The 144,179-nt window shown below is 38.9% G+C and overlaps 2 protein-coding genes and 1 long non-coding RNA gene across 6 annotated transcripts; all 3 read left to right on the top strand.

Moving 5' to 3' along the window:
- Positions 1–35,895: 35,895 nt before the first annotated feature.
- On the top strand, positions 35,896–113,367 carry RPS6KA3 (ribosomal protein S6 kinase A3). 4 transcript variants are annotated; one of them, XM_061364572.1, is made up of 22 exons: positions 35,896–36,174; positions 47,970–48,026; positions 71,387–71,503; positions 73,749–73,830; positions 77,588–77,668; positions 78,710–78,789; positions 81,258–81,364; positions 82,660–82,697; positions 83,079–83,221; positions 86,335–86,405; positions 91,145–91,233; positions 91,501–91,565; positions 91,664–91,766; positions 92,856–92,980; positions 95,098–95,220; positions 96,950–97,039; positions 102,062–102,220; positions 104,490–104,651; positions 104,847–104,923; positions 105,965–106,082; positions 107,954–108,094; positions 109,280–113,367. In XM_061364572.1, exons 1-22 carry the CDS (start codon positions 36,103–36,105, stop codon positions 109,400–109,402), a joined length of 2,223 nt encoding a protein of 740 aa, XP_061220556.1. In that variant the 5' UTR covers positions 35,896–36,102; the 3' UTR covers positions 109,403–113,367. The 4 variants fall into 4 exon arrangements, with proteins under 4 accessions (XP_061220556.1, XP_061220555.1, XP_061220557.1 ...); XM_061364571.1 differs by having other exon boundaries at positions 95,095–95,220; XM_061364573.1 differs by lacking the exon at positions 35,896–36,174 and adding an exon at positions 58,699–58,850 and having other exon boundaries at positions 47,972–48,026; positions 95,095–95,220.
- A 978-nt stretch (positions 113,368–114,345) lies between these two features.
- Positions 114,346–123,406, top strand: EIF1AX (eukaryotic translation initiation factor 1A X-linked). The gene is made up of 7 exons (XM_061364547.1): positions 114,346–114,560; positions 115,577–115,660; positions 117,531–117,634; positions 118,727–118,777; positions 119,763–119,844; positions 119,953–120,044; positions 122,056–123,406. Exons 1-7 carry the CDS (start codon positions 114,545–114,547, stop codon positions 122,059–122,061), a joined length of 435 nt encoding a protein of 144 aa, XP_061220531.1. The 5' UTR covers positions 114,346–114,544; the 3' UTR covers positions 122,062–123,406.
- A 9,673-nt stretch (positions 123,407–133,079) lies between these two features.
- LOC133218296 (uncharacterized) lies at positions 133,080–143,910 on the top strand. Its single transcript, XR_009727096.1, has 4 exons — positions 133,080–134,382; positions 135,183–135,277; positions 139,434–139,528; positions 143,127–143,910. It is a non-coding gene; the product is annotated as an uncharacterized LOC133218296 (long non-coding RNA).
- Positions 143,911–144,179: the final 269 nt, after the last annotated feature.

The raw sequence follows: 144,179 nt of genomic DNA, 5'->3' as shown, positions 1-144,179 counted from the left end.
CCCAGAGCAGGGCCTCTCCCAGGACAAGCCCTCAGCACTCATGCCAAGCTGAGCCACTCAGACCCAGATGTTCTCATTTTGATTACAGGCATCGGACTCAGCATGGAGAACCCTCAGAGGATGGCTCAGCCAGCCTGTGACAAATGAATGCTAGAAATAGGCTCAAATAATTCTTTCCCTGTCTCTCCCAACCCTCTCATTGGCATTTTCCCCTGCGTAACAGCCACCCTGCACTGGTGTCCATGCACAGGCATCCCTATGCCACCTTGGGTGCAATCCTTATTCAAGGGTAGCATTGTTCCCACTGGGAAAAGCAGGTTGGGATGTGCTAGCTTAAGGCCAGGTACAGGTGACCTGAAGGAATTAATTGGCTAGGAGATATGTTGGGAAAAAATGAGGGACCTCGTGCTGAGAGGTAACTCAGGTCCAACATCTGTACTCAGGAGGGCAAACAAATGAGACTTTCTTTGGCACTGGCAAGTGTACCCCTTGGCAGTTGTTAGAGCTGGCCAAACACTCTGTGTGAATGCATTAATAAAATATGCTCTGGTATTCCTAGCAAGATGTCAGCAAGTTATTGTTCTTTAAATGCTGCAATAACACTCATGTATGAGGAGCCCAACACTGAATGGAGGTTTCACCCTTGGCCTAACTTATCCTTGCTCTGAGTTCCCCGATAAAAGAGGATATACAGCAGGCATTAATTGATCCTAGTAATTCCAAGTGCTTTGGACATGAACGCAATTGCTTTCTTTGACAGGAGGAGGATTGTGACTTACGTAAGAGCAAGGAAAGGACATACCCTCTTGCAAATTAATAAGTACATTATGTGCCCAGACAAAGGCTGCAGGAAGAGGAGGCAGCAAACATAGCTGGGATCTCCAAACAATGTCCTTGGCCATGCTTCTAATGTGCCCTTGACCATGCTTTCAAATGCACATGTAAACTGAACACAACTGAAGAAATATGCGGCTGCAAGGCTGAGTGAAGCACGATGCTGGAGGAGCAGAGTGCAGTCCTGGTAGGGCTGTGCAGAGGGCACCCTGGTAGGGTAGGTTGGAGGAGTCTGTGCCCTGGCTGTGGACTGTCTGGGTGTGTGGAACACATGGGAGTTCAAGCTCACCTTCAGCAGTGCATAGGGTGTGCTTGCTCGCAAGTGAGCTCTGCTTCCATCCCCACAAGCAGATAGAGACTTGGGGGAGAAAGGGAACATTGAAGCTCCTCTGCAGAAGAAGGAAGGGAGGATGCACAGTCCCTTTGGGTGAAAATGGGCTTTTCTGCAGGATTCTCACATCTTCTTGTAGATTCCTAAAAGTGACCATCATCTGCACATTTTTGCCTGAGAGCATTAATCCCAACATCAGAATAAGCAGAAGACACCTTACTTTGCATTTTCGAAGTAGGAATGACATGCCAAGAATATGCATGTGAATAACTATTCGAGAAAAAATACAGGAAGCTCTGCCAAATGGTGCACATCAGGAAGCACTTTAATCCACACAACCATAAAGCATTGCATTCATCAGTGCTTTCATGATAACAGGCTTTCCTATGCTTGAACAGCTAAAATACATTGCTACATCTACAAAAGGATTGGTGACAGCTCTTTTGCACTGTATTTCCTACACTTCATCTGACAGATCATTTCCCACAAAGGTGCTTCAGCTGATCCAGGCATTTATACATACATATGAGATGATAATAATTCAGTATTGAAAAATGAATTTTGCCTTCCATGATTACCTGTATCGTTTGAAGAGTTTGTAAGTCGCGCTGAGTTGCGGTTCTTCAGACCCAAAGCTGCTCTAAATCTTCATTAACCTTCCTTTAAATAACAGAACATAAAACTGCCACCTAGAAGCAATACCTGTCTTTATCCTCACTTGACCATCTAGCTTTTGAAAGGAAATACAATTAACTAGCAATTGAAATAGTAAAGCTTTAAAAAACATGAAATGAAAGAAGGCTATGAAAAAAAAATCCTTGCAGATACTTCTCAAAAGCAGATGCATATTTAGCATCCTGTGTGGGGCAATGTGTTTTGAATGAAGTTTGCAATGTAATTTACTTCTAGTTCACATCTGTACCAACCAAAATGGTTAACCAAAAAGTCTTCCTAATCTAAAAAGCCATGTGTTCAGGACATCAATGTTCTCATGAAGAAAAGAGGACATCCTGAGTAAGAACTCATGAAGATGACTACCAGACAGAAACCTTTCCCAGGTTTGGTTGCTCCCAGGCTTCGCAAGCAGAGAAGTAGGGAACAACAGCAGCTGTGAACACTGTCCTGTTTCCACCAAGCCCAGGAAATGGTTGCAGCAGGGTGGGTTCACATGTGGTGTGACTGGCCGTGCAGGGCATCTGATCCCCAGATGGGATGAGCACATTTTGATTACCAGAGGCAGGGAGGGACAGTGTGTCACTGTGGGGACCCCATAAAGTATGTTTAAAGTACATTTCTGGCAAATGCCATCACCACCATTGCCAGTGTGGTGAAACTTGCAGAAGAGGCCTGGAAAACCTTCCTTGGTGAAGAGGAGCCTTGCAATAGACCTGTGGTGGGTCTGATGAGACCCAAGAGAAGCAGTTCTCCATTTGTCACTCTTCCAAAACAGGACTTAGGGAAAAACAGCTTAAAAATGTTCATTACAGATCATCAGAAGGTTGTACAGGCATTTCTACATTGGTACAGGAAGGGTGAATACAAACAACAGTGATTTCTTTTTTCCTCTTTCAACCTTTGCCATCATAACAAAACTACAAAAAGTACCTCTTCTATTGAACAGCTTCTTACATAGGATGATTTAGTGTTGTTGCATGAGGCACCTGGAGATAGTAATTAGAGCCCAAAGGCAGATATACTCTTATATACCCTGTTCAAGGCCATAATTAACTAAATTAACCAAATCCTGGTTTGGCAGAAGGGGGGGAAGTTTTTCATGACGCTTCTGTGACTTTATAGTGAGGGTGGCACCATCCCCAGCTGCAGTTTATTGGCTCCACTGTCAGACATGGTGGGGGGCGAGGAATGACTGCCAGCAGTGAATGATGGGAAGCTTGATTCCTGTCACTTGCCAAATTTCCCAAATCTGAATGCAGGACTGTCTGTGCAGGGGCACCCATCCAGGGCTACAAAGGCATGCAGAGGAAGAAAGGCAGAGTGGGATAGCAGCAGCACTTAGTACAATGAGAAGCAAAGTGTCCCATCTCCCTAGGGTGCTGGCAGGGGGATAGTCCTGCTGAAGGCAAGGGGCTGGGATATGCTTCCCCCCTGGCTTGGGGAGGGGGGCACAACTGTCCCTGGTGGGCAGCTCCATGCTGCCCCTTCTCCCCCTGCTCTGGGGAGGGCTTTGCTGGGGAGTAACACTTCACTAGAAAATGCCACTTCTCCACTGGGTTTGTTCTGCTGAGGAGGAAGAGAGTGTGTGTGGTCTCCTTGCTTACGAAACGCTCAGCATTTTATTGCTCCTTAGCTTTAGCGTAACTGAATTGCAGCAGTTTGTCTGCTGGCTGGGCCAAGCGTGCCTCAACTTGCAAAAAGGAAATTAACACTGAGGGTTTTGAGCTCAGACCACTTCTTAGGGTAAAACTGAAGTGTTTTGTCACATTTAGCTAATTTTTGCTGTAATCTACAGTGGAAAAGAACCCCCTCATTTTAATCCATGAGCAGCTAATATCCACTACCACTGCTATTTCTTCCTCCTCAGAAAGGACGGAATCCTCTCTCACTAAAATTTTGCCACTGGCACCAGAAGAGCCACATAAGAGGCCAGGAATCTCTGAGGATTTCAGCACACGTTTATTCATACCCATGAAACATCAACTTTCCCTGGTGGGGACAAGCCCTCAGCTAGGCTGAAGCATTCATGTGCAGTAGGTCTGCAGGGAACAAAGAGCTTTGCTTCTATAAGCCACTGCAGCTGGACTGCCTGAGCTGTGCTGAGTATTAACTGGCTTTATTTAATTTACTTCTTTATTTTAGGAAGGGCTAATAAAGTTCACATAAAAACTATAGCAGTGAGCTATCTTCACCAGGCAAATACATTAAGCATTCAGAGCGGTTTAAAGGTATGATACTAACATCACTGACAGAATATAACCCAAAGAGCAGGCTGCATTTTCATCTTTAAAGTATTGATCGTGGCTGTTACTGTTCTTAGAGAAACGATCAGATGCCAGTAAAAAGCCACACTGCATTACAGTTTTACCACTGAACTATCGAAATGATCCTAAAAAAAAAAGATCTTGTCATTTACCAATAAAACACCAATACTTCAAAGTAATAAAAGAAATAATAAGCAACATACAAATCTAAACCTACCCATTTCAGGGAAACACATTTGAACAGCAAGGGAAGGTTGTGCAGTTATACACAATCTGTTCCTTGTGGAAATTTATACTAGCTGGAGAAGAAACTACAATCATGCTTCACTACGTGGAATGGGGAAAGACTCTTCAGCTGCTCCATGAAGGGTGGATAAGCTTGTGCTTTCTGTAAACCTTTGAGGTCCACCTTAAGTACAGTACTATCATAATTGCTGTGAAGTCTACGTCTATCTTATGGCTCCTGAAGGTTTCTGGTGCAAGTCAGAAGCTCATGCTGCCAGGGCTTTTCTGGGAAAGTTAGAGCTTGGATCCTGAGGCCAGCCCACTGAGACAGTGAGCTCCTGCACACAGAGGGGCCTATCTCCTGACAGGTATTTTAATGCCACCATTACAGGTTGGAGTTTCCGGAAGGGAAGGGAAGGGAAGGGAAGGGAAGGGAAGGGAAGGGAAGGGAAGGGAAGGGAAGGGAAGGGAAGGGAAGGGAAGGGAAGGGAAGGGAAGGAAGCTTTATCCAACAAATTACAATCTGCTAACCAATCAGAGAGGTCTTTCAGCCAGGCAAGTGTCACACAAACTCTTTGCAGTGGGGTTAATAGGTTAATAGTAAGATCCCCACAGCATTCAGGCTACAATTGACTACTAGGAAGAAATACTGAATACTTAAAGTAATTATTTCAATTAATGAACAGAGATGTCATCATGGTGGGTTATGGTCTGCCCGATGCTGCAAAATGTCTTTCAAATATCTGCTCCTTGCTGCTTTGAAATTCCTTCTGAGCCAATCCATGCTAGTGCTTTGACATCTGGCTCCACTAAACAGATCTCTGGGTGCAATCATATGCTGGCTGGTTTGGTTTTACTGCCTTCGGAAAGAGAGAACAAACCAAATAGACTGGCTTTACTCTGGACTTGCCTCTTTGCAGGTGACAATAGAAAGGGCTGCTCTGGAAGAGCCAAAAGTTGATGTCTTTATTGCAAACTGGAAACAAGATTCCTGGAGGCAGAGCACTGCAATGAGACCTGGTTGTAGCCTGCCTCAGTCTGATCACCAACAGATTTTCCTATTGCATCTACAGTCTCCTAAGTCAGGTCTCGGCCAGTGAAAGTGCAGCATTCAACTACTCCAGAAGCACCCCAAGAGCTGAATACCAAACTCTCATAGCTTTATCAATACAGCTCTTTCAGTTTTCCTTCCTCCATGACAATGAGGTATTCAGGCTTTACCTGGAAATAGTTGCCTTTAACACTCAAGGTTGCTTTTGATATTGATCTTTGAGCTAATGGCTCTTTCTACCACTTCCTTAATTCGGATAGGAAATTACTCATGCATATCGTGATCAGCTCCTAGAGACCTATTCAGATACGGGTGAAGTATTCATGGCTTATCTTGGGTTGAGGGGTTATCTCAACTATTCAAACCACTTCCTTGTTGTTACAGCATTAGTAAGTCTGATTCTGTATGCTACTAACTACATTTTAGTTGTCCATACTCTTACTATGTATCATTAAACAATCTCTACCATTACTTTGGCTTTTCATAGAGATTACACATGACACATAGACATTACAGGTGATAGACACTGTCAAACAGCTTTCAGTCCAAGCAGCTTCCATTCCACCCTGCCAAAGCACAGGACACTACGGTGTCATGCTGACTGCTTCAGAGATGAGATGATACCTGTGAGAGCCACAAGTCTGACGTCTGCAAACACTCACCTGCTTCAATAACTGCTCTGTGGTTGCTGAGACTGGTGTTGCCTGACCAAATTCAAAACAGAAAGGAATTAAGTTTTCTCCTTTGTTCAAAAGTTACAAGAAAAGTTAGCTTGTAACAGATTTTCAGCATAATCAAAAGCTAATCATAAATAGGAGCCTGAGTACATGAGCCTAATTGTTCTACAGGGATATTTCTCCAAGATTATGAAGTGCAAAAAGCAGTCGTGCTGCCTGGCTCCAATTCTAAGCTAAACTACTCCAGTAAATACTGCTTCATGATCCTGAATCTGCTAACATATTTATATTGTTTACTGTGTGATTTCCTGTGTATTTTCTAATCAAGCTGAGAAAACTGACACACACAGACCTGGAAAAAGACTTTTAGATTTTCCCTTTAAAATGCGATGATACTGAGGCAATAAAGAAGAGTTTAAGTGTGTGAGACATTTTGTTGTCAAGTTACTTTCAGAAGTTTATCTCTGAAACTTTGGGTTCCTGAAATTAAACTGTTTGGGGCTGCTGGGAAGACATGAGGGACAGGGAGGGCATCCTTGGGCCAGAGGAACAAGAGGGCTGAGCTGCTTGACTCTACTGCTGCATCCCACGCAACAACGGGCACCCTGCACCCCACACTAACCCAACTGCCAGCTCTGGATCCTTTCAGTAGTGCTTCATCAGAAGGTGTAGCTTTTGTCAAGTAACTTCCTTTGGCATTTTAGGCCATTTCCATGATGTCTGGAGACCAAGACTAGCTTCAGGGCAGGTGAAGCCAGCAGGCATGTGCCAGGGCACCAAAACCACCACCTGCTGGCCCCACTTCAGGCTCTACCTCTCCACAGACCATGGGCACAACTTATGTACAGCTATACCTATTATAATTGTAATACTAACAACAATGGCAATATGCATTATATTTGGGCTGCAAAGGTCCAAGGAATATCAGTCTGGATAGGCCATAGGCTAGAATGCCACTTCTTTGATGGTCCTCTAACATTTCTACTAGTATTAATTCTGTTTAACAGCTATGTATGGGTTGTTTGTGAAATCTGCTGGTGACCATATATTTTGTTATCTCAGTACAAAACTAAACTTTTCCTTTACTTGGCATTTATTTTTATCATTCTCATTTCCTTTTCTATGTATAAGGTGCAGCTTGTCCATAGGGGTGCATACTTTCAAAAAGCTGTCGTATATATCTTAGGAGCTCTGACAAGGAAGCTACATTAATTTGATGTGTATTCAGGAGGAAAATATATAAGAGGAAGAAGTATTTGGCTCCTCAATACCCCAGCTTTTCAAGTATTGCATGATGTGTTCTTCCCACTTGGCAGGCCTGACTGGCAGGCAGAGTGGTCGGGTCACTTGCGTGACATAGTCATAAACCAGAACTGTTAGGCAGAAGTGCAGTACTTTCAGCAGCAAAGCCACAAAAAAGATAAAACCCCCAAAGAAAAAGGAACAAATACAATTTATTTGTACCTGCAACTTCACCTACTAGTAACTATGCAGTGCTATCACATAAGACTGCTTCCCATTTTAAAACTTATTACATAACTTTCACAGTCTGCAAACTTTTCAGCACTTCAGACAGAACCTGGGCTGTGTCATCTTCATTTTGAACATCTTCAGAAGCTGGGTGAGTCACTGAGATGGCAATCTAAAAGGAAACTGCTGTTAAAAGATGTGTAGATATGACACTAAGGGACATGGTTTAGTGGTTAACTTAGCTGTGCTACATTTATGGTTATCTTAAAGGTCTTTTCCAACCTAAACAATTCTATGATTCTTTGAGCCACTGCATCCCGTACAGGTGTTTATGTAACTTCGTGAGGGATCTCAGGAGGAAAGATGATATTGCAGGTATAAAAAAAGGACAAACAGGGAGTTTCTCTACAGTACTTCAAGCACATGCAAAGAAGGAAAGAATTGTTAAAGCCCACGTCAAGAAAATGCTGGCATTATGGTGAAAAATAAAATAAACAGAGATAAAATCTAGAAGCCAGAACAGGAAAGGAAAGAAAAAAAAAAAGAAAAAAAAAAACAAAACCAAACCCACAAACCTGCTTGCACACATCAAAAAAAGAAAAGGGAGAAATAAAAGCAGGCACTTGAGATCAACATTCTAATCAAACCTGTCTGAAGACCATGACATTTGCTGCCTGCTGGCACTGGCCCTTTTATGAATCATCAATTGCAAAAGTTGAGATTTATTTTAAAACTAAGCTGCAAACCTTATTTTTTTTCCCCCATTCTGCTTTCCTCATGGAAATGCTTGTTTTTCAACATGATACTGACACAGGTAAACTGAAAGACTCCCTTACACAGAGACTCGTTTTGATATGTATTAATTACTCTAAAACTATTCTCTTGTCAGCTTAAGAGTAGTGTGTGCAGGTTACAAAATCAAATTCATTCATGAAATGTCCCTGTCACTCACTGACTGTGAGTCTCTCAAAGACATTACCCGTGAAAACAAAATAATGTAGAGCTGTGCCAAGTTACTGTTTATTTCCATGGCAGCTATGTGCCAAAAAACCAAAAAAGATATGTATTTTCAATGTGAAACACTTCTCTTCTGAAAAAATTAGAGTCATCATAAAGGGACAATGGAAGCAACATCACTGCTTGATAACACAGCCAAAGTCTCCTAATGAGACAACTCTGACTTCATAGAATCCCTGTACTGATCATAAAATTAGTCATTCAGAACTGGACCAAAGCCATCCGGTCAAGCATCTGATTGTGAACAACAGCAAATATAAGAAAGGTTACAAAAGCAGGACAAGATACTCTCCCAGAATACTCTTCCATCCTATGAGCTGCAGTAGGCAATTATTTCCTCAGCCGGAGGTGCTTTAATCTCTGCATTAAATAGGCTTTGGTGTTTTGTTGGTTGTAGGATGTTTGGGATTTTTTTTTTATTTATTTCCATGAATTTGTCTAATCACTTTTTCAATCCATGTAAATTTTTAGTACCTAGAATATCCCCAGGCCTGGGTCCTACAGCTGAGCTGCTGCCTGGTGATTTCCTTGGATTCACCCTCTTGTTTTAGAACAAAATCCTTCCTTATTGATCTCCATCCCTTACATGATTTTATAGCTCTCCTTCATATCTCTGAGTCAATTTTTTTTTTTGGTAACTAAAGTCCTTGTATGTTTTATTTTTTTGTACTGAGCCTATTTCATACATATGATTGTCCTTGTCACTCTACTATACTCTTTTCTTGGTCTTATTTTATATGTATGTGTAGTGATATGAGGGCTAAAAATGTCCACAGTATTCAAGATACTGTAGCCTAATACTACTTTATGGATTGTTCTCCTTTATTTCCCTATTAATTTGCTTCATGCTGACTGCCATTCAGCAACATGCTGACATTTCTACAGAACTTGCTGATATAACTTCAGAATCTCTGTAGTAGATAATAGCTTTTTCAGAGTCTGTAATTGCATATATTAATTAGGATTTCTCTTGTGAACTCTTCATATTTTCATATATTCTCTTCCCCCACCCTGCCATGTTACTCAGTATCACAAGACATTATAGCAACTCTTCATACTTTCCTAGTTTTTGCTTTTTATACCAGGAAGAGTTCACAACAGGAACTGGACTGTCACTTCATTTTCCACCCCTTTTCCATTCATTTGTGAATGTAATGAAGAGCAGGGCTCCTCAGATAAGTCCCCGTGGGACCGCAGTGGTACGTTCCCTCTGCTGAGAAAAGTTACGTACTTATTCTTTTAATCGGTTGCATACCCAAGTCAGCACTATCCATCTTATCTCAATCTTAATTTCCTTAAGAACTTTTGGTGAATGATCTTGTCAAGTGCCTTGCAGGAATCCAAGGAGACCATATCAGCTGTATCTCCCCTATCAAAGTGCTTGTTTATTCCTTCAGAGAAATCTGATTAATTTATGAGGAGTTAATTTCCTTCACAAAATCATGAATACTCTAGCCCAATGTATCATTTCTGCCTACATATCCGGTACTTCTCCTATTTTATGAATGACCAAAACCAGTCTGTAATCTTCTAAAATTCCTGCAACTCCTTTCAACAAAGGGCATCACCATTTGCTGTATTTCCATTTCTCTGGTATCCAGGTTATTGGTTGTAGGTGAGAGATAAGTGGCTGTGTACTACAATTAGCAGTTTTTTTCACATTTGCATCTCTTTAGAGCTCTCAGGTGAAAAATGCAGTCATGCTGGTTACAATATGATAGCTCTCCATGCAGTGGCCACTTAGGGCAATCTGTCTTTTCATGGGTTTGCTATTGGCAAGGCTTAGACCTCCAAAACAGCTTTAGGTTTAGGACATTCTGAAGTCACTCTTCATTCCCTTGAAAGTAATTGAAATGAGAGTTGTGAAAAGGTCAGGGGAGTAAAAAAAAACTAACAACATGTCACTGGAAGACCGTATCAGAATGTTCCTTTCAAATGCTGGACAATTTAAACCTCCTTATTTAGCTTCCCGTGACATTCCTTGAAAAGCTTTGTGGAATAGCAGAAGAGAAAAACAAGAACCTGTGTCACAACAGCCTCGTTTCCCGTTCAGTTGTGTTTCTTTTTCTGTCTACACTCTCTTGGTTCAAAAGGAATGAACAAACAAAAGTTCATGGTGCATAAGCATGTGTTTTTATAAGTAGGATGAGCCCTCATGAAATAAATTTTCTGTAACAAAGGCTTTTAGACACTGGGACTTTCTATACATTGCTCACATATAATTTACTAATGAGTAGTTACTGATGTAGTTAGGCAGTTGTGGACCCAATTATCCAATTACTGCAACTGCCTGCACAAACAGAGTAATTGTACAGCGAACATGCTCACGTACTTGGCATTCATGCTTTTGTAATTCTGACATTACCCTTTCAGTGCTACGCCAGAGACGAGACGGTTCAACTTGTTTATTATCACCTCTGTCCTTAGGGAAGTTTTAGCACATTTTGGGGATAACATATTTTGGTTTTTCACAGAAGGTAGCTAATGGTGGAGCTATCACAAGATACCCTGCAAGCAAGAACACTAATTCTCTCAAATTCAGGTAATGCTGAAGTTAAATTTGTTGGCTTCTCTGAGCTTCCTATTCTCAAAGTTCTCTTTTGTGATAATTCTACTCCTAATAGATGGTAAAAGTCATAGCAGCCTCATTATCCAGAAATTTGCATACGACAGAAATAAATCCACAGTGAAAACTGAGTTTTCTCCATGGCCTGAGCGGAATAATAAAGCTTAGTGCATGCCACAAAATATAAACCCAACTCTAACTCAACAAATTACAGTATTCTTCATGTTATTCCTCTTGACCCTTGGGTTTAGCGTGAGAAGACAGAGGTACATCTGTCAAGTCTATGCCCCTGCAACAGCAGTATAAAGAATTAAGCAAACTTTTCTTTAAGACTCAAGTTCATGTGCAAAACTAAATAATAAGAGCAAATTGTATGGGCAGTTGCAAATAAATTGGATCAAAAGTCCATGCCGAGAGGACTGGGATACATATTCTTCCACAAAGTGAAGCAATGCATTTCCCTTCACACTTGTATTTCTGACTGTGAATTGCTGTGTAGGAAGTCTAATGGCTTGGGACAATTACTGAATAAAATGACAATGCAGGAAAAGAGATACTCTTCGTGGGTTGTAGCAAAGGTAAAATCACAGATTGTTCTAAATTGCTTGCATAGAACACACCTTGTAAGTATAAAATCTATGAGGGTTTTTTGCCTTGATACAGCTATATTCTTACAGCATTAATCTTTTTTTCCTTTTAATCTCCTGGATTCCCACAGTGCATAGCTCTCTTCCATTTGTCCCTTATCCTAAAAAGTAGTTGATCAGACTGCAGGACCATGTTTATCTATCTTGCTGAAGGCTCTTAAGACCAGCTGCCAAAGCCACAGTCAGTTCCTAGCACACATGTGTGTAGCTAGTCAGCATGCACATGTAACAGCATATGCCTTCCAGAAGACAGTGATACTAATCTTAACCTAAAATCAGGTTTTGTTTGGTAGAATAACACATGGAGAACCAGATTACACAATAACCAAATATTATGAGATTTCAATAAATGGTTGAACTTCAGGGCTATTTTGGGTTTTGTAGACTATTAGCACAGCAGCTGCTTGTGATATAAGCTCCAGTTTATCTACACCCTCCCAGTACTTAGAGGTTTGGATACTCCTTTTGAATTTAGTCCCATCTCTATTTTTAAAAGCTCATTTATTGAATAAGTGCAGCTGAAAGACCAAGAAATCTCTAGGCTTTGAATGGATGGATTAGATTAAAGTGTTGGGCATAAGACATGAATATTTCATTCAATTATAGAACTTCCGCTGCACATCAGTGTTTTCAACACTGTCATATTTAGAATCTGTTTAGCTGCAATATTATTAGAAACAGTAGCTAAGCATTACTTATGAAAGAAAAGCAAAATAATGTTACCAATTTGTGAGCCAGAAATGTCTACCTCCTACTGAATGAGAACTGTCAAATAATAAAGAGCCCTTTGAAATCTATAAAAAGACTCATGTAGCTAAGTATGTTCAACAAACCTTTGTAATTCCCAACAAACTCAAAAAGCTAACTCAATAAACAACAAATTGCTAAGTAAAGGTCAGAGATGGGAATATTTAATTCCAGGAACAATTACCAGGGTTGAGAAACTTTGCATTTGGGTCAAGATACATTGTTAAGGATGAGCTTTATTCCCTTGAACTCCCAAACACGCTGCCTTCCCCTGAGAGGCTGCAAGAGCCCCAGAAGGGAATCACAAAGGCTTTTCTGCACAAGTGTCTTTAGGAAGAGAAAGCGTTATCAGGCCTGACAAGGCTGAACCAGCTTATTGGGAAACTGAGACAACCATCTGCTGGAAGGGAAGTTCAAACCCAATGCGGTGAGGTCTTCTGAAACTGGGAAGTAGAAAAAGAGCACCAACAAACTGTTGAAGCTTGAGCCATGGGTAACAGCACTGCCTCACAATAAACAGGGAGCTTATTAGAAGTTAATGTCTTGGAAAGAAGCAAGACAAGAGAAGTTTTCTCTTTCCTGAAGCATAGGTGTCTCTAGCTGGATTTGGACACATGGATGTGCTCTCTACCTGTGCATAATTTTTCCTGTTAATTTTGAAATTTAAGTCAATGCACAACTCTTGAGCAGCAGAAGAGAGTTCAGATTTTTTTTACTTGTTTTTGAATTACCAAGTTCTAGACTATGGAGGTGTTAGCCTCTTTAATAATAGGTATCCCTTTCTTTAGAGAAAGGAAATGGAGTTGGAAGCTCACAAGAGAGGTAATTTTGAAACTCACTGTCTCCACACTAAATCTATTAAACTATTGCGGGAAGAGAGGCAAGACTGTAGCAACCTCTCTCCTTTCTGGATAGCATTCTGTGTTGTGCAAGCCACAGAATATGGGCAAGAGAAGAAATGGGAGACAGGAAGAAAATGTTGAACAGATTTTGAAAATAATCCAAGTATTTTGACAGTAATCCTTGATGATGAACGCAGAAGCTGCAAGTGATGGGACTTTCGGGTAGAGAATCCTTTCTACTAATCGGAAAGAGAAATTCTGTGCAAGCAAGCTAAAGGAGAATAATAGTATTAGTCATTCATCATGCTCTGAGATTAACTCTTTTCAAAGCACTGATTAGAGCTCTAAGTACAGCCCAAAACTGGAATTTATAAAGACGAGAAAGTGGCATTTTAACAGTTCACTTTCAGATCTTAGCCATTGTCGTTCTACATAACAAAAAGCTGCTTTTACAAGCTCATGAAATTCCACTGTATATGGTTATTCATGTTATATAGTCAATTTTCACCATAAAACACACTAGGCTTCAGCCAGTTTGAGAGCTTACTGCCTAGGACTGAAAGCCATGCAGTGTATGGCAGCCCAACATTCAGCCCTGACTACTGCACACCTCTGTGAAATGTCTTTGGCTTTTAAATCTCATCAGGCATCTGCATAGCATAATTTAGCAAGCCTCCATGTTCTCTGGCTCTCAAGGAATTAAGTTGCAGAGTCAGCTCCAGACTAGTTCACCTCCAAACACCTGGATGTTGTACATCGCAGGTGCCTGGAGCTATTCGCAGGCCCCCAGAAAGATTAGTATGTCTCAGAAAAGCTTCTCCCCTTCTCTCTTTGCCTGTTCTCTCTTGTGCCTGAGTCTGTGTGGTGAATCATGGCCTCCCTGATCACAACTCAGAGAAGGGACATATTTGTCAAGCAGGATTCCAATAACTATAGGCATACACTTAAGCTCTTGCCCAAATGAAAGCTTTAACTGCTTCTTAGCTCATGCCCTGCCAAATGAAGCCCATAATGAGTAATAACACCAGTGCTCAATGATTATGAAACTGTGGTCAGGCTAACAAAGCAAGTGCTCATCCTGTGCTGAATCTGAAGGAAGCAGGTTGAAAGCTTGTTAACATGGGTGATGTTGCTAGAAAAGGTCCTAATAAAATTTTAGGGTTAAAGATTAAAAAATTCATTATAGGCATTCAGAACGTACACCTGGTAGCCCAGGTGAAACTGAATTGATCTCTGTATGTAAGTTGACACTGTATCATCTGTACGTACATTAAAAACATACATTTAAAGAACATGTAAATTGCCTACGCACAGCAAGACAGAAAATAGTAATGTTGAGGTTACACATTCATTCTTACATGAGTCTCTTTCCCTTCCTTAACTTATGACATTTCTATTTCTCTATTTGTTCTAGTGTATCAAGACTTTTATTTTATATCCTCACCTAGACCCAAAGCCAGCCATTCTTCCTTCTATTGTTGCTCAAAGCAGTTATTATTGTGTCAATAGATGTTCAAATATTAATATCAAACAGAAATTTAAAAAAGGGAACAAGCATCATTGCTTCTTTTTTAATGTATCCTTTTTCCTCTTTTGAAATTATAACTTCACTACTCGCCTCCTAAATTAAATGTGTTTCTTTGAAATATGCATAGCTGAATTAGGGTCCAGTTCACTTCCTCTTCAAACAGATTAGCAGAATTCCCAATCACCCAAATAAAAGGGAAAATGAGATTGAGCTGCATATCTCCCAATCTTAGCTTCCTTTTTTCTGTTCCTTCTTAGATTCACCATGCATTTAACTTGGTTTCTGAACGTGACGGGGCTTTTCTGACCACAGTGTCAGCCTGTGCACCTTTGGCTCTGGCTATATCTACCCGAAATTGAGAAAGCTACTGATCTCCAAGAGATTATATTTCTACACATTCTGAGGAAATAGCAGAGAAGAGACAGCCAAATCAGTCATCCTTCTAGGAGAAAGGTGACAGTGTGAGGTGGGTGGTTGCTCCCTCTATTTTGCCAGTCTGTGCTCCCTCTTGCTAAGGCAATACGTGAGAAGCATGGTTAGTAGCTAGGTATTAAAGAACACAGAGGAAGATGAGCCAGGATGAGTGTGATAGGATTCTCATGCATATCAGATGCCCAACTGTGGAAATTAAGATTCACAACTGTCAACTCAAACTGAATGGTCTGTTAAATTTCTTTTTTTTTTTTCTTTTTTGGCAGGATGGGAGGTCATTTTGATCTCGACTTGCAGTCCTTGTGCAGATCTCAGTTCTGAAGAGAAATCCAAACGTGTCAGATGAGCAATGGCTGAGCTAACAGAGCAGAAACTTTGGGACTTGGCCCACTGGCAGTAAAAGCTCACTTCCTCACAGCATTTCCTCCCCAGATGTCAAATAAGTATTTCACCAGAGTACCAACTTATGTCACCCAGGGCAGCTGTGAAAGCTTAGATCAAGTTCAGCTTCAAAAAGTACCATTTCACCTGGTCCTGAATTTTTACCTCTTCCCTCAATGATAAATCCACCAAAACTTTAATTTTTCTTCTGGAATATGATACATCAAATCCCAGGTCTTAAAAATGAAGGTTTCTCTATGTGAAGTCTTATATAAGTAGGACAAGATATATGAAAATCAAATCCCATGGCCCCCTCAGTTGTGGGAATTTCTTTCATTATAACAGCCATTGCAGCTAACAAAGCTTGGCTACAGCTAAAACCATTTGCATGCATGTTCCATTTTCTTCTTCATAATAAATAACAGTTCTGCTATTCAAAAAAGCTTAATTTAAAAATGTTCTCCCCATACACTGCACCCACAGTTACATTGGCCAGCTTCTCCAGCATCTTCAGGTAAATCCTACCTGACCCCATGGTTTTGAGTACATCCAGCTTCTATCAAGTCTCTAACTTGTTCTCTAACTTGTTCGAACCTCCCCAGTGAGGGAGGGCTGCCCCTTTCCATCCCAAATCATGCTAGTGCCAGGCCAAGAGCCTTTACTTGTGAAGAATGAGGGAAAAAAGTCACTGAATACTTAAACCTTTTTGCTCTATTGTAACTAGGGTTCCTTCTCCACGCGCCAATGGGTCTGTGGTTTTCCTGAACTTACTCTGAAATCAGCATTTCACAAAGTCTATCCAGCTCCCATCAGCGCCCTTCAGCAATCTCAGCTCCAGCTTGGCTTTGCCTTCCTGACTTTGACACTTAGTACCTAACACTGCATTATACTGCCTGTCCTTTCTACTTCCTCTCCACTCTTTTTCTTCATCAGTTCAATGAGAAGCTTATCATCTATCCATCCAGATCTCCTGAAATTCAGTCTTTCTACATGACATAATGGTTCATTCCTGAGCTCTCAGTAAGTTGTCTTTAGAAACAGGCCAGCTTTCCTGGGCACCCTTCCCCTTTAGAGAAAGTCCCCAGAAAATCCTTGAACAAGCCCTGCTTGCTCCCACAAAGTCCAGGATGCTCTTCTCAACCTCCAGCCTTCCTCTGGACCCCAATCTCCAGCTCCCTGTGGTCGCTCCAGCCAGGGCTGCCCTGTGGGACCAGAGCTGCCAACAGTTTTTCTCTGTTTGTGAGAAGCAGGTTGAGTCAATCATTGGCACTGTTCAGCTAATATGGCATTTCCATGAGGACCCCGGAGACTCATGGGTTTCCTGCCAGATGCTGTGCTGCTCTCCCAGCAGGCATCTGGGTGTTTGAACCCAGAACCCAAGGATGACAGCCTGTAATCAGGAGCCTACTGCTAGTTGGGAGCTTGTGCTAGCTCCCAAGGGGCAAGAACCTTTCTGTCATGGGTAAGCATGGACTGTCAGTACCATGAGGCATTGCCAGCCACAGCTACTATTAAATTTCGTGAGACTATTCTATAATAGCTTGCCATAGAAAAGGCTAGGTGGTCCTCTATTTTTAGATCAGCAAGAGCCCTTCTATCAGTTACAGGGGCAGTATAATGAAAATGATACTCTTAAAAAATTTGGACTTTCAAACTTCTTTCTGAAAAAGAAAAAAAACAAAACCAACCAGGAACATCAACCCAAATTACTGTTTATCAGTTGCTGATGTAATTGGAATAAGTTTTACATGCAACACAGCTTTTCAGGTTTGCTTTTATTTTTAACTATTTTCTGACACAACACCCATATGTCTTACCCTGCTCCATTCAAAACCTTCTTTTTTTTAATTTTGATACAGCATCTGGGTCTTGGGAGGGGATGCTGGTAGTTACTAAAAGCAGGCAAGTATTGCATAGATGTTTGGTGTCTTTTTAAGTTAAATAAGAAAATTACCATGTCTGTACTATGGCACTTTTATTAAACATAACTACACTTCATTCAACCTGTGATTACAAAACGCCTGTTCAGTAAAGGCTAGGATCCATATGGATGCAGTGTGGGGGCAGGGAGAAGTTTTCAGCATAGTGGTAATGGAGTCTTATGCCCCTGACAACAATAGCATGTCTGAGAAATATCACTCAGGGATAAAAATTGTATAATTATGGGGGAAAAAAGATACGTTGGCTTGGCACTGGCAGCACTTTGTCAGGCTGGGTGCCTACAAAGTGCTGTAAACCAGTACAGTCTGCATCAGAGAGACATGACCTTGATATTACGTTGCACCGCATTAATGTTTTTAAAGCATCTGGGATCTTCAGCACTGAAAATCAAATCTAAAAATGCGCAACATGGTGAAAAAGTGGTTATCTTTGAGACTTTTTTCATCTGAAAGACCTTAATACTGCTTTTTCTACAGGAGAAGAAGACATCCCTGTCAGAGCTGCTGAATGTGGTACACGTGTGTTTTCCGCAATTTTAGTCTGCAAGGTCAAAAAATTAAAGGTGGAGTGTTAGTTTTGATCCATGAGGTTCACTCTCTGCAGATATTCACTATCAGAAATTCTAATTTTAGCATCAGAGACCCTAAAATGAGATCCTTATTCCTGAGGATGAAGAATATACTGAAGATAGTATAGAAATGGCAATAGTTCTCAGGAATAAATATCACAGAAATTTAGAAATAGCTTCAGCCCATCTAGTCCAACAGATCTTATTCTAGTGTCCTAGTTTCAGCTGGGATAGAGTTTATTTTCTTCCTAGTAGCTGGTGCAGTACTGTGTTTTGGTTTTAGTCTGAGAACAATGCTGATAACACACCAATGTTTTAGTTGTTGCTCACTAGCACTTACCCTGATCAAGGACTTTTCAGTCTCATGTTCTGCCAGTGAGTAGGGGCACAGGAAGCCAGGAGGGAGCACAGACAGGACACCTGACCCAAACTAGCCAAAGGGGTATTCCATACCACAGCACATCATGCCCAGTATATGAACTGGGGGCAGTTACACAGAAGGGACCAATCACTGCTTGGGTCAGGCTAGGTATCAGTCAGTGGGGAGAGAGGGAGCAGCTGTGTGGTGGTACTTAGTTGCCAGCTGGGGTTAAACCATGACAGCTAGTCACAGGTATCAGCCAACAGTAACTGCTTCATTCAAAGCTCAGCTGTGTGGTGCTTTGTTGTCTTGACTGCAGTAGAGTAAAAGTCTGCAGTCCTTGAGGGTTTTGAGGAACTGGGTAGAAATGAGAAGATTTTTTGCCTGATTTCTTACTCCTTTGCTTTCACAGTTCTAGGTTAATGGTGTTTGCCAGGGCACCTCTGTTTACATGGCATTTTTTATTCCATACCTTACCCTAGCTGTCTTTATCTAATCAGGCTTGTACGTTGGCACTTATGCCTAAATACCTGAATTGGAACTTGATTCTAGTATCTACAGGGGTGTATTATCATCTACATGATTACCCACCCTCTCACAGCAAGCCACTAATATTTCATTTTAGTTTAGCTTTATTCTCCTCTGTTACTGACACTGGCTGTGTCTGCCCAAGTTGAAAGGCTAAGGACTGACCCAGTAACAATGGACTGGATAGAATTTCCCAGTGTATCAAATTCTACCTATCTGGTATTACCAGCAAACAGCCTGCATCTTCTTTTTTATAAACTATGTTCTGGTTTAAAACTACATAGATTCTGTTCTTCATTACTTCTATTGTTGCTTTAAACCAACCAAAACTTTATTGCTCTCACAGTTACAATCCATCCTATCCTTCAATCTACATTTATTCATTGCTAATTTGTATCCATTCATTCCTGTGCCAGTATTGTTCTTTAGCATAAGTGGCTCCCTGCCTTCCAGGTGTTTTACCTGTTTTGCATTCACAGAGAGTAACCATGACCTCTTTCAGCCTTCATTTTTCTAAGCTGAGCAAGCTGTCTTCTCTGAAGCTCTTTTCATTACCATCATCACTTATATGCACCTGTTCTAGTCTGAATTCCCTCTCCCTCAGTCACTGATGCTCAGAAATGCATACAATACTCCAGATAAGGCTTTGGCAGAGTCACACACCTCCATGAATATGTCTCATTTTTTTCTACAATTACCTTAATTGACACATCTAAGCACTGTGCTTTGAGGAAGCTTCTCATTAGTGGCTCATAGTCAGATTCTGATCAGTTAGTGCATCCCAAAGCCCTTTATCCCCTCCATTATTCCCACCTGGCACTCCCACAGTACTTTCCCCAGGATATTTTTGCAGGGAATGGTTTCATGCACACAATTTTAACCATCTAAATGTTGGTGGCCAGGCTCATCAACTTTAAAGTAGCTATCCAAGGAAACTTACATAGATAAATCCCACTCTGTGATTCATCCCATCTATCTCAAATAAATCTCTAGTACTAACTTGACATCTCAAACAAGAGGTCATGCATACTCTGGGATATGTGGGCCATATTCCTATGCAAATATCCAGCCCTTGCCTTGGACCCTGGGGCCATTTCTCTGTCTCACACTAGCCCCAGAAGTCCCATTTGTGTCCACTATCTCTCTAACCTTACACCATCCCCAGCCAAACAAGTGAAAACCAAAGCTCCCACACTGTTGATCAGGTTCATCCACTGTATAAATACTGACCCCCTTACCCAACAGAGAAGAGACACATGTATTTTCACAGGCACATTCAGACTAAGTTACTCCAGATGTTAAGCTGGGAAAGGATTAACTGGAAAACAGCAACAGGGCTTGGAAGGAATATTATGAAGAAGATATGGACTAGACTGCTGCTTACATTCCTGATCCTGGAAAAAAATGGATGGAAACACCCAGATGTGAGACAACACAAGTTTGGTGAACCACCCTGGGAAATCCCTGAGACTATGGGACACCTCAAGCCATGGCTGCAGGAGGCTTAAGGGGAGCTGCTGAGGAAAAGACTTTCTCCTAGATACCTATCCTGGGTTCATGAGCAGCGGTCATTTTTCTCCTTCTTAGTAGCTGGTGCAGTGCTGTGGTTTTGACTTTCAGCCTGGGAACAGCTCTGGTAACACCCATGTTTTTAGTTGCTGCTCAGTAATGTTTACTCTGACCAAGGACTTTGTGAGTCTCATGCTCTGCCAGGGAGGGGAAGCTGGGAGGAAGCAGAGACAGGACACCTGACCCAAACTAACCAAAGGGGTATTCCACACCACAGCACGTCATGCCCAGGATGTAGAACTGGGGGCAGTTACCTGGAAAGGCTAGATCACTGCTCGGGTCGGGCTGGGTATCAGTCGGTGGGTGGTGAGCAGTTGTATTCTCTTCCCTTGTTATTTCCCTTATCATTATTATCATTGGTGGCAGCAGCAGTGGTTTGTGTTATACCTTAGCTACTGGACTGCTCTTATCTCAACCCGTGGGAGTTCCATTCTTTCAGTTCTCCTCCCCATCCCTCCGGGAGCTATGGGGGAGGAAGAGGGGGGGAGAGAGCGAGCAGCTGCGTGGTTCTGGGTTGCCGGTTGGGCTTAAACTACAACAATACCAAAGAAACAATAAATACTCACTACCATGGCTTTTCTCACTCAGAAACTTGAAAGAGGAAAAGTTTATTAGGCATTCCTTTGTGATATGAGCACAGGCCTTTTCTTCCAAGATCATTTCTCAGATGGTTCATGGGTGGAGGCATGGGAAGGCCAAGCAGGTCTAAACTAATGGTGGGGAAACAGCCTTTGACTACACCCTCTGCTCTTTCTTACTGTTTGAAATGAGCAAAGCCAGGGTAGGTGTGGGACAAGCCCACATTATCTATGGAAAAGCTGTTGTCACTGTCTAAAAGGAAATCATGGTTAGAAGTTCATTTATTGTTTTCCTCCATGAAAAGCCCAGGCCTAGGAGCCCAGCAGACATACCTAATTTGACAAGCCAGGTGAACAAGGTAGGTCTAGGTCCACGCATCCTTTGCAGGACCAGGAATGCAGATGCTACGACTTTCTCTGAGCCTGCTTATCTGAGCAACTTCCTGGTGGTTGTAGTTTGCTCAGCTGGCCCTCTTCCGAGTTTTGTTCTCAGGCCCACTCCCAGCCTTTGCCCTTACCATGACCCTTCTGCTCTTATCACTGCAGGTATTTTGGTACCTTGAAGCACTAGGAGTCACTTTTTTAGTCTGTTTGGTTTTGTTGCTTGTAGAGGGTATTTTTAACATTTCAGTCCAAGGAGTGAAGGTTCACCAGCACCCTGCTGACTGCCCAGCACTTTCAGCCAGAATACAGAGGCTTCCCATGCAATACTCTTGAAAGGTGCATCCTATTTAGGCACAGCCACCAGTCTCCTTCTTCTGAGGGTCAGCTTTCACCTGGCTTGGTTGGTCCCCTCTTTCGTCTCTCAGCTTTGAGGCTGCTGTGAAGTCTGTCCAGACACCCAAGGCTGTCTGAGTCGCAGTTTGAGATAAGGGCCCTGCCAGTGGCTCCCCAGGAAGGTTGAGAGACTTGGTAGGGACTTACCTGCAAGAAAAAAGATAATTTGTCTCAAGTGAGAAAGTACTGTCTGAGTGCAGAAAGCCTCCTCCAGATAGAACACTATGCTTGACTTCAAACGACTAACATTTTTCCTCACGTTTTCAAGTTTATCTTCAGGCCGATATACAACCACACATAAGCTACATGTGTATCCATCTTTCTACCATTTGCACATTTTAAATGAAGTTAAAAGTTAGCAGTGAATATCTCAATATAATAAAATTATCAATGACAATTTTCAGATTCTACTTTATAATTTTCAGAAAGTGAAGTTTTGCTGCATTACCATCAAAATGTTCCACGGACTTGCTAGCAGAGCCAACACTTCTCAACCTTAACAAACCCTGCCTCTTAGTCCTACAGAAACTTTTATGAAAATAAGGCACTAGATATGTTTTACAAAACAATACAAACTCATAAAGCTACTATAACTCTGTATTTTTTATTCTGCCATAGTCCATGCATCCACCTGGCACTTATTACATCATAACTGCTATAATAAGCATGGCCATGCCCGCATCTATTTAGTTTCGGCAAGTCCTTGATTACAGCCTTTTGTATAGAGGCAGTTCTTGGTGCTCCAGAATTGCAACTAGGAATTGTGAGACAGTAAATCTAACTGATTTTGAATTGGGAACAATAGCTGTAATGAAGATTTGCATTTTTAAAAGCATGAAATTAACACCACTATCTGCTTCTTCCTCCAGCTAAAAAGTCAAGCTGAACTACCTTTTGCTGTACTTGTGTTGGGTTTTATGTTTCTTTTGCTTTGCTGACAAGTATAAAGCACGCAGGTCAGCTGCTGCCTAGGTACTATGCTACTATTTTGAATATTGCTTAAACAAATGGTTAACCTATAAGAGAGAAGCAGCAGGACAAATCGGTAGATATGCCAGGAATCAATGGATGAAACAAATACATAGCTGATTCCAGGGTCTGATCTGAGACATTACCGTTAGAAACCTTGGGGTTTACTCTGTTTTGCAAGGCAAAATTACACAGTTGATAAGGAAGAAGAATCTTCCTTCTACAGTTTCTTCACTTTTTTTTGTATTTTGTATATGCATGTTTAGTAATACACATGACACCAAACACAGCTATGGCTTAGGTGTCCTTTATTCTCCTCCAGCCTTTAGATGTAGAAATTCAGTGAGTTTGAACACACCCTTATGAAGACATGATACTCAATCCAGTCATTACAATTTTTTAAACATAGAATCATAGAACCAGCTAGGTTGGAAAAGACCTTTAAGATCATCAAGTCCAACTGTTACCCCAGGAAATCACCAAATACAAAACAGAATAATATTATGGTAGACAAAGTATTAATGCTTATGGTTTTGAACAATTTAAAAACCATCTATTCATCAAGAAGGCTGAATTCATAGTTATTGTAATACTGTTTACTTATTATTTCTATCATTTTTTATTTTCTAGATATTGTTCCTTTAGCTGAAATCTCCTTCCGCTTGCTTACCAATTTACTTGCTCAGTAACTGCCAGTAGTAACAGTGAAGAATGATTTACTTGAGCTTTCTCTGGGTCAGATCACAAAGTTTCTATTTAAATTTTGTTTGGTAACTTCCATGAGCTTTCAATGGTCTGTGCCTTTCGAAATCCACAAGTATAAGCTGTTCTATAGGATGCAGAGCAGTTTATGTGAAGAGTTTACCAAACTGCATGCAGAGTTAAAAGGCAAGGCTAAGCATGAATCTTTTAGATGCCACTGTGCAATGGCAGATGAAGTCCCTCCTAGTCTTGTTTATGACACAGAGCCCTTGAAACATGGAAATTTTAATTCTCTAATTTAAAGCCCTTTACCAGTCCATGAGCAAAAGTAGCTAATCATTAATCTTCATTGTTACAGGATGAAAAAGAAATACTTGGATGTTTTCACAGAAACTGTGTGTATTGGTATAGTCCATTTAAGCCAGAGATATAAATATCTAAGCTAATACTGCAAACTTTCCTCATCCTGCAATAAATCTATCTTGAATCTAGGATTCCCACAGCAGCATTAAATTAGTCTGCAGCATTAGGATGGCAGTCTTCTCCACACCATCCTAAAAATTACTACAGAGCCAACATCTGATTCTGAATACAGAGAATGTATTTTAAATGCATGATGTTATACCAGAAAGCTTTTGACATGTCCTAAAGTTGGAGGATGCTATGCATCAATCCTCTATGTCCAGATGCACTTTGCCATTTTGAAATAAAAGTTAAAAAGTTAGATTGAGTATTGCTCCAGTAGGCATTTATTTGAATTATGTCCCTGGTTTCAATGGAAAAAGAATTGTATGTATTATTTTAATGTGATAGTAAATTACCTTCCCATGTACCTTTGTATTTAAATGAAATGTTGCCATTAGTTTTCACAGTCTGTTTACAAGAAGATACATTCTACAACTGAAATTAATCCCTGGGGAAGAGTTATAAAAGAGTATTGTTACTGTTGCTGTGACATCCAGAATTCTAGAATTCCTTATGTTTTTCTACAGTAACACGCAGTTCCATCATTAAAATGCACACATGATTAAAAGTGTGACATATTAAAAAACGATTGATGGAGTCCATGAGAATTTTGAAATACACCAGCATGTTTTTTCCTGCATACTAACAAAGGGTAAAAAAACAGCAAGGAGTAGCTCCCAGCCTAAACTCTAAAAGGAGGAACTAAACCCAAACAAGATACAGGCAGAAAATAAGTCTAGATCTGATATTAAGTAACCTTTAGGGATTACAGAAAAATAAATTTAAACTAAGACAGTGCTCCTTAAAACATCGTGAGGAAAACCACACAACTGAAACAATCTGCATCATTTTTCTTATACTTATTTCTTGGATGTATTCTTCCTTGCTCTAAATATTTAGAGACATTCACTGCATTCAAATATGCTCTATATTTTGATTATGGACACAACTCCACTTTGCTTCAGTGAGTCAGAAGCAGTCAAAGCTTTAAATCCCCAGAAAATGCAAAGTGGTTAAAAAAGCTAAAGCCCTTCTCATCTTCTGCCAGCAGAGGATCTGGCCCCCAGGTACTTAAATACAGAAGGTAAGCAAAAAAAAAAATAAAAAATAATTACGCTGTCTGAAAAAGTCTTCATTTGCTGCTGCTCTGCCAGTCCAAACTGAACTGCAACTTTTTTCTTCTTTTTTCCTCAGCCAAAATGTGTGTAAAATATGTCATGTAGTCATTACAGATATTCTCTGTGGGCAAGAAAAAGTCTTCCCAACCTCACAGGCACATAGAAAACAAAGGACAGTGAACTGGAGAAATGGTGGACCCACAGGAGGGTCCACTTGCACACAGTCTTCTTCACTTCAGCTTGCAGAGACATTAGGGGACAGGCCAAGAAAGAAAAATAAAAGCATCTGAACAGTGGATCTCTAGTCAAACCATCACTGCTGACAGCACTGGTACTGACTGCATCAGCTGCTGAGGCTAAGGTAACACTCAACCATCCCGGACACCCAACAAGCAGACCACCACTGTGGCCTGTATGAAAGAAGAAAATTATGTGGTAGGGCAACTCTGTAACCATCTTACATATTCCTTCTTTAGACAACACCTTCTTTATAATAACAAAGTGAAGAATTATTTCAGACTCTTCATTTCCTTTTTCCTTCATGAATAGGAGTACCTGTACCTGCTGCAAAGGGGATGGCTATTTAAAGCCCCAAACTTGTAGCCAAATAGATGAAGTGTAACTACTTCAGACCTAACAAGTGAGTCAGCAGTCAGATTCTATTTCTCCTGCTGAAGTCAGGAAACAAATTAAGCTGACAGCATGCCTCTAATGGTGATGACATCACTCAGAGTGGAGTTATTTTCAGTCTCCACAGCACTGGTAAAGGAGAAGCATGAAAGAGAGTATGGGAAGCTTAACTTTTTCTCATGGTTGCTAATACATTTTTTTCCACCCACTCCCTCAAATTAGGTATTTTTTGCAATTGTCATTCCATGCTAAAAAGTATATATACATTTTTCAAAGGCTTGTAACTGACTAATTTTTTTCTTATTTTCCCTTTCTTTAGGGAGCACCAACACATGAGGCTTACGGCAATTTTTGCCTTGTATTAAGTGGGAACAAGTCCTCCAAATACTTTAGAACTGCACCTAATTAAACCAGGGAAGAATTTAAACCAATTGTCAAAACATTCAAAAGTGACCTTATATGGAGTCTGTCAGATGCCCAACCTGTAAGCCCCAGAGGACAGTACAGAATGGGGCTCTACATCTGCAAAAATATCTCTCAAGCCCACTCCTAATTTTCAAAGTGGAGATGGAAGAGCTGCTTTTGCTTTTTGACAGTACAAAAGCTGTGCTTTGAAGAGTTTTCTAACTTGGAAAAAATACACTTTCTGGGACAGCAGCTGAGAGACACTATTAAGATGGATACAAGAAGACTCAAGGGGATTTGGGGAAGAGCTGGGATTTCTATGTGAAAAGCCTGAAGCAGAGTGACATAAAAAATGCATGAGGCTAAGAAGCAATAGGAAAGAAGATGCAGAAGAATACAGAACCATGAACAAGGTAAAGGATAAATTGAGAAACATGAAATAAGTCAGGACAGAGTTCTGAGCCATGAAGTTGAACCTGAGTAAGAAGTAGAAAGAACTGAAGGTGAGGAAATGTCAAGAGAGATGAGAGCAGTTTGGTTTTGCTGGTGAGTGATGAGAGGAAAGGTGATGAAAACATTGCAGCAATGGGACTGCAACTCCTGGCAGTGGTGACAGATGGGAAATGCTGAATTGCAATACACAGCTCCTGAAGGTACACGATTTAATGAGAAGCTGATGACTTGACAAAGAGGATTAGAGAGGTTTTTTTGTACAGCAAGTGGGAAGATATGAACAGAAAAGGTTTAAGTAGGAAAAGGGGAAGCAATGCAGAGATAGGTAAAAATTAAGATGACTAGGCAGGAAAGAGGAGATGTGATGTGGTAAGTGAGGAAATAGATGTACATGAAGTGGGTGAGCATCTTGTACACACTCAATGTATTGCAAGGAGAGCAGGAGACATGCTTCTTCTGCCAAGTGCCAGAATTGAGCTGTGCAAGAAGGATGAAGAATACCTTGAAACAAACACAAGAATGAAGTTAAGGGAACCAGGTCTGTCTTCAGAAAATAAAATGAAGAAGAATAAATGTACAGAGGATTAAGAGGACTGAGAAAAGGCAGTCAGAGCTGACTGGAAGGAAATTAGTGACAGATTTCCTGCTTGTCTCCAAGGAAAAATAAACCCAGTGTGAAATGTAATCCTTTAAACATGAGCATTAATATGTCACTAATGTTAAAGGGTTTTCTGTAGACAAATTTTGTCATATGGATGAGTGGTGCTTTAAGGAGCTCATCAAGGATCTCTTTGTCCTGAGAAACTATTAAACAAAACAAAACAAAAAAAAATCTGCAGCAATTAAATTAATAATTAAAGAATCCTTGCAACAGACTGATTCAGCACCCTCTGGAGATGGCCATCTTATTGCAATTTACACTCTTTTAACCAATGTCATTAGTAGTGGTTCTAGAAAGCACAAAGGAATGAGACACTGAAATACTGCAGGAACACTGTCAACACTGATCAAAGCCCTCATCATAGCCTTTGTTCAACTAGGGCAAGCAACCCATTTGTGTTCGGCAGAGGAACATTCATTCTGGTGAGGTAGGCAAAATAATGTCATTTCTTCCTGAAAACTGTGATTTTTAAAATAGCTTCTTTGAAGTTAGACAAAGTTTCAGTTTTGCTGAAAGTGAATCAGTAGAGGAGGAATATAATCCTGAGAACTCTTTTAATCCTTTCTACTGTCTGTGGTGATTCCACTTGTCTGTAGGCCCACTTCTGAGCTGAAATTTTGCTTCTTACTGCAAACTTTTAGTTGAAGCCATTCAAAGTGCTATCTGGTTGTAATGGATTTAATGAGACACCAAATGCTTGTTTGTTTCATTACTCTTATATTGAGTTACTTTAAAAAAGAAAATATTTGCAGATTTCAGCAGTTGCTTAGAGTATCTCTATGGCTTATCACTGTTACCGCATCAGCCTATCCAATTTCCTCTGATTCACGAAATCTTGACACAAAAATTCTCATACAGGATTAACTGGTTATTCATTTTCAAGACACAGAAATGCTCCTTATATGCTCTTTAGAATTCTTTTCTCTTCCTTACTCGTCTAAAAAAATTTAGAAAACTTTTCCCTCTTCCCAGTTTAAAGCGTCATCTCTTATTCTCAGCCTCACGTTCCAATTTCCCCCTCCATCTTACGTTACTTTCCTCTCCTCCACTGAATGACCAACAAGCCAAAAATCTTCTACAAGGCACCTACAGTATCTCACCTGATCTAGCAGTAGCTCAAGTCCTACTGCTTCTTAGCTTAAGCATACCATAGCCCAGAATATTTTACAGCTCAGACAGCACAGATTTTACAGTTCTGGACCTACCTGTCACATACACACCTTTTTGAAACACCAAAGCTTCAAATAAAGGACCATTTCTTAATACAGCCTTCAGCTGCTCTGCAACACCGGATAAATGTTATTGTCTCGTCATCTTGCTACTCCTTATGGCAGGGCCTTGAGGATGTCAGCTCCATTAAATAGGACAAAGTGGGTCAACACAGCAGGGGCAGAGCGCAGTATCCATGAGGGGGACAGGGCTGTTCTAGCTAACACATTTCTCTTCACTCCCTTCAGCTAATGACATAGGCTTCATCATGTTTATTCCTCCCTTCAGTAAGCACTGATTCTGAATAATGGAAATGAGCACTCACTGTGGAACTGTGTCATCATATGGCCCTGGAATCATTGCTGGGGATCTGAAATATTCATATTCAGAGTAGGCACAGCGTAGATCCTGTGAGTGATTTGTCACCTGTAAATCACTCACATGAGTGACCTACACAGAGTAGGTTCCATGAGTGATTTTTCACCTGTAATCACTCAAGGAACAAAAGGAAGGGTACCAGTATAATCTGGAGTTTGTCAACACCCAGCTCATAGTAAGTGGTGAAGAAATACTCCAGGGTAAACCAACCATCAGTGAACTTCTTTTTTTCACAGAAGTCATGTATCAATATGTCCTGGGTTCAGCAGTAGCAGTCATTTTTCTCCTTCTTGGTAGCTTGGTGCAGTGCTGTGTTTTGACTTTCGGCCTGGAAACAGAGCTGATAACAATGATGTTTTGGTTTGGCCAAGGACTTTGTGAGCCTCATGCTCTGCCAGGGAGGAGGGAAGCCAGGAGGAAGCAGAGACAGGACACCTGACCCAAACTGACCCAAGAGGTATTCCATAGCACAGCACGTCATGCCCAGGATGTAACTGAGAGTGACCCGGAAGGGCTAGGTGGACTGCAGGGTTGGAGGAGGTATCGGTTGGTGCTTGGTCAGGCTGGGGGGGCGAGTTACCGGTCGGCTGGTGGTGAGGGGTTGTATTCTCTTCCCTTGTTATTTACTTTATCGTTATTATTATTGGTAGTAGCAGTAGTAATTTGTGTTATACCTTAGTTACTAAACTGTTCTTATCTCAACCTGTGGGAGTTGCATTCTTTTCGATTCTTCTCTCTGTCCCTCTGGGAGTAGGGGGAGAGCAAGAAGGTGGGGAGTGAGTGAACAAGCTGTCTGGCTAGGTTTAAACCATGACACAACAGTACATGTGAATGTGAATTCATCACATACCTGAATTACAAGGGGGCCAGGGCTCACTGCAGAAATTTCCCAGCTGCACTGAACAGGAGACATCATGCAGGCAGGTGGGGAAAATACTATACACATACAGCCTGCTGCACAACATGCACAATTACAATACTTTGTGATTTACATTTGATGCAACAAGTTTTATTGATCACTGGAAAACACAGGCATGGTCACAAACCTTCCCTCCCATCCCCCAGATGGCACTGCTTAGTTCTCTGCAGGGGAAAAGGCAAGGCACAAATGTGAGATGCTGGTGGAAGAGTGAGTGAACTGTCTTGACAGAACACACAGATCTTTCAAATCAGTAGAGGCAGCATACCACATTTTTAGGTCTGATCACTTCAGCAGCAAGTATTTCAGAAAAGTTCAGCAGACTCCTGCGAATGAAGATCAGTTGTTATCAAGCAGAGTAAGGACAGCTGTTAGCTCAGTCAGGAGAATCCTGTTGAGTGTAACTAGGGGTCTGGAAGGAGAAAGTAAAGCTTTCTATATTTAAAGGGGATTCTTGGCTAAGAGTCACTGGATAATCTATAAAAGGAAATGAAGAAAAGATTGCTAGAGTAGATGATTTGGTAGGTAGCTTTTAAAGAGATCAGGGAATGGGGAGGACGTTAAAACTATTTAATTGGGAGAGCATAAAACCAGGAAATTGAGTTGGTAAGGTTATATCCCCCAAAAGCTAGATAAACTGTGCTTTGCATGTCAGTAGACTTTAAATCAGACCTAATTTGATAACAATAATAAAAAGCAATAATAAAAATTATGTGACCCTTAAACTCCTAAATCTTGGGGAAGAGACAGGTAGAGTATATATAGTGCTGTGGCCTCTTCTAGGCCTGGTGTGTTTTTACAGCAGTGACTTGTGAAGCTGACAAGTTTGCTATTACTATAACATCTTATAAAGAATATATTCTACCTCTATGACCTTTGTATTTTTTTCTTTTTTTTTGTGAGCAGCTGTCTTGTACCATTTTTAACCCAGGAGAACTCCAGTCCTTGGCAACTGATCCTTACCCATACTCTACAATTTCCTTTTTGTCTCAAAATACCAGTCTGAAATTCTGATCTGCCTATGAATGTTCCACTGTAATGGGGTGACAACTTGTTGTCAGTATTTGATAGCAGGTTTCCATGTAAGATTTCAAAGCTCAGCCAAAGGTTTCTCATACTCTGCAGTGAACAGGATAATCTTTGTCATTCAGAAGATAAATCTGAGCTATCTGTAATGTACAGAAACACTAAAATGAAAACACATGTTGGAGACAGGTATGGTGTAATGAGACTGTATTTTACTTAATTCCAGATTTCCACTCAGGATGTAGAAACCACAGGCACAGTATTTCCTGCTAGGACAGTGACCACAGATAAAAGTCAGAGCAGTAATACCATGGAACCTAGCCCATTATGCTTTACTCTTTCAGTGTAAACATACATACATTCAAAAAAGTTAGTTTTAAATAATGAGTCAGACACCATATCTCTAATATTCGTAGGATTTAAAGGTATTCTTATTGTCATTATCACATCTTCTACTACACTTGGAGGACCAGAACTTCAAAGAAGAGCCTGCCAGAGGAAAATGTAGGAAATGTTTGCATTCTTGAATGATTCCATCATCCAGGGGCCTGTAATGGTGAAAGCACTCTTCAGCAGATGTTGTTTAAAAGGTCAGGTTAAGTCTTAATACACAATAGACATTCATTTCAGTTCTTCCCATTTTAATTATTGATTATAACTCCAACCCTGATTCATATAGCCAATCCTTCTGGTGTTGCTGCTGTAACAACTCACACTAGCTGGAAACCTCTTGCCTCTCTCCCCTGGGTCTTTTGTCAGCTTTCCAAACATCAATGTAACATCTTTTCAATATCCCAATGAGGTTAAGGAGATGTTCTTTATATTCACAACTAAAGCACAGAGCAACCAGTTCTAATTAGCACTAAGGCCTCCTTAGTCTGTTTTGGCAGGATGTATTTACACTTCTCCAATCAAAGCCTCTTCACACTTTTGAAAACATCATGAAGAAAAAAGTTCTCTTAGTTGAATCTCATCTGTATTGAGTGACTTACTAAATTACACAGTTGTCCTTTGTGTTCTGCTAGGAATTGAATCCAGGTGTCTTAAGAGACTCTCTGCATCTACTGGCTATACAAATAAATGGTACTGATTTATTATTTTTTTTTAACTCCTTGGGGGCTTTTCCCATGGAAATTTGGCCAGTAACTTCTGTATATTTTCTCATGCATTACATTCAAATTATACACCTCAGTACCACGGTTGTAATACTTTAAACTGAATTTCACATTTTTGGAAAGCATTTATTTTTTCATATTCTATTAATTTTAATCCAGAAGAGACTGCATTAAAATTCACACGTAGTACAATACTGCAGCTTCTAGAAGAGCATCAGATTGTGGGTTTTGTTGCTATAAATACTTTGCTTTGTTTCCCTTCTCCCCCTTTTACTTGTATTTTAAAAATACAAGTTCAAGCTCCAAAGTATTATTCTGATAGTAGCATTAGAAAATTAATCCCATTTTACACTTATTATTTTTGGGACAGGACTGTGGTAATTTACTATCTCTGCTATGAATTCTGCATTAACTGCAAAGAGCACGTAGCTACTACTTCAAAGCTAGCAAAGCATTAGATACCACCAACCATAAGCAAACTTCCCAAATTTCTGCTACTCATATACCAAGATGCCTTTTGTGGGGAAAGACAGCTAAGTCCTACTAATCTGATGTCTCCCTTTCAATAGGGTGACATTTTAGTGAGATTTGTTAGAAGTGAGATCAAGAAATGGTGGGGTTCCTGAAACCCACCTAATTCATATAACAGGTTAAGAGGATTTTATACAGCATTGTCATTTTGGTGTTATATGCTACCCTTTTCCTAATGAACAGGATCAAATTTTCCAGCGCAATGCATGCAAGACATTTGTCTGGATGGAATACAATTGCAACCACTTATGCAAAGGTGAAACCAACCCACACAACCGAGTCTAGTGACAGACAGTTATTAGCGGTGACTACAGCTGAGTAGTGATGGCTGTGCCTAGAGGGAAAGAGGGTAAAAGGAAAGGTCTGCTGCCACAGCTGAAAGCAAGATCTTGCTTTGGCCTAAGACAAAAGAAATGAAAAATACAAGCTGCTGTCTTGAGGCAAAATATCTTCAGCATCTTACCTCTCCCTGGGATGGCAATCCAACTCTGAGCTTACCAGGATCTGAAAGTCAGAATCCCCTGCATCTCCTAGAGATTTACTGATAGGTTTCTCTTCCCCGTAGAGACAATTTCCAGACAATTTTCTTGCCCTGAAGTCTGTTCCTGCACTTCAGCTCCTATTAAAATCCTGATGCAGCTTTCTCCTTTATAAAATTTAAATGTGTGGTGTGATAATACTCAAACCCCTTAACAATGAAACAGCATACTTCTGCCTACCCTTTGTACTTCAGCGCCTGAGAAAAGGTCAGGTTTCTATTGTTTGCAAGCCTCTTATATGCTAATCCATAAAACCTCTGCCCTTGTTTTTTTCTGGATTCATAGGACGCATAAATGTAAGAACAAAAGATGACCAACATACAACATTTAGAGATGCAAACTGAAACGTGACGCCCACTCTCCTTCTAAAAAGATTTTAATTCAAACAAGTAATTTGGAACAGGTATCTATGGCAGGAAAGGATTAGACAACTATGAAAGGAAAAGAGGTCACTGAAATTTTTATTTAAAGGAAGGAAGTATTGCATAAAGAGGGACTGCTTGAACTGTGCTAAATGCAAGCTTAGGTTTATGTTTTTCTTCCTGTTGCCACCTTTCAGCTGCTCAGGCTCTTCTCCCTGATGGCATGTCTCAGGTGTATATACCTGTGTAGTTGATGCAGGTACAACTGCACGAGCTTTGATACTGTGAATTACCCCCATGAAGGAATAGAAACTGATGTTTCCAGGGGGATGGAAAGAAACACTTTTTTTTCATTATGGAATTTTACATGAACTCAAGGATTTTTTTAAAAAGTCCTGATTTGCATGTCAAACACATTATGTGTTCACTGCTGTGAACATGAGTTTTCTGTTCAATGTTCCAGCAGTCAGTTTGAGATGGAAATGACCTGGTACTGACCAGACTACAAAAAAAATTATTCCTCAGTATTATGTTATTAAGCATAAAGATGGCCAAGCACTACTGAAATACCTGTTTTCTGTTCTAAATTTCATACCAATGACTGGCCAGAGTTTTGCAAAGTGCCTCCATTTTCGCAGGAAGCAGTTCTGACCTCTCTTCAGCCTTTGAAGAGAGGGAGGGGAAGAGGGATTTGAGGACAACAGAAGGTGAAAAGGATAGGGTTAGTTTTGAGGTATATCTGTTCCTCAGTCTAACTCACCACGTGGCAGCCCAAGCAACTTCACCACTTCAAAAGAGAGACTGATGCAAGGGCCAGAGTGAACTGTAGCGAGCAAAGGGAGGGCATAGCTGCTTCTCCCAGCTGGCAGTGGAGATGGCAAGTGATCATTCAATCATGACATTTTACTCCAGATATGGAAGCCTTTGTAGTACCAGCTGAAGTCTGATTCATTCTGAGCAACTGCTTATCCACTCCTTTGTACCTCTTCATAGATAGGTATTTATGTTTACATGACTAAGGAGTGAGATGAAAAAATTTACCAGACACAAATAGGAGTAGGCTGTGTGCATACACACACACATTTTTAATTACTAGCACTCTTGCCATTCCTCCCACCTCCAAAAAAATGCCAAATATTTAAAGAATGTTAACTTTTACCAAGGATGGAACAATGCTTCGGGGGAGTGAAAATGAAGTGACCTTCTCAAACTGTTCTGAAAAATCTGGCTTCAACAGGAAGACGTCCAGGACATCTGTCCAGCAAGACACCAGGACCTACCTTCAGTTGCTGGTATGTTTCAGGGATTCTTCTGCATCAGCCAAGCCCTCTGACACTGCAAAACGATGGGTGTTTATTACAGTGCTTAATGTTTTAAGAGAGCCATGTAACAACACACAGGTTCACAGATCTCAGTATATGTAAGTCAGCCGTTTGTGTACTAGCTAACAGCTGATGATACAAAGTAAAACAAGAGCTGTTTTCAGAACGCGTGGGTTGGTTTGGGTTTCTATTGTTTGCCTTTTTTTTTTTCCTTACAGCTTTAACTTCATGTCTCTCGGCCTGCAGAAGTATGACTTTCTCACTTCGAGGCAACTCTTACTCATGCAGCCCAACCACTATTTAAATGGCACTGCTATAAAAACAAATCCCTGCATCTTAATTCCTTTCCTTCTTTACCTAATGATATTCCACACAACGTTATGTCTGCCTCCCCGTCCACACTCCCTCCCAACTTACCCATCTGTTCTTCTGTTTAGACAAGCAAACTCTTCAGTTTCTCCCATTTCCCTCTACTCCTCGGGCCCTGGCCATGCTTCCCAAGGCGTCTTCAACAGCCTTTCCGCGGGGGCTGCCCTGACTGAACCCCGCAGCAGCGGCTCCGACAGTGAAACCCCTCACGGGCGCCTCGGATGAAGAACGGCGCCTCAGCCCAGCCAACCGGCCCGCCACCACCCTGCGCAGTGTAGGCCAAAAACGACCGAGTCTGGAAAACAACTAAATATGGACAGGCTTTGTCTCAGGAGCCCGCACCAGCCCGGCTGTCCGCGGTCACCGAACTCTCCCCCCGCCATCCGGCCACGGGGTGGGGCTGCCTAGCCACGGCCTCGACTAACTTGGTCCTGGCTGGGCCTTCAAGCGGCGCCACGCTCCAGCCTCTCGCCCGTGGCTCCGCTCCTCCGGACACCCTCCGCTGCGGCACCCCCCGCGGTGCGCCGCAGTTCGGCCCGGCCCGGCCCGGCCCGGCCGCTGAGGGGGACTGAGATCCGGGGCGGTGGCAGCCCCGCCTGGCGGTGGCGCGCGCAGGCGCCCTTGTCCGGGCAGGTACGAGCCCAGCGCCATGTTGTGAGCGGAAGCCGGACCCGAGCGGCGGGTCGGGGGGAGGGCGGAAGCGCGGCTCCGCCTGGTAGAGGGGAGGTAGGCGGGAGGAGGGACAGGCGGACGGACGGTGGCAGCGGGCTGCAGTCGCCGCAGGAGCTGCCGCTAGAGTCAGCCGGGGTGTCCCGCGCCCGTCGGAGGGCTTGCTGTCTGCCTTGCTGCCTCCGCCTCGGCCGCCGCCGCCGGGGTGCGGGAAAGCGGAGCGCGGAGGCTGCGGGAGCCGTGTAGAGAAGATGCCCCTCGCGCAGCTGGCGGACCCTTGGCAGAAGATGGCTGTGGAGAGTACGGCCGAGAGCAGCACCGAGGTACGGGGAGGTGGTGAGTTGTAGGGAAAGTTGTGAGGAGGGAACGGGACTCGGGTCCCCGCCGCTTAAGGGACGGGGAGAGTTTCACCTCGCTGGTGCTGGGGACAAGCAGAGCCGCCCGAGCCGGCGGGGGGCTGGGAGGGGGCCGGTGGAACGGCAGGCCGGCGGGGGATCGGAGCTCTGCGGGGCCACTCGGGTGGGCAGCGGGGGGAGCGCTGGTGCTGCCGCCCGCCGGCCCCTGTGCGCCGCTTCCTCTTCGGGCAGTGACTCACGGCCGAGACCGGCTGGGGCTCCCCTTCGCCGGTGCTCGGGGCGTGTTTCATGGGACCGGGCTGCTCCCGGCGCGCTCCCTCCCCTTCCGCCCCTTTTCCCGGGAGGGAGTAACCTGCTTCTGCGGCGGCGGGCGACTGGGGCGCTTTTGTTCCAGCGCGGTGTCTGGTTACTGTCACGGAGAGTTTCCTTTCTCCGGGCGGCCCCACCGCCTCCGCAAGCGCTGCCCGGGGTGGTGGGGGGCAAGAGCGTAGGGGCCTGTCCTCACCTTCCTCGGTGCCTTCGCCTTGCCACTGCTTCTGAAGCTGCCGAGGGCTGTCCCCGCCCGTGTGCCGCTGCCCCCTTATCTGAGCAGGATGGTGTTGTCGCTGCAGTTTCGCAAGCGTTTGGGAAACCGCAGGGACGTTTCGCATGGGTGAAGCTTTGTGCTTGGCGGCGTTTATGGGAACATCCCCGAGATGCAGCGCAGTGTGGTTTCCTGCTGTTGGTAGCAGGGAGTTGTTGATGAGCTCCTGCCCTTGTTGGGCAGGACGCGTGTCAGCTTTCCTAGGCTGAGGGAGTGAGAGCGACTGGGGGTTAGGTTCACGTGCATCCGAGACCATGGATGCCTTCATTTTCACTTTTTTTCCTACAGCGTACTACTGTGTTGGTTTGGATCTACGTAAACACTGCACCTACACAGTCAGTTGCGCTTGCTTCATAATTCCGTAGTAGTCCACAATGCAAGTGCTAGTTTGCGATCAGACTCCCATCTGAAAAGAAATAGCGTCCTCTGACAGTGCAGCTTCTACCTGAATCTGCTCCAGCTGATACGCAGCCAAGCTGTTACAAATGATGCTGATCTTGACCAGTTTGGACTCAGGCCAGCTCATGACAATTAGTCGCAAGGTTAGGACTTAGGAGGAGCAAAGAGAGGGACCAGTGCAAAGTTACTGCAGTACAGAAGTATTTGTCCTGATGATGTTTGTCTTGTCTTCCTTGTGCTTAAAGTGACTGCATCTCTGGGGGTCAGAAGAACCTGCAGTTCTGATCTGACAGAAAGATCAGTCTTTTAAAATCTTGCTAGTTACTGTAGTGAACTTTTAAATACTTGCCAGTTGTTCACTGACTTCTGAAGTGGTGATCTTAAATGTTTTATTTTCTTTTAATGGGGAGTAACTACAATAGTAGTGTGATGCTTGAGGGCGGGGGAGAAGATGGTAGGGGAGGTGTATCTGCAAGACTGCTTAGACTAATGATTCAGAGAAAAGATCTTCACTGTTACTTTAGTCTTCCATTCTCACTTTATGTAGTGCTTGTAACTTCAGTAATGGCATATATACTCTGGAAGGGTAACAAAATAAGTTACATTATTTGAAAAGTGTGTATATGCATGATTAATTATACTTTGTTACTTGTTTTAGCATATTTCAGTGGTCTAGGACCACTAACATAACATGAAACAACAGTGAGCTGACAGGTTTACGCTCTAAGGCCCTACTCTAGAGTCAACACTCTTCTTGAAAAGACCAAACTGCACCTGTAAACACTTTTCATATAACCTTCAAAAGGAGAAAGGTTTAGAAAGGTTGCCTACCTGAAGTGAGTCTTTAAGAAAAGATATTTTAGTGAAAATAGATAAGTTTAAGTCAAATACCTAAACAGATGATCTAAGTACATAACTTGCATTTTCAATTTGCATGAGTTGTGTTTTTCTGTATCGTAGCAGTATCCTTATTACAGACCCTATCCTGCAAGAGTATCCTTGGGCAAAAATATTTTTTACATCCACCTGGAAACTCTTTGTGATTTCAGTCATAGTTTGGTAGTAATAATACCTTTAGCTGTAATATTGAGTTAAAGACTTTCTGCTAACCTCTCAGATTTGCTGACACAGTTCTTGTAATTCCATGTGGATAACAGTGTTACAAATTATTGAGCTTTAAAAATTGGCTCGGGCACTTTCCTGGTCTCAACCTTGCAGAGTTTTTAACCAGAATATTTTTTTATTTGTTTGCCGCTGCGGTCTTGTATTTGATTTTACAGTGGTGCCACTGAGGAGGTGATTTGCTGTGTTCCGTGAGCAAATTTAGTAGGAGGACTAGAATACCTTTAACTAGAATGACTTTGGAAGACAGTATAGTTAACCATAACCAACTGCTGTAACTTAGGTGTACAGGAAAGCAGATCTGTAAAACATGGTCCTTAAGAAATAATGCAGAGAATTCCTTTAGGTGAAATATGGATTTACAGTCTTGAGAGATCAGTTGCAGGACTTCTCTTTCTACAGGTACAAATAGGTCAGTGATCAGCATTGCCTCTCCTACAGCTTTTTTCAATGTATAAAGTTGTTACACTATTTTTAAAATAATTTGTCTATATAATATAATGCATAAATTTGTTTTTAAAGTTTTCTGGTTTAGACCACACCACCCTTAAAAGCCTGTGAAATGATGCTGTCCTTTATTGACTAAGGGTCTACTCCACACTTCTAACAAGCATAGATGTGTTTTTCATGGTAAGAATGTGCCTGTTATTTCCAGTCATCTGCTTTCAAGCAGATTAAGTATTGATGATTTGAGTTTGTATTGGGATGCCTGAATAATTAGCTTCATCCTTTGATCTGTACTCCAAGCTATGCGTAATAATGTCAAGTGGAGGAGAATGAATACAGTTATGGCAGTTGAATTGTGAACACTAGTACACTGAAAGAACTGGGCATCATAAGAAGATGCTATTTACTAAGACTTTCTGGGAAATGTTTTTACCATCTATCTTTAGGAGTTTTAATTTAGGTGCTCTAAATTGGCAGTGGAGAAAGTTCAGGCTTTTTCCACTGCTCTTGACAGTAGATTTATGATTACCTATTTAGGTGTCTAAATAGGTGGTATGAATCCCCTTTTGCAGAATTCCTTGGTTTATCTTTTATATCCAGAAATAATTAAACCTTGCACAGGACAAGGGGTGCTAACATTTAACAGTGGCGCTGATGCTTTAAAGAATCAAAGAATCTGGTATAATGTCATTTTGCTATGTGATTCCATTCTGATGTCCATGTGACATTCTCTATGTCAATGAATACTTCTGGCATGAAATCTGAAATTTATGGGATGTCTTGCCATGAGTCTGTGGTTGCAATTGTCTCTTTATGTGTCTGTGTAATCAACGTTGTACTTATGTTCCATGGGACCAAAGGCTATATTTGCAGTCATTTCTAGTATAAGCAACACAGACAATTCAAAGCCAAGGTGAAAACACCTAAATGGGCAGGTGTTTGTGGATTTTGAAGACTAGCCTTTGTCTCTCCATTATAGGCAGAATTCTCTGCAGTACTTGGCTGTTGCATCTCCTGCATACATGTCAGTACAATATATTCTGAAGTCTGGGTTTTTCACGGATTTGTGGAGAGACATTTTCTTACAGTGGGTTAACAGTGGCAATTGGCAATTTAATTCTCATCTAAATAAATAATATACCCTGTATTCCACAAACTATGCTGTGATAGGGAGACAGATAACAGATGTTATATATATGTAAATACTGTCTTGAGAAACATCATCAGCATGAAAGGTGTTTAGGTGTGTGGGGTTTTTTTCTTTCAGATTTTTCAGATCCTTAATGGTACAATTTTACGTGCTCTGTTTTTTAAGTTAGCGTAATTCTGCTATGTGACACAGTGCTGATGTTGTGCTGCCACCTCAGTGGGTTAAGAGGAGGCAGGCCCTTTACCCTGCAGTATTCAGTACCTTCATGCAGTACTTTGTGTGCTACATGGCTCTTGGTTTCCTCCTGGAAGATGTTGAGTTTGACTTCTTGAATCATTCTGTTAGTTTTCTTATGACATCCGCAATTCTTAGCTTGTTATATTACTGTTCTTTATAGAGAAGGTAATATTTCTCACCACAGCTGGGACATTTAACACAAAGTAGATGTAAGCACATCTGTTGTTTTTTAATTGATTGTGATCTGTCACACTAGCTAGTTGGTTTTCATCTGAAACGCTTGACGTAGATTCATGATGATACGTAGACTAATAATTTTTTTACAGTAATTATTTCTACACATCAAAAATAATAGCTTTTTAAGTTGATTGGTCTTAACAGTTGGCAGACTTAATCAATTTAAGAACTCATTCCAGATACTGGTTTTGGGTTGTGGGGCTTTGTTTGGTTTTGGGGGTTTGTGGTTTGGTTTGTTTCCAAATATAATTCATAGCCATATTCCAGTGATTAAACTTTTAAGCAGTTTTTCAGGCAAGACTAAAAACTTGTAATTGCCTTTTCAATCTTGGTGACATTTAAAAGGGGAATCATTTAATGATTCCTGGATAAGTTAGAATATCTTCAGGGAGTTTTTAAGTTGAGACAAACTAAAGTGTTTGATTACTGTCAGTATTGTGCCATATGCTGGCGTACATGATACTTTACTGCTTATTCTCTCCTTATCTGAAATATGATTAAATGTGTTATCCATTGAAAACCACGGGGCAGGGAGGAAGGGGGCAGAACAGGGAGGACTGAAAGGGAGGAATCTTGTGTAACAGATGGGAAAATGAAGCTCAACAGTATAGTCACCCCATCTAGCCTCGTTCATGGAGTGTGTTCTCGCTAGGAGATGAGCTCCAATTTCCAGGGACCTAGGACAGTGGCTCAACCACAAAGTTACTGCTAGCTCATTCTTATCAATAACAGTTACCATATGTTCACTTTGATGCAAGGATCCCCCCTGTGGTATACTTAGGGCTCTATTTAACTCTTTTTTTGTTGTTGTTTTTTTGAATGAAGCAATTCAATTATGTAAGAAGTAGCACATGTCTTCTAAGTACATTATTATGGTCTAGGTCTCTTTTCTGACAGTTTCTAAGGTTCTATTTAATGAAATTAACTCAATTTCCATTTATTTAATTCCAAGCATTAATTTATTGGAACATGCTTAAGTATATACAGAAGGTGTGAAGAAATGGTATTTTACTGTGATTTTAAAATCACAGCAAAACATAGCATTGAGAAATAAAATCTTCATCCTGCAGGCTTAAAAGGTGGAGGTTTCAGGATGTAATCGGACCATTATAAATGTTATTTCTGTTATTCCTTACTTAGCATTGACTAATTTTGGCAATCATGTTAGAACTCAGACTTGCATGTTAAACAATTATTTTCACTTAATGAGGAGTCTTTCTCCTCCTGTCTTCTAGAGGTTGACAGTTGTTGTGTAGGCACCTTGGGCAACCTGAATTTTAGGAAATAGTGAAGTTGTTCCATAACTTAGTCTCCTTAGTTGAATTTACTAAAATAGCTAAATGACAAAGCGAGCATAAACAAGTAATGATTGACTTCAGTATCAAATTCTAAGCTCTGTCATTTATCATGCAAAGGGATTCTGAGAAACCGGCTCAAGTCTGTAAACCTCTCTGCATTGTAAGAAGCTGCAGGCACACAGCCTAGCTGTGCCCATCGACTGCCCCTGACTCATGGGGAAAGAAGCTGGTACATTTCCCTTGTCTGTGAAAGAGCCTAGGCAGGTGGAGGGCATTCTGGTGGGCCTGGGACAAATCATATTGTGCAAATACAGCCTTGGTAGTAAGACTGGTATACAACCAGGTACTGGAGTCACTCTTAGGATAATGTGTGCTAACAGAGAAGGAATATTTTTTTTGTGACTGCACCAGTGGTTGGATTTATTGAAATGATTTCTACATGTGTATTTCTTCTTTCTCTTTGGAACAGATGAAAAGAGAATATATGGTGTGTATTTTGTTTGGGATTTTATTTGTTTGGTTAGTTGGTTACCACTCTTCAAGTAGGGAACTTTTTTTTTTTTTCTTGTTGGCCTGGACAAAGATTTCATGATGCTATATATCCGGCATCTTGGGTAATGCCATGGCACTTGTCTGACTTCAGGCTTGACTAATTCAGAGAATTAAACTCACTGGGAGCTGTGAACTTTTCTTCTATAGAAGCGATGATAGCAGTAATTTTATTTCTTTAAAATACTCATATCTGTAAGTTTTTTAATTTTTTTCCAAAAAATTCAAGTTTTTAATACTTGTGTGTACTGTTTTTAACATAGTAGGCAAAATGGATGAGTGCAACCAGAACAGCTAAGGAAATCTAAGATGATGGCTCACTTCTGCTACTTACATATACTAAGTTTTAATTGGGTCAGGATTTACTTAAGTGCTTTGGATTGTTGTGGCTTCACAGCTCAGGAGTTAGGGGACAAGTTATTAACTCAAATCATATTAAATCCTTATATTTTAGTTAAGCAATAGAATAGATTGTGAAAACTCCATTACTGAAAATTTAAGAAGGGGATATACGTGAATGTCTTTATGAGCGATACTGCAGGAATGCCTTGGTGCACTGAGATAGATTGGATGACCCCTCAAAGTCTTCTCGGTCTATTTTCAACTGTTTTTCTGTGGACATACAGATTTTTTTCTCAGGCTAGCTTGCTGCAGCTTAGAATAGCAAGCTTGAGCATGTACAGTTTGAAAGGCTTTTATTGAATGTAGTTCCATGCAGCACCTTGTGTTGCTAACAGCAGATTTGTTATTAATGTTCTGGTAGGAATACTGTATTCTTTGCTGGTATGAAATAAGTCAGAAACATTGTTACAGCTTTACTCAATTCAAAGATCACATGGTTCTTGAGCTTTGTCAGTAGAGAGTCCCTTGAAAACAACAGTGTTAAGTGCTCAGATGTATATATGGCCAGAGTTTTAGTGACCAAATAATAATACTGAGAGTTCATGTGTGTTTTGAAATATTTTTTTGGCAGAGAGGCTACTTAAATATCCCAAAATAATCTAGCAATAGTCTAAACACAAAGCAGAGATGTTTTGGGGGTGCAAGAAGACATTAGGTGGTGTCTAACATTGAAGAAGCTTTGGGGATAAACTTATGTCCTTCAGAAAAAAAGTCCATTAAACTTTAGGAAAGAATGTAACATTCAGTAAGATCAAGTCCAAGTTAGCAGAACCTTGATTTGCAAACAGAATGCAAGAGTGGGGATGCTAAACTAAATAAAAAAACTTCAGGTGTATACTATTTGCAATATTATTGATGAAACTAACAGGAGAAATAGGGGGAAAATAGTACTACAGGAAACATGATCTGTCAATTTAATACTTAAATTAATATGGTCTAGATATCTGTAATAAACCTGTGTGATGCGAATGATGGGTACTTGGCATTACTATTAAAATAAGATATTCTGCACCAAGTTGGTAAGTTCAAATTGCTCTTAAGGATGGTTGTATTTTTCATACAATATTACCCAGGTGAGTCCAGTGTTAATCAAAAGGATAGGTGGAAATAGCATTCGTTTTCTTGTGCAGGTGCCCAAGATAGTACAGTTTTACCAGGTTGCTGAGATGAATTGTATCTCTTGCAGTAAATGTTGGAACCATAATTTAAAAAAAATACTTATAAGTGACATGAAGACTCCCAATCAATATACAGTGTAGAGTACAGGATATTCCCTGCTTCACAAAAAGTGGTTAATTGATTGTGAGTGGAATGTGGGCTACATTTCTGATGTACTTCTTTCTTACAAAGGATTTACTGTGGTTATATTTTCTTAACACCAATACCTTAACATACAGCACTACTTGCTACCTTTTGGTCCCTTTCAGTGTAGTAATTAATGACCATGCATTAATGGTTAAAAAGTGAAATAATCTGAAATTAAAAAAAAGTAAAAATAAATAAAAAACCAACCAACCAAATAAAAAAAACACCCCCCCCCAAAAAAAAAAAAACAAAAACAACAGAAAACCCACAAAAAAATCCACACATACAAAAAAACCCACCAACCCTCAAAAAATCCCCACAAAAACATGCTCAAACACCACCACCACCTTCTTTAAACAGTCTTTTTTTGCCAGGAAAATCGAGTACTTGATTATACCTTAAGAGTTCAGTGGGCTTAAACCTTTAATTTTTGATTGCTAGAAATACTGATGGTTCATTCTCTGTTTTGTAGTTGATTCTGTTTTGTGTCAGAGGTTCTGAGAGTTCATCCAGGGAACACTTGTGTACCACCTGCTTGATGCAGATTCCCTGATACTTATCTGTTTTATATGTACTTAGGAAACCTGTAGGATCAGTTTGTGTTCCTGTCCATGTGTCTTCAAGAAAACTGCCAGAACACAACTGTATTTAACTATTCATTTCTACCAACTTAGTGAAATGTGGCAACAGGTTTAAAAGCTTTCAGAGTCAAACCTGTAACTAACTTAACTATTTCCACTGGAAAACAGAATAGGAAGTAGAACTTAAATGGACTAGACAAGCATTTTGTTAGATTACCTTTGTAAAGCATATGTGTCATCTCTTCATGATGTAAATTGATTGCTGATGTGCTTAGGTGCAAGCAGAAATGTTCTATGGACCTTTTCTGTTATTTTTCTTATAGTTCTCTCTATGAAATATGTTCTACTCTTGGAGCCAGAGTGCTGGAAATACCAGCTCTTCAGTCCATTTTGCTTGCTTAGTGTCCCACTATGGGAGGAGTACAACTGAAGAATAATCAGGGTCTAGAGTCTTTTGAATTAGACCATGAGAAAAATATACTTAACCTTCTGTTATTCTCTGTTCATCAGACTATTTATTTCCAGTCTGTTATGTCCTTGACACATGCCCTTGAAGCTAGTTAAATACTAGAGGGAGCCTACACCTAGCAAAATGGAACTTAATTCGTTTGCTTGCCTCTTAAGCACGCTGCTGACCTCTGCTCCACAGTGGTTTTAATATTGCCACTACCAATACAGGAACCTTTTGGCTTTACATTTTAATTCATAAGGAAAACGGTACACTTTGTAATCTTTCTGAATACACAGCTGCATCTAATGGTATCATATACCATCAAACCATAAATCATACATGCATATTCTTCTTTATCTTACATGGCTTAAACTGTTCTGAGAAAAACTGGTTCTGCCATCCAGTGATTCCTTTAGCATAATCGTTGCTTGGGTAGACTTATTCAAAAAGATCTTGCTAATCCAGTGATCTGCCTCAGACATGACTGCATGGAGTACATGCTGATTGCTTGAGTTAGTTCCTAGCTCCAGTAATTGTGTTTGGAATTTGTTGCTTGAATTCAACTGAAAATTACCTGAAAGCAATGCAAGAAAACCAGATTGTGCAAACCAGTTCATTTGTGTTGCAGGAGGTTTTAATGTTTGTTCTTGGGTTTGTTTTTGTTTTCTTTCCCCTGGTTAACTGATGGAATGTGGAAAAAGTCAATGAGGTAGAAGATTAAGAACCTTTTTAAAAACAGAGGTTGGTCTCACATTGTTGCTTCAGAGAGGCTTGTTTCAAGTTTCTGATAGTGTGTTCACTTTCAACTATGTTTCAATTGCCTTAAAATAGTAAATGTGAAATCTTAAAGCTTATTGTGTAGTAAATTCTTATTTAACATGCAGTTAATGTATGTTGTTACCCAGCAGAATGTCTGCTGTAGCAGGAATCACTGTTTCTGAAAATCTGCATGTGGAGTCAGTTTAGAGCACATGGCTTTGATACGCAAATTGCCCTATTTTAGGCCCCAGAGTTTAACCATCATTAGTAGTTAGGACATTACAGACTTCTCCTTTCCAGCTAAAGTTAATTGTCTTGTTCTGCTGTTTTTCTTCTCATATTTTCCTATTGACGAGATACATTGGAAGCTGTCTTGTAGCATGAGCAGAATATAGAGATGTGTAGCTAAAATACAAATGTTAACATTATTTAAATATATGCCATAGATTAAAGGGAAACTATGTGACTTGTGGCCTTGATGGTACTGGTACATGTATACACAATATCCTTTCTTGTAAACAGGCTTTATTAAAACCACTCATTTCTGTTACTTAGCTAAGTTGGTATTTTTATGGTCTTCTATTTGGTATTTTCAACTTTCTGTATATCGTAAGGAAGGATAGTACAATATTCATTGCCTGTATACTGTAAGTAAAAGATGTTACAGTGAGGGGAATTTAGGCTTTTTGGAGCATCATCTTACCAAATTACTCTTAGAAGGTTGTACTGACTGCCCTTAACAGAGACCACTTATAAAGATTATATTCATCTCTGTAGTAAACTATAACATGTGCAGCTGATTTTTTACTGTTTGTCTGCCATGGAAAGATGACTGCTAGGGTAGGCTAGGGTTATACTAAAAGTCTCTAGTATCTTCCTGAAGCCAGTTAAGATGAGAAAATGGTAATGCTACCATATTCCAGAACTTTGCATTGGATAATTTAGCTTTATCCAGCTGCATCTTTTAGCAAGAGAATTGCTCAGGAGAAAACTTAGTAGAGAGCTGGTAATCATCTGAGATGGAACATTCACTGTGCTTGCAATATTTGAAAATTGGAATTCATACGTAGTTAGGACTTAATCTGTCCCTTCATATAAAAGAATCACCTTCAGCCATGTGCAAGATGGGAGACTGTATTAATCAGAATTTGTTTCAGAAAGATGCTAGGAAAGTTCCACACAAGAAATCCGCTGAAAATCTGAACTGTGTTAAGGGAGGTGTAGAATGAAGCTGAAGTCTCTGAGCAGCTTTTATTCACTTTCTAACATCTAGAAAATATCTATCCATACATGCATGCAACTTTAAGTAAATTAAGCTCTGAAAAATAGATCAATTAGGCTTTGTGTTCTCTAGGGGAAAAAATGCACAAATGAACTTAAATTCTGCTGTCTGTGTTAATGGAAAATGTTATGATTTTTAATAGTTTCTTATTTGTTTCTAAAACCATATTGAATTGATGTTAAGCATTAGGAGATGACTAAGAAGGTGATACCCTGTACTTAGGAAACAGATATTCTTCCTTACAACTTGGTAATATTCATGCTTGTTGTGTAAGCAAGGTTGTTCTCTTTCTGGGAAAACTGTCACTTAGAGGTTGTTGAAGTATAATATCACTGACAAAGAAAAGAAAGCATTTGTTGACCAACAAGATATTTAAGCTTTTTTTGAAATCTTTATGGCAAATTTCAAATTTAAAAGGCTACTTTTCTGCATGCCTTGTTAGAAGGCTTCTTAGAAAGATACAGAAAGTAGTAAATGGTGGTTAGTAAAATTAGTGTTGCATTCAAAGTTTTTATAAGGCTACAGCGTAGTTATTAATTTTCTTGAAGTAGTCATTGTAGAGTAAGGGCTGACTTGCTACATAAGCTCTTGCTCATAGAAAGAACCTGTTTATTTGTTCCTTGTTGTGGCTTTTTGATGTTCAGCCTTCATCAGGTTTAATTCTTTTGCAGAAGTTATAGTAGTGGAAAATAATGTCTAGCTGTGTAGTAGTAAGATCTCAAATGCCAGATTGTTTTGTATATTCTTACTATGACTTTATGTAGTTTGATAATACGTGAGGATCAAAGCAAGACTGGCATTGCATGCCAGCAGTATGTATTTACTTTCAATTACTTTTTTTGTAGAATATGGCAAAGAGAACACTTGATCATGTGCAGTAGCATGCTGTGAAAGCACATATGACATTTATTTCTCTACTTGAATTCATTTCTAGTAACTTGCTGTGTCTGGTTTTTACAGAACGGACAGCAAATTGTGGATGAACCAATGGGGGAAGATGATATCAACCCACAAACTGTGAGTAAAAGATGGTTGTTAATAAGATACATAGCACAGTGTTGTAGCACACTGGTATTAATTTACAGGCGTTTTGCCACTAATATTTGTTGTTCAGGTTTACTAGATGTGAAGTGCAATTTAGGATTCTATTAGTTTTGAGAGAGATTCTTTCTCACTCCCTTGCCTGTTTCAATATCCTACAGTTTGTTCTGATGATTTTTTTACGCTTTCCCTAGTATTTTTGTATGACATAAGCTCTCTGTAATATTTTTGTTACAATATTTTGTAATATTATTTCTTATGGAAAGCACAAAGCTGAATGTGGTGGAACTTGTAATGGAGTTGGTGAGATAATTTCTTAGTAAGATGTGGCTAGTTAAAGCATTCCTGAATAGGAAGGGAGGTTGAGCTCTTTTTAGCAAACCTTGAAAACAAATAGATCTTTTTTACTGTCCGCTTTTCCTAGTGACAGTGAGCAAAGCACTTCTGCTGGCTTCTGGTAGTTTTATCACTGCGTAGGTGAAAATATTTTACATCTATGAGTTCCAGAGTATGCTTTATTAATAGTTAAGGTTTCCGTCATGGTCATGTCACAACAAATGATTCTCTCGTGGTTAAATTCCACACAGATTCCGTTGCAGATGCATGTGTGCTTATTGTTTGAAATATGATTCTTGCAGCATGTCAGTGTACACCTTAGCTTTTCTGTTTCTATTTTGATGTGCAACATGTAACAGTAGCTATCACCTTTGTTTTTCCATACTGTTGTAAGATTTCTTGGCAGTATCTGTCTGAGCCCTTTAATTGTTAGCATTAGTTATTTCATATTTTCCTTATTGACCTACGTAAAACTAGGTTATTTGCATAATAAATCTTCATTATCCTGGAAGATTCTTTCTATCCGCTTTCTCTATAGAACTAAAAATGCTAAGGTAGAGGTTTAAGTCCTCTTCCTGGGCTTCTGGTTGAAAAGTTTAGATGTGTCACTTCAGAATGCATTCAAGATTAGCAAAGCTAGTCCATGGAGGCCCAGGGGTTTCTTAAGTTCTGTTGATGTGCACTCCAGCTTTCTCTTGTGATGATAATTTAGTTAAATCAGAGTGGAAGAGACCTTCTCTTCATTGGTTCAGAGCTGAAGCAGCTTAGGGCTTCAGAAGTGTTTGCATGGAGATAACTCAAGATGATAGCTCTAAGTATCAACTTTGATGGTGACCTCAGACCTGTCCCAAGCCTGAGATAAAATTCTAAATGCTGAAACATGCTTAGTGAAATTTTCATAGTGATGCAGTAGCCAAAAGCAGAGGCTGAACTACTAATGTAGATCTGTATTTGCTGTAAATCAGATCGGGACAGTAAGCATTGGAGACTTCTCAACTAATGCACTGTGAAGCACACATAGCAGTACAGTGGTCATTTTGACCTTGACCTAGCAAGTAAAGACAAAAAAATGAGTATCCCTTTTTTCTTCCTTCCTGTAACATCCCCACTCCCCCCTACCAGCTGTCCATAAACTCTAAAAGCTCATACTTCATATTTCTTCTGCTTTCAGCAGTCTTTAAGGGGTAAGTCAAAGGTGAGGAAGGACTTTGAAACTGGAGTTTCCATTGCTGTTGTTATTGAGGGGCATTAATCAAAGGAATTCTTAACCTAGGCTTCTCGAAAACAGTGGTTGCTGCTAAAAAGATCATCACAGGAAAGTCCACTGATAATATCTTTAAGTTCCTTATCTTCATGTCAAACTTGCAGTTTACAAATTTCATAATGTGAAGATACCAGGGAGTTCAGGATTCTTATTGTGATGCCTGTGACTTTTTCTCAGATGTGGAGGCAACTTCAGTGTTTACATGTAGTTTTGCATCAGTTAGTTGACTGTTAAGACTAGTGATAAATGGCCTTACCAATAAAATGGAATTTTTGGAACTCTATATGTAGTTGAAATTCAGGTTTCTATGCTGACACTGCATATTGTGCAAACTTCAGCTTGTGATTAGATGGTCAAAGCTGTTTACATATATGTAACATAGATATAATTGAAACACAATTGCAGTTTCTGCTGAAGTTGTGGACAGAGCAAGTTTAGAAAAACATTGAATCAGCCAGGTTGGAAAATAAGATTATCAAGTCCACCTGTTCCCCCAGGACTGCCACCACCAGTAAACCATGTCTATAAATGCCTCATCTACAGAGTTTTTGAACACTTCCAGGGAGTTATTTCACCACTTCGCTGTGCAGCCTGTTACAATACTTGATCACCCTCTATGTGAAGATTTTCCTAATATCCAGTCTAAACCTCCCCTGGCACAGCTTGAGGCCATTACCTCTTGTCCTGTCACTTGGAAGAAGTGATCAACCACCTCCTTGGTGGAGTTAACCTTTTCTGTACTTGTCTTCAAAAATACCTATAACACATGTAGCACTTAAACTGATAGGAAAATTAGGAGATTAAAAGCCTGCACTATATAACTGCTTTTGGTTCCTCCTCATAACATGCAGGGCTCTGGTATCTTAACACAGAGTGAATAAACAAAGCAAGTGCTGACAAATGACTCTAAAGTAGTGCAGTGTTAAAGAGTAAGAAAGGAAAAATACTTTTGTGGAACTGTGGCCAGTGGATATTCATGCTGGAGTAGTCTGCTCCTGAAGAACTGAACTCTGTGGAAGGGCCTAAGCTGGAGCAGTTCTTGAAGAACTGTAGCTTGCGAGACAGACCCACGCTGGAGCAGGGGAAGCTGTGAGGAAGAAACAGCAGAGTGTTACAAACTGACTGCAATTCCCATTCCCCAGCCTATCTGTAATGCTGGGGTGGGAGGAGGTAGAAGAATAGTGTATGAAAGAGTGAAGTTCAGCCTGAGGAGAAGGGGGAGGGTAGAGAGAAAGGTGGGTTTAGTTTTGTTGTTGTTTCTCACTATCATATTCTATTTTTAATTGACAATAAATTAAATGAACTTTTACCCAAGTTGGGACTGTTTTGCCTGTGACAGTAACTGGTGAGTGATTTCCCTGTTACAAGCTTTTCTTCACCTTATTTTCTTCTACTTGGTGAAGATTGTTTTAGCTTTTTAATGCCTTAGACCAGTACTTTAGGAACAGAACTTACTTTGCATTTATTTTTAGGTTGTACTGAGTAAAAGGTTGCTAATAGTGATAAATTATTTTTTTTTTTTAAACAAAGTTACTATGGCTGCTCAGTCAGTTACAGCTGAAAGCTTGCCTTTGATGTCTGTTGCCTAATAAAATACTACTTCATAGAATCATAAAATAGTTAAGTTTGGAAGGGACCTTAAGATCATCTAGTTCCAACCCCCCTGCCACTGACAGGGACAAATCACACTAAACCATGTCACCCAAGGCTCTGTCCAATCGGGCCTGGAACACTGCCAGGGACAGAGCATTCACAACTTCCTTGGGCAACCAATTCCAGTACCTCACCACCCTTACAATAAAGAGCCTTCCTCCTTATCTGCATGAAATTCATCTGGGATGTGATATTCTGTCAGTGTTTTATATCTATGTTGGTGCAAGATAAAGATGAATTTTAAATTACCACTGAAATTCACTTAAGTTCTTCTGTTTGACTTTGCACTTAAGTGGACTTAGAGCACTACGTGGTCACTGATTTAGTAAATTTCTCAGCTGTAACTGAGGACAGGAGAGTGAACAGGCCTAGCATATGGTATCACATTGGGTAAGAAGACAAAATATTTTGGTAGGCGTGTAAGGTATGCAAGTGTAGGGTAGAGAGTTGCCATTGTTCTGTGGAGGTAGAAAAAGGTGAAAACTTGAAATACTACATCCTTCTGTAGTATTGTATATGTGAATAATGCAAATCAGTTAAGAAATTTGAAATAAATATTGAAGCCTGGTATAGTCCTGTCTACATAGGAACTCTCTCTAGTAGTCTATGTATCAAAATATATATTTCATTTTATTACATCCCTGTTCTTTTGGTTAAAAATAAAGTTAATTGACAGGAGAATCTGAGTTGTATACCTTTGATTCAAATTCAGTAGTTTTTATTAAGTAAAGCAGGAGCTATTATGGTATTTCTGATGTGTCCAAGATCCTGTATGCTTCAAAGTTTTGCTCCTCTTAAAAAAATATATCATTCAGTATTTTAGTTTTATTACTATCTGACTTTATGGGGTTTTTTTTATGACTTTATATATCTCGTAAATGATCTGAGTACAGCATGAAATAAATGTAATAACAAGTAAACAACTGACTGAAGGTAGACCTAATGTGAAAGTTTAAGTGAGCATTACTGAAAGAGAGGAAGCTGTTTAAAGCCTTCGCTACTTTTCTCAGTCTTGTGCTGTCTGCCATTGCTTTCTATATCTCTGTGTCCATAGAAATTGAGTAAATCAACTGGGAAAATTGTTTTAAGCTCTCACAATCATGGTGCATGCTTTACTACTACATAAAGCTAACCAGAAACTACAGCTAGTCTGGCAAGTAACTTCCCATTTTGTATGTATGTGAAGAGCATATAATGTGTGCTGTGTTCTTGTTACACTCTGTTATCTGGATTCAGTTTAGCTGTTAAGATGCTTATTACATCAGATGTACTATCATTGCACTCTACTAGCTTAAGCATAATTATTAAACAAAAATATTAGGTTCCAGGAGTTTGTGAAAAATTGTTTTCAGTAATACTTTGTCAGTTGCAGAAAAAACTTGGGCATATTTATTTTTGGTAACCTGCAAGACTGAAGATTACTTTTTTTAGTACAGGCAGGAGTATTTCAAGCTCAAACAACTGGGATAAAAAAGTAAACCCTCTCTCCAGTGGAGGTGGTTGCATGATATTATTGCACTTCTTGTGTGCTTTGGTAAAACTTTAAACAAAACCCTACTTTTAAATAAGCAGAATTTATGCATATGTAGAATTAAATAGAGCTAAAGCAAAAAAGCAGTATATTAAAATATGATCTGGATGATGAAAAACGAAATCTTGGTAGCTGTCATTCTCTTACTAAAATTATGTAAGATCACCTAAGACTGTAGTCAGAGGCTAGTCAAAAGGTGTACTGTAAGAAATGCTTGCAAAGAGAAGTTAGTAGTTAAAAATACATTATTGCATTTATTTTTCTCTAGTAGAATTCAAATAAAGCAACTGTTTGGAGTCAGGAGAGATGACAATTATGACCTTTGCCCTGCCAGTCAGTGTTTTAATAGAAGAGCTAAAAAGGACATGGATCTGTTGGAACAAGTCCAGAGGAGGGCCACAAGAATGATCAGGGACTGGAGCACCTCCCATATGAAGATAGGCTGAGAAAGTTGGGGCTGTTCAGCCTGGAGAAGAGAAGGCTGCGTGGAGACCTCATAGCAGCCTTCCAGTATCTGAAGGGGGCCTATAGGGATGCTGGGGAGGGACTCTTCATTAGGGCCTGTAGTGATAGGACAAGGGGTAATGGGTTAAAACCTAAACAGGGGAAGTTTAGATTGGATATAAGGAGGAAATTCTTTCCTGTTAGGGTGGTGAGGCACTGGAATAGGTTGCCCAAGGAGGTTATGAATGCTCCATCTTTGGCAGTGTTCAAGGCCAGGTTGGACGAGGCCTTGGGTGATATGGTTTAGAGCAAGGTGTCCCTGCCCATGGCAGGGGGGTTGGAACTTGATGATCTTAAGGTCCTTTCAAACCCTAACTATTCTATGATTCTATGATCTTGGAAAAGTCTTTAAGATACATTGAAAAAAACCAGTTTTAAGCACATGGGCAATATAGTCTCTGTGGAATCACTGAACTTGGTCAGTCAGTAGTAATAATGTTGAGATTCTATATTATATTATGCATGTGTACTGTACAATTTATCATGAATCCCGAAAACACTGGTCAGCGTGGATTTTGGGCACAGAGGTGTCAAGGACAGGGAGAACATCTTCCCGTTACTCTGGCAATAATACTAAACTCAGAATAATCTGGGGTAATCTTATTTGTTTTGTCACGATCCATGAAAGTAACAGGTAAGAATGTTAAAATGAAGTAATTCAGAAAAAGAAATATTAAACTGACAAATACTTAAAAATTTGAGAGACTCATTTTCAGTTTCATCTCAGTTTTAGTATTATATCATTGTACTAGTGTGAACTCTTAGTTTCAAAAACTTTGTTTGCATTTTGGCAGGTTGAAGCACTGTTTCAGGACTGCTCCAAACTCTTGTTGGATATTGCTGTTGGGGTGCTCAGTAACAGTTTCCAGTTACAGGAATAATCATGAGTATTAACATGACAATCAACATTTCTGATGATTGTTTTGATATGTCTTCCTTTTGCTGGTATAACCTTTATATACATTTATATACATTTCAATTTTCTGTTTGCATATTTCTGTCAGTTTTGGGATTTAAATTCTTGGCTCATGTGGTAGAGCATAGCTGGAATTTCTTTAATATTACAGAAATGTTTGGGTTCACAAATATCCATAGACTGTTTGGCATTTCACATTTTTTACAGACCGATCCTTAATTTTAGCTGAGACAGCTACATGTATAGCTTATCAGAAGTTAAAGTGACAATTTAACATTTCTGCAATTTTACTGCAGATGATGTATACAGCCAAGTTATTCTTTCACATTGCTTACACATTCTTGAATGTGTAATTAGTGTCTGTTTATATGCAAATCAGACTGAGAAGGCTTTCTTTAAAGCCATAGCAATGCAATTGTTTGAAACCAAAATACTACATAAGTGAGTATACCACTATGTTCCTTGTTGTGTAGTAAGTAGTAGTTTCTGTTAAAGCTAGGCGATAACCTGGCCATGTGATGAGTTGGTGTCCACTGTGTAGTGAAGGAAACAATACAAATACAAAACTCAGATTTGAAGGTCCATAATTCTTACATTCCTTCTAATATATCCAACTAAATATACTTAAGTATACATATGCATGTATTCCATTGTATTTTGCATACAAATAACTTGATTCTTAAACAAGTAAGTTTCTCATTTACATCTGTAGAACTTGAATCTGCTTATTCTCTTCTCAGTGCCTGGATTTTCCTTTGTTAAAGGCAGTATACCTTTTTCCCCCTCTAATATAATGAAATTGGAAGTTCATTGTCTTCCAAAGCACTGTGCTGTGCTGCACTGTGGATGAATTTTCCTAGAAACAGTGGAGTGCATGCATCTTACCTGTGTATGAACAGACTTAATGGTCCTCTCATAAGAAGTTACAGAGTCATTGTGACCAGTGCAAACCTTTTAGTCTGATAAATTATCTGTGAGATACCAAACCCATATAAAGAAAGCAACCTCTGGAATATTTTTTATTTTTTTCCCTGCCAGGATGTAATCAGGTGTTTAGGAAGGGTTATAGCAAAACTCTCTTTACTGATGTCTTCTAATGGATTTTGAGTGGCTCATTTTGTACTTAGTGTTTTAGGTGCAGTGTTCTTCCTGGATCTTGGTCAGAAAATTGAGTAATTTGAGAGTATAAGCAACATTCGAAGTCAAGCTGCTTTCTTGTTACATGAAAACAGATGGGAGCCCTGAAAAGCCTGTAAACTAACAGATGGAAGCTGCCACACCTCCTCATCAATAGAGTATTGCTGCTTTGGCTATACAAACATTTATTATGAAGAGAAGTATATTATGCAGCTTCTGAAAACTCCAAAAAGTAGCCCTCTTCCTCAGCTGTTGAACTTCACCAAATGAGTGTTCTTCTTCAGTTCTTCTGTGTACTCCATTTTTGTGTTTTCCAAATAATTAAAGGCAATATGTACTATAGAGCCTTGCTTGCCTAGCAGCAGACAGGCTTAATTTGCATTATTACACTTCTTGGCCTGAGGGTATTGAAAGATTATGGACTCAGATGAAATGCTTCAACTTTTTTTGAGTATGTGTAAAAGTGTGCAACCCACTGTGGTGTGCACAGTTTATTCAATAAAACCTATGGATTCCTACATATCATGTACTGCCTTGAGAGTTTCTCCAGCATCTTTCAGTTCTCACTGTGGAGGCTGTAAGCTCCATTCTCTTTTAATGTCTGCACAGCAAATCTGATGACACTTTCTCTTCATTTTCGTAACTTCAGAGCATTGATATATGTATTTTTGTACTGGAGGGGAAGTGCATTGTGCAAGTGGAGTTCTGCAACTGAGAACTGTTACTGGCAGGCATAGCAAATTCCTTTTGTTATGGAGACAGTTGTGATGTGTGATAAACATGTATAATACAAATCCTTTTCAAAGACTTCAAGGTAAGGGGAACAATTTGCTGGAGCAATTTGTCCTTGTTATCACAGATTTCCCTGTTGGGGACTGCTGCCCTCTAACCTGTCTCTTCCTCATACGAAGGAATATTTAAAAGGGCAAGCTCTCTTCTCAGAGATTCTCAAAATGAATTATGTAGCATATATCTTAATGTTTCTGATCGGCTGGTAGTGCTCTTTGGGAACCATGCCGCCTCTATTCTCCCAGAACACAAGAAATTTCTTCCACCTGCTGCGGACCCATGCTAGTCATAGAAGAACTATTGTTGTGCAATAACCCCACTGACCCCTAAGCACTGTGCTTTGTATTTTGCTAGAAGGTCACATAAAAGATTTTGGAGAGCAGTAGTCAGTAACTGTATGAATGTTTCAGTTGAAATGTTTTATTCCTGTCACCCTTACCAGATAGAGCTTATCTGCAGCAGAATAAACTCATATAACTTTACAGCAAAAGGGGAAGAAAATGGTTATTTACCCACAGCATCTTTTCATCTTTAAGCAACATTGTAGTTAGTGTAGGTCTTACCAGTTAGCCTCTATTTCTGCCTCTGGCTGTCCTTGCTACCAGAGAGTTTAATTTAGTGACTCGGAGATTGCTGCTCACTCTGTTTTTAGTGCACTCATACATGCTGTTGACAAGGTAAGCTAGAGAGCTTGAATGGTCTATCATTTATTTATTTAAATTTGGCTTAAGTCTTCAAAGTGTAAACAACTATATTGCTGTTAAACTGCAATTCTTGAGAGATTTCAGAGGGATGTATCTGGAGGTTTATTTTTTCTCTGCATTTATAGAAATGTAGAATCACAGAATAGTTAGGGTTGGAAAGGACCTTAAGATCATAAAGTTCCAACTCCCCTGCCATGGGCAGGGAGACCTCCCACTAAACCATGCCACCCAAGGCTCTGTCCAACCTGGCCTTGAACACCGTCAGAGAGGGAGCATTCACAGCTTCCCTGGGCAGCCCACTCCAGTGCCTCACTACCTTTACAGTAAAGAACTTCTTTCTTATATCCAACCTAAACTTCCCCTGTTTCAGTTTGAACCCATTACCCCTTGTCCTATCACTACAGTCCCTATTTATGAGTCCCTCCCCAGCATCCTTGTAGGCCCCCTTCAGGTACTGGAAGGCTGCTATGAGGTCTCCACGCAGCCTTCTCTTCTCCAGGCTGAGCAGCCCCAACTTTCTCAGCCTGTCTTCATATAGGATGTGTTTGAGCCCCCGATCATTCTTGTGGCCCTCATCTGGACTTGTTCCAACAGTTCCGTGTCCTTTTTATGTTGAGGACATCAGAACTGCACACAATACTCCAAGTGAGGTCTCACAAGAGCAGAGTAGAGGGGCAGGATCACCTCCTTCAACCTGCTGGTCACGCTCCTTTTGATTTTATCCAATCAAATGAGGTAGTTTGGAGGGTTATCTCTTTTAGCTTCTTGTGCAGGAAGAAGTACTGTATTTTGCCACACTTTCCCTTTGGTACAGAGTCACTAGATGGAATCACCTGGATCTGTTTATAGCTGAGTACTTCTGTATACCTTAGACTAAATATTGTTATTTGCCTTTATTTATTCTTTGAAGAGAAACCTTTTTGCCCCATATTCTAATAGTGCATGCGCTGTGTAATTCAGTGGTTTGAGTCAATATGAAAAAAGCTAGAGTCACTGTTAATATTCAGAAAAATACGCTCTCTACTAAATCTAAAGAGAGATCAAATAAACTTCATCTCTAGCTGTTTGAAGTAATGAGACTGAATTCTCATAAACATTTGAAGTTGGTTTGTTTTTGTTTTTAAACATTGAATGAAAGCTTATGTATATTTATTACTTTAAGACATTTTTTGCTCTGTACAAGCGATGTAATATGGTGTCTAAGTCAGATATTCGAGCTGGATGATCCAATTCAAATAATTTCTACAGTCTGTCTTGGCCTAAGCCCTTTAACATCTGTATAGCATTTTCTATGTGGAGTATTTCAAAGGGCTATGAATGGGGTCAGTTGGTCCTCCAACAACACTAGTAAATAAAAATAGTCATTAAGCATACACATACTGCATTCTCTGCATTGAAGTCTAAAAAATTTGATATCTGTTATCTTAGTTTGTGAAATAAAAATCAATAAAAATACTGTTACCATGTTTAGGACTTAAAAATAGTTGCTGTTCTGCTTAACTAGTGAGATGTTGCATAGTAGCATGATTTCTGAAATAGATGTTGATGGTTTTTGTTCTTTTCTGGGAACCAAGAATAACTTACTATCTGCAGCAGCACATTGCTATCAGTCAATCTGCGCTAAGTTTCCTGTGATGATCTGTACAGCATCAGCAACATGAGTACCACTGCTGCCCAGTTTAAATTTACCACAGGCAGGGAGAAGAATCAATCTGTTTTCTTTCTTTTTCTTTTTCTTTTTTCTTTTTCTTTTTTTTTTTTTTTATTTCCCTTCTCTCTCCCCACCCCCCAACTGTGTCTGACTCGCCTGACAGGAAATTTTCTAATTGCCGGAACAGCTGGTCACAGCAAAAACGTCAGGATTGGTCTTCCCTGTTAGACTTATGATCGCTCAGTCAGAAAATCTAAACATCATGGTCTCTTAGTCATGTTTAAGTTTCTGGCTCTACGTGCTCGTTCTGTTCGGGTGAGCTTAGTTTCTTATTTAAAAGAATAAGGGGGAAAAGGGGACATTTTATTTTAATTAAGCTTCTAATTTCAAGGCAGCTGTAGTCTTTTGCTGCTTTGGGATCAGTACTGTTTGAATACAAATCCTTTTGTATTTTCTTAAAAAAAGGCTTGTATTGTGCTCACGTTTTGTACTTGGTTTTGGGGTACCTGTTGATAATTTAGCCTGGTTGGGAAATGCTTACCTGCATGTAAATACTGTAAAGCTTACTTTGTTTTTTCCTCCAGAAGTATATGATCTTAGGTGTATGTTAAATTTTCTCACTGAATCTAGTGTCATTAAAAATGTTTACATTTTTAAAAGTAATACTTAGTGGTTATTTTAATAGTTACATTTTCATGTAGTGCTTTAAAGTGTGAAGTATGGTTATGTGTAAAGTGACAGTTAAAATAACTCAAGCTTATTAATATTTTAAATTTACTTCTGAAAATGGTCCTAGGAATAGCGACACCCTTGCTTTCTAATGTTATTGTTATTTCAGCTTTTAAATAATAATTTAGTCATAGCAGACATTTAATTTGTATAATTTGTCTTGTTGTTGAGCATAGATTTAAACATAAAAGGGTTTTCTGAAGTTGAGAAAAAACTCTGTTGGAGAAATGTGTTATCTTGAGCACTGCTTGTGAGCTGTTTAGCAATACGTGTGAACATGCAATGTGATAAAGCATTTGATTGTTAAAATTTAAGTCACTTTTAATGTTTCCCCTCGTGTAAGTCTGCAAGTACTTTCCAGTGAGTGGAATTAAAAAAAAAAAAAAAAAAAAAAAAAGACACACCTAACCCCCCAAACCCCCTTCAGTTGTATTGTCTTAACATCTTAAGTGAAGCAGGGCGGCTAATTTATAAATAAAAGGGGTAGCAATTTAACACCTACTAGCCTATGCACTGGTTTAAACTTTGCAATGTGTGTTAGAAAATGAAATTTAATTTGCTTGCTGTAACTGAAACACTGAAACAAGACACGTATGTAAAACAATAGAATGTTGTGTTCATTGTATACAGTGTTTTTTTTAATGTAAACCTTGTTAAATAAACATTTATCAGCTCCTAGTCCTGAATTAGCGTTCTTTTCCACAGGCAATATGAAAGGAATATCTTAGAATTTTCTGATTAAAAAAAATAATAAAAAAGATATTGTTTTATCTACCTGTAGCAGCTTGATTATATTAACATTCTGTTGATTTTAAAATGCTACACAGTGCAGACCAAACTAAGGGGTTTCACCCATATAGAAGTTAATTTAGGCTATTATCTCAGTCAGACAGGAGTTGTTGCTTCCATAGATAAGTGCTGATTATGTTCATGGAGTCCTTAAAAAAATGTGATTTTTATTTTTTATTTTTTTTTAACTGCAGTGCTCTGAAACGTTAGTGCTTACAAGGTAGGAACAAATTTACACTGAAGCTACTGGGAAATGAAAGTTCCACCCAATGAGTATTTTTTTCCAAGGCTGACATGCAGTTTAGTTCATAAGATAATTCTGTTGTGTTTGATCAAGAGAGACCTGCGATACAAATCTGCTTTTGGTGACCAACGCTGAGGTTTTACATGGTAACAGAAATTCCTCAGCTTTACCTGCTAAACGGCCTACTGCTCACAGTTCTTTATGGAGTCCTACTTATGGCTGGGCCTTTGTGTTTTCATTCTGAGGAGGGAAAGCATCTTCAGAATTATCCTCCCAGTTTGGCCAGCTTATGTTTATCCAAAGGGCCTCGTCTATCCTTTGAGTTGTTGCTCTGGGACAGGACTTGCTCTTCAAACTACTCTCTTGCTTCATCCGTAACACCAAACGAATGGGAAGAGTTTGGCTGTGGTAACCAGGTTTGCAGTTTTCATTATGTGAGTTGGCTACCTGGAATAAATGTGGACGTAGACATCCTTCTAGATCTTAAAACTGTTGTAGTAGAAAGCCAGGAATGTGAAAGAGTAGAAAGTCTGGAAAGTAAGGAACAAATACATAAATACAGTGATTTTTCTTTATTATCTCCATGCATTATTTTTCTCTTAGAGACTTAACAAATTAAGAATAAAAAGGAAACCCTGAAACTAAACATTTGAAAAGGGTTTGCTTTTAGGAAATCTTGTTTTCTGTCAGGTGAAACAATAGATTCTGTCTGCAACAAGTAATTTGATGTCAGTTGAAAGTGCTTCTTTTAAAAAGATGGGAAAACTTAACAAAGACATAAATTATGGAAGCCTGTATTTATGACTTCAAATGTCCATGTTAATTACAGCTTACTTCTGCTGTAGTCTTGTTTTTCTTTGGTACTAGTATAAAACAGACAACATAAACAGAATACCCTTAAGTCAGCTTGACTTAATTTTATGCATGGCAGTGCTTGCTTTTTGTTGTATTAGAATAATTGCTACTTCAAAAGCAGCATTTTTAATCAGCTTTATAGAACACTTGTTTGTGTATGAACATTTAAGTAATCGTTAGTTCTATTAAGTGACTCAAATTGAATATTAGTCAAAAATATGGGGAATGTTGTGGGGCTTTTTCAATCTGTGGTTTAGCTCACTAACATTGCTTACTGAAGTAATGGGAGGTTGTGAAATGTTTGTTGGACATAGAGTTGGGGTTTTTTTAAGGCAGTTTTGAATTTAAAGGTAGGAGTATAATGAGTATAGAACGTATGAATACATGTAGAATGTCAGAGGCTTTAAAAAAATACCCACACTGGTGCACTCTTCACATTTTTAATTCCCATTTTTACCTTAATAAAGATTTCTGTAAGCCCTAATGCAAAAGGTAAAAGTAATCAGTTTTCATTTTGCTAGCTCTTTTTTACTTTAAAAAGCATAGCTCATAGGGTTTTTATTTCTTCAGGTAACACTGAAAATTCATCCTATACTCATAACAAGCTGGGAAAGTAAAAATGTATCTAAGAGACTTCCTGACTCAAGGGAGTGGAGGAAAAGGAAATTATGTATATGAGCTGGGGAACTGTGCCAACATTGAGTCATCCTTTTAAAATCACTTCATATCCAATAAGTTTACTGTCTTTACAGGACATAACTGCTTTATGTAACTTCAGCACCAAAGTTTAATATCATAGTTTTTCAAAAATGATTTCTATTTGATTACAGGAATCAACATTATTCTGCCTGTGACTGAAAAATATTTTGCCTAATACTTGCAAATATTTTTCAGTGTCTAGCAGAGCCCTGATCAGTGCAGTGAAGGCTAACAAAGTAGTGAAAGGAAACCTGCAGCTGTGGTTGGAGCAGCGTTAAGTAACTTGCCTGGGAATCCATTTTTCTAGTTTCAGCCCTATCTTGTATGTTGTGTCTCAAGAACAAACGTTTGTCTAGAGGAAGCAAAATGTTCCTGAAAGATACTGAGAGGGGTGAAAACAAAGCTGCTACTTCCGTAATGAAAATGGAAAAATCTAGGTAGCTATGTACCTAATATTAACAAATGAAAAGTGATAAAGGCAGTATTTTTGCTGCTGCTCAACTTTCATGTGGAAAATAAGATTGCAATTAGATCTTTACTAATTGGATTTTCTTTTTGGAAATTGTGTGGTCAGTAGCATAAACAGATATCACAGTGAGTTTCTCAGAAAAATCAAAATTGATTAATTGAAGTTGAGCAGTATTACAGGGAAGTACTCTACAAACTGTCCCGTACACTGATAAAAATGACTGTTACCATGTTAGAGGAAAAGGTTTGCACTTTAATACTGTTGGGGTATCTGTATATTTATTTCAGTAACTCAGTACTAAAATTTATTTTAGGGCTGTCATCTTATCTTGAAAAATGGCTAACGTGTAAAGGGGTATTCACCAGTACTGGCAAGATAGATCTGACTTAGTTGTTGTGATTAAAAGTAGCAGAAAGATTTAATTTTTTATCCCACTCTCTCTTTTTGAAATTGTGAACTTTCTTAGTGGTGATTATGGCTGTTTCTCATATTTAAATTATCACTATACAAAATAAAAATATAAACCAGATTTTAATCCAGTTTAAAAATCTTACTTTAAACAGCAAATTGTCATGAAACAGTTCCTGGAAGAGTTTCTAGTGAGATCCCACCAACATTTTTTAATGTATTGTGTCCTTCCACAAGGAGTGTTAAAAATACCAATATGGGCACAGTTAAATGCTGAACCTGTATATTAGGAGCAAAGGATCTTGGACAGTATGGGGAAGTGACTTTACTTGGGTAGGACAGCAACTCTGAAAGGACTAGCAGTATGACTGAACACTCACGGCCAGTGTCTTGGCAACTGCAGTCACTGCAGGTCACGGCAGGAAGATTGTGGATAGTAGTATGGGGCTATTGCTCTATCAGTCCATTAATGCTTTGTCTAGCAGGGGCTTGGGGGCTTCCAAAATAACATTAAAAATTAAGTATTAAAAAAAAAACCTATTCTGAGAAGACCTTACAAGAATAGGAGCTGGAAGGTCATGTTACAGAAAAAACCTGAACAAACTCTTACTTATCGTAAGGGGCAAATCAAGTCATAATTTATGTCTGTAAGTAACTATATGTAGAAGATGCTTCTGATTGTACCACCTTAACTCTGTTAAGAGCAGAACAGAATTAATGGATGAAGGTGAGACCTGGGTAATGTTGGAACCAGGAATATCAGTAATAAAATTAATTCCTTCAGTAGTTACTTAACCTGGCTAAGATATTAGAACAGATTTTAATTATCCATGAGATTAAATTTTGCTAATCTGTCTAACGTTTACCTTAAGTCAAAGTCTTAAATCATAGAATCATAGAATAGTAAGGGTTGGAAAGGACCTTAAGATCCAGGGGGGTTCTAACCACCCTGCCATGGGCAGGAACACCTCACGCTAAAATCAGTTTTTACAGTTTATGATCAGAATGTCAACCGTGTGTGCTGTCCAGGAAGGACTTTTTGGAGCATAGGACCAGCCTAATGATTTGTTGGAAATGCCACATTTCTCTCCATGAGTTTTGATGAGTTCAATTTATGTATAGCCATGTCTGTCCTAGTCATCTGTGCCTCTTTAATAGAAAAATGCGGTTTATTTAAAATCCCCATTGAGAGGCAATAAGTTGTTTCTCAATTCCAAAAGCAAGCATACTATGGTATTTTCTTGTCTAGAAATCGTCTTGTATAATTAAGAGGGTTTACTTAAAATGGATGTGGAGGATAGTGTTCTTGTTCCTTTTTTATGTCAGTTATTTCATCACTTCCAGGAGATTTTCGCCTACATTTAGGTACTACTTCATTTTGTGGCAAAGTGACCCATGCAAGTTGTTTTGCAGTCACTTTTGTCCCTTTTATGAACAGAATACGGATGTTGTGTGTTGTCTTTAATATCCCCTTCCTGATGCAAAGGTTTCAAGACAGGATATAGTTATTTATCATGTATTTCATATAAAAACTTCTGGGGCTTTCTAAATCCATACATGAACTTTTTTAGAAAGAGAATTTTCTCATCTGTTTCTGAAATTGCTAAAGCTTTCTGGTGAAATGTGGTTATGATGGAGCCATTTATTTTATTTATGTTATTTTACACCCTTATTCTGTCATCAAATAAGAACATCCATTTTCCACAACAGCAGGCATTAGTGTAATCAAAAATGTAATGCCAATCCTTCTGAAGTATTTTAGCATGTTAAAAATAGAATGTTCTTTCAGAAAGCCTTAATCTATAGGTGCTAATAGCAGATACTGCACATACAAATTTGCTTTTGATATTATTGAAAATAAGCTGCCAGTTGTTGTTACTCTGTGCATAGTTGAGCACAAATATTTTAATATTTTTTTTTAAACCCACACTGTTTTTATCAAATAAAACCTTCCTGGCATGTTGTGCATGTGTATCTCTCTTAGAGATCTTACCTTTGGGTATCCTGGTTTTGGTTAACTTTGTGTTTCACCTGATTTCAGTTTAATTTCAGTGAGGCTGACAGCAGACATGATGCAGTCAGTCTTTCTTTTCAGGGTGGGTCTAGTTTACTTTCAGAGTCAGCATGCTATTTGACCTGAATGCTTTGGATATCTTAAGTTATAAATGTTTCGTTGTGTTTTTTCTTACCTTTCCAATTCTATGTCACTTCATGACTATGCCCGTTAAATGTCACTCATGTATAGGAACAATTTAAATATACATTCCATTATTACTATTGCTGTAAAACTATTTTTTTTTTAGATAGCTGCTCTTTTCCCCTTTGGTTTAATCTCTACATACCATAATTTTAACTTACACATACGGTATACTGAAGAGTATGTACTCAGATCTTTGTCACTGAAGAGTATGTACTCAGATCTTTGTCACTCATTGTGAAGCTGATGAACTAGTTGCTCTTTTAATAACAGTTATCTAAAATATGCTATCATAAAGACTTAAGTGTTTAAAATATTTTTACTCATATTCACATCATTAGAGTACCCAGAAATGAGGAATCTGTCTTCCAGGGCTACCTTTCCTAAGTAAGCATTCCATACATGACTTAAGCAGGTTATTCTTTGATGTTCTGCTTAAGTCAATTTGCATGTAATTCTTACACATCTTTGAAAGTAAGGTAACATTCTTCCTGAATTTCTCCTTTCTGTTCCAGTGTTTCGGAATTTCTTTGTCAAGCACTTGTCATTGTGATGTTCACACTTTGCTTATGTGTTTATTCAAATACCTGAAACTGAGAATTTTAGATGTGGCAGGACCCCTGTGCTGTTTGGATGTGTTAATTTTCCTTAACCTGGATGGCCTTCCTCTTCCTGATATTAGTAAGCACATAAATATGGTCTTGTGCCATCTATTTAAATGATACCGAACATTTTTCCTTGTGGATTATTTTGTCAGTGTCAGAGCATAGAGTTAAACTTTTTTTAGTAGTATTATTCTAGTCTTTGGTTGGTTGTTTCTCTGTCCTCTGTATATAAAATTTGTAGACTAAGAGTACTATGTTTTTTTTGAGGTGCTACTTAAATTCTGGCAATTCTCCTAGTATATCAGAGACATACTAGGATATATCAGAGATATATCAGTTTACTCACCCCAGACTGGCGTTGCGGTTGTCCCTAGTACATACTGCTTTAAAAAAAACTGTCTGAGATAAACACATTTCTGTAAAGCAGGCAAAGTGCTATGCCATTTTGCTCTGCATGGGCCATTTCTTTACACATAGAATCGTTTTCAGATCTCCTACTGAAAATTTAGAAATCTGAAGGGTAAATGACTGGATTCTATATATAGAGAAACTCACATTTTTCTCTTGCTTTTCTGGGCTTTTTCCTTACTACTGAGAAATGCTTACCTGGTGAGGCTCTTCTGCTTCCTTTAGTGTTTGAAGTCCGGTTTCCTTTTAATACAGTATCTAGTTGTTGTCCCTGTAAGAAGATCTCAGAAACAAATACAAGTATTTTATGTTACAACAGAGTTTGTCTTGAATTAAAAAGTAAACATAAAAGAAATTCACATAAATTCAATTACTAGAAAAAATGAGCATTTAGTATTCATAAAGTACCTAAAAATACAATTTTTTGTTATTCTTTATAGCCTAATAATGCTCAAATATTTTTTCACTGCTTGCCTAGAAGGTGTGCATCCTAATTTTTTGTTTTGTTTCTTTTTTTTTTTTAAATCTCCCTACAGGTATGTTTTCCATTCTAATTTGCATCTGATTCTTAAAGAGAAAAATGATTCACACTTGGTGCTCATGCTGCCCCCCCCCCCCCCTTTTTTCTTTTTTAAACTTTTCTGTTCTAGGTTTGATTTGTCTGTGTCCATTCAGTATTCTTTCCTATGTAGGTATGAATTCCTGTGCATAGACATATATTGTGAGTGTACCTTGTTAAAAGCTTTATTATGAAATACTGGTGTTTTAAATTCATAGCCATACTTGTTTGTCACTTCCTTTCTAGGCCAGTGTTGATTTAACACTATTATACTGTTAAGGAAATGTTAAGGAAACTCAGAGTAATGTTACCTTCTGTTTGTTTCCTTGTATTCTATATTTAGCTTCATGATAACAAAAGCCAGTAGCAACCACTTTAAGTTGACAAACATGTGTGTTGAGTTTGTTTTTTTTTTCTTTTTTTTTCCTTTTTTCTTTAATGTGGCTTTCTGTGATAGTTTTAGTTTGCAGTGTGAAGAAGTATGTAAGGCAGCTCTGTGGCTAGAAAAAGAAATATATGTTTTGGCACTTTTATTTAGACACTGCTGCAATAGAAGGCTTGAGAGAAGGGAGCTTTACAAGCTTATAAATAACAAATAAAATACAGGCAGTAGGGTGTTGTTATAACTGTAAAGAAGATCACACCACTGCAGCAGCCAGATCGCTAGTGTGAGTGTCTGTAGTGGTATGAAAGTTGTCAAGGAATGGAATAAAGGAGAGGAGGAGCAGAGTCTTTTAGCACTCTATATGTAATCTCATTTAATTTGAATTCATCACATGGGGCAATGTTGGTGTTTTTCCAAATATCAGGGAATGATTAGAGGTGGAGCTTAAGACAAATTCAGTACCAAACTGAACAGCTGGCTTCTCTTACAGTTTGCTGTAAGACAGCATCTGTCAACTAATGTAATTAGTACAGTTGGCTGAGAAAGAGATTGCTTTCTACAGTGTGAAAGGCTTGTATTTTAATTGAGGCAGATAGTGGGTGCAGTGAGGTTTGATTACTTCTGCATATAATTTTCATTTCTATAAAAGGTTTAGCTTTTATATTTTTAACTGCATTTGTGAAATAGTTTAGGTTAAAATAACAAACGTTCTGCAATTATGTCAAAAAAGGAAACTGCAAATTTGTGGTAATTATCATAAACCTTGCTCCTATATGTATGTAATGGACAAGCTACTAAAGTTATCTGAGTTCCATTTTGTTTAAAAGAGTTGTGTAAGGTCTGCCTTATAAAGACCGAAGTGTATCTGAACCCTGAGAAACTGTGAAGACTGGGAATATTCTGTTAGTATCAGGAATGCGAAGTGGTGGTTTGGTTTTGGGTTTGTTTTTTAGAGGGTGCCCAAAATAACCACTGGAAAGTTGGTTGCATAGTAATTGCATTGCACTCACAAACAATTTTTGTTTGTGTATAGAGAACAAGTTAATATCTGTCTTCTTTGTTTCTTGTTTTTGTTACATTCTGTGATGCTTTTAAAGCAATGTGTCTACCTGATCACTCTGTGTCCCTGAGTCTGAGTAGATAACAGAAAGATTTGAGGAAGTTCTGTTTCGCACATTTTTCACTTTGCCAAGATATCTAGAGAGCTAATAGATGAAACAGTTCAGCAGAAATGGAACAAAGTATTTGAAGTAAAAATACTTGGCAATCTGTTCTACTGTGCTGTTCCTCCACTGGGATTCTTTAAAATTGCAGTGGGTGGTTTAAGTAGTATGTAATGCAGCTGATCATATACTAATGTAAAAGATGAAAATACAAATGTCCACCAGCAAACAGTTCCCTTGACAAATAGAATGAATCAGTATTTCTTTCAAATTCTGTAAGGATTCAGCCTTGAGTTAATGACGGTAGCATTTTCACCTGAAAGAAGAAAGGAATTTAAGTTTATTAGGACTAATACACAGCATGCATACATGTACACACATGCAAAATTTTGTCTATATTACAATGGAAACTAGCATCTATCCTTACTGGTTATCTTAGATTTAGAACACCCAAGACAAGTGCAAGTTCTTTACAATGTTTACATTCTTTACAATGTTTTTAAAATATGTTTTTTCACCTTCCATTTTTTAAAGTTGGTGGGATGATGCGGTCATTCTTTCAAAATGTACATCTGATTTTTTTTTTTTGTATAAATACACACTCTGGCACACATACATGCTCAAGATTTGTAACATGCTGTTTGTTTCCAACTTTGATGGAAACTATTGAAAAAAATATTTTGAAAGAGAAATGTTGATCTAAGGGAAGTATGTGTTCGAGCATGCTGATGTGTACGCACAGTTGCTGTGCACGTACACATGGTACTGAAATGATCAGATACAAAAGGATATTTTTGGCAATTAATTCATGCACATAGATTTTGCTGAATACTTGAAAAATACATGAATTAGTGCTTCAGAAGCACAGCTTTAGAATGCTGCCTCTGCTACCTCATTACCAGAAGCAGTTAGTGTACATTTTGGCACACGCAGATAAAGGGAAAGTCTGGAGAAAGGAAGACATACTCTTGATGGAAAAGGGTCAGGTCAGAGAATACTTAAGCAAACTGAACATACGGAAGTCATAGAATTGTAGAATAGTTAGGGTTGGAAAGGACCTTAAGATCATCAAGTTCCAAACCCCCTGCCATGGGCAGGGACACCTCCCACTAAACCATGCCACCCAAGGCTCTGTCCAACCTGGCCTTGAACACCGTGAGCGATGGAGCATTCACAGCTTCGCTGGGCAGCTCATTCCAGTGCTTCACCACCCTAACAGGAAAGAACTTCTTCCTTATATCTAACCTGAATTTTCCCTGTTGAAGTTTAAACCCATTGCCCCTTGTCCTATTGCTATAGTCCCTGATGAAGAGTCCCTCTCCAGCATCCTTGTAGGCCCCCTTCAGATACTGGAAGGCTGCTATGAGGTCTTCACGCAGCCTTCTCCAGGCTGAACAGCCCCAACTTTCTCAGCCTGTCTTCATATGGAAGGTGCTCCAGTCCCCTGATCATCCTCATGGCCCTCTCCTGGACTTGTTCCAACAGTTCCATTTCCCTTTTATGTTGAGGACACCGGAACTGTACACAATACTCCAGGTGAGGTCTCACGAGAGCAGAGTAAAAGGGAGGATCACCTCCTTTGACCTGCTGGTCACACTGCTCTTGATGCAGCCCAGGATATGGTTGGCTTTCTGGGCTGCGAGCTCACACTGAAGCCAGCTCATGTTAATTTTCTCATCAGAGTCCATTGGTCCTGATGGGATGCATACATGAGTGCTGAGGGACCTGGCAGATGTCACTGTGAGGCCACTCTTGATTATATTCCAATGATCACAGTGGCTGGGAGAGGTGCCTGAGGACTGAAGGAAGGCAAATATCACTCCTGTCTTTAAAGACAGACGAGGAGGAGGAGCCAGGGAGCTACAGAATGGTCAGGCGTACTTTCATCCCTGGGATAGTGATAGAACAACTAATCTTAGAAACCATTTCCGTGGACAAAAAAGTAACTGCGGTTAGTCAGTTTGGATTCACAAAGGTGAAATCATAATTGACCAGCCTGAAGGGAAGGTGCAAAGAGAATAGAGCCAGGCTCTTTTCAGCAATGCCTAGTGACGGGATCAGAGACAGTGGGCACAAACTGAAAGGTAGGAGGTTCCCCCTGAACATCAGGAAACATTTTTTCACTGTGAAGGTGACTGAGCCCTAGCACAGGTTGCCCAGGGATGTTGTGGAGTCACCATCCTTGGAGATACTCAGAAGCTGCTTGGACAAGGTCCTGGTCTAGGTGGCTGTGCTTGAGCAGTGGGGTTAGGCCAGATGACTTCCAGAGGTCTCTTTCAACCTCAGCTAGTCAATTCTGTGGAACAGATCTGAGATTAAATAGAGGAAAAGTGTTTTCAGATTTATTTTATCTGCTATCACCATAGAAGGAATAGAAGGAGAATGCACAAAAAGGTGAAGTTAGTATGTTTGCATTATCGAAGTTAACTTAGTGTTCCTCGGGTTGGATTGCATGTAATACCTAGATAGTTCTTCATATGGCATTGATAAAAATACAGGTTTTCACTTCTGAACAGTTGCCTATAAGTTCTGAAATTCTTTCCTTGTGTGGCAGGAAGCATTGCTTTTCAGGGGTTTTTTAAGTTCTGTGCAGACAATGCTGACTTAAGTGCAGAACATAAAAAAGACTAGAAGATCCACTGTGCATTAAAGCTTTCTGGTGACCAGTTTCTTTCAGAAGGGGAAATGCTGAATACTGGAAGCTTTTATAGAATAGTCTCTCTTCAGTAAGAGAGCAAATGTGAATTTTTTTTCAGTGGCAGGTGAAGAGTTTGGTGCTGCTGAAATGGGGGTAGAGGGTGTGCTGCATTGCATGGAGATGTCTTGAGTCTTACACTGACATATAGAAGTGAGCACTGGCATCACTGCAGCATAGTGGTGCTCATTCAAGTGTAAAAAAAGGAGGGCTTTGCCAACCTAGGTCCATTTTGTGCATTTTATGTGTGATTTAAGAGGACTAAATTCTTAAGAAGATTGTTTTCCATTAACGGGTTGTGAATCTGGAATGGAGATTATAAACCAAACAATATGTGCCTAAGCACAAAAAGCTTTGGCATTGCCAGCTTGCATTGTCCGCTCTGTTACGTCTGGATTCTCATACAGCCCTAAAAGTTTAATCCACATTGTTAGTGAACTAATATTGCCTTTTGTGACAGATATAATTGTTTTGTGTGTGTGTGTTAATTATGCAAATAGCATTGCTCAGTGTTTTATATCTACGTTTGAGAGCATGTAGTTGGTTGGATTCAGGGTTACTGGTTTTTTCCACATACTGGGAACTTATAAGTGTTTTAGGAAGATACACCACTAGTATCATTCATTCCATTCTTTTCCTCTGTCAGGAAGAAGGAAATATCAAAGAAATTGCAATAACTCACCATGTAAAGGAAGGACATGAGAAAGCAGACCCTTCACAGTTTGAACTTCTGAAAGTACTAGGACAAGGATCCTTTGGAAAGGTTGGTAACTGAACTTTTGTGGAGCCAGTTTTCAGGAATACAGCATTGAATAATGTTAGGAGTGAAATATTTAGAACAGCCACAATTTTGCATTAAGGCAGTTTTGGAAGTGAAAAATGCTTTCTAAATTAGTGCTAAGTAACCACTGTACTTGTGTCAGATCTTTTTATAAAGCAGTATTTTTTTTTCTAGTTTGTGTAATATGTAGATCTTGAAGTTCCATAGAAAAATTGGCTTGATATGAAATAATTGGGTATTCACTGTTAAAATGGAATGTCGTTTTTCTGTAACTACTCTTCTTTTATGTTTGAGAGGGAGGTGAGGGTTAAAAGGTTTTTTTTTTAAGAAGTATTCTAATTTGCTAGCTTGCTAATGGTAGGTCATCACCAGTACAGAAGCTATAGGCAGAATTTATTTTTGTGGCAGTTTGGAATTATAAAGAGCATATTTTAGGCAATAATGGCTAATGAATTAAACATGATATGCCCTAGTCATGTTCATGGTAGGCATTATCTGCATAATTTGGTTAAGGCAGAGTGTACTTTGATATTTATTTGAAGATCAGTTAAAGACTTGGTGTTTCTAGCCTGTAGTGAGTACTGTCCACATGTCCACACTGAGATCTCAGTAGCTGTATGTCGTATTTTCACTTGTCCAAACCCAACTCTGAAGCGAACATGTGGCAAGATAGATCATTGAAACAGAATGCAATATGCAGAGTAAGACAACAGAGCCTTTATATCCATTTTCAGCCTTAAATGTAATTCTGAATGTGATGTGCAAGCTCTGGCATATAATGCCAGATCCATTTTGGATATGGGAGAAAATGAGACTAATTGGTCCAATTCTCATCTGGTAGTAGAAACTTGCTGTTAGTCATGTTATTGCAGTAGCAGTTCAAGTTCAGCCTGGAAATTTGTAAGTCTAGAAACTGTAAAATTTTGCACTCGAACTGGTAAGAATTCACTGAGAAACCTGATTCCAAAGGTGGTTTCTTATGTTGTTTGATTTCATCCAGAATCATAACCAAGTTTTTACTTGGAAATCTTCAGGTCAGGAAAAGTAAATCATTCAGGGGAAAAGAAATGTAAGCTAATACATAATTTCAGCAATCCCTTTTATTTTGTTGATATGACTAAATTCAGTGCTATAAGGGGAGGTGTGCATAGGAGAAAAATAACTGTTTAGCTGACTGAAAGTATTGCAAAAGATGCCAGTTTTGTCCTCGATTGTTTAAACCTTTATGCAAAAAAGGCATAATATTATAAAACACATAATCCCTTTTTTCTAACAATTTGCGAAGATGTCACTGCTTTCCATTCAGTCTAAAAAAATTAATTCTGCATGCTTTTCAAGGTCTCTTGATGATGTTTTTGTAATCTCTTGATAATGCAAAGGGATATTAACATAAGTGAGAACTATATATAAAACCAGACATAAATCTAATTTCATATAACTTGTTTAACATTTTCATATACCACAACATGCCTCTATGCTTTTACATAAATAACCAGAAAACCTGTGGCAGGTTTATTTTTTTTATTCTTCACTTCGAAATCTAAAAACTGGCTCTGCTAGAATTAATTTTTTATTAAGGATATTAAAAACAATCCCGCTCAAGAAATCGCACTGCACTGAAGAAGGAAATGAGACACACTTAAATTGGGGCTGGTTGCTCTTTATTGGTATGTGCAAACTCATCCTAAATATGTCATAAAAAAAAACGTTTTTTGCGATGCAAGAGGTTGGTTCTTATAATCTTACATGTTTGGGGTTCTTTTTAATTACTTTGTTATGCATTGATTTATACAGTTTTCTGGATCAAGTTTTGTACACACATTTATCTTCATATATGACAATTTTTTTAGTAGCACATTTGCTATGCTGTCTTATGAATTTTAGTAAGACAAAACTATTTAGATATTAATATTTAAAGGCTGAATTGTGTTTCAGATTTCTTTCAAGTTCTGAGAGAATCTCAATTCATCCTTTCTTTTACTCACTGAAATCAATTAAGTTAAACCAAAATTAATTTGGCAGACTGTCTTTAAATAACCTTTTATATTATGAAATGAAGGAATAGTAGGAAAAATTGCAAGGAAATTTTTGTTTGACTTTGCAGAATCTAAATCTGTCAGCTTGAGTTTCATTGAAATAATACTGACTACTTGAATTTCACAGCAAAGTATATTGATCTGACATACCTTTATTTTCTTTTAAGAATTCTTTTTAATTTTCAATACAGGTCTTTCTTGTAAAAAAAATCTCAGGATCAGATGCTAGACAGCTTTATGCAATGAAGGTGTTGAAAAAGGCCACCTTGAAAGGTAAGCACTGTTAGAGAGAAAAACAAGAACAAAAAATCTGGGATATTATACAAAAACATCTTTACACACATGCTGTTCTACAGATTTTGTCTCAGAACTTTCTTTTACCAAAGACCAAATAGCAGGATACACTGCTTTGTTTACTTAATCCTTCAGGGTTTACAATACAGCAGTACTGTATTGATAGTTACAGGGGAAAGTAGGTTCCTTTCCATGCTAAATTCATTAGGTGGTGGTGGTTTAATAGAGTAGCTGTGTTACATCTGCCAGCTAGCTTGCCCCTGAGCTGTTATTTGAAACTTAATATCCTTCCTTTTTTTATTTGCTGCGTATCACCAAAGATACAGTTAATGCCTTTTGCTCAGTTTATATTTAGCTCATGATATTTAAAAGTGCATTATATCATCTGTTTTATTCTAAAAGTTCTAAGTGCGGGAGTTTAAGTGTTTCTGTAAAATAGGAATATCCAGTACTTTTGGCACTGTTTCTGGATGTAGGCTGTATCTGATAAAATCTAAAGTTGATCATCTAAGTTACTTGGTCAGAAATGAGTTGCAAATTGTTTTGTTTTCTTGTGTGGTTTAGTCTTGAATGGTATGTGTAACAAAATAAGTTTAAACCTGAACAATCACAATTCTGTCTTGGAGAATTCTATCAGGGGAAGGAAAACAATTTTTTTTCTTTTTACTGTAGATTAAATGGAAGTGATCTTTCACACTAACTCCTTAACCAGGATGTGTATTTGTTGCTTTATAAGATTTTTTTAATGCTTCTGTCTATTTGTAGCTCTTCAACTCTTGCCTGCGCTGAAATTGCAGTAGTAATTAGGGGATAGTTCCAACAATTTACAGTACTTCATCTATGTTGTTGATTATGATACTGATTTGCAATTTTAATGCATGCTTTCATCTGGAAGTATTCATGGAATAATGGAGGGAACAAAACTCACATGGAATTGTGAACTTCTGCTAAAATGTTCACCTGAAGTTTTTCTGCTTAAGAGCTAGTGCAGAACATGTCTCACAAATTTCATTATGTATGGCTTTTGCTTAAAACTATTACAAAGGGAAGTAAAACAGTTCCAAAACAGTTTCCTATATCTTGATTCCTCTGTGTTTTGTGGCACGTGTTATTCTCATTATTTACTTCCTATTTTTCTGAAATTGATTTCCACTCATTTAAGGTACTTTGATATCCTCAGCAGCTTTTCATTCTCCAGTCAGTTAATAGCTTGAGACTGGAGTCAAAGGTCACTCAGCAGTTGCTTTTTCAAGACGTTTGAGGGCTTCTCTACATCACCTTTTGATTGTGTTTTAACGTTGCATGCAAAAATTAGCCCAAGCTTTGGATCTAGTTTTGCCTACAGATGGCAGAGACTGATAAATATTAAGATCTAAATCTTGACTTTTAGTTGGAAAATGAGGCTCTTTGAGGCACTTAGAGTTCAAGGATGCAAAAGGCTTGGGTGGAAAGGTGATGGTAGCGGCAAGATGCCACACTTTTCAACACTTTGGATTTTCAGATGCTTTTGAGTATTTTCTGGTTGCAGTTCATGTTTTGGGAAGAGTGAAGTTGCAAACAAATAAAGGTTGTTGCTGAAATCTTAATATGAAATTAATTTAAACTAATTCTTTTTCCATAATTGCAACATATTTTGAGATCTAAGGTTGTAGTTTTAAATAATATGCTGTATAACTTCATTCGTCTGAGGTTCTTTAGCTCTTCCAAATCTATTTCATAAAGTATTGTGTTCTAAAATTAAAGATTAAAATGCCCTTTAAACCTGCTTCTTAATTGTAGGTGGTGTGGATGATTCACAAATCAAATTTAGAGAGAATATTTTCATAGGAATGCAACTATATTAGCCAGAACACTGTGATCTAACTACACAGTCCAACCTTTTGATTTTTAGAGCAAATCCAAGTATATACACATACAGCATACAACTTTTAGTTCAGAGACTAGTTTATTAATACACTCTGAAGGTGTCGTCTTTCAGTGCCCCTTTATGATGCGGAGAGAAACAGGGCCAAATCACTGCTAGACAGTCTATCATCGAATCTAGTAAGAAAAGTCAGTAATTCCAGAGTACACATATGGAAACTATAATCAGCAAAAGTCAGATTTTAAGTCAAATAATGGTTAATACCGATATCTGAAATGAGTTCAGTTCCTTATACTTTTTTTCTTGGTTGAGATTTTATAAATCTAGACTTTCTCTCTTCTCAGAAATCAGGTTTGTTATCCATGTAACTGTTGCATAGCTATACTTAAAAGTATTTTGACTGTTTTTTCTAAACTGAATCTGCCTAAGAAAAGAATATTCTGAAATTTCAATTTTGTAATTGAGATGAACCCTTAGAACAGTGGAATTGCACAACTGTCTTGTGACATTTTCATGACTTTAGGTTTAAAGGTCAAAATCCAAACGTGATGCTTGCTCTGTGTTCGGTGAGCACTTATTTTTGTGCTTCCGTTTTTAGGAATCTCTTTTGCAGGGAGATGGGAATTTGATAGGTTCGTTCATGAAAATATATCTATATGATTTTTCACAAATACCTGTAGTTTTGTAAGTGCCTGCTTCTAGGAAAAGATAACCAAGTTTCTAATGGCTTGTTAACTTCACAAGGAATGCCAGCAACTCTAACTTTTGACTATTTAATTTCTCTATGGTGCTTCCCTCAGGAAGTTGTAACATTTGGGAAAGGGGCAGTAACAAAATGTAGATTAAGGGAAGGAAAGAGAAATGCAATATCTTAAACCACTGTAGCAAACTTCACTAGCTGTCATTTGTGAGAGTTGTGAATTTTATCTGCATTCTGGCTGATTTGGAACCTCAGATGGGAACCAGGCACTCATGTGTGGCAGGGGGAGTTGCTTAGAACAGCTGAAGCAGGTGCCATGCTTAGCTGATCAACCTGCCTGTGTTTATGGATTGCCAGCTGCATATGCACATGGTGCTCATTTAGTTTAATCTGTAGTTGCATAGCATACATGTCCCATTCTGAGCCATCATGGTGGGACAGCACACGCAGCTTGAGTAGACCGCTTCTGATGTCTAATGTAGTTCTCCATGCATGTGTTTGCTCTCAGTACATCTTTCTAAAATCAGAAAGATTGTTTGAAATACACACCACCTTCAATGGATACTCTTTTTATTGTAAGCTCATAATAAAAGAAATAAAAAAGAAAAATCTTTACCAGATTGTGAAAATACTAAAGATCTTAATAGTACAAGTTGTTTGAATGAGCTAAAGCAATTGAATAAGTTAAACTGATATAAACCAGTATTTTTATGACGGTAGGGTTGTGTTTGTGTTGTAAGGTTGTTTTGCTGTAATTTTTACTGTTTCCACTTTTAAGCAGTTGAGAAACTAGCTAAGTTTTCTGTACATAGCTCTGGCAGTTTTGCTCTACTGTTTAAAATGTTAACTAAATGTAGGGCAGACTGAAAGATGGTTATGTTTTCTCATGTGCTTTGTTAAGTCTATTTACCCAGTGTCGAATTTTCCCCATAACAAACTAAAGCAAATTGAAATGCATGAAGAGGTTTAAAAGAAAAAAAAAAAAAAAACCAAAAAAACAACTCTGCACTGTGAAATACATTCTCTCTTAAATGTTTTCTGCATGTAGTGGCCTAAAGACAGTTGTAATACAATGTGATGGGTACAGTGGGCTACAATATGAAGTACATCAGGGAACATACTGATTCATAATGTAATTTATTTGTTTTTCTTATACCTTGCTCATGTTGTAGTTCGAGATCGGGTTCGGACAAAAATGGAACGTGATATCCTAGTAGAAGTTAACCATCCTTTTATTGTCAAGTTACACTATGGTGAGTTGCAAAAAAACTCATTTTTATATTGTAAAAATGGGTGCTTGTCAAGATAGTACCTGATACTTGCTTTGTGGTTCAGAGAATCATAGAAAACTAGTGTGCTATCTAAATCCTGATTGTGCAAAGATTCCCTGTGTAATAATTCTCATGTAAAGTAAGTCCATGGCTGACTTGATACACAGTGTTAAATATTAATAAGACTGTCTGTAGTCCTTACTGTTATTAAAAAGCAGTTATCTGTTTATGCCTAGCCATTCTTTTCCAGAACCTCTTAATCTTTTGTATATGTCACTCACTTTTAAGTATTTCTTATTTTATTTACTCTATAGGAAAAACACAATGGCATTTTTTTCAGTTGCATCAAAATTGGTGGGAATATGCCTTTTAGTAGCATGGGCAGCTGTATAATTTTTTCAGGGGGCTGGTGGGGAGGGAGGAGGTGGGGGGTGGAAGGGTGATGTGGGTTGTTGGGGAGGGGATCAGTACTCTTAACGTGTCATGCAGAAAGTAAACTGAAAAAAGAGAACAGTTCCGTTGGGTTTTGGTTGTGGGGAGCAGCTTCAGTTTATATTTTTCTTCTAGGATCCAATTTTTCCTGCAGTTCAAACCTCAGCTCTCTGTCACTCTCATGTGGCTTAAATAATGTGACTTTTCTATTGCCACTCTTTTGCACACTAGACTAGATCTCCCTGTTAAGCTGAGTTTCTAGAGGCTGTTGAGTATGTTCATCAGTTACTATCTTGCCCTTTTAAATCTAGGAATTTTACTTCCAAAATCTGGAACGAAACGATGACTAACTTAAGTATAGCTTATTTTTTTACAAATTCCACTGGTGACTTGCTTTGCTTTCACTAGGTGTGGGGGTTATTTGGTCTATGATAGAGGAACAGTTATTCATTTAAACAATTATTTCCACAAAGGAAAAAGAAGAGTAATTAATCTTTACAATGAAAATAGGCGTGAATCATTTGTTAGGTTATTCTTCTGCTCATGGGTAAAATCAGAATATGGTTAATTTTTTTTAATTGATCTTTTCAGCTTTTCAAACAGAAGGGAAGCTATATCTTATTTTGGATTTTCTCAGGGGAGGAGACTTGTTTACACGTTTATCCAAAGAGGTAAGCTTTTTTTAATTTAAAAATTGCCTGTGGATAAAATTTGACTGTAAATTGCCTGTGTTAGGACAGTTTACTTTTAAAATTCAGTTTTTGTTGAATGAAATTTTGGTATCTTCTTTTAACCAGCTAGGGTTTCTTTGCATGAAGTAGTCACTCAATGAAAATGCTGTTGGTAATTTACATTGTTTCTGAAAAATGGATTAGGCAAGCACTCTTTCTGTGCTGCTTTTTACACCTTGCAAAAGTTTCTTCTCCTACTGCCACCCTGTCAAAAGACGAGTCTCATAAGGAGCATGGATTTATACAAAGTACTTGTATTCAAATTAACAGATTTATGACTGGTTTTAATATCCAGAATGTAGTGCCAGATATTTTTCCATGATTTGCATATGAACATAAAATTGCATTATTTATAAATATTAAAAAGCAAGAATTTTATTCCACTTACTTTAGTAATTTTCCGAACATGAGCACTGTGCCTCTATCATGCTGATATCTCTATAAATGTGTCAAATAACAACTTCAAAAAGTTTAAATACATTTATTTTATTATAACTTCTAAAATAAATGCTGACATTTCACAGATCAGGTTTTTTGTTTGGATTTTTTTTTCCCCATCACTCGTACAAAAACTTCCAGCAAATATATGCTAGAATAGAGATACAAATGTATCTATCTGGAAGCCAGAACTTGTAATTGTAGTTGCCTTCCATTTTCCCTTGCTACAGAGTATCTAGGACAGTTGGGTCACCACTACAAAGCTGTGTGGTTATTGAGAGTAGAATGCAGTGCATTTTGTGTATAGATATATCATCATATTTCTGCTGACCACATAAATTACGTTTAACTCAGTGTAGCCATCTGTTTCAGGCTGCTTTTTCTAGTTTGTTTTGCCATGGATAAAGTAGAAATTTATTGGTACTCTAAAACTAAGATACTTTTTTTTTTTCCTCCTTAAAATCCATAATTCTTTCATGAATCCCAAGAATTAATGTATATCACTGTCCTGCTGGTGACTTTTTTTGTCTTGAAGCACTCAAATTTGGTAGATTTCTCATATGGCTAGATAAGAAATATTCAGTATAGGTACCTGAAACTAAGCAAATTGTTTATAGCTGAGGGAGTGAAATATGAGTTGGATGCCATTAATGTCATCTTCATATTAATTCATGTGATTTTTAAAATAGATTAGATGAACTGCAGCCTAAATTTCCTGCTTTTTCCCTATTGACTGCAAAGGGAAAAGTGGTTAATTCAGAGCTAGACATATACAATGCAGATGTTTAAGGTTAGGAGAGATTAATTCCATGCAATGTTTACAAAGAACACCCATACTATGTGGGTATGTATTATCATCCTCATGGGATCTTTCATTATTTGAGCTTTTAAATGTATCTTACAGAGATTTTGCTTCTTGAATGTGTCTGTACTTAAATATTGGCTGTTTTGAAAAAGTAACATCAGCAGCAACCTTTTATACAAGCTTTGATACTGCTTTCTGCCTTTAAACTACTAAGGAGAAAATATATTCTACTTTCTGTATTGCTTAATGTAATGTTCATCTGCTCTCCCCATTACCATTTTTTTTTCCAGGTCCATATGCTGTATCTAAAGATATTAGTCTTAAATTCCAAATTAAAAAAAAGGGGGAAAAAAAAAAAACAACAAAACAACTGAGTAGTAGGTGCAGTAGAATCGTATCATGAGGGATTTTTATTCCTTCTTTTTCTAGATTCTCGGAAGTGTTTAATTATAATGTTTCCTGTCAGTGCGTAAGAACAGCTGTTGGTAGAATTGGCACAACATTTTCATTGAATGTAAACAGGGATTAGTTTGTCTTCTCAATAGAAAAATGGCATTGCTACTTCGGATCTTAATTGTGCTCTTATGTAGGTTATTTCTGTATTTTACTCTTTTATTTCCCTCTTCTGTAGTTACATGTCAGGCTGCATCTTACTGGCTTTGCCATCACTGTAACTTATTTTTCATAGTACTTAGAGACAGACTCCTCAAAACCAAGATGAATATGGTCCTCTTGTGCCTCTGATTTTGTAGATGAAATTAAGGCATTTGGACTTCTTTGGTCCATTTGTTGTATGGAAATGAAATGGTCACATCCAGTAAAGAGATTACTCACTTTCTTTAAACACTTCCCAAAATTTTTCAGCCCCGCTACAATGCATCTATCTGCTCCCTTGAACAATCAGAAGCAAAAAACCTCAGTTTTGCAGAAAAAATAATATATTGGCTTCAGAAGTTCTTTTTCAGGAATGTACTGTGAAATAATATTTATTATAAAATCCAATTTTTTTCTAACCAAGAAATTGGAATTTCATGGTGTTTGTATAGAAATTAGTTAAAAGTATTATGAAGAGCTATTCTACAAAACCAGTGTTACCATTTCTTGGTTGATACTAGTGTAAGCTTTACAGATTTTACATGTAAAATACATTGGTTTACTTTTTCAGGTGATGTTCACAGAAGATGATGTTAAATTTTACCTGGCAGAATTAGCACTTGCTTTAGACCATCTACATAGTCTTGGAATAATATACCGGGACCTAAAACCAGAAAAGTAAGACTGCTCTGCAGCAACTGCAGTGCATTAATTTGATTTTTATTGTACTTCTACCTATGCATTTCTCTTTGCAGCTGTTAAAATTCAGTAATTTATTATGTAAACTGAACAGGGAGGGAGGTGGGGGAAGCTAGCAGACTGCTTTAATTAAAAAGGTTGAATTTTGTCCCTTCCCACCCAAACCATTCTGATTTCATTTCCACTAGAACTTGAGCATTTAGTTTGAGTGATATGCCAAGTACATCCATGTTACTTTAAGTAATGAGTATACTGAAATATATGTCAAAGACACAAATTTCAAAATCTTTAGTCCTGACTAAAAAGAAGGGAAATATTCGAACTCAGATCAGAAAACTGGGGACTTTTAGCGTGAGTTGGCACTTACAAATGAACAAAGAGTGGTGTTTAAGCTTTGGGAGTGTTCTGTTAAGTAACTCTCAAGTGAGGAAAAAATAAGCTTGCCTAGTGGAAAAAGATCATTAAATTGCAAAGCAAGAGAACTTTATTTTGCTAACATTTACTTCCAAGAGGAAAAGAATGAAATAGTAATTGTCAGAAGACTAAATAGCTACAGCCTTAAATATAGGGGCTTTTGTGTTTGTTTCTGGGTTGGGGTTGTTTTTTTTCGTTTGTTTGGATTTTTTTGGTCTTTAGCAGGGGGGGGGGGGTGGGGGGTGGTGGTGTTTGTTTTTTAAATATTTGGTTTTAAGCCTTGGATGTATCTGGTTTAAAAAAAAACAACAAATGATCAAAGGTTAAAACTACTGACAAGTTATGGATGAGATGGTAGTAACTTTCACTGTAGCCTATATCTATACTGTGGAACTGTTTCCCACCATGGCAACTGCAAGCAGGAAATGGACAAGCAGTGTGTGCCTGGGTCATGTCTCATTCTCAGAATGAAATGTAGCTCCCCACAGAAGAAGCTGGAGGAACTAAGTCTGCTGTGTAGGTGGTGTTATAGAGTCCAGTTCTTGAATACTGTGCATGCTTTGACTTGCAATTATATGCAGTGGTGATTAATGATAGTTGGCATCTTGGCAAAGTGTGACCTTTTTTGTGACTGAAATAGGCGAAGGCACAAGACCTGCTCTTGAGTATACGGCCTGTGTGTCCTGTCCTTTGGTACAGCATGAGAATATTTATTACTTGATGTTATTTGAAGTGGTCAACACCCTTTGAAATGATAGTATGCTGTTCTGTTTATTCCTAGATGTTGTCACTGCATTGTCTGAAATAACAGTCAGAAAATATTCTAACTATTTTATTTCATTCTTTTTATTGTTTTTTAGCATCCTGCTTGATGAGGAAGGACATATCAAATTGACAGGTGACTAAAGGGAAATTGTAACACCTGGAGCTTTTCTGTTCATCATAAAATCTTTTCATTTTCTTTTCTTTTTTTTCAGTAAACCAATATGGTAAAATAAGTGATTTTAACTGGTAGGTAACTTTTCTGTGGAGCAAATAGTGCAAATATGTTGAAATAAATCACATACATAAATATTTAAATATTGGCTTTATAATTATATATGATGTTATGGACCTGTGGTAATAGGGGGAGGGAAGGAGGATTCTCTAAGCCTGTTACGTGTAAATGGGTGTATATACAAATAATACAAGCATTGCATTTCACATTATGGCAGAAATAATTAACAGTGAGTGATTAAAAAAAAGTTACATTAAGAATTATTTTTCCTTTTCCTTCCAGATTTTGGTTTAAGTAAGGAGTCAATTGATCATGAAAAAAAAGCCTACTCTTTCTGTGGAACAGTGGAGTATATGGCACCAGAAGTCGTTAATCGACGAGGCCATACACAGAGTGCAGACTGGTGGTCTTTTGGTGTTTTAATGGTAGGTTTCTGGTAAATGTAAATGGTAGCAAAACTGTGCTTTGCAAGGTTTGGTGAAACAAATCAAACATTGAACTCTTAAGGTGAGCTTTCAATGAATTCTCACTACAAAAGAAGTATAAATTATATGAAATTAATAACAATACAACAGTTTGGATCAAGAACATGGGCAAGGTCTCATATCAACACCAACAATATGCCGTATTTTTGTTATCATTGAAATGCTGTGCATCTGTTGTAGCTTGAATATTAGACACTAAAGTACACAGGAAAAATGCTGCCTCTTCCAAGGCAGGGAAGACATTTAGATCCAAAATTTAAATCTATATATATTCTCAAGTGGAAAAAATGAGTGATAACTTTCTAATTAGTCTCGAGTGTAATTGCAGCTCAATGAAATAATGACTGCTGTTGCTCTCCCACATAAAATAATCTAAACGGCTCTGAGCTGATATGGGATGTAATTGTTCACTTGCTTACAGTGTTTCTGCAAGGAGTTAATTTCTGTAAAGTTGCAGGGTAGGGGGGAAATAATGTGTCTATTAAAAATGGTTTTGGACAATAAAAATAGATCATGTTTGACATTTTAGGAGTGCTGAATGGCTTTTAATACTTACAATCTTTGTGTGCCTTTTTGACATAAAGATTAAATAATTGTGTTTGTAAAGGAAATGTTTGTTTCTTACTGCTTCTGCTACATATGACTGTAACAGTACAACTAACATATGCATTTTGTCGTGAGGACTCCTGTGTCTGAAAATAAGTCATCCTGTCACCTTTTAATCATCCAGAATGCTGTTGTGATCTGAAAACTGACTATGTAAAAGCAGCACCTGATAAGTAAACTCACTTAAGACAAACACACGCATACCCCGTCACAAGTTCACATTTTGTCAGTAAGAACACAGTTAAAATGTAACTGCTGTAGCTGCAAAAAATATGTTGTTGATAACACAAAGTTCACCTCTACTTCATAAAGCTGGAAAACGTAACTTTGTGCTTAGGAAGTGGGTATCTTAAAACTGAAAATTGCTGAAGGATGTTAGGTGTGACTGGTATAGCTGTCACAGTCTAGGAGTACTGCATTTTAAACACTCTGGCTTCTACTTTGAATAAAAAATATAACCATAAAAAGCACAGTCTCAAATTAGTATATGGAATACAACACAGTTTTCTCTAACATATTTTTGTTGCTTGCATTTCTTGTTTACATCGTAATTTTTATAGACAATCTGTATGTATCCACTCTTAAATCATTATTAATTAGAATCTGTGTTGGTTGGAAATTCAAGTGGTTGTTGGTGTGGTATGAGTACACAGTATCTAGAATGAACAGAAGTAACAGCACAAAAACGAAAATTAGCAAAACCTCTCAACAAATCATTTGTCCTCTTTTCTCCTGCTGCTAGACACTAAGTATGTTTAAACCATCATTGAGAAGTCTATTCCAAATTGTCCTTTAAAGCTATGACTGTTTAAGGAATGCCAGATATCAGAAAACATTAATTTAAAAGTTTTCAGAAGTATTATGTATTTGTTGAGGTACTCTCCTGCTGAAATAAAAGATGATAACTTGGGAAGGCCAGTGTTGGCTTATTCTTAAAGTACTATTGGCTTATTGATGTTGGAATATATTATTTGTCGGGGCTGGGGAGGGGTGTCCCCTCACACATGGAGAACATGTATGCTCAGTTTTTAACAAAAGTGACAAATAGAAGCTTGCTAAAGAAACTTTGTTTCAAATAAGTGTAAGTGAAACATGCAGCACTGCAAATGTACCTTTGGAAAAGTTTCTTTATAAGTGAAATTTGTGAGAATCATTCTAGCCTAAAACAAAAGGGGAATTTTTTTTTATAGTTTTGGCTGTCTTTTTTCTTCCTGACAACTCTCTTGAGAATTGTTAAAGTAGGGTTTTTTCACATTGGCATTATATTAAATTTTTAATTTTAAATACAAGTATATATATATATAAGATTAAGAAGTGTCTGGCGGTAGTGAAGAGTTGGCATCTGTTATTCTCTGAATATTTCATAAGGTAGTAAGAAATCTAAAATTTTATTTTAATAAGGAGTTTTAAAGAATGCTGTTAGTGCAACTTAATGGTCTTAATGTAGGTGTAACATCACTACAGTCACGTGTTGTTCACTCAGAGTATCCGTGTATATTTTTAATGCTTATAAGGCTGAATGTTTGAGTGGTACCAGAAAAGAGGGGAATAGAGGATACCTTGCGGTCAGGATGATTTAAGTTTTCATGAGCTGTTCATATGGTTTCTTTCTCATTATTTTAATGACTTTAAAGGTATGCCATGAAAATTCATTAAACTGAATTGTTTTGTAATTCTTAAACCAAAAATTGGGATTGCTGCCTCAGACTGTTGGCTGCTGTGACTGCTGCCAGATTGTTTTCACTTCCTCATTTAGATCTGAGAACCCTGCAGTACACTGCAGCCCAGAGGAAGTGCCTTTATATTTATCTATTTTTACTCAGTCACTTTCAGAACAAATCAGTATTTTAACAGTGTCTGTTGCCTGCTACCAGGCACTGTAGGATGTGCATGCACGTACTGTGTAGCTCTTACATGTTCCTTCAGGCTTTATTTCCTCTGTATGCATACAGTAACCACTTTTCATCATGCATGTCTTTGTCAATCAACTAACCTTTTTCCCCTTTCCAGTGAAGGCTATTACATGCCAATTTTAAAACCTTTTACTTTTTAAAGTATTTCTGCATGAGGAGAAATTGTCACTAACTTTTGAATGGGGAGTCTTTTTCCCCTACCCCCCACTCTTAAAAACTAAAATACAGTTATGTAGATCAAGTCTTCCAACAATTAACATTTTGGGAAGGAATAGAACTCGGACCATTGTAGTCTAAATTGCTCAAATAAAAAGCATGTAAAGCAAGGTATCAATATAGGAAAATATTTTGCAGCTTTATAAATGGCAAAGGCTGCTTTAATGTTCATAGTAATTTAAACTGTACAAGAAGTTGTTTTGCACAGACTTGGTTGTTAACATGCATGAATTTTGGAAGGTTAAGATGCTAAGTAGTTTTGACAAAAATTAGATTTTGTCCAGGTAATGTAATTGATGGAAGTTTTACTCTATACAGTTTGAAATGCTCACTGGTACTCTACCTTTCCAAGGGAAAGACAGAAAAGAAACCATGACTATGATTCTCAAGTGAGTACACTCTTATTTATATATCTCATCAGGTATTCTACAGGAATGCCCTCCGGGCTGCAATATCTAATTTCTACTCTTCCCTCATTTCCAAAGGTACTGGTAAATCCTCACTCCCTATTCCATACTATTAATTCCCTTTGCTGCCTATCTAATTTGCTTTTCTATTCCTCCCCCATACCAGGTACAAAGAATCTGATAGCAACTCTTTAATAGCTTCTCCCACCATGTTATCTTTCCCATCTTATTTACATAATGTTTTTTAACTTTCTTATCCTTTTTGATACCCTGTGTATTTTTTTACTTGTTGGTTTTTGGTTTAGGGTTTTAGTTTGTGGGTGGGTTTTGGGGGTGTTTTTTTTTCTTTTGGGTTTTTGAAGGTTTTTTTTTTTTGGAAGTATTTTCTCTTTTTATCCTTCTCTACCTTACCAGCTCCTCACCCTACTTTTTTGTATTACTGGTGCTGCCAACAACTTGCTTCCCTGATACTTCCCCTATTTGCTAAAGTGCATCCTCTGTTATGTACTCCTCTATGACTCACCCAAGTTCCAATTTTCCCCTTTGCTATTTCCAGTATAGATTTTGTATTAGCTATATTGTGAAGATTGTTTTCCTTCATGCAGTTAATGTTCCTGGTTTTGCTAATGAAGGCCTTCTTTTTTTCCTTGCTGATCCCCTACATATTCTCTGAACTAATACAACCTATGACATAATTGCCCTGCTTTTGGGGTTGTAGCCTAACACTGTGCAAACAACTGTTTCCTCGTATCATAGTTTCACTTCTCTTTTTCCATCCTTTTTTTACTAATACCATTTTTCACTCATTCCATGGAAGCTCATAAGACTATTTTAGTTTTCTGCTTCGTAGTTCATCATTGTTCTTAGTCCTGTTATCACTTGTCTACCTATATACTGAAGCCAGCATTTCTTTTGCATCAACAGCCTGTTTTGAAAAGTAAATATATGTAATTCTTCCATATTTTTACTATGTAATTAGAATGTGAAAACCACTAGATAACAAAGTTGTTCTTTTCCTTGCTTTTGCTTTCATAATGCATTTACATTGTTATTCTTTGCACTTGTTTTTCTTCCTCATATTTGCAAATGTATTTAGTTTCTTCTGCTGCCTCAACACCATACTAATTCAAATCATGTTGTGATTATAGAATGTTCCTTAATAGTGTTTCCACTGCTGATAGAAAAATCTTTTGTTCAGCTGTGTAGAATATCCTCCTTGCATCTCTGCAGTTAATTGACATTCATAGTCATCATAGCTCAAAGAGCGGTGGTGAGTGGAGTTAAATCCACTTCGTGGATTTTTTTTTAACTTTTGGTGGTCCACTGGTCACAAGTGGTATCGCCAGGGCTGACTGTTGGGGCCAGATCTGCTTAATATCTTTATCCATGATCTGAATAAGGGGATTGAGTGCACCTTTAGAAAGTTTGCAGGTGACGCAAAGTTGGGTGGGATTGTTGATCTGCTGAAGGATAAGAAGGCTCTGTGTAGGGATCTGGACAGGCTGGATCATTAGGCTGAGGCAGATGATACAAGGTTCAACAAGGCTCAGTGCTGGGTCCTCCACTTGGGTCGCAGCAACCCCATGCAGTGCTACAGGCTTGGGAAGAGTGGCTGGAAAGCTGTCCAACAGAAAAGGACCTGTGGTGTTGGTCAACAGCTGGATGAGCTTGAGCCAGCTTGTGCCCAGGTGGCCAAGAAAGCCAACAGCATCCTGGTTTGTATTAGAACTAGTGTTGCCATCAAGAGTAGGGAAAAGGTCATCCTCCCCTGTTCTCAGCACTGGTGAGGCTGCTCCTGGTTCTTCTGGTGAGGAGCACCTCAAATACTGTGTTCAGTTTTGGGCCCCTCATGACAAGAAAGATATTGAGGTGCTGGAGCAGGTCCAAAGAAGGACAGCAGAGCTGGTGAAGGGTCTGGAGCACAAGGCTTTCAGGGAGCAGCTGAGGGAACTGAGGTTGTTTAGCCTGGAGGAAAGGAGCTCAAGGGAAACCTTACCACTGTCTGCAACTACCTGAAAGGAAGTTGTAGTGAGGGGTGCATTTGGTCTCTTCTCCCAGGTAACAAGAAATAGGATGAGAGGAAATGGCCTCAAGCTGCACTAGGCAAGGTTTAGATTGGACACTGGGAACAAATTCTTCACTGAAAAGGTTGTCAAGCATTGGAACAGGCTTCCCAGGGAAGTGGTTGAGTTGCCATCCCTGGAGGTATTTAAAAGATGTGTAGATGTGGCACTTAGTTGACATGCTTTACTGGTGGACTTGGTAGTGTTGGGTTAATCATTGGACTGTATGATCTTAAAGGTTTTTTCCAACTGAAACTATTCTGTAATTTCAGATTTTATCTGAGCATGTATCCCTAATAACCTTTACAACATCTTTCTTTTCTCATCTTCTAGTCTTTGTAATTGCTGTTAGTTTCAGGGAGTTGCTGAAAAAATGTAGTATGAAGTTAAGAACTTTTACCCCTGTTTTAATGTTCTGTACACTTAGAATTATTCCATACATATAAATCTATTTTGCTGTTGGTAATACAAACAGCTGAAAAACAGAAGTTGTTTTAAAGACTTCTGATAAGTTTTCATTTTTGTCTAGCCCCAGAAGAGTGGCAATATGTTTTTATTTTCTGCATTTTAGTAAAAGTACTATATTTCTTCTTAATTTTTTTCATAAAACTGTTTAAAACGGAAAGGTGTACATACAAATTCATATTGTCATAGTGTATCATTTACGATATCTTGATTTCTTACCTTCCTTTCCTGAAAATCCACAGGAAATGTATTTGTCTTACAACACATGTTTTTCTGGGACCTTTATTGCTCACATCATTACCAGGACAAGTTTCTGCTTATTTTTGTGTGTTTTACCTAAAACTAGAAATTCTGCAATTTGAAGAAATTGTAGTTTGCAGCAATAACATTAACTTATTATAAAGTGTCTTTTCCTTTTTACTGAAGAGGTATACCTTAATATAAAATTTTGTCTTCGTCCATCAGGAATGTCAGAAAAAAATTGCTGTCATTCATGTAGTTGTATAAACTAAGAACTGAGGATCTGGCCTCGCCTTTTCTTCTGCTGTGTCACATGGCCAGTAAAGGATTTTGTGAAATGTGCTCCTTCATGATAGAAAAAGAGCAATGACAGTCTTAACTGTGATTTGCACAAGGGCCTCCAATTCACTCCACTGTAGACTGCAGTACATATCATTCCTCCAGAATTTCTTCCGCATATTCCGTTTCTGTTCACTTAGTCGTTTCTCTGTAAGATTAATTGCAGCTATGTTTTTGGCCTGGTTTTAGATTTTTCTAAGCTGTTGACCTTTCCTGCTGAACCTCCAGGGCTGTATCCTACTGTTGGAGCTGTTTGGGATTATAATAGGACAAGGATTTCCACCCTCTCCAGCACAGTCCTGTCATATTCAGATGTGTCTTCTCTATTCTTCAGTAACATTGTAAATGGTGTTTCTGTAGACAATGCATTCCTTGCTTCCTTCTTACAGCTCTGTGATACTTTGCTGTGAGCAGAAATGACATCAAGTGAACACACAATGAAATCACTGCATATAAAGTGCATAGAGCTCAGCTGTTAGTGGCACATTGCAATGGGGGAAGCATTGAATGGCCCTCTCAATGCCAGTTCCTCCACTCCATTGGTGGTCTTGATCTGCCTGTAGAGTGTTATGGAAGAGCCCAAAGAAGGCAAAGTATTTGAAGACTTCCCCACACACACCCAGTCCTGGCTTCTTTAATGATGAAAGAAATAGAAAATTTATTAAATTCTAGTTTTAAAGTAATCAATAGTGAATCGGTGATAATTTATATGCACTTGTTGAAGTGACACAAAAGTGGACAACCACGAGTAGCTGGAACACAAGCAACATTATGTCTTTGGGTTGAAACACTGAGAAAGCTTGTGTCACAAATTCTTACAGAAAAATAACAAGCTACAGATTAAGTAAGATATGGAAAGGATGTACCCATTCTTACCATTAGCATGTTTGTAAGAAAAAGTGGGAGAATGGAGGCTCAACATTGAATGGAGAGGAGAAAAATATGGTAAGGATTACAAAACAAAATTAAATGACCAAACTACAAAAACTTTAATTTAAAAATTCAGAACTGGCAGGTTTTAAAGTAATATTTAAAGGGGGAAAGAGAGGAGAAAGGAAAGTGAGTGATCTTTTTCTCTTTAACCTGCTAATCTTGCAAGATCTGTCCTACTTTAATGCAAATTCTACATTCTAGCTTAGGTTTCCTGTTGTTTTGCTTAAGTGTTCTTGCTGTATGTCATACTATTCTAGTGTTCTTACCCCTTCTAAAGTGTCTTTTTTACTTACTGTTAGAATGGATTTGCTTGTTTGGTGCCATTTGGTAATAACTGGGCTTAAAAGTGGATCAAAGCGTATTACTAAAATTTACAAATTGGTAAACTCCTAGCCTAGCCTAACTACTCTTCTCCGCATTTTTTACCACCTCTTTCTCTACTGAAGTTCCTGAGTTGTTACTGAAAATATTATATTGCTCAAGATGAGCGGAAAAAAGAAATTACAGGTTTACATGACTGACAGCACTTTTGCTCTGCTTCTGATATCCGAAGGCAATTTCTCAATGCTGAGGTTTTTTTTTCTTTGATATGGATTTGTTGCATGACAAAGGACAGGGGGAATGCAGAGTTAATTCTTACCTAAATATGTTTGTATGCTATTAATTATTTTTGTTTTATAGGGCCAAACTTGGAATGCCTCAGTTCTTGAGTCCTGAAGCACAGAGTCTTCTGCGAATGCTTTTCAAAAGAAACCCAGCAAACAGATTAGGTAGAGTGTTTAGGAGAATACTTTAAGTTGAATTAAAATACTGGTAATATCAGTGATCATTAAACTTTACAGTTTATTGTGTAAAATGGGTTTTGAACTAAGAACATAGTTTGCTTGTTTGTTTTTCTAATGATCAACAAAATATTATCGCTTCTGCTAGCCATACATCTAAAATTAATGCAGAAGAAATAACAAATATAATTTTGCTCGTTACTCTGTAGACAAACAAGAAAATAATTGATGGACATTTTTCTTCCTTTATAAAAGGAGCGGGTCCAGATGGAGTTGAAGAAATTAAGAGGCATGCATTTTTTTCTAAAATAGATTGGAATGTGAGTACCTAGTTAACAATCAACTCAGTAAATTTCTTTAAGTATTCGGTGATGTTGTATAACTGTTTAATTCACTCTGGCTTATGCCTTCTCTTCAGAAGTTGTACAGGAGAGAAATTCATCCCCCTTTTAAGCCTGCAACTGGCAGACCTGAAGATACGTTTTATTTTGACCCTGAGTTTACAGCAAAAACTCCAAAAGGTAAAAAGATAGGAATTAAACAATTTACATATTCAAAAACTAGAAATATTGTTCCTGTTCGGCATATGTCAAGTGTCTTCTTGTTCTGCGTGTTGCTGGGCTAAGCAAATGCTCACAAACAAGTATTCCATAGTTCATAAAAGTTTTTGCCGTCTTTGGTGTAAATGTGTCATAGAATCATAGAATAGTTAGGGTTGGAAAGGACCTTAAGATCATCAAGTTCCAACCCCCCTGCCATGGGCAGGGACACCTCGCTCTAAACCATATCGCCCAAGGCCTCATCCAACCTGGCCTTGAACACTGCCAGGGATGGAGCATTTACAACCTTCCTGGGCAGCCTATTCCAGTGCCTCACCACCCTCACAGTAAAGAATTTCCTCCTTATATCCAATCCAAACTTCCCCTACTTAAATTTTAACCTATTACCCCTTGTATCATAAGGGAAAACTGAGTTGTCCTATGGTAAACATGAAGTACTCTTCAGCAACAAAACATACACCTAAATTCAGTTTTCTTATCTAAGTAATCTCTTTTTTAATTATATTTTAAAAAAGATTATCAGCATCCGTATCTGTTTAAAGGCTATATTCTGTGCCTTCATTTAATTCATGATGGTGACTCTACATGCTGTGTATATATAGGAGCTGAGTCTTCATTTCAGACTTCAGGGGGCAAATTTCCTGTTTCAGTGTAATCTGTCTATGCATTGTTTTACACTGATCTATTAAAAATATGACAGAAATTTTTGTCTTTACAAATTCAGGGTGTTACCAAATTTGAGTACGGTTACTCCATAGATACAAATATGCTTCTGTATGTAAATATTTTCTGCAAAGTAGTGTGTTTTGTATAATAAAATATTGTCTGACAGGAATAGCTTTATAGTCATTAATCATCAGTTGTGTTTCTAGATGCTGTCTGCAAAGCAATTCAGTAATTATTTATATTTTGGCCCTCAGAAATGCGTTCTGCAAATTCCAGTTTCTGTGTACTTTATTGCATAAAGCTGTAGTTTGCTTTTCGGAATAGACATAATCTCATCTCTACATTTTAAAAACCCTGCTCATAAGTAGGTGATGTGTTTTTCAGATTCGCCAGGTATCCCACCTAGTGCTAATGCGCATCAGCTGTTTCGGGGATTTAGTTTTGTAGCTATTGCATCAGATGATGAGAGCCAAGCAATGCAGACAGTTGGAGTGCATTCAATTGTCCAGGTGAGTATATGTGCTTAAAAAAAGGTCAGTAGAGCAGTATTTCTGTCTCTTGGTGGAGGGATTGTTTTCCTTTATCACAAAATGAAGTAACATGACAAAAGTCATAGTTATCAGCTTTATACAAGAGAAGTAAAGATCAGATAGTATTATCTAATAACCTCTGAAGGTGCAGGACCTGTTTAATTACTGAATAGTCACAGGTGTGATTAGGACATATACTCTCAAATGAAAACATTCTACCACCTGTACTGTACTAACTCTATCAAGCCACAACTGTAAGGTGAAGGGGAATAACAGGCATCTCAGTCTTTCTTCCCCTGTGCATGAAAATATCAGTTGATTCCTGCAGTGCAGTAGGAGGCATAGGAGTACAGTTGTGAATTTTACCTGGCTGTTTTGTACTGCTTTTGGAACCCATGACCCAGAACATATTTTGCTCCTCCCAAGCCACTTAATCTGCTAATCTGTGATATTTTGTGACTAATTCCAGTGTATCATACAACTTGGAGTTAGGGTATACACACAAGCTTTGTCTTCCTAGCAGTATCATAATGACTCCGATATTATCTCCTGTACTAATAATTGTGAGATTGTCACTTTTAATAGCCTTATGCAGTCACTATTCTTATAGATTGCCTATTGGTACTATTACTGCCAGTACCACTTATTTTTGGACAACAAGCCTTTGGTTAGGTATGGTTTTTTGTGAAATAAGAAAGGTGGACCCTGTGCTAGAATGGGGGAGAGGCATGCCTTGCCTCCTTATGAAGCTGAGGTCATTTTAGACTAGAGAGTATATAATCAGCAGGGAAAAACAGATGAACATACAGGAAAGAAAACTGGAAGACCTTTACAAAAACTGTATTTCTACCTCCTCTTTCTGCTTTTAATTCTAATTACCAAGGAAGACTGAATTGTGAAAAGCAAGTGGTGATATAAATTGTATTGAAGACTTATTGGTGTATAGTAGGAATAAAAATACTGCATGAATGGGTTTATTTCTATCTTTCACTGCAAGGATATTTTGAAAATGCCTGAGAAAATTAAAAAAAAAAAGTAATTATTATTATTCGGACCATAACTATCCTATTTTTTTAATCCTCTCATTACATCTAGAGTATTTGTAGCCTGCTTGTTTGTACGTATTACCTGTTCCATGTGTAGTAAACCATTACATTTCAAGGGGTTTTAGATCCTTTCTTATTATAAAGAAGCTGCCTGATTTGGTATCCACATCAGAAGGACACTTGGACCTGAAGTCTTGCCAAAGTTTCTGCAAGCTTTTCTTTATTCTTTCTTTCCCACATAGCTTTGTGGATGAAATTCAATTTGTATATGGTTTCCTTCTCTTGTAAAGGTCTCTTTCTCTGCTGGCTTTCCTCTGTGCCCTTCTACTGCTTCCTCACTCCTATTTCCTCTTCTCTGTGCTGCAGGATATCCAGATGGTTTCCTGCAAATGCTTTGCATCCTTTGAACAAACTCCTTATACTAGAACACCATTTACTTCCCTTACAAGAGTGAACACTTCTCCTTCTTTCAGCTTTTTATTTCTGTGAAAGGATTTCTGACTGCTGTTCCATGCAATTTCCAGTTAATCTGATTCTGTTCAATATATCTGAATTTTCCAGCTGTCATTCATCTATTCAGATAATAGAAATAGTGATGCTTTTTTACCATTACTTTATCATGTAGTCTTCCTATCTCCTTTGTTTTGGAGATTCATTCAAGACCAGATTGGACAGAGCCTTGAACATCGTTTAGTGTGAAGCATCCCTTTCCGTGGCAGAGTGGTTGAAACTAGATGATATTAAGGGCCTTTCCAACACTAAACATTCTATGATTCTATCTGTAATAAATCAGTAAATGGAAAAATCATTTTGTCAGTTTCTAAAATACAGTGTACAGTATAAATGATATATTAGACAGTGTGTCTAATATATTATTTCTCATGCTAATACCAAACAGAAGGTAGTAGCTATTTAGACCATTTTGACCTAGTATAGCCATCAGTTTAAAATTCAGTGCAATTCAGTAGGAATTCAGAAACTTATTTTTAATATAAAGTTCAGTTATATATTTAGAATATTCATTAATTGATAATGTTATTTTGGTAGCAGCTGCACAGGAACAGCATTCAGTTTACTGATGGATACGAAGTAAAGGAAGACATTGGAGTTGGGTCTTACTCTATCTGCAAGAGATGTATTCATAAAGCTTCAAACATGGAATATGCTGTAAAGGTATTTACTTTGTAATAAAATACACTGCAGGGTATCATTAATTTACTTGCCATTAACATAGCAAATAAGATTTTTTTAATGATAAAAAAATTCAGATGCAAATGTGAATGATACTAATCAATCAGATAGAATATTCACTTAATATACTATTGACCAGATATGAAAATTTATATATTCTATAGAATTGCTGTGTGTTTTGTTATCTATATGCTGATTTAGGTGGTGGAAAGCAATCTTCAGTCTTCAAGATACCTATGTAAGTATGGTAAAACTGGTGGGAGTTACATGACTGCTTCTAGAATGAAACATGAAAAATCTATATGACTTCATAATTCTTTAAATGTATAGTTGATTATTTTTATTTAAATATAGCTACATACTGTTTTATTGCTTCCAAAGTAGATTCAGGTAGCTAGGAGTTCATAACACTGCTAAAGTCTGGTATACCTTTGAGAATAAATTTCAACATTTTGTCTTTGCTTGGTAGTTTTTAACAAGGTTTCTAATGTTGCTTTAATGTTATTCTGTCAGGCTTTGTAGGACTACTTTGAAGGCATTAAATTCTTAATTGAAACTGGTGGAGGTCCATGAAGTGGAATTACAAGTTTTTTGTCTTTCTGTGTAACACTGTAGAGCTGAATGGTTGCTTAGGAAAGCAGGAGTACAGATTAGCAGACTGGGGGGGGGGAGAGGGAAGGGGGGAATATTTAAATCCCATGCCCTGAGGCAGTTCTCTTTGAGGCGTAAACTGTTTACTACTTAAATATGTAAAATGGGAAGAAAATTTAAGTATGTATTGCTGTATCCCTGTATGGATTGTCTACTGGAAACCCTCCAATTTCATTTCGGTAGTTACATAACTTGCCTTTGGTTCTGACCAGGAGCACATTTTACTTTTTTGCTGCAATTCAAATTTCTTGAAACTGGAAGAAAGCACTTGCATAGCTATTAATTCCTTAACATTCCATAACATTTATTGTGAACCTTGTCTCGCTTTTCTGTTGTCTCTGTGGCTTTTTTCCCCTCAAGGAATCGTGAAAGAATAAGGTGATCAGTGGCCAATGTGTTGGGATAGTACTAGTAACAGTAAGGGCTTAAGGATATCAAAAGGAAGAAGAAGGTTAGACGGAGATGGAGAGTACATTAGAGAAAATTCTATAGTTCAGAAGGAGAGGAAAGAGTCAAGAATGCTTTTAAAGTAGGACAAAATAGTATTTTGCTTGTTTGCACAGGGAGAACTTCAGAGCCCAACAGCTAGCGTTCAGAGGTTCAAATGAATTTTTGTAATTGAATGCTAATCTGAATTAACTCTCAGTATTTTTTCCTTTTTATTATTGGTTCCATTACTCTCCTGCTTTGTCTTTTCCTGCACTAAACATTACTTTGAGATTAACTTTTTTAAAATGAGTTCATTAGCATCGTCAAACCAGTAACTCATGTCAAGTTAGGAACTTAAGTCTTACCTGCTGAACAGCCTCATTATCAGTGTGAGGGATTAGATCACTTATCCTCCAAAACTGTTTTCAGATGAAAGATTTTTCCATGTTTTTCCAATATCTTTTGCTTTGCCTTCCTGTCACAATTTAACAAACTTTGTTTTGGTTATAATACATGCCCTTTACCAACAATAAATACTGTTTATCTGTTTATGCTAATAAGCCCACCAAAGTGTTGCATTATGTAATATTCACAAAAATAATTATGCCTATGTATCTATTTGTTCCTATAGATTATTGACAAGAGTAAAAGAGATCCAACAGAGGAAATTGAAATTCTGCTGCGCTATGGACAGCATCCAAATATTATAACGCTGAAAGATGTAAGTAGTGTGATAAAAGACATCCTTTAGTATATTATAATTGCGTATCACTTCATAATTTGAGAAATTACTAACTACATTTTAGATTTATTGCATGGGTTTCAGTATTTTAAAATAAAACAAGTCCTAATGCAATTTATTCAGCAAAATCCAATCTTTCACTGAGATGTCTTGTTGTCATCTTTTAAATATGCTCATATTTTGATACAACGTAATCCTAAGCAGTCAAATAATTTATCCTTTGTAAATCCCAGCACAGAAATAATTCATTTAGTGTTGCCTATATTTTTAAAGGAACAACAAAGTTAATTTTGTTTGCTTAGTTAGCTGTGTATCTACTTCTATGTAATTAGTCAAAAGCAATTTTAAAGTTATATAACTGAGGAGTCACTTATTAGCACAATACCCAAAGTAATTTTCATGGACAGTAATGAGTATTACTCCGTTGTGGACAAAATCTGTTTAATGGTCATCACTTTTCTGTACCTTTATCTGGTCTTTCTATGAAGATTACTTAGATGATTTTTTTTTCTTTTGGTATTGCTCGGACCATGAGAACACTTTGACCATAAAAAGCAAAGAATAATCTAAATTGGAAGAGGTTTTTCATAGTGAACAGTAGATTCTGATGATCTAACAGAAAAAGAAAATTGTCTTTCTCTCCTTGATTATGAATTAAATAGGATTAAAAATTAAACAGGCATGTGCTTAATGACTGACTTAGTCTGCGGCAAAGTATTCTGGTCCCCAAAACCTAACCTCAGGCAAAACAGCTAACCATTTCCAGGAAGGTGAGCTCAGCTGAGGTGAGATTCTCAGACATTTTGAAGTTATAAATACTGTGGAGATGAGTACTCAAGAACTATGCCTAAAGTTCTTCTCCTGCCTTCACCTTACCAATATCATATAGTTTGTCCCTTTCTTGAGAGTCAGATGTACAAGGGTGCCCACCACGGTGCATACTTTATTGCAAGCTACATACCATAATTACAGTCCCACTTCCTGTTTGTTCTGCTTCACATGGTTGGACAGTAAAGCTACCTGATAGCAACTGTACTAACAGGGAACTTCCCTCAGCATTTACTTTGGTTTTAGTGCTGCATGATAGGTTTATGTGTTACTATTCATAATAGAGTTTACGTCATTTAAGCAGGAAGACAAACATAACGAATGTGAGTACTTACCTGAACTTTAGCATTGTGAATATCTTACACCCAGAGAAACCCAGGCAGCCTCAGAAAGTTGCCACACATGCTGAATTATTTTACTTTGTAATTAATTCTTCATCATCAGTTATCTTCCAGCAGGAGCCATCTTTCATGCATGCCAACAGTAATACATAAATAGCAAAAGGGAACTACAAAATAAAAAAGCCTTAAGTCTGCAGTTTCCCAAGCAGGGTTTGTGGAAGTACACCCAGTGTAAGGAAAGAGGTATAGGATTCATATGCAATAGAAACTTGTGTAATATTCACTACTGTAAGAATTTGACATGGTTTGTTTGAAGCTTCTGTTGTTCTAATGTAGATGCATGGGGTGGATTGCTTGTATATCCCACAATACAATGATGTGCTATTACAATTTCACAGGAAAGAATAAAAAGTACTTGGCTTTCAGGCCTCAAACTCATCAAGATCAATGTGTATTATTACACAAATAATGTAGCCTGTATTTCCCAGTTGATTTGACTCAATTTTTCATTCAGTTCCATAACAAATTTTCAATCTTTCTATTTTGAAATACAAAATTAAAATGTTTCAGCATTTAAGTGGGTGTCTTTGGAAATTACAGTTCTGCAAGAAATACCTTCTTTTCTTGTATTCAGAAATAAATGCAGTAATATTTTAATTTAGTTTAGGATGGAAATTTTCATTCTTGCTTCCTCTTTCTATGTAACTTAATTCTGAAGGTGTTTGGATTGAAACAATGGATATTCAAAAGCCCAAATTCTTCCTGCAGTGCACAGTCCTCTGGGGTTTTTCCTTCTGATTGTTATCAGTGGTCTTTTTCAGTTACACACTACATAAACAAAAGAAGGAGCTATATTGTGCTAAATCAGATGTCCTTCTTATTCAATATCCTGCTTCTGACAGTGGCCATTAGTGGATGCCTAGGAAACGGTGTAAGAACGGAAGAAGCACACAGCTTCCAACAAACCATTACCTAGAAACTTCCTGTGCCAGACCACTATATGTATTTCACCCTTTCTTAGCTATTAGTTACTGTTCTTTTTTAAAGTTATTTAGAGCACTGGCTGAAGTAACTTTTCAGAATCGTTTTAGAAACCTGAATACAATATCTTATCTACTTGCCTACGTGCTTGTTCATGAGTTCAAAATGCCTAATATCTATGGGAAATCTTATTTCCTTTTGCAAAAGACATGTTTTCTTTCTCCATTACATTATATTTCATTCATATGCCTACATCTGTTCCTCACCATAATTTCTTCCAGTTTACCTGGTAGAGAACACATACTGACTGATCTTTGGCATGTGCCAGGAATTACTTTTAAAAGCTAGTATCACATTTATGATCTCAGCATAATACTGTGCACCTAACTGTGAAGCAAACTTCAGAAGTATCTATAAACTGCAAATAACTAACTTGATAATACCATTAGATAAATCAGAGCAAAGGGAGTGCTTTGTTTGGGGTGCGTTTGGTTTCTGTTTGGGAGTTTGTAGGGTTTTGGGGATGGTTTGTTGGTTGGTGTTTGTTTTTTTGGCAGGCAAGTAGGACCACCAAGGGGTGACAGATAAAATAGCAACCAAATGCATCATAAGCCTATAGAATTGTAAAGCCTAAGGAATTATTTCTTTAGTGCTCTCCCTCTTTTTTATTTGGTAACAAAATAAATCCTTCTAAGCTTAGACCTTTAGAAGCCTGTATTTCCCAGGTAGCTTAAGACATGGAAATTGGGATGAAACTTTCTGAGGTTTTTTTTTTTGTTTGTTTGTTTGTTTTTTGTCATTTAACTGATATCCCTAGTTTTACTTTACTACAACTTGGATAATTGTTTCTACTTTAACTAGTTTTTATTTCACATGTATTATTGAAGAGAGCAATTGCAACATCATCATAAAAAATAGGCTGAAATAATAATAGGGAACACGGTCTCTAAATGGTTTCACTAAAGCAGGAACTACTTTCTGGATTAAGTTAAAACCCCAAGAAAGTCCAGCTGAAATTAAGTGCTTAGGTGTATCTTAAAACATGTTTTGGTTGGTATAGTTCAGTCTGTAGTGCCCCCTGGTGACAATATAAATAATTCTCAATTACTGTTTCCCTGGATGATAAAAGCCAAGCAATTGAAGCCATTTTCACAGAATCACAGAATCCCAAGGGTTGGAAGGGACCCCGAGAGATCATCTGGTCCAACCCCCCCTGCAAGAGCAGGGTAACCTAGAGTACATCACTCAGGAACTTGTCCAGGCGGGCCTTGAATATCTCCAATGTGGGAGACTCCACAACCCCCCTGGGCAACCTGTTCCAGTGCTCTGTCACTCTCACAGTAAAGAAGTTCTTCCTGATGTTAACATGGAACCTCCTATGCTCCAGTTTACACCCATTGCCCCTTGTCCTATCACTGGATATCACTGAAAAAAAACCTAGCCCCACCCTCCTGACTCCCACCCGGTACATTTTTGTAAACACTGATGAGGTCACCCCTCAGTCTCCTCCAAGCTGAAGAGACCCAGCTCCTTCAGCCTCTCCTCATAAGGGAGGTGTTCCACTCCCTTAATCATCTTTGTGGCTCTGTGCTGGACTCTTTCAAGCAGTTCCCTGTCCTTCTTGAACTGAGGGGCCCAGAACTGGATGCAATATTCCAGATGTGGCCTAACCAAGGCAGAATAGAGGGGGAGGAGAACCTCTCTTGACCTACTAACCACACCCTTTCTAATGCACCCCAGGATGCCATTTGCCCTCTTGGCCACAAGGGCACATTGCTGGCTCATGGTCACCCTCCTATCCACCAGGACCCCCAGGTCCCTTTCCCCTTCACTACTTTCCAGCAGGTCAGTCCCCAGCCTGTACTGGTACATGGGGTTGTTCTTCCCCAGATGCAAGACTCTACACTTGCCCTTGTTGAATTTCATCAAATTTCTCCCCGCCCAACTCTCCAGCCTATCCAGGTCTTCCTGAATGGCAGCACAGCCTTCTGGCGTGTCAGCCACTCCTCCCAGTTTAGTGTCATCAGCGAACTTGCTGAGAATACACTCAGTTCCCTCATCCAGGTCATTGATGAAAATATTAAACAGCACTGGTCCCAGCACCGACCCCTGAGGCACTCCACTAGTCACAGACCTCCAGCTAGATTCTGCACCGTTGACCACAACTCTCTGCCTTCTTCCTTCCAACCAGTTCTTGATCCACCTCACTACCTGATCGTCCATAACTAAAAGGGCTAAAATAGACATATTTTACTAATTTTAGACTTTGCTATATGCTTTATGTGCAGAGTAATGTATAAGTTGTAGGCTTTTTTCATAGCAACTTTGTATACATTAACTTCAGTGTCCATAAAGGCTATTTTAGGTGAACTTAGTATTTTTGGGTTTGGGTTCTTGGGTTTGATTTTTGGTGTTTTTTTTTCTTGTCTGAGTTTTTGGTTGAAATGATCTCTGTTCATATTTGTAAATTTGTGCAATAATTGTTCCAGAATTAGCTATGTTTTTTCCTTAATTAAACTAGTTTCCATTTATTACTACTTTTTAGTTTCTCCCATATCTAGTTCAGTATGTCTCAGTAAAACTGCAGGGAAATCTACATGTTATTAATCTGGTGGTTTTATTTCTTTAAATATTTACAAGCCAGTATTTTGTTATTTCCTTACTTTGCTACCTTTTTGTAGAAGGTTGTGTGTTCATTTCTGAAGATGAGCAATGCTTGGAAAGCATTAGGAGTGAGAAACACAATTAAAGAAAATAGCTTGTGGATGCACCTGCACTATCTCTGTGCATTCCATAAGACGACAGTGGAGAATAAATATTTTGAAGTTTAATCGTTATGTATTTTTTGCAGGTGTATGATGATGGAAAATATGTGTATGTAGTAACAGAACTTATGAAAGGAGGAGAACTGCTGGATAAAATCCTTAGGCAAAAATTTTTCTCAGAACGAGAAGCTAGTGCTGTTCTGTTCACAATAACAAAAACAGTTGAATATCTCCATGCACAGGGGGTAAGTTCTCATCTTGGACACCATGCTTAGAGGTGTTAATACTCTTTCAGAAGCATAAACTCATACTTTGATATGTTCTTCTGTGTGGTAACTAAGTAATTTTATTAAGTAATTACACTGCAGCAGGAATTTGTGTTGAAATCAAAACATTCCCCATCATGTTAAGATCTCCGGGTAGTGGAGATGATGCAGCTCTTTCTGTTGTCCTTCATGCAGTCTGTCAGCAGTTCTGTAGAATATGCATATAATGGATAATAGACAGGATATGAGAGGAAGTTAGCCAGGAAGAAGTGCTAGGACCAGTGTTGTTGCTTAGCCATGGGACCTGATGTAATTCCAACCCCATCCTGCGATATACCTTGAAAATTTATTTTTCATCTATCACATCTTGGAGCAGAGTATTTCTGCATGCTGGTAGATGATTGAGTCTGCTAATCAAAAACATGATGATAAAAAATAACAGAAATATCCTGCATATTGGTTTGCTCTTCTCTTTGCTCTAAAATAAAATGTTATTTCAAAATGTCAGATTGTTTCAATTATACTGATATCTTTTCAAAATTTACCTGTGGGAAAACAGTACAGGAACATATTTTCTTTATTCCTTGATATGAACATTCTGGTTGCTTAGGATTTAGTGTCTGAATTTGATCAAGACTCTAGAACTCAACAACTCAAGCAGACTGGTTCTAGAAACAGACTGCCAGATCCCCAGCGCTGCTGTTTCCATTGCCTACCATACCTCTTCCATTGTACCCTTTTTGGGATCTATTAAAAAAAAATAAAAATTAAAACCACCAACAAGAATAAAAATGTTTTTTTTCTTCTGCCTCTTGGAGCAGTAAAGGATTTAATTTATTTTCATTTATTTCATTTATTACTTAGAGAAAAAGAATTCTATCTAAATGCAAAAAAAAAGAAAAAAAAAAAAAAGAGGGCTATCAGGAGCCAGTTCTGTCATACACTGACATCTCAAGTCAGGATGTTTCCCTTAACATCTACCCAACTCAAATTCTTTAATATCATTTTTATGTTTCACTTTATAGGATGCTTATTTCCATAAGTTTAAGTATTTGTTTTGTTAAATCTGAAAATTGCAAAGTACTTGCATGTTGAAAAAGCCTTTACTAAAGACACTTAGTGTATTAAATGGCCTTAGAGTCTACAAACCCTCTGCAGTCTTTTACTTCTTGGTCTTGGACTGCTTACTTTTTTCAAACACTGCTGGCTTTCTGGAAGAGTGCATAGAGCTTCTGATTCTGTACATCATTCACAGGAGGTTTGGGTTATCTTCTTGTTCTAATGGGATTACCTTCTTGAAATATTTCACCACTATCTTTTGCATTCAAATGTAACCCTGCAAAAGCTGTAGTTTAATATTAATCAAATACATAGGACAATCAGGAAGATAAAGGCCTTCACAGCAGGTCTGTTTAAATATTTAAGACATTTAGATCAACTCTACAGTCTACACTATATACCCCTTTCTTTCCAGATAGCAAAGACTACAGAGGCTTTAGGCTAATTTGTCTTGTGAAGAAAATGTAACAGGTCATCTGATTTCAGACTGTCCTTGTGAATTCCAGGTTTTATGAAGGCTGCCAGAACTTTGGCAACTTCTACAGTTTTTGTCAAGCATTTTACATCTTAATCCTCTTCAAAATAGCCACTTGGGAACCACTATTGGGGGGTTTTTGACATGCCAGTTCCTTAGGAGAATACCTTTTTGCTGTTTTGGGGTTTTTTTTGGCAGAACTGCATTAAAATTCATCCTTAATTAGGCCTTAAGTGTTTGCAGTGAGATTAATTCAGATTATCTCAATGAAGAGAATGGAATACAGAGGGTTACTTCAGCAGTAACTAGCGTGTGGTTATGTAGCACAGTGGTGCATGAGCTGCTACAGACATCCATGACTCCAAAAGATACTACTAGTCAAAGGTTCTGATTTAAAGAACCTTGTAGGTATGCATGTTAAAGTAAGAAATATGTATATTCACCCACTAAAACTAGACATTTGGAATCATATGTACAAATAAATGAGGGAAGAGTGGGATGTCTGCATGGGGCTTTATAATTAGGGTTTCCAAGTTAGAACTGTAGTACTTTAGACGCGAAAGAGCATCAGAATACTGTAGCTGATATTAGAAGCTGAAAATCTGGAAAGTGATTGCTGATGGGAGGTTTGAAATTAGGTAGCAGAATTGAGAATTATAAAACCTTTCATCTTTTTAGTTTATTGTATTTAGTGATTTGTTTGGTTTTTTTTAGGTTGTTCATAGAGACCTCAAGCCTAGTAATATCCTTTATGTCGATGAATCTGGTAATCCAGAATCAATTAGAATTTGTGATTTTGGCTTTGCAAAGCAACTACGAGCAGAAAATGGTCTTCTGATGACTCCATGTTACACAGCAAATTTTGTCGCACCAGAGGTAACTACCAGGATAGTTTACATGCCTTAATTTATTTTGATGGTGGATTTTTGCTAGTTAGATATTTGTTTCATTCTTGTGTAACAAGTAAAATCACTTTATAAATATTAACAATTTGAAATCTCACTATTTGTGGCATAATCAAAGCACTTCTAAGCATTTTTCACTTCAGAAAAAAATATTTGTCTCCCTCAGGTTTTAAAGAGGCAAGGTTATGATGCTGCATGTGACATATGGAGCCTCGGAGTTCTACTTTATACCATGCTGACTGGGTAAGGGTAATTTTAGTTTACTTTGTTGTAGAATAACAAAGCAATATAAACAAAAAAATAATAAAAGTAGGCGCACTGTTGACGATGTTTCTGTCAAGGTACTGATTAATGTCCGCTTTGGCTTCAGTAGGAGTAGCATATGCTTTGACGAGTGGAAGCCAAGTTTGCAGCGGCTGATGTGAAAAATTACTGGTTTCTCATGTCTCATCTATTTTGGGGGTTTAATTTCTGTTTTGTGGTGATTTAGGAGTAAGAACTGATATTTTCATATGAAAATTGGCTGATTAAGCAGCATTTATGTTGAAATACATGTTGCAAATATAATTGCAATGCATGGAAGCATGATTGTGTGCAAAATTCAGCCACTGGACAGTTTGCACTGAGGCACTTAGGATATAATAAGTGCAACAAGTGTATTTATATATGCAATAGAAATTAATTTTATAAAATATGATGAATAATAAATCCAAGTATAGTTCCACAAGTTCAAAAGATAGTTGCTATTGCACCTGCCAAATAGATTATCTTTTTATGATGGATTATTCAGATGGCCACTTTGGTTGAGAGTTAATTTCATCATTTTTTAGTTATTGGTATTCTGGTAGTGGCAGCAGCAGCAAGAATGCTTATAGTAGAGCAAGGAAAATTGCTGCATCTTCCTCTGTTATCAAACCAGTATTTATTCTTTTTCAGCCTCCTCATAGTGTCTTCATCTTTAATTTTATAACAGCTTGTTTTATTACTTCACTAAAACGTGAAGGCTTAAAGAATACTTTCTGTAGTTCAGGAACTACCAGTAGTTGGACTGCTATAAGAGAAAAATCTGTTTTTCATACCAGACAGAGAGGGAATTCATTCAGTAAGAACAGATCTGTAGTCAGTGCTATGCATTTTCATATGTTAAGAATAACTTTTTTACAGCTATTTTACTATCTTTGGTCTGTATTTATGTTGAACTCACTGAATATTATGATCATTTATACCAGCTGTAGAGGTCCAGGTTATGGAAGTTGTTAACATTGAAATTGTTTGTTTAAATAGCTACACTCCTTTTGCAAATGGTCCTGATGATACCCCAGAGGAGATTTTGGCCCGAATAGGTAGTGGAAAGTTCTCTCTCAGTGGCGGTTATTGGAATACCGTTTCAGAAACAGCTAAGGCAAGTATATTTGCTTTGTCCTTTGTGGGGTGAGAAATGGGTTGCAGTGTAACATGTTGCTTATAATGTATACGTTGTATCATTTATGATTGGGTAGAAATACTGCTACTAGAAGTTTGTTTGCTATTTATGATCCTTTTACATTTCAACAGTCCCTTGCATGTAGGAATTAAAACAGGTGTGCCTTATATTATAGCAGTTAACAGCTGTCCTTAGAAATATAGTGTATTTTATCAGCATTTGCACAATCACCCATGATGAGAAATGCTGTAATTAAAACTCAAGTAGAAGCATGACATTCAAAAATTGTATAGATAATCTAAATCAGGATAATGAAAAAATTATTATAATTACCATGTGCTCCACTGATTCAGGCTAGAAAAATAAATAGTTTCTCACATTTTTCTGTTGGGTCAGTTCTTCAGAGTTATTCAGAACAGTTTATCTCATACTCTTTCATTAGGATTTGAGCAGCTTATTCTTTTAAATAAGAACTTTTAGTACTTAAGGATGTCTTATCTACTTAAAAACAAAACAAACAAAAAAAAAACCACACCACCCAAAAAAAAGAGGAAGAAAAACCAGCCAATGAAGTATTATATTTTCTTTCTATTGCATTTGTATGAAGTAAAAATTTTAAACAGTTTTTTTGAGAGGGGAGGAGTACGTTTTTTGACTCTAAACTGAAGTGTGCAGTAACCTTTATTCCCCTTTTGTGAAGGGGCAGTAAAGTCCTAAAGTTCCTACAAAATTGTTTACATATGTTGTGCTCTTTCTTACAGCTTGATTTGTGATGTGCTTTCTAATGTTCTGCTCACACAATTCAATCATTTTCCCACAAATCATGTAATTCATGTGATTGGACAAATCAACCTGTTAGAATGTCTACAGTAATCTGGTAACATCACCTTTCTTCCTTCAGGGCCATTCTATTCAGTTGTACTTGGGACTCTAGAATGAACCAAAACCTTACCAGCTATGAAAAAGAAGAAACCTTAGATTCCTTTGTAGTAATATTTCTTGTGTTCAGATTCTTATTTGAATTACAAAAGCATTTTATATTAAAGTGTCCAGTATTGCTAATGTAACTGAAATTAACTTAGAACCAGATTTAGTCAATTGTGTTTCTGTACAAATAATTACTTAATATAGAAATATTATTTATGCTTTACCCTTACTGACTGACATCTAAAGACAGCTATAAAATATTAAGCTGCTGTATAAAATTGTTTTCAACTTCTTACTACCATAATTTCAAAAGGATAAAATATAAGTTCAAAAGGTGGTGGAAAATGATGTACCAAAACAAAAGTGTGTATCTCATCAGATGTTGAGAGTCACTTCCATGTAAAGAGAGTAAATAGAATATGGTGTTTCATCTGGGCAGAGCTGAGTGACATGACAGACAAACAAGACCTTACATATATGGCCAGCAGGAATACTAAAATTCAACCTTCAGCTTTCACAGGATGAAAGCTTACTACACACTGAGAAGTCATGCAAAGGGAAGGATCATCATTATTTTCTTAACTGTTCTTTTTCCCATATTGATTCCCCACATATCGATTAACTATTAACATATTATTGTTAAAAATGAAGTACTTGTATAGTGGGGCCTCTGCTCTAGCCCAGTGTGCATATTTTGATGTTTATGTATTTTGCCTTACTTAATTGGATACTTTTCTGTCATTTAAAGTCATGTAATTAAAAGAGAAAATGTTAACATTGCCAGGCAGCTTTTCAGCGTTTCAAGCTGACATTATGACTGGGTTTTTTTTATACCAATGAAATCTTTGGTTTTGAACTATGATCTGGTTTAGAGATTAAGTTTTACTATTGTTTGCATTGACTCTTTGAATATCATTTAATAGGACCTTGTTTCAAAAATGCTTCATGTTGACCCACATCAAAGATTGACTGCAGCCCAAGTTCTTAGTCACCCCTGGATAGTTCACTGTGACCAGTTGCCTCAATACCAGCTGAACAGGCAGGATGCTCCCCATTTAGTGAAGGTAAGTACATATTTGTTCAGCTTGCTGTCTAGCTACAGTAAGTGTAAACAAAATGATTAAAAAGAAACAAAGGTTATGGTAGCATGTGTTTTTTCTAAATACTATTTAAAAGTTATGACTCGGAGTTGCAATAAGCCATAAAGTGAACTTGTAATATCTAATAGGATTTCATAGGAACCCACTCATGGGGGGGGAGGGGGATCCAAGCAAAAACCAAGTAATACATTTGAAAGATTTTAATTTTCTTAGGTTTGAAATTTATTGGACTTACACTGGGAGGCTTAATTACCTTAAGAACCATCACAGAAGAAACTGTTCTTCTGGTAGTGAAAATGTTGTCAGATGACAGTAGGGGAGCTGAAATACAGTTTGATTAATTTTACAGCTTCAGAAGAGGTTAATTGTCAGTGGCTAAAAGGAAATACTTCATGATCACAGTATAAGCTAAAAGAAGTCAAAAAGGCAGAGTTAATTAATATGGTATTGTACTGCTCTGCACTCTGTCTGAAACACAGTCTGGTTTTTATACTGATAAACTTTTTTCACTTTAAACAAGCAGAAAGAACTAAAAAATAGTTGAATTATATTTCTCTATATTCCACCCTGCCTTCAGTCCTACATCCAAGAATGTCGTGCAACGTAAAAGGGACCTGAAGAATATAATTAACACTGAGTCAGCTATTAGCAATTTCTAGCATCCAGAAACACAAGTGGAAAGAGGGAAGTTCTGATCCCACAGCTTACAACTTCCTAGCTTTTTTTTTTTTTAAATCTTCGTGTGCCAAGTGATGTGGTTGAAATTTTTAAATATTGTGTTGAAAATGGAAATGATTATGTAAGTGATAAGCAGAGACAGCATCTACTGATAAGATTTCATTCCCCAACTATGTCACAAAGCATAGAGACAGAACTTAATTTAACAATTGATACCTTCTGGGGTTTGACTTTTTAAGCAAGGTAAAATTGCTTTAAATTGATGTGAAAACTATTTATTTCCCTAACAAACACTCACTCCGAACACTGATGGTATTTAAGTATTGCAGTGGTATGTTTATGTTGTAGATTGAAGGTAGACTGGAATTTAAAACTCATTCAGAAACTCTGGCAGTTAGCACTGTCTGCTGTCTAGCGTGTGCATCAGTCACAACATGCTCTTCCTGGGTTTTTTCCCCCTCTGCCCCACAGGGTGCAATGGCAGCAACTTACTCTGCTTTGAATCGCAATCAGTCACCAGTTTTGGAGCCAGTTGGCCGTTCTACTCTTGCTCAGAGGAGAGGTATAAAAAAAATTACCTCAACAGCCCTGTGAAGTGACCTCAAACAGACACTTGGTACCAAGGCATAAGATGATAGCACAAATCATGGCGACAGGTAGCACATATCTGACAGATACCTGCAAGCACACTCTGACCCAGCTGGTACCTATAATGCTGCTGCTCCTGCTGCTGCTATTGCTTTCATCTACTCTCGCTTTAAACTGTTGACAGCAAGTTACTGATCTTACTGGAGCTTCAAATGGAGTGACAAGTGGAAACACAAGGAAAATGATCATGTTCACGACTGAATAAACCAGAAGAATTATGAATGCCACCTCTGTCAAAAATACACTGAATAAAGCACTCTGCACCACATAGCATTATTTTTATAAGGAATATTTTTTGTCCCCTAAAATATTCTTTGTTACAGGTAGAGATGGACAGTTTATGTTAAGCACTTAGCTTAAACAATCTCTTTATATTAGCACTATATACTTTGTGCCATCCAACATTTTGTATGTTTTTGTAAACAGTTCACAAGCAGTACGTTTCTGTGCTGTTTTCTTTAATGTATACATGCCTTGTTTTACTTAGATATTATTAATCATTTTGACAATTAAGTCTGATTAAACGGTTCAGCTGGATTAATCAGTATTGTTGGACAGCTCTAAAAGAAGCCTGACTGTTAAACAGCTATTGAATGTAATGCTATGAATACGTATTTCTCCATGTCTGACTTTTCTACATTTCCATGTTTTTGACACTGCATGTCATGTTATAAAAATCAGGATGCTGTTTATAGTATTCAAAACTTAAACAGTGAATCTTTCACCATAGTATATATACAATAGGTAATATAACCCAGAGAAAAGATAATTTTTGTCTTTTGTTCCCCCTCCTCTCCCTTTTATTCTCTCTGATCTAATCTCTGGACTCAGGAATCATAGCTAAATCCTTTCTGATAGAGGACATTTCTATATTGTTTATTCTTATAATCCATTGTTAATATTTTATCTCTATTCTGTGACTTTTGTTTAAGCTGCAGAGGATTTGTTCAGTGAATGTTGGCATTATAGAAGAAAGGCTACATTGAAGATAAAGCAAAACATGCTGTCTGCTAGTAAGCAGAAGCCTGCAAAAAGCAGGTTTAAACTGCATTCACTGCAGTTGCAAAACTGATGGCTCTGATGTTCTGTCGGTTATTTTCTGATAATTGTTATTGACATCCAAAGCAAAATGAGAGGAGAGTCATCCAGATCAGGCAGGGGCTAGAAAAGGGTCATTGTAATTTATCACGAAACTAGTATTGTCCCAGTAAGATAAGACAAAACTGTTCAGAGTGAGTGCTTCCCTTTTCCCCAGGTGGAAGCAAGTTTGTAATGAGGGTGAAAGACTAATTTTCAGTACTAATATAAGCTTTTAATACTCTTGGCCTCTGGTGTCTTAAGTAATTAAAGGTGTTTTTTGACAGCTAGTCTTGAAACATCAAATTGCCCACATGAGAACATGCACTGGAATGTGTTTGGATTCAGTCAGTGTCCCACTCCCCCAAAATGATACACTGCATCAACTCATTCCAGATATGAAAATGGCTGTTGGGAATTCCAGCTTTAATAAGTAATGGATCTGGATGAACAGCTCAGTGAATAATACAATTTAAAAACTAAAAGGTGCAACTTCATGTTTTGCATAAGAAGGCATTTTCTTGATTTAGGGATATTAAATTTTTTGTGGTGATTAATTTGCTAGTTTCCCTGGAATCATCAGAGGTTTACTGAAAGGGAGAATAACCTTTATGATATCACAGATTCTATCTAAATGAATGCAAGTTTTCCTTCTGCTGCAGGTTTTTCCGAGTTCCTTGAGGAAGGGATCCCACTTCTATTGCCCTTAAGAATGTGTTAAATATTTAATCAATTGTGTAAAGAATTGGTTTTATGAACAAGGATTCCTAAATTTCCATACATCTTGGAAATCTGAACACACAGCTCTTGCAAGCAATTAGCATTTTTCCCTTACTTAGTGCTCTGACACTGAAGTTCCCTTGAGTTGTACAGATGCATCTACCCTTCCTGCAAGAAACATCTTTCACTAAAGGCAGAAAAAGGCCATTTGTTGTTTCTTTTTTTATTTGACGCTGGCTGCAGCTCCAGAGGAATTTAGTAAAACCTTTTCTTTCAGAAAATGTATTTTCAGCTCTGCAAGCGATCAGTAAGTCAGGCTTCTCAACACCTAGAAACCGTACCTTCTGGAGTGGCTTTTAAATGTGTTAATCTAAAGATTGTGGTATCTAGTCAACAAAAGAGATTTAAAATTGATGCTGTTAAAATGAAGGGATAACAGTAATCGCTAGCGTCAATAATAGCATTTCAGTTCAGGAAGGGATTTCTCCTGTGTTCTCCGTGTGTATATATAGCTGCCTGGCAGAGAACAGACCAAAAGGAGGAAGTGTTAAGCTGCTTTACTATTGGCAATATCCATGTTAGAGTAATATGAAAGTACTTTCAGGAGTTTTATTTTAGCCATATTTTGTGGCCCTTGAACTCACTGGTGATTAGCCAGATAGTAAAGCAAAGTTAACTCCTACGTTTTACGTATCTACATTCTCAAGTGAGCTGTTAATTTAGACTTTACAGATGTTGCTGCTGTGTTGTGTGTAAAGCAGCATAGAGTGATCATTTTACATGCTAATAAAACAGGGCAGTTTAGCACATGCTAAATCAGTATGTTGAAGTCTAGATCCACTACAGCTTGAAGTTGCTTTCTAAACCAAGATATAAGTGGCCCATGTATGCAGGAGGTATGTCTTACAGGCTAGAATTACATGGTAATTTGTGTACCTTACCACCTGCTTTGGATCCATGCTCACAACTTCACATTTATTTTTCTCATTTTGTAGCCACAGTTGGTAGATATAAAGCAATCCACATAGTGCTGCCTAAGATCCCAGCACCTTTCTATTAGAATGTGAGTACATACGACACACTGCATAACTTCATTGCTGGGCTGCTGCTTTTTCTGTAAAGCATAGCAAGTAACTCTAGGCTACAAAGTCATGGAGAATAAAAGAGGAGAACTGCAGATACAGGTGAATTTTCTGTATATAGGCCATGGTTTCTTAATGTGAAATTACCACTTAACTGTGCTTGAGAGCATGAGAGAACAGAGGGAAGAATATAGTTGCAATACTCAATAAATGTCATCTATATCCAGTAAGGGCAAAGTTCTTTATTCATAATCACTATCATGTTGAATGAAACTTCTAAGGAGTTTTTCAAGAGAATATTTAAAACTTTTTTCTAAAGAGGCAAGGGAGTAACAAAATAGATTTATGTGTCTGGGACTTTTTTGTGTGTGTGTTGCTTTTGTAAATGTGGTGTACCAACTAAAGCTGTGCTTTTCTATTATTGGAAGGAAAGGACTCAAAGTATGCTGGCCCTTAGTAAGTGGCAATGGTTAATAGATGAATTTTCACTTATGAAAATGATGTAAATGATTAGCTTTATCTTGATACTCTTGACCTAATCAAAGGGAAGGTGTACTTACGGGGGATGTAATTATTTTGCAACCTAGTTGGGGGGGGTCTACTTAAAACATTTTTAAAAAATGACAAAATCACAGATAAAATATTTTTCTACAATTCTATACAATCATTCTTTATACTAGTTTTCTCAGCATGGCATGTAAGTAAGTCTGAGGTACTGTTCCAGGACCTTGTTCAAGACTATTACAACAGCATCTCTTAGATGCTTGGCACTGCTGTCATAAAACTGAAATGCTAGTGAAAGAAAAAAAAATAAAATTGTACTGAATACTTTAAATGATTGTTTTATTCAGAGTCTGATCTAGGAAATGTTCCAATCATGCTATTAATAATGTGTAATTAGAACTGTTCCAGATGTAACTATGAACAGTTCTGGAAAGGTATCATTGCTTGTATTCCTGTCTAATGGCAGGTTTTGTAGTCTTCAAAAGAAACTGAAATTTCTACTATGAATAAACTTTCAAACATCTTAAAGTGCTTCTTTTGGTTAATCATTTGTTCTGCTCAGTTACGTTTTTTGTTCTTCATTAACACTGAAATACATTTGCAGTGTACCAAGTGTGCCGTTCCAACCAGAAAGAGCTTTTTAATAAGCAAGTATCTGTCGGTTAAAATGTCACTGTATTACATGAAGTTACTGCAGCTGTGATGGAGCATGTGTGAGGACTGTAACCAGAGGTATTGCTGAGGCTGCCAAAAGGTGGCTCTGAGAGGACATGAAGACAGTAAGAAGCAGAAGCAAGCACAGTGCCAGGGCAAGGGGCACAGGTACCACTACCTTCCAGCTGGAGTTCACACCTTGGATCCCAAGTGTGTGCCAGCACCATCCTGTGAACCCAGCACGAGGCTTGATCCTGCCTAAATCCACCTTTAAATGAATTTTCGATTAAACTGGGTCATTTTTAAGCCCTGGCAGGGAAGAAAAGAAAGGGGGGAATGTAACAGTGAACCCCCAGGACTTGCTTAACTTCAGACTTCCCTTGCTTTCACACCCTCCGCATGCACCCTTTGGTAGGTCGATGGGGCGAGACTTCTCCCGGCGCTGCTCGCCTCCCCCGGCCAGAGACCACCGCAGGAACCCCCGCCCTCCCCACCAGCTGCCGGAGCCAGGCCACACGCCCGGCACAGGGGCTGGGAGGGGGCCGCTGTGGCTGCTGTGGGGGCACCGTTCTCCGGCGTCGCCGCTGCCGGTCCAACTCCGAATTCGCGCGCTCCCGAGTCAAACCAAAGCCACCGGCCGGGACCCAGCGCACCCCGCTCGCCCGCCCAGCACCGCCCCCCAGAGCCCCTGATTGGCGGTCGCTGCCCGCCGGCTGCGGAGCTCTGGTCAATCGCAGTGCGCCCGCCCATCAGCACGCCCATTGTGGCGTGTCCCGCTGACGCCGCCGGGAGCGGGCAGGCTGCTGGGAGGACGCATGCGCAGAAAGGGCACCACCCCCCTTCGGAGGCGGAGAGCCCTCCAGCTCGCCAGGGGGCGCTGTTGGTCGGATCGGCGCCCAGTAGCCGGAACGCACGAGTCAGCCGCAGCCCCGGACCCGGTCCTGGTCCCGCTGTGCCAGGAGCTGCTGCTCTCTTCCCCCTCGCGTGAGCCGCGTGAAGCCCCAGCCGCCGCCCCTACCCGCAGGCCCTCCGCGGCTGAGCGCCCGGCGCCATGCCCAAGAATAAAGGTGAGGTGCGCTACCCTCTGCTGGGCCTCCTGTGGCGGCCCGGCCCTTCGCCGTAGCGACGAGGCCGGGTCCTGGCGCGGCCGCGCTGGGGAGGCCCGCGGAGGCTCCCCGGCCCGCAGCCGTCGCGTCTCACGTGGGAGCTGCCGCGGCCCGGTGCCCGCGGGCGGGGCGGGGAAGGGGCGGAGGAGCCCGCCCGCCTGCTAGCCACCGCGCGTTGCCGGACCGGCGGGTCCCTGCGGCCGGTTCTCCCGGCAACGCTCAGGCGTGGGTCCCGGTCTGGCCCCGGTCGGGCGCGGCCCAGCGGCGTGTCGCAGGCCTCTGGGGCCTGGGCGGCCGGGAGTGGAGGCCGTGGCGGGGCCTGGCTGTCAGGGGCGGCCGCCGAGGAAGCGGGAGGATGTGCTGTGCGTGTCCCTCCGTGCTCTCGCTGGGCACGGCGGCTTCTCCCTTCTCCCCAGACAGCTGCCTGAAGGGAACGGAGAAGTGAGAGGAAGGGAACAACAGCGTTTTAACTGAGGAAGGGATGGCGAGGAGAGTATGAGCTGCTGTTATGTGGCTTCACGAAGAGCATCTAATTCTGTTGCCACGTGTGTGCCTTTAAGAAGGGCATCTTCACTTGGAGCATAAGCCCTCCCCTGAGTATTTCAGCATTACAGCAACCCCTCAGGTTACATGCAACGGCTCGTCCCACCATTATTTGTGAGGTATTTGGTTGCAACAGTCACAAAAACTGAAAATGGTGATCTTGTGCAGATCCCTGTTGAAGGCTACTGTTGTTCTGGAGCAGCCAGGACATCTTAAATAGTGGGAGCTTTCATCTTTCAATTGCTATGTTACCATTCAGTTAAAAATTTGGAGCAAAAATGTTAAAGGCAAGCAATAAATCTACATCTGGGTAGGATACTTAAAACCGTCAGGTAAAGAACAAGCATGGAAAACCCCGTAAGCATGATTATTTCATTCACTGTATTCAAAGATAGTAACACGTGCTTCTTTTCCCTTCTCCCCTTTTAATTTAGGCAAAGGAGGTAAAAATAGGCGACGAGGTAAGAATGAGAATGAATCAGAAAAACGGGAACTGGTGTTCAAGGAGGATGGGCAAGGTGAGTCTTTAACTATAGTACGAGAATGCTGTTGTTTTCATCAGATACTGTAAGTGACGTACATTGATACACAAGACATCTAGATGTCTGAGAAATACAAAGTTATTGTGCTATAAAGAGGCTTTCTTACTGGCGTATTTGAATTCTAAATGACATACTTCAGTGTGGGAGGAAGATATTAGGTAAAGGGAAATTTTTAAATAGCTTCTCTGCTTAAGAATGATGTTTGTCTTTCCTTGACCTTATTGTGATGCCATGTGTAATACAGTGTGTATGTAAAAATTCCCTAAAAGTCCCTTGAGTAGCTCTGTGTGAGAGTCAGTAAGCACCTGGCTTGGGTGATGTAGTTCAGTGCTGCCAGTAGTTGTCTGTGAGACGCACAGTCCCACTTTCTGTTCTGTACCAACTGGAACCATTTCTTGGACCTTGTGATTAGCTTTCTGAAGTCCCTGACCTGGCAGAACAGTTCATCTCACTGTGCTCTTTCTGTCCCCTGGTGTTTGGTTGAATTGGCTCTTGGGTTGGGACATGTAACAATTTTAAACCACGAGCAGTCAGTCAGGTCCTTTACGTGGATGTTGTCAAGTAGAGTAAGCCACAAGAGTGTTCAGCTGGAGGGTGATGAGTAGGATTCCCTTCTCCACTGCCTTGTGGTGACAGTGAGATTACCTCCCTTCTGGCTTACCCTGGCTTGTGCATCATGCTCTTGTGAATGCTCACATATACTCAGGGGCTTGCGTAGTGACCAATTAATGAGTTGGTTTGTTCAAAATAAATTTAAATCACGGTAAAAGAAGTGACCTCTGAACTTACTCTTTTTTAAGCTCTTTCTGTTATTCTGTGACAGTTAAAATCAAAAAAGAAGTTGATTTTGATGCAGCTGTAAAACATAAAATCCTTTTCATCTCCCAAGCAAAGTCTAATTAATGAAGCATTACTCTCCGTTATTGATAGTCTCATGTGTGGCTTGTTGGACTATCTAACTTGTGCTAAGAAAAGATTTTAGAATACTGAAATACAGCTCCAACTAAGTGAGAAATTACTTTTTTTTTTCCTGGAGAGTATGGACAGTCAGATAATGGTATCATTCTTACTAGCTTTATAATAATAATGATGTTATAATTCTTATTAGCTTTATTATTTTTAGTTAAATGGTAATACATTACACTGCAGACATTAATAGTATGCAAAGTGTTTCAGTAGTGATTTCTGGAACTTGGTGAAGGAAAGACATTAAATACAAGGTGAGAGACTGAGGGTGGGTGTTGGAGTGAAGTTTCATAGCTCTCAGCTGACGCCTGGTCCTTGCCTTTCAGACAGTATCTGAGAACAGCAGAACATGTCCTTTCAAGAGCAGCATTTTTCCCCACGGAGCCTCTGCAGGAGGCAGAGTATCAGTATACGGGAAGTGCCGCTTTCTGCTCTTCCCTCAGTGGCACAGAAGATTTTGTTGCTTAGCACAGGTGCCAAGTGTCATGAAGTTTCAAACTCTGTGCGTGACTTGACAGTTCCAAAAACTACCTGTAGTAAGCATTTCAGAGGGAACAAGAGCATGGATACAACTAAGAATGAGCGGTGTTTGAAAGTGTTAACAGTGATAAGAAAACAGTGATACATTCAGCAGCCTGTGTGGCTGATGAAAGCTCCTGTCCGCTGTCCATGTTTGATAAAATGTTACAGCAAATTTTGGTTACAGTAGCAAATGTTATTGGTTGTTTCATAAAGCTGCTGTATTTGTTTAGAAGTTTTGCTGTGTGGCACTTAGTTCAAGGTGGGCTTGGTTAACAGGTGGACTCAATCATCTTAAAGATCTCTTCCAACCTATATGAATCTGTAATTCAGTGATTCTGTATGTTACCATCTCTTTCAGAATATGCACAGGTGATCAAGATGTTAGGCAATGGAAGACTGGAGGCATTATGTTTTGATGGTGTGAAGAGGTTATGTCATATTAGAGGGAAACTAAGAAAAAAGGTAATTCTGAAGCATTGCAATAGAAAACAGTGGCACTATGCATGATACATAATTATAAAAATGTACACATTACAAAACAGGTTATTACAAAAGTTAATATTTCTACTGTATTTAATATCTTAGACTTATTTTTTATAGTAAACTAACTTGTTCTTGTTTTGATAATACACTTCTTTTATTGCCGGCACAGAAATTGGCTTTGGCTTTTGAGTGAAGCTGGCAGTTGAAGGGCTGCCTTTGGATGTGTGTATTTTAGGAGAGATGTTTTTTTGTCTGCTTGTGAAATGCAATTTTTTTACATTCTTGAAAGTTATATGTATATGGATAGTTAAAAAGATCCCTAATTGTAGGTGGGGAACCTGATGACTGTTTGGAAAATCAGCATGTTTTGTCTGGGACTAGATCAGTGCTTAGCTTACCAGGAGAACTTCTATTCATGTGAAGATTGACACCTAGCATAGGAAAATTTAAGTGTAAGAGGGTTGTCTGAAGCCACCATTTTTGTATGCTATTTCCCAAAACCTGTAAGAATCAGGGTTGGATAGATTCACTTGGTTTGATATGGGGAAGAACTGAATAATTATCTATCTTGTGTATTTAAATTAGCATGCCCTGTTTTGCAGGTTTCTGGCTTTGGTTTGAATGATTAGCATAGTCAGTTACTAGAAACAACTCCATTCATTTTCCTCTGCTCTTCACTGTGTGTGTCCATCACCCCTTTCATCTGGTTTTTCTTGCATTTTTTGCCCCTGTGGAGCTCAATTCACAGACTGGTGGCCTCATGGATTATTTCTGTTCTCTCAGAAGTTAGGACTTAATGACCATGTTGGCTACGAGCTCCTCAAATAAAGTTGATTTACCTTACTAATAGCTACATATAATGTGAAATAATGTATTTGTGAGTATTTATGACCTTGGTTTTGCTGTTAAAATATGAAATTGGATCTCTTCATTTTACTGGTTATAAAGTGAAATGTTGGCTGTACTGAAATTTTTCATGTGTCTCAGTAAACTTAAGTATGCGGTTTGACTCTTGTGTTATACCACAGAAGTTGAGTTCCTGCAGTATAACGTACGTTTTTTCTCTTTCAGGTTTGGATAAATACATCTGATATTATATTGGTTGGCTTAAGAGACTACCAGGTAAAAATACAGTGTAATTTGCGAATGAAGATTATCTTAAAAAACAGCTCTTTTAATAGCTAAATAGCAGCAGATATCATGATGAAATTCCCATCTAACTTTCTTTTAATTTGTATTCAGTTACGCTAAATGATTACTTTTAGCTTCCTTGTATTACAGAAGGATTGTCATGAGTAGGTGAGAAATCCTGGTTCAACTTGTTCTTCTAAATTGCACCCTGAGTCTTTGTGAATGAAGGTGCTTAATGACATCCCACTGGCATCATTGACGACTTCTTGTCAGGTGTAGCTGTTTGATGCTTGGATCCTGTGATATAAGGAGGATTGAGCCAAGCACCAATTATTTTATTGTGATAATCAGAATTTTTGGTAGTCAGAATTTTGGAGCCTTGATGTTTAGGCTTTTACCTTAGGAGGCCAATTTATCAGTGATCAGTTTCTACTTAAATTTTAAAAAACAGGAGCATAATTTTGCCTAATATAAAGGTTAATGGAAAGCAGTTGTCAATTTTTTATTAGATAAATGCTTTTTTATGAATGTTAGTGTTGTGTCATCAGTTGTTTGAAGATAGATTCAATTTCTGAAACGTGTATTGGAGTTGTAAACCATCTAGGATACTGTTATTTGCTGTGTACATTAAACTACTTGAAACTAGGAAGTTTTAACTTTCTGACTGACCACCAGACAGCTGTGTGCATTCTATGAAGAAAGATTAATTTCAAAGGCATTAAACAACTTCTTAAATTACTTTAAGTAGGAGAAAATTAAGTTGTCACCCCAATGAAATTAAAATATTCTACAAATGAGCAATTTCTACTTTACATTTAGAGAAACTGAAGGGGAAGGAGGATCAAGATATTCTTATGTAAATAATATAGGTGTGGTTCTTCTGAAAATAAGTTAGGTGTTAGTAGTCTGCTAAGGTTAATAAGGAGATTTTTTCCTTTCATAGGTGACTAATACATTCTAATAAATTCTTATATAGGATAACAAGGCTGATGTCATTCTAAAGTACAATGCAGATGAAGCCAGAAGTCTGAAAGCATATGGGGAGCTTCCAGAACATGGTAAGAATCTTTTCTGTTCAAATGGGAAGTTCATATTGGACAAGAATATTCAATCTGTCTCAACGTGGTGTGAGTGCACTCCTTTAACTTCTCCAAATCCCATTTTAGCTAAAATCAATGAAACAGACACATTTGGTCCTGGAGATGATGATGAAATCCAGTTTGATGATATTGGAGATGATGATGAAGATATTGATGATGTAAGTAGTAAACATATATTTTTGTGTCATATGCTTGAAACTGTCACTTTGGCAATAAGCTGGTTTTCCTTGGTTTTGAGCAAGTAAAATAGTACATGGATGTTCAGAATAGCTCACCACCTCAGAGACTGCTTCAGAAAGTGGTGGGGACATATGCCTGCCAGCTTTCTGTTATCTCGTCTATACTACAATCATCTTCTAGTTGACTGCTAAGGAAATAGTATGCTTAGTGTCATACTATTAAAACATACCTGGAGAGAGGCTTCTCATTACCCTAAGACATCAAAGAGAAAATCAAAGTCATTTGTCCCCAGAGACCTAGAGTTACATAGCAGTGTCCATTCAAATACCATGTTGTGTGTAGATAGATGTGTGTGTGTGTGTGTGTGTGTGTGTGTGTGTGTGTGTGTGTGTGCATGCATGAAGGGTTGCAGTTACACAAGTTGTTAACTACATACATGAATGTAGCTGGGTATGTTCATACATTCAGTTCCTTAAAGGGTCAGAAAGATGTCTCAAGCAGCAGGCACAGTGATTGGTGGGTCAGCTCCTGTGCCACATAGGGCAGCTCAGTCATAAATTGCTGATGCAAGCTGTGTGGGACACCAAGGGCTGGAAAAGGTTGCAGGTTATATAGGTATCCTGGCAAACTGAATGAACACTTAGGGGTTTTACCTTGGTGCTTCCTCTGTACTTTTAACAACCTCACTAATTAATAGTAACTACGGAAGTCATTGAGGGATTTATATTCTTAAAAACCAAAGATTTTGTTTCCATTTTTGTTTACATAAGCAATTGTAAAAAGCTGCATCTTAGGTAGTTACTGAAGTTTAACCATAATCCTGATTGTCACCATCAGTTGTGTTTCCGCTTGTCACCAAGACTACACAGACTCCTACAGTGTAGTAGTAATATTGTTGTAATTCAAATCATACAGCAAATTGCAGAATTAGAATGTGCTGTGAAAAGTTTTCTAAGGTGATGCACTTTATTTTGCAGCTGACACTATGTAGGGTCAACTGGCTGAGAGGTTAAGTAGTAACGTACTGAGCCAGTGAGTTAACTTAATTGGATAGACTGTTCTAAGTATATTATGTTTAATTCTTCATCTTTTTAGTCCTCTCTGAGTTAGCAATATGACTAATCCTCTTTAAGTGCTAACATTATTTTGACTTTCTGAGGTTCTCGGTGTATTATGCATTAGATCAGATATTTTTAAAATATCAGAATATTGATTAATTTTTCTTCAGCCTTTTGAAAATTTCACTTTGGACCTGTCAGTGGTTGAGCTGACTGGAGATTTAGCTTACTGAGGCTAGAAACACTTCTAGTACTGCATGCTTTTAATAATGAAGTATTGTAAGATGTCAAAGTGATAAGTAGCTGTAGGAATATGGAAGTAATAAAATTTGCAAACTAATGGATCTTTGTGTGAGATAATGTATTGAAGTGAGGTTTTAAAGCTTCTGTCAGCAATGCAATATACTATTAGTATCATGCTTTAAGAAAGGAAAAGATGTTACGAGATAAAATGTGAATAACCTTTCTGAGGATCATTCTAGTCACCCTAGAATGAAGTGTAGCTTCCAAGGTCAGAGTTAACATGAAAGACTTGGTGAAGTCTTTCCTGTGTTATGTCAGAAGAATAGTTAAAAAACCATTCATTCTGCCACCAAATTAATTTGACAGTCACTACCTAGGGAGATTACCCTTAAACTCAGGTTTGGTTGCTGTTTTAAGAATCATGAGCTAATTTATGTGCACTCTTGATGCGTAGTTATGTTGGCAGAATTACTCGACTGCGTAACTATAGCAACAGTTGTGGTGAGGTCGTAAGAGGAGAGTAATTGCTCACATGTGAAGAAAACGGGATATGAGCTGAGGCAGAAGCAGTAGTGTACGGCCTTCACCAAGTCTCCTGTTGAACTGTAAAATTAACTTTAAAGAAAGAGCTACCTGATGAAAAAATGCATGTGAATTAAATACATGGTGTGATGTTTTTGCTTTTCAGATCTAATTTGGAACAGAGGTTTACATTCCGACTTTTTTCCTCCACGGATTATTCTACATTGATATTTCGATTATTTTTTGGGGTGGAGTCCCTTTCTTTTAAGAAGACTGAAAATTCTCAGTAAAGAGTGTAGTTTGTTACATCAAAAGGGTTTATTTTCAGTGTTTGTTTAAAGTATTTATATTTCTTTAGAAATGGATAATGCTGGATTATCACAAAGGTTCGATGAAATGCCACAAATATTTTGTCTCTTCACCAATTAGAGCTTTTGCCTCTGGATGTCAGTGAGATGCAGTGACAGGGGCTGTAAAAGACTGCATTTTTGCCTCTTCCTTCTTCATCACTACAATTCCAGTTAAACTTCCAGTCTTTTGAAATAAAAATTGTTTACCCTGTAATTATCATGAATTTTGATTAAATGCAAATGCCCAATTCAGATTAGTCTCAAATCATACTATGCAGTGTCTGACCTTATACCCCTTGCCTTGATGTTATCTTTAAGAAGATTTTGATAATATAAAAGGAAGGCAGAAATGTGCATTTAAATACATAATGCATGATCAGTCTGCTTTTCACGTCTAGTAGCATGCTGCTATTTTTATACTGATTTTGATAATTAAAAACACTCATTATTTCAAAGATGTAAATTCCCCACAGTGGAGGGGTAGGGGAGAAGTCAAGATAAAAAGTAAGCAGCCTCTCAAATTTGCAGTTGGTGAAAACTGTCTTTGGAGTAGTCGCCAGTCAAGCTGCAGTTGCAGACGTTGAACACTGGGCGGCACCCTACTGAACAGGGGTACGTTGATACAAAACATCAGCAGTTGGGTTTGTACTGGAAAATACATTAAAAAGTTTTTCCCCAAAGCGAATGCTTAACATTCTTGATATGTTAAACATGTAGAATATTTTTACATTATAGAAAAGGTTATGTTAAGACTAGAGTTTTATTTTAATCTCGAATTCCATACATTGTAAGGTACAATAGTAAAGCTTATGTGAACTTCAAATTAACAGTAAAAATGAAAAATTAAATTTGTGTCAAACGCAGGAAAAGACTTTTCAACCAGAATAAATCCCTGAGACAAACTAATGGAAGGATTCTTCTCCACCTTCAGACAGGAGGAGTCAGTTCAGACGCTGAATAAAGACTAACGTCATCATGCAAATATTATTTTGTGGTAGCCTTAGTTTCTTTTCTTCGATTATGTATTTAACAACTCTGAAAGCAGGTTAATGGAAAACTTCCTTTTGTGCCATAAAAATCTGATTTTTGACACTTGTATTCATAAACAGTCTTTTTGGTATGATGTAAAGTGACTACCCCAATAGATAAAACCAGAATGGCTTTAAATATGGAGTGGCCTCATTGCTTTACATGGTTTTTGATGACAAGTTCTATGCTAAAGCTGAACTTCCAGAGCTTTTGTGAAAATGTCTTCTCTTTTATCTTTTAATGTCATGATAATGTCTGTTTTTCTTACATGGATCTGGTATCTTATTTGAGGGATAACATTTTCTTAGTATTAAGTTATTTTGCCGTATGTTTCATGGGTTTTAAACATTTGTGGTAAAAACTTGCTAAACATTGGGAAAAGACACTACCAATACAGCATTCTTAACTCCACTGATCTTAAAGTACATGAACTTACTGGTTTTGTGTGCCTTTAAGCTTCAGTTGTGAAGCAATATAGGTGCTGCATTGTTTCAGAATAAGGTTTTCTGCTTTCCTCAACCTAATAAGCAGACTAGGAACAGCTCTGAAAATGGTTAAAAGTTCTCAAACCTGATCTTGAGGCCCAACTTATTTCACTGTACTGGAGTTCTTCAGTATAGCAGAGACTTCAGCTGTGGGACAAAGATTAAACTGTTCCTGGCAAAATTGCTTATGTTTGCCCTCAGGTTCCTTCCAGTCTTCATTGCTCTTGGCTTGTGTCTGGCTCAGCCTGAGTTCTGCAGGGTTTTGAAGGAAATTTCCTATTTAACTATGAATTTCTTATTAATGCTCTGGTGGAACACTGTCTCGTTTCTACTTACAAGCTAGGCCACGTTGCCTTCGCTGAATACACTTCATCATGTTTCTCTGTCCCCTGATAAAGCTCCTTCTATAGCCCAGTCTGAGCAGCTTTATATCGTCCCTTCTTGTTTCTCTTTTCTTTGTAGAGGGGAAAACAACTTGTACAAGTAGTTCTCTTCCCAGCATCTCCACATGATGAACAGTGGAAGAACAGCAGCTGTCAGGTAGAGCCTTGCATGATTGCTGGCTGTGAAGCCATGGAATGTGCTCCATCTGTAACAGTGTTTTCTAGTTAAATTTTTAGTAATTCTCATTTAATTTTGGGAACTGCTGCTGCCTTTTCACCTGTAGTGTGAAATTGGAAGTAGGGATTCAAAAATTAATTTCCTGCAGCCAAAGTATAAACTTTTTGTTCTCGAAGATGTTTCCCACTTTGAGGTCTTCCTTCTGATTAAAACTTTGAAACATGATTTTTGTCATTGTTCCCAATCTTCTTTGCCAATGGGGCAGGTGTGCATTTGGTTTGACAGCCCTACTGTTTTTCCACCCTAATCCTGAGCAGATACAGTCCAGACACATTAACTAAAAAAAAATTATATGGTTAAAAGCAAAACAAAACTCCTTATGTAAGAGTATGAGGAGGAGCCAGTAGCCCATGGTTACTGAGCTCTGTGTCATGTACTTGTTATTACTGATAGGTTTTATCATACGACTACACTGTTTGTGCTAGTATGGATATATGTGGTACTGCGTGCTAGTGCCATGCATATATATGATCATATTGGTTTGCATGGCAAGGATTTGGTAGTGAGGGCTACAGGAGTGGCTTCAGTGAGAAGCTGTCAGAAGCTTCCCCGATGTCCAATACAGCCAGTGCCAGCCAGCTCCCAGATGGACCTGCTGCTGGCCAAGGCTGAGCCCATCAGTGATGGTAGCACGCCTGTGGTAACGTATTTAAGAAGGGGAAAACATTACTGCACAACAGCTACCGTGGTTGGAGAGGAGTGAGAGAGACTAGGAGGGCAACAGCCCTGTAGATTCCAAGGGCACTGCAGAAGCAGGGGAGGAGGTGTTTCAGACAATGAAGCCTGTGATGCAGACCATGGTGATGCAGGCTGTTCCCCTGCAGCCCATGGAGGTCCATGGTGGAGCAGATCTCCACGTGCAGCACATGGAGGATCCCATGCTGGAGCAGGAGGATGCCAAAGGAGGCTGTCATCCCATGGGAAGCCTGCACTGGAGCAGGCTCCTGGCAGGACCTGTGGTCCTATGGAGAGAGGAGTCCACACTGGAGCAGGTTTGCTAGAGGACTTGTGACCCCATGGAAGGGAGCCACGCTGGAGCAGTCTGTTCCTGAAGGACTGCACCCCATGGAAGGGACCCACACTGCAGCAGTTCATGAAGAACTGCGACCTGTAGGAAGGACTCATATTGGAGAAGTTAGTGAAGGACTGTTTCCCATAGGAGGGACTCCCACGGTGGAGCAGGGAAGAGTGTGAGGAGTCCTCCCCTGAGGAAGAAGGGGTAGCAGAGACAACGTGTGATGAACTGACCACAAGCCTCATCCCCTGTGCCTCTGGAGGGGAGGAGGTAGAGAATTTAGGAGTAAAGTTGAGCCTGGAAAGGAGGATGGGGTGGGGAGACGGTGTTTTATGTTCTGGTTTTATTTCTCATTATCCCGCTCTGATTTGATTGGTGATAAATTGAACTGATTTCCCCAAGCTGAGCTGTTTTGGCCATGACAGTAACTGGTGAGTGATTTCCCTGTCCTTATCTCGACCCATGAGCCTTTTGTTAAATTTTCTCTCCCTTATCCAGCTGAGGAGGGGAGTGATAAGAGTGGCTTCAGTGAGCCCTGGTGTCAGCCAGGGTCACTTCACCCCAGTGATACATGCCATACATAGATATGGTACCGTGCATATACACACACATTTACATTAGTGTATAGTACACAAGCTGTTAGAGATTAGGGTGCCACAATGCTTGCTCTAATCTGTGTGATGTCCACGAATGAAAGTGAGCTGGTGACCAAGGGTGGCAGTTTGCTCAGTGTGGTGCTTGACCATACTGAACAGGTTCTTCTGTGATGATCAGCTGGGACTCACTGCATGTGAACTAGTGCCAGGACTGCCGCTCCCTGCAGCCCCTTGGTGATAAGGTAAGTCCTGTTTCAGGTGAGTTGGGGTGTCGACTGTTCTTGCTGTTGAGCAAGCTCCACTCTAAGCCATAATTATTTGCTGTTACTGAACATAAGCATGGGACTTGAATACCTGCGTCACATGAGTTACTAGAGGACTCAAGCCTATCTCTTCCTCTATGAAGAGGAAGAGCTAGGACACATATGGATGCTATGCTGTCCTATAGGCAGTTTGACCACTTCATAGGAGTGAGCACTTAAAATAAGTGCAGCCTTTTGGAAAACACATGGGAAGAGGAAAATCTCATCTGAAATAATCTTGGAGTAGTCTGAGTGCAGCTTTATTTGTCCCTGTAAACCTGAGGCCTGTTGCTGGCTTCGTGGAGGTACCTGTTGGCAGTGCTTTCTAATTCTGCTACAGACCCATGTAGAGACCCATCTTCAGATTTTATTTCACATGCCATATATGCCTGTCTCTGGAGAAGGGGGAGAAGAGGTCATCAGGAAGGATGCCTTTCACACCAAGCAAGAGCTGGAGTTCCTATTGATTAATTCCAGTTGCTTTTGCTATATCTTGCTCATCAAATTTAATGCCAAAGATCAACTTTGTGATTATAAAATACAACTTCAACCAAATAGAGAAGCTGAAAACAGTGAGTAGCTCCATGTAGTAATCCCATCTAGGAAGTCGGTATTAGCGGCAGGGTACCATTGGAAGTGCCTAAAGACTTGCTTCTTTCAGGTGCTTGTTTGCTCCTTGGCCACACTTGGGGTCCAGAAGTTTTAATTACACCAATTATGTTTCCAGGCTCTTCTTTAGATGCTTAGTGGGGCAAAAATACCTAAAAAGAACACATAGGTGAAGCTCTGTTGTCTGTCTTACGAGTTGCTTTTTCTTCATGTTTTCATAATGTGCTTAAGGAGAAGATGAAAGAGACCTGGTAAGAGTGAAGGGCCCTGTTAACTGCACCACACCTAACACTAAATTCTGTGTTGAAGTACTCCCAGTGTATTCTATAGGCACTCATTCTTCCCTCTTACAAAAGCAGTAGTCTAGGCTGTGATAGTTTAGGAGTGACTTCTGTGGTCACTGGCATCTATATTCCTTAATCAGCCCTACTTTTCTTCATGGTTAAATTAATGAGTTTTATTCCCAATTGAAGAAGAGCATCAGAAAAATGCCTTTGCATGCTTGGCCTCTGGAGGGTGCAGACAAGCAAAAAACCAAACCATCCTTGGCAGATGAGAGCAAGCAGATTGCCTCTAACTTGAGAGGAGCTCTAAAGAACAAGCTGACCCAGGCACGTAAGTACAGGCTGAGGTCCAGCCTGTCACTGGCAGGAACATTTGATGGATACTGCTGGTTCCATCTGTAGTAAATATAGTTAAGAGCAGCAGATATACACCCAGACTCACATGGGTTATATACATCCCACCGTAAGTGGTCCATTCTGTCAGAGAGGATTCAGCTTTGTGGCAGTCAAGACAGTGACAGGACTTTGCAGTTACTCTATTTTGTCTCTGGGCTTAGAGAGGAACGTCAAGTGCTGCATAGTGCTTTAGGAAACAGCTTGTCGCTTACAAGGTCTTAAAACTAATTGGAGCAGTCAGTGGGGGAGTGGGGAAAGGTGCATTAAGGAGGTTTCTGAGGAGAATTTTACTCTTGCTGCCTGACCCAAGTGAAAGATCTCCCTGCTCATGGCTGGAACTGGAGATATATATAGAAGCTACAGTGGTTAAAGCTGTGGTTGTGGAGGCTTGCCAAGAAGCCCAAAACCCTGAGAAGATGTGGAAGACCTTGCCTTCTTCTGAAACTAATGGACAGTGACTGTCCCAGTTTGCCTTGTCGAATAGGTCTGGGATGTTGATTATCAACTGATGGAGTAGGTGGCTGACCAGAGGGACTCTTGCAACAGCTCTGTCATAGGAACCTTGGTGTCTTAAGCAAGTTAACAATATACAGCTAGATCCTCCGTTTTGCTGAAAATGGCAGAAGTAGTCGGTGCTAAATAGTGGTGCAGGGTGTGATGGAATATAGAGATGGATCTTCAGACTAGCAATACAACCTCACAGTCCCCTGCTGCTAACTGGCTGCAGCATAGGAGCCTGAGTAGAAATGGAAAGGAAGAAGCCACAGTTCAGTTGTTAGTGTGTGTAGGGATAGGTTTCCTCTAGACTTGGTAAATAGCTTCTTAAGCTATGGAGAAATAGTATTTGGACTCTTGCAGCTGGTAGTCTAATCACAAGGACCTGCAGTATCTTATTCTCAGTTAACCTGTGGCTTATGAAATACTTAATGGAATATTAGGGGTGGCCGACACGCCAGAAGGCTGTGCTGCCATCCAGAGAGACCTGGACAGGCTGGAGAGCTGGGCGGGGAATAACTTGATGAAATATAACAAGGGAAAGTGTAGAGTCCTGCATCTGGGCAGGAACAACCCCAGGTTCCAGTATAGGCTGGGGAACGACCTGTTAGAGAGCAGTGTAGGGGAGAGGGACCTGGGGGTCCTGGTGGACGACAGGGTGACCATGAGCCGACACTGTGCCCTTGTGGCCAAGAAGGCCAATGGCATCCTGGGGTGTATTAGAAGGGGGGTGGTTAGTAGGTCGAGAGAGGTCCTCCTTCCCCTCTACTCTGCCCTGGTGAGACCTCATCTGGAATATTGTGTCCAGTTCTGGGCCCCTCAGTTTAAGAAGGACAGGGACCTGCTGGAGAGAGTCCAGCACAGGGCAACTAAGATGATTAAGGGAGTGGAGCATCTCCCTTATGAGGAAAGACTGAGGGAGCTGGGTCTCTATAGTTTGGAGAAGAGGAGATTGAGGGGTGACCTTATTAGTGTATATAAATATATAAAGGGGGAGTGTCACGAGGATGGAGCCAGGCTCTTCTCAGTGGCAAACAATGATAGGACAAGGGGCAATGGGTTCAAACTGGAACACAAGAGGTTCCACTTAAACTTGAGAAGAAACTTCTTCTCAGTGAGGGTGACAGAACACTGGAACAGGCTGCCCAGGGGGGTTGTGGAATCTCCTTCTTTGGAGACATTCAAAACCCGCCTGGACACGTTCCTGTGTAACCTTATCTAGGTGTTCCTGCTCCGGCAGGGGGATTGAACTAGATGATCTTTTGAGGTCCCTTCCAATCTCTAACATACTGTGATACTGTGATACTGTAATATTCAATTCTTTGTTCCTAAATGGCACTAGCCACTTTCAAAAAAGTATGGGTGCATCTACTGATTTTAGTATTCATAAAGATATCAGATGGTTCTGTCAGACCTTTCAGCTGAAAACATATTAAAAGATGTCCTAAGACCCATTGGTGTGGTTGTCCAGTCTTAGTGTATTCCACTTGAGTCACTGAGTCAGAAGTAATGGGCACCCTGTATCCCACTGTGGTTGTCAGCTCCACCCCCTTAATAGCAGCTTATACCACTTGTAACCCAGTTAACCAGAGTATTGGCAAGCAAGCATGATGTGGTTTAAGCCCAGCTAGCAACTCAGGCAGCTGCTTGGTCACTCCCCCTACTCCCCAGTGGGATGAGGAGGAGAATCAGACGAAGGTAAAACCCAAAGGTTGAGATAAGAACAGTTCAATAATTTAAATTAAGTAAAATATAGTAACAATAGAAATAGTAACTACAGTAACAAAATTGTTATTAATAATAGGGAAAAGAAAAAAAATAATAACAAAGGAGAAAACACAAGATACCCAGCCCGACCCGAGCAGTGATCTAACCCTTGCGGGTAACTATCCCCAGTTTATATAGTGGGCATGACGTGCTGTGGTACGGAATACCTCTTTGGCTAGTTTGGGTCAGGTGTCCTGTCTCTGCTTCCTCCTGGCTTCCCATGGCCCTCCTCCCTGGCAGAGCATGAGACTGAAAAGTCCTTGGTCAGGGTACTTAGTTGCTGGCTGGACTTAAACCACAACAGAGCAGAAAGCTCTTTCCAAAACAGGGCATCAATTTCATCAAGGTGTTGGAAATGTACAACAGCATAGGTGGTGTTTCACTAAAATGTAAGCATGCCACCCATAAATGGAACAAATATTGGTGTTTTGTTTGTTATAATAACACCAACTAATGAAATATTTGCTAAAAAGGAAGTGGAAAAGGCCAAGGTTAGCTAGCACTCCTCTGTATTTAATTGTGCTGCAATCCTGAACAGCCTCCTCCTTTTTCACTCCTCTCCCCAGTTTGAATTGATGCTATCATATTAGTAGGTGTACATTTGACTTACAAAGGTAGGAAGAGTAATTTCAGACTTCATGACATGTTTTAAACTAAACTGCTGTAATGCTACTGTTTAGGGCTACAAAAGTCCAAGTTAACTGTAGTATTTAGTATAGTATAATACAGAAAATAATGCGTGGTAACTAAGAAAAAGAAAAGAATATAACCAGTAGCTGAATATATGTTGCTATAAACAGCTTATGTTAATCCAGCAATAGTAATATAGGTAGATGTTGGAGTATCAAAAAACCACTGAAGATGTGTCTGATTTAGGGCATAGGGAAGCACTTAGAAGAAACAGCTTAAGTGTCAAGTAGCAAATAACTTTATATTGAGAAGACAGCATGACTGTTTCAGATTTCTTGCATAGATTGACATTTTCTAAATAAATTAAAATAATAAAAGGGGTAAAGGAGGAGAGTACAGCACTTAATAGTTTCCTTCCTTAATACCCAAGCCCTTCTTCAATCAGGTAATGTCCTGTCAGCTGCATGAGGCTAGGTAAGGGTGTAGGGGATATAGCTGTTAGAGGCACTCACCCCATGACAATCATGTGGAGCAAAAAGTTAACTCATTTGCTAAAAACTGGAAGCTATTTTAAATGCAGTTTCTTCCTTTCTATTTACTTTTGAATCCTTCAGTAAGACTTGTGTATGAGATGCATCCAGAAGATGGAGCATGTTCCTCCCATTTTGTAGGTTATTGTGTAGTTTGCCATAGGAAAGTACTGGTAGGTCAAAAATGTTTCCAGCTCAAATAATTCCATCTACGTGTAGCACAGTGAGAATATGTCCTTGGACAGCAGGTTTTGAGTAGGTTCCTTTTTTGTGCTGAGCTGTACAGTAAAGGCTAAGGGTACTCCAGTCCCTATTTCAAGCTTCTTGGGTAGATGATGCATGCGTGCCTGAAGAGAAAAGGTGTAAACCACTGAGCACTCCCCAAACTAGAGTGCTCCTCCAAACTGGAGTGCTGAGAAATTTAAACTTTCACAATATTTGGAGAGTCTACACTGATCCTCAGAACACACTGGAGAACATGGTATGTGAGGAGAAAATTACATCCAGTGCAGATCAGGACTATTACATCTTGCTTATTAGTCAGAGATTCAGATTAAGGGGTCCTGCCTGTCCACATAGTTTTTGATATTTTTCATGGTAACAATAATAAGCACATCTAATTTACATAGCTGCAGTACTATATCCATATGATTTCTTCAGCAGATGTTCTTATGTTGTACTTTTATACAATAACAAGAAATCGGAAGCCACAGAAGCCTTGTTTTCTGTTGAGCTGAGCTGAATTAGCAGTAGCACAGGAGACTTTTCAACTGAGGTTCCCCCAGCGTAGTAGTTCTGTGAAAATTATTCCCTTGATAGTACTAAAGCTAGGTTCATGTTTATTAGTACTGGTTTTCGCATTGACCACTTCATGAAGTTGGTTTATTTGTGTTACTCTATCTCCGTATGGTTGCGTTGGCAGAACAATATTGCGCTGGTATAACTGGCACAAAAAAGGACTGCAAATATTTATTAAAATATGAGAGTTTCTGATATAGTAAAAATTCTAACACCGATTATTGGCAAGACATTTCCAGGGAAATGATCTTTAGGTACTTCCCTCGTCAATGCTCATTTTGAACCTCTGCCATAGTGCACTGATAGGACAGTTTGTGCAGCACGTTCTGAACCATCTCCAGGCAGTTAGGTTACTTAAGAAAACTTCATTTTTCCTCTTCCCAAACATGTTTTTAAGCTGGGTCACTTTCCCTGTTCAGTTTGCACTAGTGTCAGCCAAGCTGCAGGAGAAATGCACTGGGAGGTGAGAAGAGTGCTAGAGGTATGAAGACTCTTGTAAGCTGGTATAGTCTCTGAAGACTTTGAAGAAATCACAGCTTTAATTGTTAGAGTCACAGAATTACATAGGTTAGAAGGGACCTCCGGGGTTGCCAGTCCAACCTCCTGTGCAAGGCAGGTCCACTTAGAGCAGGTTGCTCACAGTTTTGAACTGTTGCCTTTTAAATATTTTCAAGAATGGAATTTCCACAGCCTCTCTGGGAAACTTGTTCCAGGCTTTGGAATCTTCTGTGTTCTGAGCTGTGTCCATTGCCTCTTGCTTGTCTCACAGATGAGGAGAGAACTAAGAAGAGTCTGGCTCTCTTCTCCTCCACCCCAAATGCATAGTTGCAGACAGGACAAGTATCTCCCCTCATCATTCTTTTCTAGATCTCTGAGCCTCTCCTCAGTATATTGTACTCCAGTCCTTTCAGCAGGCTTGTTAGCCATCTGCTGGACTTGCTCATTTTCTCACGCTGGGGAGCCCGAGAGTGGCCACGGTACTTTAGCCCTGGTCTCAACACCACGGTGTTCTTCCCTGCAGTCTGAACAAACTATCTGGTATAGTATTTTTGTTCACTGCTGAGCCATTGGAGCACTTGATCTGTATCACAAGACTTGAACTTGACTCCAAGAATCTGAGAATTCCTGACTCGTTGCCCTGTTAGAGAAGGTAATTGAGTGACTCTGTCTCAGCAGAGGACTTGTATAAAATGAAAAAATACAATTGGGAAATTGCATAAAAATTTAGAGGTTCACTTTTTCTACACCCGCACCCCCACCCCCCCACCCACCTAGCTTTTATCCTCAATGCAATCAGATGTGCCTGTATTTCTAGTGAAAACTGCACCAGGGACCATGATACTGGTTCTTGTCATAACCACAGATCTGTAGATCTGAAAACCCTTGGGGGGGGGGGATCATCCTCATGTTTTATGGACTCCCTGTGAATTAGTTTAGAAATTATTTTTTTAACTATGTGGGGTTTTAGTTTTCTTAATAACCATTGAATTGAGTTGGGAGGATAAGTGAGATTCAGGTTGTCACTGCAGGCTTCTGAACCAGATAAAGAATTCTCCACAAGATGACAGATTTTATATGTACTTATGTCTTGACTTTAGATTGGGACTTTTGTTAAATTCAAGCTAAGGCTTTAGGCTATCCTCCTAAGATTTATTCAGCATTGAGTCTCCAACGTTCAATCTACTGAGTTTGGGGGGGGGTGTTTTCTGTCAGAACTATATGGTTGCCAAAAAGAACTGGCTGCATAGGATAATTACGGAAAGGTTTTTATCTATTATTTCAGTGGTTTTAATTTGTTAACTTAGAGCTGATTCAAAGGTCTGATTTATACCTCCTGAATCCCAGCTGAGAAAAGTAAATGTTAGTCTGGAGGGTAAGACGTACTTCTCACACCAGAAAGACCTTCAGAAGTCACAGAAGAGCTGTGAGGCTCTGAAATTATTTTTAAGTTCATGTTTAAATGAAGTATTTTCCTAAGCCTATGACCAGTCTGAGTATTCATGCTGCAGGATCATTTCTTCATCTTTTTACTTCATTAGCTTGCAGCGTTTCTTCTAGGGAAGTGTTTGCTGAGGAAATAAGTGCAACTCCTGGAATAATTTCATTGTTGTTATTGCTGAGAACCTGTCTATTCAAGCCCTATTTTAAACTTCCTTCCATCTGGATGTGGTAGATGGACTGATCGGTGGATAAGGAATTGGCTGGGTGGTCACTATCCAGAGGGTAGTGGTCAATGTTCAATGTCCAGATGGAGATTGCTGACAAGTGGTGTCCCTCAGGGATTCATACTAGGACCAGTGGTGTTTAATATCTTCATCAATGACAGACAGTGGAATTGAGTGCACCCTCAGCAAGTCTGCAAACAACACCAAGCTAAGTGGTGTGGCTGATGTGCCTGAGGGATGGGATGACATCAAGAGCAACCTGGACAAGCTTGAGAAGTGAGCCAGTGTGAATTTCATAAGGTTCAACAACACCAGGTGCAAGGTCCTGCACATGTGCTGGGGCAATCCCAAGCACAAATGCAAGCTGGCTGATGACAGGATTGAGAGCAGCCCTGAAGAAAAGGACAAGGCAGAAGGGCAGGTAAAAGGAGACTTCTGTTACTTCATTCAAAAATAAATGGGAGGTCAGTTACAGTGTTTCCATACACTCACAAGTACTTGCTATTTCTCCCCAGAGGCAGGACTTGGCACTTTCATTTCTGTTGACCTATTTCCCCAGCCTGCTGATGTCCCTCAGAATGGAGTGCGCCCATTTGATGTACTACCTGCTCCTCCCAGTTTTGTGTCATTTGCAAACTTGCTGAGGGTGCATTCTGTCTCTTTCATCATCTACATCATTGATAATGAAGATGTTGAGGAGTATTGACTCCTGGGGTACACTACTAGTGGCTGGCCTCCAGCTTGACCTCATGCCACTGATCACAACCCTTTAAGCCTGGCAGTTCAGTTAGTTTTCAGTTCACCTCACTGTCCATTTATCTAGTCCATCAGTTTGTCTGAAGATGCTACGGAAGACAGTGTTGAAAGCCTTGCTCAAGTCAACATAAATAATATCCACTACTCTCCCTTCCTTCACCAAGACACCCATATTATCTCATCGTAGGGGAGGCATAATCTCCTCCTTGTAAATCAATGCTGACTACTCCCCAACACCTTCTTAACAAGTTTGGAAATCCTTCCCAGGGAGGTGAGGCTTCCTGCCCTATAGATTCTTGGTTCTTCCTTTTTGCCCTTCCTGAAGAGAGCAGTGGCATTTGCTCTTATTCCAGTCCCTAGGAACCTCCCCTGATCATCATCACCCTTCAGAGATTAGCAAGAGTGGCCTCACAATGACATCAGCCATCTCTATGATGTTATAACTTGTGTAATTCAAATCTACAGGAGGCAGCATGTTCCATGAATTTCAGGATTTGCAGGGAGGAAGAAAACTGATCCTCAGTTGTACATGACAGTGATCTTTAACCTTTGGAATTAAGGTAAGTTAATGTTTGACTAACATCACATGTTTACTCAAGTTTTGAAATGTACAACTAACTATATCTCCCTCAAACTTCTGTAAAATTACATTATTTTATCTTTTTAGCATATGTATTTCAGATTTCTTTGCTAAAGATTTATACACTATAACCCAAAACATCTGTTTTTTCAGCACGTGTAGGTAGGTTAGGTGCATCCCATCCTCTTTGTTTCAGACAAGGCAGAAGGAACAACTGAGTTTAGATTCAGATTTTAAAGTGGTAGAGACCTAAGTCAACTCAGATGGAAAAGTGAATGGGTGTCAGGGGAAGGGAAAGAGGTATGTGGAGCAGAAGTGTGACTTGCATGCCTTTCCTTAGCTGAAATCTCTTGCTATAGTTCTATTTCCATAAAGTGGGATGATGAGAGGTGTTGTCTCACTTATGCAATGCAACTCACCAATGTGTTTCCCATCTGTTGAATCTTCTCTCTTCAAACAGGCTAGGTGACAATCTTCTGCCACCACTCATGAAAACAAACAAGTTAATCAATAGATTATTTTAATAATAGGGCTTTATTAATAAGATGTTGTAAGACCTGCTGCAAGAGAATAAAAATATTGGTTGGAAGTCTTCTCTGAAGGTTGCCTGTTAGTTGGACCATCTCACAACTAGATAATGTCACTCCTGGTTTTGCCCAAGTCTTGAAAAGCCCCAGTGACAGAGATTCCTCCACCCCTCTGGACAACCTATTCTAGTACCCAGCTGCCTTCTTGGTCATTTTATTTTCCGATACCCAGTCTGAACCTCCCAAGTTGTAAACTGAGGCAATTGCTCTGTTAGACCTGCAGTAGCAGGAAGAGTTTGGTTCTGTCACTTTTGTTAATAATCCTTCAAAAAGTTGTAGCTGCTAACTACAGTTAGCTTCTTTTTGACCAGGCTAAGTAAATCCAACTCCTTCAGCCCCTCTTCAATAGTTCTTATTTACCCTCCACTGAATTTCGCCATGTCTCTCTGGAGCACAGGTATCCAAAACTAAACACTATTTCAGTTATATCAGGTACAGTTTCACCAGTACCAAGCAGAGATTTTCAGCAAATTTCCCTTGATGTGCTAGCCACACTTAAAATGTAACTCAGGACATACCTTCTTTCAGAAAGGCAAGCCACAGGTTCACATTCAGCCCAGTGTGCACTGTAACCCACAGGACTATGACCTATTCAGCCACTTCCCAGCCTATACCCAAATATCGGGTTATTCCAGCTGTCCCAGGTGCAGAACTTCATAAGGATCATGACATCTCCATCCAGTCCTTAAGATTTTCAGGGTTCTTTGGGGTTAAACCAGCAGCCACTTGCCCTAACTTAGAATCATGTGTAGATCTGCTTAGAACAAGCTCTGCATTGCAGTCAGGTTGTTAATGAAGGCACTGGATAAGGGTGCCAACACTGACCCTAGCTTACCAACAAAACGTTGAATTATGGACTGCTACCCTTACTGCCAGTATTCAAGCCACCTAAACAGTCCGTTTGTCCAGTCCATACTTCTGCTGTTTCCAGAGAGGAAGGCTGGGGAAGGTGGTGTCAAAAGCTATATTCAGGTCAAGGTATATTACACCCATCGCTCTATCCTTGCCCACAGAGCCACTCATGTTATCATAGCAGGGAATCAAGCAGGTCAAACACAATTTGTCTTCCTGGGCAGACTGCTGCTGATTATGTGCTCCCTGATCTTTCCACTGACTGAGGTGAAACTGACTGGCATATAGTTTACCAAGTCCCCCTTCATGCCTTCTTTAAAGATAGATAGTAACCTCACACTCAAGCGCACCAGGTTCTCCATTAGCTTGGGCTTATTCCCATCCAGCCCAATGGATTAGAATACATCCAGTTTCTCTAACCTGTTGCTCCTCCACTGCTGCCTGCCCAGTTCCTTCCCCAACTGTGCCCGTAGAGTCTGGGAGTTGGCATTGATTGTGAAGACAGGGGCAGAAGAAAGGCAGAGTTCACCAGCTTTTGCAATGACACCTGTTGGCACTAAGGACTTTCATCACCAGAAACTCATTTTCCTTGAACTTGCTTTTCCAATTAGCATTCTTACAGAATCTGTCTTGCTCCAACCAGGGCTTTGGCGTTCCTGATTTTGACACTAAGTACCTAACACTGCTTTGGGGGGGGGGGGGTGTCAAGTGGTAGTGGTTTGCTTAAGATGTTGAAATAATTTTATTTAGTTTGGCTAATCTAAACCACGTAGGAGATGGTCTTTCTGACTCCTGCACGCCTCTGCCCCAGTAGGTCAAGGCTCATGAATGAACATGGAAAAATTGCTCCAACTGCTGAAGCAATTGTCTGCTAGTAAGAAGACATGGAAAAGATGTCTGAAACTGCAGCCCAGTTAATTGTGATTAATACAAATACCAATAAAAATGGAATGGAATTCTTCTGATTTTTAAAGACTGAGAAGAAAAATGTAACTAGACAGTGAAAAACAACTAATTACCCTGTAGGAAGGTTTAGGGTTGGTCTGCCGCTGGGAAGCATTTTCTGGAAGAGGATTATACACTAGTTTGAATTAAGGACTTGGATTAAGGTTAATTTGATTGATAAGATCTTAAATTTAGAAGTAGGGAACAAAGCTGGAAAAGACTCATTTAATCTGTATGAGCATAATGCAGTGAAAAAGAAATATCAGCAGATCAGAGGAATGAAAGTGCCACTACTGATAAGAGCACTTGCTGGCTAATACAGAGTGGGAAAATACTGGCTAAAAATTAGCCTCTTGTGATGGCCAGTATGAATCTATTACACTAGTACAACGAAATAGAGGATCCATAACAATTCAGTAAGAATGTAAAACTAGCTAGTAGAGAGACCTGTGGAGGATTAGCAGTTGTGGCTGGAACATCAGGATAGAAGTATATGGATAATTTAGGAAAGACAGAAGAGAAAAATAAAGATGGTGAAATAGCATTACGCATTAATGACTTCAGAAAAAGGGATGGTATGTATAGCGTGGATCATGTTTGAGTTAAAATTCTTTAGAGGAAGGTAGAAAAAATATTGTACTGAAGTATCAGAGAATCATAGAATCATAGAATAGTTAGGGTTGGAAAGGACCTTAAGATCATCAAGTTCCAACCCCCCTGCCATGGGCAGGGACACCTCACACTAAACCATGACAGCCAAGGCTCTGTCCAACCTGGCCTGGAACACTTCAGGGATGGAGCATTCAAAACTTCCCTGGGCAGCCCATTCCAGTGCCTCACCACCCTTACAGTAAAGAACTTCTTCCTTATATCCAATCTAAACTTCCTCTGTTTAAGTTTTAACCCATTATCCCTTGTCCTATCACTACAGTCCCTAATGAAGAGAGCCTGCAGTATCCAAAAGAGCCTAAGGCTGGATTTGGACATGGATTTAGATCTCTGTCATGTCATTTAGAAAAGAAGAGAAGCACCATTAGTATCTATAAATATGGAAAATTTAAGTCCCCAGATTGGAAGACCTACCTGTTTCTAGATGTGCTGATGGATCACTACACTGTGGTAACAAGACATGCAAGAGTCATATGGCTAGGAGAAAAAATGCAGAATCCTTAAAAATTTTTAACTACAAGTAATTTCCATTACTTTGATTTGAAATGAAAAGAAATTCTGAAATGTCAGAATTCTCTCTGAATAAAAATGCTGGGTCAGCCATCTTACTTTGTTTTCCAACTAGTTGGGTTAGTTGCATCAGGTTGTATCTTCAAATTGAGCCTGAAGACAGAGTAAATAACTTCTCTCATAAATATCACAAATTCATTTAAAAGCAAACTTTGAATGTTCTGACCTACAGTAGAAATAAAAAAAAGGATATTACAAAATGCATACTAGATGTAATTAGACCTGGGTTTTGGTGGTCAGAGGTAGAGAGGGGTAGGGAGACTAATTTTCAAAGCGAGAGATTCCACTCACACAGTAAATGACTGCAAAACCAGCATTAAGCATTTGGTACCATCCTTCATATTATTGCCACAGAGTCTGTCATGGCTATTTTTAGTAACTCATTAGCAATTACCAGATTATTTTATTTTGTATTTTGGTCCTCTTATGTTGGCTGCAGAGGTTTGTAAACATTTACAAAATGCATTCACTGTGTTTGCTTAGTTATAATTCCTGTAAAATTCAAATTTACAGGAAGCAGCTCGTTCCATGAATTGCTGGACTGGCAGGGAGGAAGAAAATTGATCCGTAATCATACATGGGAATGACCTTTAACCTATGAAATTAAGGTAAGTTAATGTTTGATTAATATCTGATGCTTACTCAAGTTTTGAAATGTATGACAACTATCTATATCTCTGTGAGACTTTTATAAAGTTATATTTTCTTCTTAGCACATATATTTAAGATTTCTTTTTTGAAAGTTTATACATTATATAAAGAAATATTCTTTTCTGTTCAGAGGCAGACTGTAATTTGTTGTAGCTGTGTTGAAGTCAGTGGAGCTCAGCCTGAAGATCCATTTCGTCCTTGATGAACAAGTTTTGTCAGTCGACCTTCTCGTTTTGTGTTAAAATGTTCGGTGTAACATTTTATACTCATTGATTTGAGGCTCAGCTCAGCCATTTTTCAAACATTAATTGCTTCAAAATTATTGGTCTCATTTTAATAACCAAGAGACCTTTAGACTGTAGGTATCTACAGGCACAGCTTGATTTATCTTGCTTTGAAGCAACCACAGAATCACTGTGACCAACATCGCATTCTCTATGCTTGAGTGCGCCAAGTCACACGCATGAATAACTACCACAGTCTGTGGAAGTTAAGGAAGAATGAAAATTGATTATGAAAGTAAATAAACTTCCTCATCTTTTGCAATGTTCCTTCTCTCTTCTTCAATAAAAGCAATCAGAATTCAACTTCTATTTTCCTATGCAGGGCAGGTATTAAGTATATTCTTAAGTGACATCTGTTTCTGTCATGAATTACTGTTTATGACTTAAAAAAATAATTTTAAAAGTTCAGTTGTGAAAGCAGACCTAAAGCACACTGACTTCTCAAATTGTCAAGTCCCTCCCAGAGTTATCTTATGGACAGTGTTCAGAAAGGCTGAGGCATTAGACTTACCAGGCATACAGACAAGGGTGCACAGAGAGCATGCCAGTGGTCTCACTCTAAGCGTGAGGCACAGTCCTCTGTACATGTCATAAATTTATGTAGCATCAAGACCACATGGCTTCTTGGTCCTACGCGGTCTGTATGTTCCAAGAGGTTTTGCATCCTCAGCATAGTCAGACTTCCCTTCAATGTGACTCGATTTATTATACACATGATGCTAGTTTAACCAAAAAAGGTAAAAAATAATTCTCTACTGACTGCCATCTGATGCAGTACAATTATTATTCAATGATAACTAAACTTAATTAGTTTGATGCTATTTTAGGCATTCAATCAGGGTAGAAATATCTTAGGATTTGATATTCCATAACCTTGAGAACAGCTTATTATCAATCTGATGTAGGTATGTTCCTGTCCATGTTTCTATCATATATGAATACAACATAATTGTCCCTATATGAATAGATGATGTACCGCTGGGGAAAGATTGCTCCTCTTCCTGGCAAAGTACACTGGTGCAGTTAAAAATACTGCAGATAACTGCAAATCCTTCAGGCAAATATCAATCACTTCAGCAGGTGGTGAAGAAAAATGGAGAAAAGTTTCTATGGCTGCAGGGCAGACATTCTTTCCTTCCTAAGCAAGACTTGTCTTCTGCCTCTCACAGCAAATGCTAAGACTGTGTCACATCCTGTTAAAGCATGAAAAGCTAACAGAGCTTTTGCCTTTTCTTTGCCTAATACTGCAGTAAAGAACCTTTAGTTTAATCCCAGAATCAAAAGCAATCCAAAACTCATCAAAATCTAACTTGTTCATATCTCCCAATGATACCTAGCCACAAATCTGAAAATAATTTAGTAAGAAAGCTCTTAAGATTCACGACTTACAAAGTTTTGAATCTGGAATAGAAGGTATTTGGTAGTAAATAAGGAAGGCCTTATTTCTGGGAGAACGGGAGAAAAAAATATGCATCAACCTTATAAATGAAACACTGGTGAACAAAAATATTCAGCTTAAATCAGGTGTGAAATAGGTTTGTGGGGCATTCAACTACTGTTTATTCCATTGCCGTGCTCAGCAAAGCAGGGTGTGTAGGCAGGGCTGTTTGTACATGACTTCAAATGACTGTGCTGGCAGTAAAAAACAAAGGACAAGGTGATGAGAAAGCTCCTCTCTTTCTCTGTTTTAACTTATTTTTGTGAAGATTGACCCCATTAGTTCTAAATCAAGTAGCTCCAGCTGAACTTCAGAAGATAACATGAATGCATAAGGCAAGTGAGAGTATGATCCTAGTTAAAGGCATTCTGTGAGTATAAAAAATAATACATGGCACAGGACAGTGGGGTAGAAGATGTCTGATTTAACAATGTAGGTGGGTTTTAATGTATATTTTCAAATGGAGAACAACTAATACAATTTTTGCATGCTAAATGACAAATACAAAAGCAATCCATTATGATTCATCCAAAAAGTTATTTTAACATTAGGCTGGTATTATTCACTGAATGACACTTCTTAGCTATGTAAGTACCCAAAAATAAATGTACCCAAACAGATGCAGTTTAAGCTTTGCCAGACTGAGCTAGCTACACACTGGTCCTGCTCTTCAATCAAGGGAACTTAAAAAGGTATCTTAATTCCTGTGGATATTCTGCCCGTGGGTTTTCAGACAGTGAGAGACAAACAGAAATCAAAGCCATTTCACCAGTCAAATTCATGACCAAAAGGTATAATTCCCTTAGAAATACAACCATGACTTTTGATTTCAAAACTGTGGTTTTGAAACAGAGCACCATTTTGCTGTTGATATCTGGATGTCATAACACATTTTATATTCTCAGTTACCATAGTGTGCCTCAGTTTATTGACTCAGTGCCCATGAACTTTTTGTGTGAGACTGATCCCTCATGAGGAAGATTTCTTATCAGCCAACTGGTCCATGAGCATTTCTGTCATCTGCAAACCTACTTTCTCAATAGCTCTCTAAGTATGATTATGATTTATGATCTATTTTAGAAGAATGCTTAAGGTGATGAGTTAATACTTCAACAATCACGAATAACTATAATTAGTCATACCCACAACCTTTTTTTTCTGTTTCTGATATACGTGTTAAAACACCCTTTTTAACTTCTGAGTCATGTTGTTTTTCTTGGACACAAAGTTACATGATGAAGAGGAGTATTTCTCTTCAGACAAATGTGTATTGTCTGTGAAAATACAGCAGTGCAAGCACTTGATTTCAAGCACTCAATTTCATTCATAAGTTACAAGTCACTAGATCTCTAGGAGTTTTAAGGTTCCAGGAAGGCTGATTTTGAACTTAAAGCAGATAAATATCGCCTGAGAGAAATGGATTTCACATCTTTGACATGCAGTGGTTACGTGACACTGGGCCAATCACTTTAACTGAAATAGCACAGGCAGCCGTTTTGTTTGCCTCACTTTTTTGGATTCTCAACTTGTTGGCTGTTGGTTCAAAATGACAAAATAGAGCTGAAACTGTGGACCATCACAGATTGGGCCAGTTTGCTCAAGGCTCACTGTTCTGTCTCCCTCGGAAGCATCTCTAAGGATAGATTTCTAGGGACAGGCTTTGGTTGTATAGGTAAAACTACAAGACGACACAAAAAACACTGAAAAAAGAAGCCAAGATTTTCAAAATAGTTGTACATTTTTGCCAACTTTTAATGTCTATAAGGTGGCAAAACTAAGAGTCCCTCCAGCTTCCTTCTGTCTGCATCCTTAACTGACTTCATCTCTCTGCAGATTCACCTGAGATTTTCCCAGACTTAGGTGGATCAACACCTACTGTAGCTCATGTATGAATATTTGCACAAACCTATTTAAATACAGTACCTGCAGAAAATGCATGGTAAGAGAAGAAAACTGTTTTCCACAAAAGAAACCCAAAGTAGTATTGATTTTAACAGTGCACAACACACTATGAAAGAAAGAAAAATGCTTTAAAATACAACAATCTGGAACAACTATTATCAGAGTTCCATTCAACAGAAGGACAAACTAGGCATCAGATAAATAAAGCAGAATGACCTAAGTATCGTCAATAAAACACCTTCCCAATCAGAGGGCTCCGTGCGACGTTGTGTTTGGGAGATGAAGTTGTGCTTGGGAGAATTCCTGTACTGCCTTACAATTCATGCCAGACAGCTGATGATAAGAGGCTGGCTGCAGCCCAGCACACAGACAGCCTCCACCTTCCCATCGACCTGTCCTCACAGGCAGTGCTGTGATAATTCATGCTCCTGGTCCCGGCGGTAAGAAGAAACTTCTCAGACCCGTGCCTCAGCTCCCCAAGGCTGTAGGGCTGTCAGGTTATGTGTTCCTTCCTCTACCACTGAAAGCAGAGCCTCATATTGCTCCTGGTGACATGCTGCCTCTAGGACGGTTTCCTTTAGTGTGATATGAAGGGACAGTAGAGCAAGGCAGGGGTAGAGAGTTGTAGAAGGACATGGTGACATCTCCAACACTGAGCATGCAGGCACTGGCTGTAGTCCCATCACCACTGGAAAAGCTCCTTTAGCTACTATGGTCAAGAAGATAATTTTGTTCTGTGAAGTATGGGCACAATCAAACAGTTCATAACTTCCTTTTTAAACATTGAAGATTAAAATATTCCCCAGAGTTCCTCTATCTGTCATAAAGAAGGGTACACAGGTATGTCTGAAACTAGCTCCCGACTCCTGGAGCTACTATGCACTTACACAGGTGTAAGTGCATACCAAAGCTTTGTAGACTGTAAGTGACCCACTACACCTAGTGCTTAAAGACCCTTAAAGTATTTAAAGTCTAACCTGAACA

The sequence above is a fragment of the Neopsephotus bourkii genome, unplaced genomic scaffold (genome assembly GCF_033783945.1).
Source record: "Neopsephotus bourkii isolate Nb327-2 ecotype Australia unplaced genomic scaffold, CSIRO-AGI_Nbou_v1 NB_1234, whole genome shotgun sequence".
NCBI lineage: Eukaryota > Metazoa > Chordata > Aves > Psittaciformes > Psittacidae > Neopsephotus > Neopsephotus bourkii.
Note: the sequence above shows the minus strand (reverse complement) of the source record. Positions and strands in the feature narration are given on the sequence as shown.

Bases quoted from the DNA above. Each gene is read 5' to 3' on its own strand.
- RPS6KA3 (XM_061364571.1), top strand. From the start codon at position 36,103: ATGCCCCTCGCGCAGCTGGCGGACCCTTGGCAGAAGATGGCTGTGGAG. The intron at 102,221-104,489 runs GTAAGTTCTCAT...GGTTTTTTTTAG, and splicing joins AATATCTCCATGCACAGGGG to GTTGTTCATAGAGACCTCAA. The intron at 108,095-109,279 runs GTAAGTACATAT...TCTGCCCCACAG, and splicing joins ATGCTCCCCATTTAGTGAAG to GGTGCAATGGCAGCAACTTA.
- EIF1AX (XM_061364547.1), top strand. The intron at 115,661-117,530 runs GTGAGTCTTTAA...CATCTCTTTCAG, and splicing joins GTTCAAGGAGGATGGGCAAG to AATATGCACAGGTGATCAAG. The intron at 117,635-118,726 runs GTAATTCTGAAG...TTTCTCTTTCAG, and splicing joins GAGGGAAACTAAGAAAAAAG to GTTTGGATAAATACATCTGA.